The sequence below is a fragment of the Eubalaena glacialis genome, chromosome 6, assembly GCF_028564815.1.
Source record: "Eubalaena glacialis isolate mEubGla1 chromosome 6, mEubGla1.1.hap2.+ XY, whole genome shotgun sequence".
In the NCBI taxonomy this organism is placed as follows: Eukaryota; Metazoa; Chordata; class Mammalia; order Artiodactyla; family Balaenidae; genus Eubalaena; species Eubalaena glacialis.
In genome coordinates, this window is record NC_083721.1 from 122,796,208 (window position 1) to 122,940,386 (window position 144,179).

The 144,179-nt window shown below is 36.2% G+C and overlaps 1 protein-coding gene across 1 annotated transcript; it reads left to right on the plus strand.

Moving 5' to 3' along the window:
• The first annotated feature begins 860 nt into the window (after positions 1-860).
• PLOD2 (procollagen-lysine,2-oxoglutarate 5-dioxygenase 2) lies at positions 861-99,088 on the plus strand. Its single transcript, XM_061193580.1, has 20 exons — positions 861-1,144; positions 40,602-40,693; positions 43,373-43,509; positions 54,655-54,818; positions 57,945-58,057; positions 59,602-59,665; positions 60,890-60,987; positions 77,321-77,422; positions 81,159-81,284; positions 82,986-83,107; positions 86,104-86,208; positions 88,356-88,481; positions 90,712-90,853; positions 92,011-92,073; positions 93,077-93,190; positions 95,866-95,931; positions 97,043-97,147; positions 98,313-98,459; positions 98,569-98,694; positions 98,859-99,088. Exons 1-20 carry the CDS (start codon positions 1,033-1,035, stop codon positions 99,012-99,014), a joined length of 2,280 nt encoding a protein of 759 aa, XP_061049563.1. The 5' UTR covers positions 861-1,032; the 3' UTR covers positions 99,015-99,088.
• Positions 99,089-144,179: the final 45,091 nt, after the last annotated feature.

Genomic DNA, 144,179 nt, shown 5'->3' on the forward strand with positions numbered 1-144,179 from the left:
TCAAAACTGGAAGTAGGGGAGGACGCGCCAGGGAGCTGAGAGATCGCTCGCTCTGACAGCATCTCTGGGAGTAATTTTCCATGTGGACTGAAGGAAGATCTTGTAAGGCACAGCCCCGGGTTACACATGCTGGACTCCGATTCCGCAGGGTTTATAAGCCATTACTGGAGAGAGTCTAAGGCTCTCCTGGCACAGGCAGAGGAGGAAGAAATGTTCAATGGACAATAAAAACTTTCGGTTTACAGAGTAAACTAAAAACAGGGCCTTCCTTTTACAGTGTTTAGAAACTTGCCCCTGAGTTAACGGGGGTGTGGGGTGTGTCTACATTTCCATCGTTCATTGTCGGGCGAGGTCCCATTCAACCAGGATTGCTGTGGATTTGACGTCGCTTCTGCTCTGAGGGTAGCATCTAAATGTAGAGAAGAGCAGATTCGCACCCTTAGAGGCTACCGGGAAGCTCAGGGCGCTGGGGAAGCAGAGAGGAGGGAGCGGGGAGCGCCGCGCGTCGGCCAGACTCCCAGCGTCTCCTCCCCCTGTCTCGGGCCCACTCCCAAACTTAACTGCACGCTTCCCGGCTCCAGCCAGAAGCCCTGCGTGAGCCTCCACACGTAGCCGCAGACGGCTCTTTAAATAGGTCGGAATTGAGCAAACAATCCCAGACGTGGGGCTGGGGCAGGCGCGCAGGCAGGCGAGCGCAGGCAACCGCACGGTGCACGCAGCAGCGCGGCGGGTCAGCCGGCGGCCAATAGCCGGGGCGCGGCCCGCCCCGTCGCCTCCCCCTCGGGGAGCCTATAAGTCGCCCGCGGCGCCGCGGGCGCCCGCCGCTCTGCGCCTTCCAGACCACCTGATTCCCGCCCCTCTCCACGCCGCTCGAGCTGCCGGCGGCGGGTACCCTGCGCCCAGTCGCCCCGTCCGCCTCCGCCCGCATTCGTCGGTCCGGGGCGGATCAGGGGGTCTCCACTCTCGCGAGAAGTGGGCCGCTGCAGGGCGGCAGGGGCGCCGGAGCCCGCGCGGGCCCTCGACGGGCCGAAGATGGGGCGGTGCGTGGTGCAGCCGCGGCTGCTGCTGCTGCTGACGCTCGTCCTCCAGCCCTGGGACCCCTGCCTGGGTGCAGACTCGGGGAAGTCCTCCAGCATCCCCACAGGTGAGCACTCCCGCGGGCCGCCCTGTCCCGCGAGGCTCGGCCGGATGGGCAGTTCATTCATCCACCGGTCCTTCGCGTGGGGTCGGCCGGGTGAGTTGGTGGAGCGGGGCGCCCGTCCCTCCCAGGTCCGCAGCGGTGATTTAGTGGGAGCCTGTCCTTCCCCGGGACCACCGAGGTGAGTGGGGGTGGGCTGTCCATCCTCCCCAGGACCGCCCAGGTTTTCCCCAGAACTGCGCTCGGGCTGTGCTGATCCCCAGGGGAGTGTGGGAGCATCCGCCCTCGTGGGCTCTCGGAGTTCTCCGTAACCCGAGAGCGTACGAAGTTTTCTTCAGCACAAGTTGGGGTTTCCTTTTGGTCTTGCAGGTCGGTGCGCACCAGCACCTTTCCTGCAACTCTGCTTTCTCCTCCTTTGCTGGAGTTGGCATGATTTATCCGTTTTGGACGAAGCAGTACTCCCTCTGTGACCTAAACACGGGGCTAGTGTACTTTCTGATTGATGGTGACACATTCCTTCCAGCGCCCCAGGAAGCAGCTGGTAACACCTACCTCCTGCCAGAAACAACGCTCAAAACCGTGGTTGTTTTCAGTAAGGCTGCTTGGCTACCCAATACCTCCAGGAGGTAGCTTTCCTCTTTGTAGATTATGGAGGGGAAGCTGTCCACAGCTTTTCCGCTTGGCCACCCTTTTCGTAAGCCTGGTACCCTTCCTTGTTTTCAGAAGCTGGAACTGCAGCGAATAGTCAAGTTCATGTAAAATAAAACTTTTTACATTTAGCAGGATTAAAGGGAGCCTCACCACATGTTTGTCGAAACATACTTTGCTGCCATTTGCTGCACATGAGATATCCTTGGAGTGTTCCACTTTTGTGCTCTAACTCTGTGTTCTTTGAAATTAGATCTTGCATTTAAATGTCCTTCTGCTGTACCACTTTTGTTTAAAAATTAAAATCATTCTGTCATTTTTTTTGGGGGGGGAGTAAATAGGGCACTTTTCTGCTTGAACTTTACTTAAGCACAAGGACAGAAATTTCTATTTTAGGTTTACATTCAGAAGTTGACATTTGGTGTAGAACCCAGTCAATCTATGTAAGCAATACTTTTGTTTTCATCTGTAAGTGTTTCAGAAAACTTCAGTGGACTAAGTTGCCCATCTTTCTACATTCCTGCCAAACAGTACTTGCTTTGTTAGTTTGAGAAACTTCAGCATTTGGATAGATTTTTGTCAGCTACAGGATACTTTTCTTTCTCTCAGATATATGTGATGGCTTCAAAATGAGTTTCTCAACCCTTTGTGGTTTCTTTAAATTTGAACTGAATTTTTTTCATTACTTTAAAATTATCTTTCACTGTAACATCTAGAAAATAGACAAGAAAATGCCTTCAGCAAACCTGGAAAAGGAGACATTAAAAAAAAATTCCCAGAAAAATGACTTTCTTTGTTGAAACACCCAAGGAAACTTACTGGGAAATAAAATAACCTCTAAGGGCTTTGCCACTCTTAGAGGGACCTCTTCAGCCTTTGTATATTTTATTTCACTTCATTATCAACACCCCTTACTTTTTATAGAAGACATCTCTTTGTGGCTGCGTTTAGGTTTACATTCAAAATTATCTTTATTTCCTAATCTGACTTTTAAGTCTCATGGAGCTGGACAGTAAAGTTTTACTGGATTGTAACATCAGAGAAGGGAATTTCAGATATGAATGCTTTTCTCAGAAAGTGGCCACGTAAAACCCACTGCTGACAACTGAGGACTGATTTTGGTGGGTGGGCATGGGGAATTCAGATATCATCTAAATGCAGAAAAATATTGATTTGTCATAGATGGAGCCAGCAGTAGCCAGTTTGATTATGAACTGTGTATAGGTAGATGTGATAAGCTAATAAATATAGATGGTACAGTGCTTGATAACATGGGAAGAATCATGGATTATGTTCCATTTTCTCTCTAAACTATTACAACTGAAAATTGCTAAATTGGAAACTTTTCTCATCTATGTAAATATCAAGCAAACTTTAGAACTCTAACTTGTCTAGCTTACTTAATAGGAGGTCTTTAAGAAGAGTGCTTATCATCTCTAACCCGCTATTTTTGTCACCATGTCCCAGCTAGCCATGAAGAAATAGATTAGACCAGGGTTTTGTGGCTGTGTTTACATTTTGAGCTAGATAATTATTTATTGTGGGAGACTATCCAGTGCATTTTACGATGTTTAGCGGTATCCTTGGCCTCTACCCACTAGATGCCAGGAGCACCTCCTCCAGGAGTGAAAATGAAATATGTCTCAAAATGAAAAATGGCCATATGTCTCCTGAGGGACAAAATTGCCCAGGGTGGGAAATCACTGGATTAGACAAATCTATGTGTATTTGAGGCAATGTGGCGTTATAGTGTTACTGGAATGATAATGGCGACTCTTTTTTGGAAACAAATATTTATAGTGATTTTTCTATTTTTCCACTGTAGTAGGGAATGTGTTGTTTGAATCACATTACATTAATCAATTTTTGGAATATGGTTTTTCCTAGCTTTGATGGTGTACGTTAACCAGAGTTGAGAACACTGTATTATGTTCTCTTTCCTGAGAGTTCTACTGTGTACTGCATTCATTCCTTTTTGATTGCCACTTTATTCTCAGCATGGAAAGACTCTAAATAAGAATTTGGTTAAAAACAATCATTTTCTCCTAGAATCATTTATAGGAATTTTGCCTTAAACTTTTATCTGCATGGGAGCGTTTGAGGCAAAACCCTCCTAACAAGCGTCAGCAAATCAAGTTCATACCCTGATTTATGTTTCCTACACTTTTTTCCTTCTCAATGAGAGAAGGTGTATTCCTGCCAAGAATTTGTAACTAGGTCTCCAGACCTGGATCAACATTTGGTGTGTTTTCTGAGGTACCCTGCCTATTCCATGATCTAAATTGGGCAGAAACCAAGTTTTGCACAAAAATGGAGGAAATGGTTTCACATGTTTCTGTCAAGACCAGTATTTTTCAACCATGTTCATTTATAAACTCTTTAATTTACCCTGGCACATTCAAGGAGGAAAGGAAAGGTTTGTCCCTATCTGCTGATGCAAACTGACAATTTACGGGGTGGAGAGGAAAAAACCAAGGTCCTGGAAAAAACTCGAGAAGAAGAGAGGGAGGCTTGTCCTTTGTGTACTTTCTGTGTCCTGGGCTCCAGCCACACAGAACGACCAGTCTCTGCCTTTCTTTCATGTAAAAATAGACATACAAAACAATTCTAGAGAATGTGAGGACCAGAAATGAAAATTAAATTGAGATACCCTTTTCTACCCATCACATTGACTAAAGCATTTAAAAAATAAACTCTGATCATACCAACTGTTGTGAGGGTGAGAAGTCTCAGGAAGCAACACACCTTTGGAGAACAATTTAGTAATGTCTAGTGGAATTGAGAATCCACGTATCCTGCCATCCTAGATACACATGCACAGGTCTCTCAAATTTCTACCTCTGTCTGTTCTCCTTGAAATTATATTCTTTGTTTATATCTAGCTCCTAAGAAATTCTTCTCCGTCCTACCTTTTGTTTGGCTCTCTTTCTAACTTCTTAATGCAGTTGGTTTATACAGATCATATCTGCTTTGTATGATAGATGTTTATGTTTAATACATTTTTTGGAGTAAAGGATTGAGTCTTATTCATTTTTGTACTCCTCACAGTACCTTCCCTGTTCTTTTAACACAAAGAAGATTCTCAGTTTATGTTTGTTGAGTTTCTGGCCACCTTGGAGAATTATGAAAAGTGGCATGCAGTCAATGAGATTGCTAGCTGCTCCTTTTCCTAGGGTTTTAACTAAGTTCACTGAGCTTCCTTTCTCTACCCGGGGACCCATGCACTACCATGATCAAGGAACTTACCCATGAAACATCAGGCAAGGCTTTGTTTCTGAACAAGTTGTTGGCAACTCTTTTTTTTTTTTTCCTTGGCTGTGTTGGGTCTTCGTTTCTGCGTGTGGACTTTCTCTTGTTGTGGTGAGCGGGGGTTACTGTTCGCTGCGGTGCGCGGGTTTCTCATTGTGGTGGCTTCTCTTGTTGCAGAGCACGGGCTCCAGGCGCGCGGGCTTTAGTAGTTGCAGCGTGTGGGCTCAGTAGTTGTGATGGCGGGCTCTAGAGCGCAGGCTCAGTAGTTGTGGTGCATGGCCTTAGTTGCTCCGCGGCATGTGGGATCTTCCTGGACTAGGGATCGAACCTGTGTCCCCTGCATTGGCAGGCAGATTCTCAACCACTGCGCCACCAGGGAACACAAGAGGGACTTGTGCCCTTTCTTCAGGCCATGCTCTGTGTCTTTCCTGACCCCTTTATTCTTTTGGACTTTCGGTACCGATGGGAAAGAAATAGAGACTGGGCATCAGGGAATCTAAAGAAGCAAAAGGGCTGCTTTGCTAAAGAGCACTCATTTTGTAGGTTTATATAAATGGAGGGGAAAGGGATAGTCAGGGGCTGAAGGAAAGCTGGGCCCCTGGCCAGGGATGACAAACTACAGCCCATGGGCCAAATCCGGCAGACTATAAACAGCTACCTGTTTTTGTACAGCCAGTGAGCTAATGATGATTTTTACATTTTTAAATGGCTGAAAAATATAAATATATAGATATATATATATATCTCATGACATATGAAAGTTATATGAAATCCAATATTCAGGGTCCGTAAAGTTTTATTGGCTCACAACCACATTCGTTCGTTAACATATCATCTGTGGCTGCTTTGGTGCTACAAGGCAGAGTCGAGTAGTTGTCACAGAGGCTATATGTCCTGCAAAGTCTAAATTATTTGCTCTCTGGCCCCGTACAGAAACCCTTTGCCGACTTTTGCCTTAGGAGATGATATTCCCTCTTAAGCCATGTCTCCTGCAGATCTGCTGCTCTTTTGGAAAGAGCCACATTCTGGACAGTAGCAGCTGGCTCTGGGCACTTGAGAGAGCTGTTTTTCATTTTAGCCTTTGCCAGTGATTCCTGTGGCATTTTGAATTCAAACCTAGAGCTTCTCTGTTACATCTTTTTTTTTTTTTTTTTTTTGTTACATCTTTTTAAACCTGGTGCTTGATGCTAACTAGACATGTACTTTGGTGTAAATAGTGTCCTTAGGATAAAAAAATGGATGTATATATACTACCAAATGTAAAATAGATAGCTAGTGGGAAGCAGCCGCATAGCACAGGGAGATCAGCTCTGTGCTTTGTGACCACCTAGAGGGGTGGGATAGGGAGGGTGGGAGGGAGACGCAAGAGGGAGGAGATATGGGGACATATGTATATGTATAGCTGATTCACTTTGTTATACAGCAGAAACTAATACACCATTGTGAAGCAATTATACTCCAATAAAGATGTTAAAAAAAAAAAAAAAAAAAAGAATAAAACACCCTGGGGGCCGATTGGAAAGGAGATGCATATTTCTGTTTCAGAGCTTGTGGGTGTTCTAGAAATTTGGTCTAGAAACTTGACTGAATTTGTGGCTTGATTCCTGGGAGGAAATGATTAGCACATTTATCAATGACTATTTTTATTCTTCTTCAACCTTTGCTGTACAACTTAGGCTAAACTGAGAAATTGGTGCTTTTAAAATGACAGATATTTTTCTTTTACATTTTGCCCCTTTGCATTTGCTGCGATGTGTTTGCCTCACTAAACTTGAATAACAACTAATTTTCAGAACTATTGAGATTTTAATTAGCCAAGAAATAGTTATCCAGAGTAGTAGAATTATGAACAGTGCATTATGATTTGTTGTCCTTATGCTACGTACTATCTTTTTAAAATTGAAGTACACTTGATTTGCTACTTACTATCTTATGGCCTATTATGTTGCAACCTTTGTTTGGTAATGGTGCTACTGAATTTATCACTATGCTATTAACTGTGTCACAGGAATGCTCTGTCAAAAAAATACTGTTTATAATTAAAAAATACGGAAACTTTAAATACGTTTTAATGTTTCCCCTTCAGGATAACTTTATTTAAAACAAAATTTAAAGAGTGAAGATATGTTATTTTTATACCCAGAGGAAAGATTTCCATTACATATTTTCTTTTGTGTGTGAAAAGAGGCACATCAACTTCTGTTAATGATTTTGACTTAGTTTTTAAATATAAATCTCTTTATTAAAAAAATAAACTAATTCAGGTTAGTGCATTTACGTACTTAGTTACTAGATTGATTCATAAGTATTTTTCAGGCCTTGATTGTGTTAGTTATGGGAAAATAACAATCATTTTTTATTCCAATTGAAATGTGGGTATATCTCCCCCCTTAAATTTCTTTCTTTCTTTCTTTTTTTTTTTAAATACAGCTCTATTTCATTCTGAGTTGATTCTTTTTTTTTTAATTAATTAATTAATTAATTTATTTATTTATTTTTGGCTGTGTTGGGTCTTCGTTTCTGTTAAATTTATTCTTAAAAAAAGATGTGATTACATGAGAAAATGCTTAATTTGCTACTGTGGACATATACTTTGTTTACTGTTTATATTCTGCTATAAAAAATTTGGTTTAAAGTTTAGTTTGTATAGGGTTGGAATTGCATTTTGTCTAGTTAGGGAGAAAACTTTGAATAGTGAGTAGACTATCTTTGCTTTATAATGAAAATCTTCATTAGAAATGGAAAAAAACACTTTAATTTCATACAATTGAAAGAACATGCTTATTGCTATTAATATATTCTGTGAAACTTTTAATACAAAAAGAGTTTTTGAGGACATACAGCTAAAATGAGGGGGCTAAATGGTCAGGGAAAGTGCTTCTAAAAAACATGGTTGAGTTTCCAAAATGGGCTAGGGTTATAATTAAATCTCATTTGTTATATTGATTTTAACATTGCTTTTATTATTTTGGATGTGTAAGACATCCCGGTGTTATTACATTAACTGATCATCTGCTCATTTACTTTAGGGTTACGTACTAAAATTTTTAAAAGGAATTCTATTTATTTTTCTAGTTACTGCTAATCTGTTTCAACATTTCTTCCAAAGAGAAAGAGGGAGGGGATTTTCCTCTGATTAAAGTGCTGTGGTTCTGTTCTTCTAATGCTGTGGACATCATAGGGTAAAGATTCTTACGGCAGGAAGGAACTTGCAAGCACATGTAATTTTTATCGCTCTCATCGCCAGCCCTAGTCAGACCCAGACATTCAGAGGTACTGAGGAGACACTGAATATGCATCATGCCACACAGCTTCACTGTCTGCAGGCACAGCAGCAAGTGGAAGAAGGACGTGGAGTCCGGGCAGTCCTGATTGAGTCCTGATTGAGTTCCTGATTCTGGGACACTGTCCAGGAAAAGCCCCAGAAACTCTGCATCTCAGTTCCAGTGACCACAGAGCCCCAACACAGAGCCAGTGTCCCGTCAGCAAGGCTCTTTCATTGACTAGTCTGTTTTACTGGTTTGAAGCTACAACTTTTATTGGGCCTTAGGGTGCTAATTACTTTTAGGTGCTACACACCTGGCTAGGAAGGGAGCCAGTTACTTTTAGATTTTTAAAATTTATTCTCAAAACTGGTTCCTTAAATATTTGATCCTTTTCTTCCTGGGTCTAGCAGTATACTAAACACAAGTAGCTGTTTTAGCACGCCAAGAAAAAACCCAACAACAACACAAAAGCAAATATAGAATTTTTTTTTTTTTTTTTGGAGGAAACTGGCTAACAGTTTGTAGGCAGATTAAAAGGACCTCCCTAATTCAATCGCCTAGGGAAGTCTTACAGAGCCATCATGCAGAGGGCAAACTGGCTCTCTGATGGGATTTTCCAGTCATGCCCAAGCCAGCTCTGAGGCCCCTTGTCTTCCGAGGGCCCCTTGCTCTCCTGCGCTAACCTTGCAGACCTCTCTCCTGGCCTCCAGCTGGCACCACAACTGTGACCAGAGTGCCTTGGTCATCCAGAGCCTCTGAAATTCCTGTCGGCCACGTCTAGAGAGGGACAATTCTCCTTTTCTTCTTAGTTTAGTTTAAACAGGGGTGGAATTTTTTAAACAGTGACTTTACTGGGTAACCAAGGGCAAAACAAAACAAAACCCCAAACTGGAAAAGCACCAAAGCAAAGCAATGAACAGACTTACAAATTAGAGACTCAAGAGTTCTTACTCTACTGTGACTTTACTTAAAGACCTGCCTACCTGCACATCCTCGGGAATTCATAGGTTCTGTGTCCGTGCTCAGCTTTTCTTTCTCCTCTCTTCCGTCCTACTTCTCCTCACCAACTTCTTTTACACAGACAGCTCTTTCTTCTCCAGCGTTGGAGTCCATGAAGTTCATAGGTAGATAAATGTTACTAGGTTGTGAAATAATAAAAAAATATGTTTATTTTGGTCTCAACAGCCGCCCCCCTCGCCCCATTCCTGCTAATATTTGGCCTTTGAGCCTTGTTCCTGACACAGAGCTCCTAAAACTCTTGTAATTTCCTGAGTGATAGGAGTGTCTGACACAGAGCTCCTCTATCCCTTGGAATTTCCTAGGTGATAGGAGCATCTTTTGTTCTAATGAGACAACTCTTGGTGGGCTCTTGGATGGAGTCTGGTCACTAGAAAGACCAAGCCGTGATTAGAAACTTGGAGCTTTCAGCCCTACCCCCCATATTCCAGGGAGGGAGAGGGTTTTGAAACTAAGTTAATAATCGATCACGCCTATGTGATGAAGCCTCTACAGAGGTCCCTAAAGTTCAGGTTTTGGAGAGCTTCTGAATCTTGGAATGCATCTACAAGCCAGGAACTTGGTACACCCCAACTCCAGAGGGGACAGAAACTCCTGCCCTGGGGACCCTTCTAGACCTTGACCCATGTATCTCTTCATCTTGCTGTTCATTTGTATCCTTTAAAATATTTTTGTAATAAATTGGCAATAGTAAGTCAGCTGTTTTCCTTGGTTCTGTGAGCCACTCTAGAAAATTATTGAACCTGAGAAGGGGGTGTCTTGGGAACTTCTGATTTGTAGCCAAGTCACTCAGAAGTCGTGAGTAACCTGGGGACCTACTACTTGCGATGGGCATCTGAAGTGGGGGCAGCCTTATGGGACTGAGCCCTTAACCTTTCGGGTCTGTAGTGATTCTGGTTAAATTGAACTGAATTGCAGGACACCCAGCTGATGTGGGAGAAAGGGTCTGTGTGGGAAAAAACCCACACATGGGCGTCAGAAGTATTGTGTGTGTATATAGTAGAGAAGAACACCATAGTGCTTTCTCTAGACATCGGTGCACGAGATATTTTTATAGTTTCGTAGGGACCTATCAGCCTAACCCTAGTCATTTATTTTCTTCAGTGGGTAAGTTTTTAATGCATTTTTGCTCACAACTCTTTTGATAGTGCTTTTTTCTTGGTTTTGAGTAGTAATTTACATTGGCTTATATGAATCTACACTCTTCAATAAATCTACACTTATTTAAATAACTTTAAAAATTCTCCCAGAATACACTTTTTCTAGAGGTAATTAGCAGTATTGTAACTTCTTAGATACAAATGCATGCTAAGAACAATTCCTACTGTGTAATATTCTGAAGTGTCACAATTAATATTTCAAAATTTAATTCTATGAGTATTTATTGAATGGCTAGTCTGTGTTCCAAGTTGCCTTATATGGAGGAAAAAGAGAAAAAACATGACAAACCAAAAATGTGTTAGACTCAGTTCCTGTTCCACATTGAAATTCTAAGATTCTTACATAGAAAATAATGCATATGTAAAACTGAACAAATCAAAAGAGCACTTATGATGAAACCTGGCCTGTGGGGAAGACCATAGACATCTGGGCATCGGGAAACCTACATCTAAGTTCTAACCCTTCCACTCACTAACCGTGAGTCAATTACCTTGCCTCTCCCGACTTCTTTGTAATTTATGATCTCTCTAGCTCTGTTATTTGATGTTTCTTGAATTCTAAATGTCAGGATGTGTAGTGGAGACAAAGTGCTGCAGGAATCAGAAATGAGGTCTCAAGGAAATTTACTATTGATATTTTTGTTAGGCCAAAGAAAGCATAGATACAAAGTTGTTTTGTATTTTAATATTCTAGTTATTCTATCAGGAGCTGTACTTAGGCTTCGATTTTTTCTTTTCCTAATTAACTTTTGATTTAGAGGTAAGAAAATAGGGCCAAGAATAATTAATTTACATTTTAAAATATTTCAAGTGTTTTAATGTGAGAGGAGAAAGCAATCTGGTGTTTATATGAAGCTATTTTCCATCTCCTGAGAAGAATCATATACTCTTCAGTACATTTAAATATTGTAAGCTGTTTTTAAAAATAACTGTATATTCCTCTGTTTCCACCCTGACTGTTTTAAGTCCTGTTGGTTAACAAAAATGATTCTGATAACTCTTTCGAAGTTAAAGAATTTTTTTAATGAAATGTGCTGTTTAAAAATTGGAAGCCCTCCTCCAGATTGTTCTGAAACACTTATCAAATCACCTAGATCTACTTTTTAGAGTCATTAAATATTTTTAAAATATGATTGCATTTAGTAAACTAGAAACATGGTAAATAAAAAGAAAATCAGCTCATGGGAGAAAAAAGTTTTTGTGTGCATTGTGTGTGTGTATGCATAGTGTTTGCTACCCACAGAGATAACTGTTAAGCCTTGAGAGTGGAGTAGAAATTCGGAGTGCCTTTTGATCTGGACTTTTCTTGGATATATTTTTCGTTCATTGTCACAGTAACATTTATTCTGCATGTGTTTGCACCCCTGGAGTGAAACATATCTAGTAAATGGTATAGTCTTAGACCCAGGCCTTGGAAGAGGTGGTGGTGCTTTTCTCTTCGGGCTATTTTTCCTACTGCTGCAGATGGATTTTATGTAAATTGAAGGAAGCAGTTCAAAGAAAACAATTGGATGGGAAAGAGGATGGCTTAATTTTGAAAACATACAGTTGTTACTTTTTCAAGTATAAGATTACCAAGAAATCACGGAACCATTTAGTCTGGGTGTTGTTTTTGGAGATTAACTGTGATTTATTGAATAAGCAAATAAACATTAGCAGATGTTTCTCCTGTAGCATCGGTAAGGTTGAAGAAAAATCTGTTTCATTAGAATAATTACTTTTGTATTACTATAAAATAGTTGATACGTTTAGGTCCCTCAAGTGTAAGCATGGGTTTTTTTCATAAGGTATATAATCCTAAATAGTCAAGCTCTTCTTCTCCATAGCAAGTCGCTGAATGGCTCTGTTACACGAGTGACAGCAGCACCACGGGTTGCAGTTACAGCGGGTTACAGTTTGCGGCTGAGTGGGATTTTTTTAGGCTGAGGTAAGAGATAAACTAAGAAGCTTATGCTAAATCGTACATGTAAACTTAAGAAATGTCCACACTTGACAGTTCTATCTCCTTTTCTAAAACTGGATTTAAATTCTTCGTTGATGTAAGGTATGACTTTTCCTTAGTAAGTGTCAGAATAGTCCACATTTGAATGAGTTTAAAGCATATCTGAATTGTAGAAGATTCTTTTGAAAAATGAGTCTTACTCAGTGTGAAGAAGTGATGGGAGGTAGAGGTGAAGTGGAGGATAGGAGCTGAAATTGCTTGCAAGGCTGTTAGAAAATTATACAATATGTGATTCGAGTGGGTTCAGGCAATTAATTCAGAAATACCTGAAAGTGCCACTGCCTCAAATGCTGGCAGAGGGGAAGTTTGCTTATGTAAAACTGGACACTCCCTAAACAGAAATTTGGTTTGAATAGTTTCATATGAGGAATTTATTTCCCTGGTTTGTGCTAACTGATAGTGTAGCATTTTGTTTTAACCATAATAAACCGTACGTCCCAGCCATTCTTGCCATGCACTGACTCCCAGGCTGCAGGCCCGGGTGCATGGATCCTGGTGGGACATGCACACTGAAACAGTATGCAGTACTGGATTTGCTTCTCGTTTGGTTATGGGGAATTAGCCGGTTGCTGTGGTAATCAGCAGAGGTTCAGAAACTTAGACACTGTGACTCTATGATGCCAACCATGGATGCGTTCCATGGTGGAAGAGGCCACGTCACATTTCTTGGTGTTTCTGATAAATTAAGATGCAAGTCCATTGTACTTTGAGTTATCTGGAAAGCTGTATTGTTCCTACTTTCATCCTGAATATATTATTAAGAATTTGAGGAAGATGCTACTTTGCTCTTGAAACATTAGGGCAACTGCAAAGGCAGTACAGAAGGGGATGCTTGCTTTCTAGATATAGCCAGAGAGGGTTCACCATACAGGAAGGGGGCTAGACACCTCTAAGTGCGAATTAAAGGTATGTATGAGCTTGCCCGGCTTACTGTGATACATGATTTATTTTAAGGCCAGATGTTCATAAACTGCTTGTGTGCTAATTATGAAAGATGCCCCGTGGAAGACAGTATAGGATAATGCTAAGGAGATGGGATTATGGAATCAGACAGCCTGCATTTAAATCCCATCTCTGCCACTTATTTGCTGATTGTCCTGGGAACAAGTTAGTTAACCTCTTTGAATCATAGTTTCTTTTTAACAGTAATTGCCTCCTGGGTTTGACTTGAGGATTAAATATGATAATGCCAGTAAAAGGCTTAGCACAGAGTCTGCCAACAGAAATTGCTCAATAAGCGCTACTAACTAAATTTATCATTTAGTTAGAGTATAATTTTAAAGAGTATAATTCCAGTTAGCATTATTTTAAAGTGGAGCCTATAATGTATGGAATTAATTCTTGTGTTCTGATTGATAATGGAGAGGAAAGTGTGGGCTGTCAATGAATTCTAGAAAATAAGTTTTAACAAGTTAAGATACAAAGACAGCTTTTTCCAGGGGAACCCAAAGGAAATAAATAAGTTTAGTGGTGCAGTCTCTTTGGTGATGTTCTTTGATTGCTTATTCAAATTCAAAATTTTGAAGTCCCTTTTCCTCATTCCTCTTATTTATTCTTAATATTCAGATATGTTGAGTTTTACCCATTATTTTTTCTCTCTCCCTGTTTTTTGTTTCATCTATAGTGGAAAGCATATATATATAATTAAATATCACAAACAGATAAGGCCTGTCTTTTTTTAAACATAATCTTAAGACTGTTATCACACTCACTAGTAATTCCTTCATATCATCTAATACTTACTCAAGTTCACTTTTGCCCCCTGTTCTCAAAACTGACTTTTAACAGTTAGTTTATTTGATCAAGATCCATCAATTTCTCCTAAACACCCCTTCAAGCTGTCATCACCTTAGTCTAGGCTACTGATCTCTGGCAGCTTGAGGGTCAAATTCAGCCTGCTTATTGTTTTTCGGAAAACTTGAACTAAGTCCTGTGTTTTTAAAATTAAGAAAATTTACTGAAGAGTCTGGAATTTATTTCTCTTGGGATGGGGTGGGGTGGGGAGGAGGCCTGGAGACCCTGGAGTTGCCCTCCCACGTGGCAGCCACAGCTGGCTGATGCGGAGGGGTGTTCCCCCTGTAGGTGGTACTTGTGTACTCCTGTTCACCGTATTCTCCCCGCACCGCCCCACCTCTTCACTGTTTATTGTGTGTTACAACTCCTGGTCTGGGCACACATCACAGAATAAGGCAGTTATACTTGCTTCTTAAATTGTTAAATTATCTTGCCTCATCTTTCCATACTAATCTTTCTCGAGTCTAGTGGCTTTTAACTGGGAGTGGTTTTTTGTCCTCCATGGCATGTTTGGTAACGTCTGGAGACATTTTGGATTGTCGTGAGTGGTGGGTGCTCCTGGCATCCTATGGGTAGAGACCAGGGATGCTGGTAAAACATCTGACAGTGCACAGCACAAGAATTATTTGGTCCCAAACGTCAGTAGAGCTAAGGTTGAGAAACTCTGCTCTTGTCTGATGGCACATTTCCAATTTCACTGCCCTGTTTAGAAACTTTCTGTGCCTTCCCTATTTTCAAATGTATTTATCACTTTCCCATTTTTCACTTGATAATGCATACTGGACTCCTTATCCAGCCAAGATACCACAATTTTATCATTTTTTAGTGATATCTGTTTTTCCAATTTCTTCTCACTGTCAAAATCCTACTTAACATTTTTTTTTTTTAATTTTTAATTTTTTGGTCTCGCCGCATGGCGTGCAGGATCTTAGTTCCCCAACCAGGGATTGAACCCGTGCTCCCAACGGTGGAAGCGTAGAGTCTTAACCACTGGACCGCTGGGGAGGTCCCCCCTACTTAACATTTTTAAGTCCTCTGTTTTGCCCATTCATGAAGCTGTTTTTTATGACACTTTTCCACATTATTCTCCAAAAATCATCTTATTAGAACTGGAAACTTTCTTAAAGATGATCTTTAAACTTTCTTAAAGATGATCTTTCCCTCAATACTGTTTCTGCTTCTCCAGACCAAGAAACTGCATCTGGAGGTATTAAGTGGTATATGCAAGGTATCTCCTAGTTCTTTGTTCTTCCCTCCATGCTGGACTCCCGAAACATTATTTGCTAGCTTATAATCTGTTACTTAATTAGGGATTTAGTATGTTATTTTCAGACTTTTCATGTGAATTAACTTCATATTCTCCGCTGGATTTTAAACTGCAAGAGGACAGAGACAGTATCTCTTATTGTTGGTACCAAGTCTGTGGATTGCTGTGTCTCAGACCTCCAAGCCTCTGGAGGTTTCTTTGCCTGTAGGCCCTACAGAGGGGTAGTCAGATAACCCATGTCACCCCAGTCACAACTAACAAGGCGAGTGGGCACCTGTGTTTGTCCATTCCATTCAGGAAAGAGAGACCATTCTAGATATCTTGAGCAGAAGGGGATTATTTAACAAAAGTAATTATGGGTTTATGCAATTTTTGGAAAGGCTGGAAGAGGAGGCTTTAGGCTGAGCCTCCAGCATTGATTCCTAGAACAGCAGAGAGAGCTAACCAGGCTCGGAGGTTACTACCTCAGTCCCACCTGGGGGGAATCAGGAGGCCTCCATTAGGACTACTGCCACACGAGTATGCTGCTGTAAATGTAATCCCAGGATCAGGAAGCTTTCTCCATTGACTTTTTCTGCACCGGAACCTGGTGACTGGACTCTAGAAAGCAGAATTCAACCACTGCCTCTGCTGCATATCTATCTGTGTGTCTCCCTCCTGCCCTCCATCCCTCCCTCCACAAAGTGGAAGACTGGAACCCTGAGGTACCTTCCTGACCGTATTTACCAATGGAATCGGCCAGCAGTGGTGGGAAGACCACCTGTCTTCCAAATTTCATAGGAATGCATCTGAAAAGGAGGGGCATGATTTTCATCTAGAAGCTTAGCTCCAAAGGAGTTGGGGAAATGTAGTTTTTTTTTTTTTTAATAAATTTATTTATTTATTTATTTATTTATTCATTTATTCATTTATGTATGTATGTATGTATGTATGTATGGCTGCATTGGGTCTTCGTTGTTGCGCACGGGCTTTCCCTAGTTGTGGCGAGCGGGGGCTACTCTTCATTCCGGTACACAGACTTCTCATTGCAGTGGCTTCTCTTGTTGCGGAGCACAGGGTCTAGGTGTGTGGGCTTCAGTAGTTGTGGCTCGCGGGCTCTCGAGCGCAGGCTCAGTAGTTGTGGCACATGGGCTTAGTTGCTCCGCGGCATGTGGGATATTCCCGGACCAGAGCTCGAACCCGTGTCCCCTGCATTGGCAGGTGGACTCCCAACCACTGTGCCACCAGGGAAGCCCGGAAATGTAGCTTTAATATTTATTTTTCCCATGACTTTCTTCAATAATTGTTCTCCTTGCAGCTTGATAAATTATTCAATAATTTTAGAAATTTATAAGTCTTTTTGACAGTAAGAATGCAAGTATGGGCTCAGCATTACGTGAAACACGTGCTCTGCTTGTTAACATGGACTCTGTTATAAAGTTTGAAGATTATTGAATACTTTCCCAAATTTCAACAATTACTGAAGACAGTCGTGGAAAAATGAAATAAAACCATAAAATAGAGGAATTTACCTCCCCTTGCCGTCCATTTTTAGGCCAGTGGATCATAACTTATGTAGTGCAGCTTATCTCTAATTACCATTTTGTAGTGTTTGTTTGACTTTCAGCTAGTTTTTAATTTTATTTTCTAGTCCTTTCATCTTATACAACACCCTATTAATTTCAGTAAGTACTTAGCTGGCTAAAGCGACTTTTCTGAGATGAAATGACTGGGGCTTACTCAAGGCTTCTGGAATTTGAGAAGGTCAAGAGATAATGGAAAAATTCTGGCTTGTTTAAGAAGGAAGGATTTTATTTGACTCCACTTCTTAAGTATTCATGGAAGCAAAAGTACAAAAAAACCCCCAAAAAACAAAACTCAAAACCTTTGTGGATCACCGTAGCTACACTTCATAATTATACATTTATTTTTAGTGATTTTTATTTGAAAGCTTGGTTTTCAGGTAACATTTTTTTTACCTTTGTAGTTTCTCTACTCATAGCAGAAACTATAAATAAGCTTGTGGCTGAAACTTCTTCTGAGCAAATGTACAGAAGATTATCTTGCATTAGACTTTGAATGTTGGTTTTCCTTAAAATTTCTTAGAGTTGGGACATGCAAATGTGTTTCATTTTATTTGACTTTTCTAGGTTCTTCCCAACTACACATTTATTTTTAAATTACATTTGTTTTGCTTATTGTTTGTGACAATTCCAGGTGATAAATACATACACTTCAATGTTAAAATGAATAAGCAGACAGAACTAGATTGGAAATGGATGGATTTGGTTAATAATTACCTATATAGGTTTAATATGCTGCCATGGGAATTTTAGCTTTTTGGTTTTATGTGTGTGTGTGTTTAAATGAAACACCTCCAAAATTTTCACTTTCGTTTTGATGAAGAAAAAAATAAACCTTTGGTGAATCTGGAGTTATTCTGATGACATGTGCCCAATACTGTAACATGTGCCCAGTATGCAGTCAGTTTAACCTTCTCACATAATGTTTTTATCTATAAATCATTCTGAAAGCTTTAGTAAGAAGTGACAGATCTTTTGTAAGAAATGGTGAAGCACCAGTAGGAATCCCTAAGAACTAGGATATAACAAACTTCATGAAAATGATATAACTTCACTTAAAAATTTGCATTTTTGGTTACAATGAAAATAAGTGCTTATAACTGAAAATGAAGACATTTAAGGAGATTAAATTTGTTCTTGATCTCACTATCATTAGTAAACAATGTAAAATATTGTGATAGTATTTTTTTTCCTGTTCATATATCCTCATATGTTTTCTTTATAAAATCAGGATACATACACATATTGACAAGCATAAAGAGATAATTTTTTATTCTGTGTTATTCACAAAACACTATATTGTAAGTATTTTCCCATGGCTTTGAATAATCCTCAAGTCATGAATTTTAAGTAACATTTTGATAACTGTCATGAGATTATACCATAATTTTTATAGCCACTATCCTGTTATTAGGTATATAACAATATTCAATATGTAACAATATTGGATATATAGTTTGCTATTTTGTGCTAACAGAAATAATATTGTAGGGATGGTCTCAAAAATGAGTTTTGGTTTCTATTTTTACAGGATAGGTCCAAGAAACAAGACACTGAAATCAAAGGATATGAACTCATATCTCTTGTTCCACATCCTTGAGTCACTTTCCAGAAGGTTGTATGGATTGTCATCTCCCCTAACAGGGTACCAGATGGTCTGCAGTATGAAATTCTTAGCAGCATTACTTTTTAAAGAATCTCTTCTAATTTTTAGGGAAAAATAAGTTTTGCTTCTCTTTATCCTCCTTTTTTAATTTCTTAAATTTATGGTGACTTATTTCTTTACTTGCCAAACTAGAAGTTTTCATTCATTTTTTTAGTCACTGCTATTTCTTCTGTGAGCCGCATATTCATATCAACGGAGTGTACATCTTAGTGCAATGAGAAGGGACAATAAATAGATGTATCTAGTGGATTCAAGTACTAAGAAGAAAAGTAAAATGAGATTAGGGGCAAGAATGCTGAGGTCAGAAATGCCATTTTAGGTGCTGCTTTCAGGGAAAACTTTTCGTACTGGTTACATTTGAGCACAGACCTGATGGGAGGGGATTTTGCTAGGAGAAGAGCGAGACTTACAGGCAGCAGGGATCACAAGGGCAAATGCCTTGAGTGTAGAATGTGCTTGATGTGTCCGTGGAACAGCACATTTTCCCACGTGCCTGCAGTGGGACAGGAAGGGGCTGGTGCTCCAAGAGGAGATGAGAATGACAGGACCAGATTGCTTAGGGACTTGGGGACTATGGTGCGGAGTTTGGATTTTATGGAGAACAAGAAGGAAACTGTTGAACTATTTTGAGGCAAAAAGAGACAAGATCTGTGTGAATTAGAATAAGTTGCCACCTGTGAATGGAGTGGGGCTGGGTTTCAGCCCCATCTCCCCTTTGGCTTCTCTGTTGGGTGGCTGGGTGCAGTGCAACTGCACAGCTGTACACTGCGGCCCTCAAGGGGCAGGATTGTAGACGTGTTGTCTTGGTTGGTGGCCATGTAGAGAAGATTGAAGTGGGCATGGGTGAATGCGGGGAGATCCCTTAGGAGGCCATTTCATTGTCCAGGGAGGAGATGATGGTGCCCAGTCACAGAGGCTGGGCACAGAGAAGGTGGGTATGCGAGGCTGGATTCTCTCCTGCTGGTAGAACTTGCAGATTGACTGATTGGATGGGGAATGTGAGAGGAACAGAGGAGTTAACACTTTACATGTTAAAAGTTTAAATTTGGGAATTCCCTGGTGGTCCAGTGGTTAAGACTACTCACTTCCACTGCCGGGGGCACGGGTTCGATCCCTGGTCGGGGAACTAAGATCCCTGCAAGCTGCGTGGCACGGCCAAAAAGAAAAAAAAAAAAAGTTTAAATTTGCCGAAGCCTGCATCAATTAGGAATAACTCTACCAGCCATTCTTTATATTCTCCCTCTTGTTTACATGGATTAAAACTTCCTTGGGAAGGATTTTGGTGACTATTTTACAGTTATTTTAATAATCACCGTTATTAAATTTATAGTCTTTTTTGTGCCCCTGATGTTGGTACCGAGGTGTTTATTCAGTAGAGTGTGAGTGCTGAGAAACAGGCCACCACAACAGAAACTTTGCAAGGCAAGTCCGAATGTTAAACTCTAGGAAGAAGGCCAAAACAGCTGCTGTGATTCACTGAGCTGTGAGTTTGGAAACCAGCCCTCTGCAAAATGGTAAAGTGCTGAAAAGTTACAGAGCAGCTTGAAGCAGAATTTTAAGTTTACAGAAATTGTCATGTAACCAAAGCAAGTAAGATGGGAACAAATAGTGTGGGGGGAATGTAGCTTCGTGACTGTAGGCTTAGTACTGCTGCAGTGCTCCCCCGAGTCAGCTGTGGTTTGCACCAAGGCATCGGTGCATTTGATTTGGCAGGAGAGCAGAATGTGTTGACCATGCTCATCTCTTATACTTTGATGCAGTCTATTAATCAAAAAGCTTTATTGTGAATTTAGTGTTTATTGTTATTTTTTTATGCTTAAATTATGTTTAAAGACAAGCACTGGGAGATAATATGTGACCGGAAAGTCCTCCCCTCTCCCTCTGCTTTCCTTTTAGTTCGGTGGGAAAATTAATCTTGTGAGACGAGAGGTTTGGGTTTTGTAGGATTTTCACTGATGATCCTTTGCATAAAAATGCAGCTACCCTGGAGTTGGAAAAAGGTCCCTAGAGATTCTGATATGTGCCACTCTTAGTTTTCACAAGCAGATGGAGGAAGAAATACAGGAAAAAGAGACTGAAAATGAATAGGCGAAGGGAGGAAAAAAAATAGTAGAGGGAAGCATCAGGACGATGGTTTGGTACAGCTGCACAGTGAATTTGGCACTAAATCTTTTGGCTAATTGAATCAAACACGAAAACTTGTTGGATTATATAATTGTCTACTTAGTGGAAAAAGAAAGCCCTGTACACGTTGGTTTAGGTGACAAAAATCTGTTTAGAAAAAAATGGTTTCTTTTTATGTAGAACGTTAAATAACAGTAGATGGTAGCTTCAGCTGTGGTTAATTTAGAGTTACTTTCAAAGGGATAAATATTTTCTTCCTCTTTTTGAAAAGTAAGGAAGGAATGGTGTTAAATTGTAACCCGGTAATTGCTTTTCTGACAGCAACATTTGGTCAGTGACACAGTAAGGGACATTGTTACCAATCCTCTAACTCTCTAGGGGCAGAAGTGAGAAAACCCAGAATAGAGGACAAAGAGGGGGCTCTGCAAGGTCGATATTGCTGGATTATATTGAATTCCACCCTCTTATATACAAACAGCACATTTCTTCACCTGGAGTCATCTTTCCTTCAGGTCTCAGCTTTAATCTCGTTCCTCAGAGTTCTTCCCTAACCTTCCAATTTAAAACAACTTCCTCTGTTAAAATCTCTCACCTCATTCTTGTTCGAATTCTTTTTTAACATTTACCATCATTTCCACTTGTACTTATTTATGCAATTATTTACTTACTATCTGCCACCCCAGCCCTACTACCCCCCCACTATATTGTAAGATCCACAAAGACAGCGATTGATTCTTCCAAAACTATTTATTGAGTGCCTGCTACGTGTCAGCTAGGAGTTGGGGATGCATCTGCTCCTGGAGTTTAGATTATCCTCAATTCTAGTGTATGCTTTTTTTTACGATTGTATCTCTAACATTTAGTACAGTGCGTGGTTCACAGAGAATGGTTAGTAACTAGTTGTTGAAAGAATGAAGATAGAAGTCGTTGAGGATTATTTGCAGAGCTCAGAGGTAGAGTGGAGTCAAGGCTTAAATCTGTAGTTCAGGAATATAAACATCTTCTGAGGCTGGGGGCTCGTTTTTCCTATCACAGGCTGAAATTTCCTGCTCCCCCTGCCTCTGTGGTGCTCCTTGGATGCGCAAGAGTTTCTCTCTGACCACGGTGATCTCCCTCTCTGAAAGAGGAAATAAGAAGAACCCAGAGATTATGAATGATTAATTGGTCTGAGATGAGTTCTGGGCTCTTTAGGTGACTGTATTACACATGCAGGGTCCAAAATGACATCTTCTAAAGGATGAAGAGTATGGAGTTTTTGTCTAGAGGGTTCTCTTCTCGTCAAATACTACTTGTTTTAGTTTGGCAGATGAATTTGTAGGTAGGGTGTGTGCATGTTTGTGTGTGTATTTTCTTCCCCAGAAGGAGTTTTGAATTTTTTCCATGCCACTCGAATAAATATCAAAGCAACACAAATTTTCAGCAAATACCATGGACGCCTGAGATACTTTTCACTACTTCAGCCTGAGAATGTTTTAGGGCAGCCTGACTTTTCTTTCAATATAAAGTAGAACCCCCTTAGTGTTAGATCTTATTTTATAAACTGCATCTGGGGAGTATATATAGTTTAAGAAGGCTGCAAGATAAATGTCTGAAGACTTCCGTGTGGTAGTGATCATTTTATTATTGGTGAACACTTATAAAATACAGCAATTTTAATTTTAATATAGTTTGTACTTTTCTTTTTTTGGCCATGATTAATCTAAACCTCCAGCTGTTTCTTTATATTACTTATGATTAAAGATGGGAAAGCCATCTTTAATTTATTTAATACACAGTATGAACAAATGAGTTTTCTACCTCTGCGTACATAATATAGTATAAAAATTATAAGGGGGAGGTAACTGGAGAAACGTGCTGTGTTACTGGTGGAAGCAGGCATTCTGACACTCAGACATCAAAATGGAGACCAGGAAATTAAAGATCTGAAACAGCATGTGAAAAATAATGTCTGGGCCCCCTCATTATGGGGATAAATGGCTATGGAGAATGAGATGCATTTTGGGGAATTACTGTATCACTGGAAGGTGCAGTAAGAAATGAACATGAAGCATCAGGAAGAGGTTATATTTGTTTGGAATTCTTTGCTTAATTATAGTATTTTATACAATGATTTCTATGAAAAAGTGTTTAGAGAAAGATCAGACTACTGGGCATATACCCTGAGAAAACCATAACTCAAAAAAGAGTCACGTACCACAATGTTCATTGCAGCACTATTTACCATAGCCAGGACATGGAAGCTACCTAAGTGTCCATTGACAGATGAATGGATAAAGAAGATGTGGTACATATATACAATGGAATGTTACTCAGCCGTAAAAAGGAATGAAATTGAGTTATTTGTAGTGAGGTGGATGGACCTAGAGTCTGTCATACAGAGTGAAGTAAGTCAGAAAGAGAAAAACAAATACCGTATGCTAACACATATATATGGAATCAAAAAAAAAAAAGATTCTGAAGAACCTAGGGGCAGGACAGGAATAAAGACAGACGCAGACATAGAGAATGTTCTTGAGGACATGGGGAGGGGGAAGGGTAAGCTGGGACGAAGTGAGAGAGTGGCATGGACATATATACACTACCAAATGTAAAATAGTTAGCTAGTGGGAAGCAGCCGCATAGCACGGGGAGATCAGCTCGGTGCTTTGTGACCACCTAGAGGGGTGGAATAGGGACGGTGGGAGGGAGACACAATAGGGAGGGGATATGGGGACATATGTATATGTATAGCTGACTCACTTTGTTATACAGCAGAAACTAACACACCATTGTAAAGCAATTATACTCCAATAAAGATGTTAAAAAAAAAAAAAGAGACTCCACAGCTTAAATAAGTGGAATTCTCAATGACTAAAAATGCTAACAGAGAGTAATTTGTGAATTTGAGAAATCTTCTCTATTCTTGTTTTAAGCTACGTTGTTTATTTCTGAAAAAATACACAGTGTCATTTAATCCAGATTCTTTGAGGCATATGAATATTTAACAATATACCAGTTAATGACATTATTGTGAGTTTTCTTCTACTTTGAGAAATTTTGGAATTAAGAGGGAGCGAGGAATGTTGGAGAGGTACCCCTATGCTAAGAAATACTGAATGTTTATCCCTGTTCATCAGAGCAGCTCTCTGATGAGTCATGCTAGCACCCCTTCAGCAGTGGGAATGTCTTTGATTCTGGTGTGTAGAGGCTTCTTGAGAGCTTGGACTTTTGAGGAGTCTTTGCAGCAACTGGCCCCATGTGACACTGGCCAAGCTTTCCAACTAGGGGATCTTCGTCCCTGATACACAGGGTCCCTGAATGAGCTGCTGACTCATTCAGATACACCCTGACCCAGTATACAGGAGCATCTCTCCCCAACTGGATTTATACTGCTGAGATTAGATTGCATTCAAAAGGGAGCTATTTTATAAACATCTGCTTTAAATATGTATGTTGTTTATGACTACTTCATGCCTTGCTGTGTTTTTGTTCTTCTTTTTGAGGAACCAGTGGGTGAGGTATTGACTGTGATTGCTCAGGAGATGGGGAAAGAGAGGGGGAGGGATCAACGTTTTCACAGTGACCTTTCTCTAACAGTGCTCTTTGCCAGCAGCTGATATTTCTTTCCCCAGTTGCTTTTCTCCGTACATGTTCTAATCCCTACGTACATGTTCTAATCTAATCTAATGCATTTCTTACTAATGACTTAAAGTAATGGCATTTATACAGGAATGTGCAAGTATGCCTTGCTTATTCTACAAAAATAGATTTAAAAAAAAAAGAGAGAAAACCTCTGCATTTTGATTTCTGCCTAAAACTAGTGAAAATCTAAACTATTATGAAGTACAGAAAAGCTTTACATTTTAGGGTGAGCTCAGCCATGATCCTATTTTATGTATTAAAATAAACTACTTCGTTTATGTTTAGGTTGTCGATAGTTGGGGTCCATAACTGCTCCAGGGGCAAACAAGTAACAAAAGAGAAGTTATAAGGACTGTATCCCCTTCAGAACAGGGAGTGTGGCATTTAGCTTTTGTATCATCTTGAAGGTCACAGTAATCGCTTTTGATTTAAACATTTTCTTACCATTTTACCCATGCAGCAGACTAATCTTTTAAGGTTAGTCTTCTTAAATAAATCTGGAGTCCTTCACACCTTTCTTTCAAATCCCACATTTAATGTCAGTCAGTCTTGTTTAATCTATCAAAACATATCCAGACTGATCACTTTTTACCTTCTTTACTGCTACTCCTCGGTACATGTCCCCGTGGCCTAGATTATTTATTTGGTTGCGCCGGGTCCCAGTTGCAGCAAGTGGGCTCCTTATTTGCGGCATGTGGGCTTCTTAGTTGTGGCATGCGGGCTTCTTAGTTGTGGCATGTGAACTCTCAGTTGCGGCAGGCATGTGGGATCCAGCTCCACGAGCAGGTATGGAACCTGGCCCCCTTGCATTGGATGTGCCGAGTCTCAACCACTGCGCCACCAGGGAAGTGCCATGGCCTAGATTATTGTTGTAAATTTTCTCCCAGTCAGGCTTCCTAATTTTACCGTTGACCTCTTTCAGTCATAGCAACCAGAATGAACCTGTTAAACTTTAGTGAGATTTTGGAATGCAGTATTGTATTGCAGTTATGGGCACAGACTCTGGAGCTAGGCTGTCTGGGTTCTTATCTAGGTCCTGACATTTATGGTGTGTTTAATCTTGGGCAACATATTTAAATATAAAATTGGAATAGCTGTAGTGTATGGATTAAAAGAGTTAATAGTATCTACGTGGTAGACACTATTATTAGTATTAGTATCAGCAGCAGCAGCAGTGGTAGTTGTAATAGTAATAGTATTAGTATTTGAACAACTATTATGTCATCCTTTGACTCAAAATCCTCTAAGAGCTTCCCATTGCATTTGGAGTAGAAGCCACAATCTTTACAATGACCTCCTAGGCCCTGCACAATCTCGTCACTCTGATTTCTGGACGCATCTCATTTTCTCCCTTGCTTAGTCTCCTCTGTATTATGGTGCCTGTAGTGTACTCCCCGCTCTCCCCCAAGCACGTATGAGTCCTGAAACTGGCTCATTCAGATTCTTTGTATTTGTTCTTTCCACTTACGGGAAGGCATCCCCTCAGATATCTGCAGAGCTAACTCACTTCCTTCACTTCACATCACCCTCTCCATGAAACTTGATTATGCTATCCCAAATGCCAACAATCCAAGACTCCCTATGCCCCTTCCTCCTTTCTCTTTAGCCGTGTAAGTTAGATGAAGTTATTTTTTGTTTTGGTTTTTGTCCCCCTGCATTAGAATGTAAACTCCATGATGGCAAAGATTTATTTTTCGTCTCTTGTGTCCACTCTGGAATCCCCAAACTCTCGAACAGTGTCTGGCATATAGTAGGCATACAATAAATATTTTTTGAAGGAGTGAATGAAATTATGGCACCTTAATAATGTTAATTCTCTGCTCAAACCCTTCTGTGGTATTCCTGTCCCTTACAGAGCTCGGTGCCCTTGGCCTTGGCCTCCATGGTCTGCCACATCTCGGCTGCCAGCTGGTCTCTCTCACTCCTAAATTATGATTTGCAATTAACCATTTCCTGTCATTCTGGATACTGAAAACACTATAATTTCCTCCTCATTTCTGACTAGCTAAGTCTTATCCCATCTTTGAGGCCCCCCTAAATTTTTTTTCTTCTGTGGCACTACCCCCCCAACTACTTTTGATTTCTTTCTTCATTGTTTAACCTCCTCATTGGGGTGTTATCTAGAATTAGAGATACTGAAGTGTGTATAGTCACTGGCCTACCTAGGATGTAGTTCTTAGAATGTGATCCTTGTTCAGCATTATCAGCATCTCCTGGTGTGGATGCCTGGTGCACAGAAATTATTTCTGAACCTCTCCTAAGACATAACAAATCAAAAATTCTGGGGGTGTGGTCCAGAAATGCATGTTTTAATAAGGCTTTGTGTATTTCTGATGCAAGCTGATGTTTGAGAACTGCTGGACAAGGACATCAGCGTGATGGACCAGACTGGGAGTGTCTGAATTAAGGGACCAGTTGAATCTTCAAAGTTCAGCAATCCCCAGAGATGGGAGGAAACTAAAATGGGTGTAGGAGGGCCAGAGGTAGAATGTTCCAATAATGAGTAAACAAAAACTTTTCTCTGAAAAAGAAACTAGGAAACATGTCTACAGGATAAAGGACAATCAGGGGAATGGAACTCTGTTAGTAAATGCTTATGTCCATGATTCAGATTTTCTTCTTGTGGAGTAAATTTTGGACAGTAGAAGGTTAGCAGAGAACTTGGAAGTTGTGAGATTAGCACTGGGCAAATCTTGAGAATGGTAAGCCATGCAAAGTCTGAGGCAGCACATATGGCCTTTCCTGGTAAGCGTTTGGGGTGCCAACTCTGAGGCTGGAATATTTTGACAGGAGCTAAAATTGAGGAAGAAGGTACAAAACCAGATTCTAGTCGTCTGTTGAAATAATATGTCATGATAGGTATCTGATCACTGATGGGAAAAGTGAAGGACAGACAACCCAGTTATTAAGGAAAGGAACCTGTGTCTGCAGAAGAGCTTGGAATGGAAGAACCTGAGGACTGAGAAGAGGTTGGTGTGAACTCTTGGATGGAGGTTAAATGGCCTCAGGGGTGGTGTTTAGAGGCCTGGGGTGGGGGTGGGGCGGTTATCACAGAAACCATTAAAGTCAACAAATAAGTGTCAACTATGTGTTACATATCAAATTAAATATTTTACTTGAACACAGGTAATGTACCAGTATACATCTTTCTATCTCTTTATTGCCTGAATGATAATGGATTGAAATCAAACACTTAAAATAACTGGCTCTTTATAAGGACTTATTTTAATCACATAATTGTGTTTGCTATGTGATACCAATCTTTTTGAATTTTTTTCCCCTAATTTCAAACTTGAATTAAACTGTACTTCAGGCACCAAGAGAATATGAACACATGTTCAGAAGGATCTTTGGCTTCCTGTTAAAACTGACCTATCATACACATTATAGTGGGCACTGAACTTAGAAAAGTTAACATGTTCAGGGCTTTATATTGTTTTGCATGAGATAGGGTGAAAGGTCAATTGGGTAGATTTCCTCTGCTGCTGTCCTTCAAGAGTTCTGAGCCCCACGTTGAGGTTCATGCTTACCCACACCACACCATCCCCACCCTATGGAATTAACCTGGATCTGGAAGTGTGGTGCAGGGGTTCTGATGAACCATGACTGATGTGACTGAGGCCATTCTGGGAGGTTGGCTATCTCAAGATCCTGAGGTTGATCAGCCACAGACTTGTTCAACAATGACTTGTCAGTGAGAATCATCCATGTATGTCTTTTAACACATGACCTGGTTCAGAATTCAAGAAAGTCACTATTCAAAACTGAAAGAAGAAATAAGAAGGGAGGAATATCAGGCACTTAGACAACAGGGAGCTGATTGGGTCAGAGATAATTCCATCTTAAGGGAGTTTTTGTCAGTGTGGCAGACGAGAGCACGTAGAGAACCTTTTACGTGGGTCTTTATATCCAATCAAAATAGTGTTATAAAGCCAGTTTTACTTACAAAAAAACAAATTGTGGGACAGTATTATGTTCCTGTTACTTTTAGTGTTCTCAGCATTTGTATGTTTTGAGACTTTTTTTGGTTTTTTTCTGTCTTTAAAAAATCATAGGTCACCTTGCAATCATAGTTGAAATAATTACTATTTCTCTTTAAAACATTAATGTGTTAATTTGACATAGGTTTTAATAATTCAGAATGGAGGGAATTTCCTGGTTGTCCAGTGATTAGGACTCCACGCTTCCACTGCAGGGAGCACGGGTTTGATCCCTGGTCGGGGAACTAAGATCCCACATGCTGAGCGGACTGAAATGAAATGAAATGAAACAAAATAAAATAAAATGAGAGAGATAAAAAAAAAAATTCTAAAAAAAAAATCTATCTATCTACCTACCTATCTATCTATCTATCTATAAAGTTCAGAATGGAACCCAAGGACTTCCTTGTTTGGAATAATATGAGAGAGAGCCTCAACAGGTTCAGCATTTCATTTGTTCAACTTCAGCCACATAAAAAAAGTAAATATAAAAAAAATTTTTAAAAACTGGAATAAAATATGGAAGAATTATTTTATAATTATAACATGTGGAAAGACTTTTTAAAAGTATAACACAAACCTAGGAATGTAAGAGTTAATGGCGGATTAAAAACAATGTTGTAGGAAAAGAAATTTTGCCTGGCAGAAATCATATGTCAAAACAAAGTCAAATGATAATAGTGATAGTGAATGGGGGGAAATTTTTGACTCATAAATTCTATTTTGAATTTATTCTGCAGATACAATCTTACATGTAAGAAATTACTTATGTACATCATTATCAAATGCAGATTTTTTTTTTAGTACAATATTAGATTGGAAATAATATCTGCCACTAGCATGGTGGTAATTAAATTATGGTTCATCCATGTAATGGAATACTGTGCTGCCGGATTCCATTTGAAAATATCTCAAAGATATGTACATTTTTTTTAAAAGATGCAAAAATAATTTAACTACAAAAATAGCCAGAAAACAGTGAACAAAATGGCAATAAGCACATGCCTATCAATAATTACTTTAAATGGATTAAATTCTCCAATCCAAAGACATAAAGTGCCTGAATGAATAAAAAAAAAAACAGGCCAAGACTCATCTATGTGCTGCCTACAAGAGGCTCATTTAGATGTAAGGAAACACGCAGACTGAACGTGAAGGGATAGAAAAAGGTATTCCATGTAAATGGAAACCAACAGAAAGCTGGAGTAGCTATACTTATATCAGACAATGTAGACTTTAAAATAAAGATTCTAATAAGAGAAAAGTTTCCCTTGTGCAGTGTTGGTGGGAATGTCAATTTGGTTCAGCCACTATGGAAAACATTATAGAGGTTCTTCAAAAAATTAAAAATAGAACTATCATATGATCCAGCAATTCCACTTCTGGTTATTTATATGAAGGAAATGAAAACACTAATTTGAAAAGCTATGTGCACAGTCATGTTCATCACAGCAGTATTTACCATAGCCAAGATTTTGAAGCAGCCTAAGTTTCCATTGATAGATGAACGGATAAAGAAATTGTGGTACATATATACAATGAAATATTATTACTCAGCCATAGAAAAGAATGAAATCCTCCCATTTGTGACAACATGGATGGACCTTGAGGGCATTGTGCTAAATGAAATAAGTTAGACAGAGAAGGACAAATACTGTTTGCTCTCACATGTGGAATCTTAAAACATATATATATTTATACACACACAAGATATATATATACACATATATACATATATATACACACACATATATGTACACATATATATATATGTGGATACAGAGAACAGATTCGTGATTGCCAAAAGTTGGGGAGTTGAGGGGTTGAAGAAATTGGCGAACTGTTTTTTTTTTTAAGTGTAAATAAATTGAAAAAAGAAAAGCAAAATGGGGTATAGATTATAAAGTGTTTGGTATTGTATGCATTGACATCTCTTGAAGCATCCATAAGAACAATATCATTGGTATCTCCTGAGGGTAAGTCAGCTGTATGTCTGGGAGAAAGGGCTGGGAAAGAATATCATTTCCTACTTTATCACCCAGTCCAAAAATTAAATTACAAAAAGTGTCTGGAGAAGGAAAAAGCAGTCATGTGTAATACAAATATATTGTTTTAATCTCTAACTTGGCATAGTGAATACTAGAATATTTCTTTTATTTTCTGGGATATACTCCAAAAAAATAAGACACTTCTCATATAAAGATGATAGTGTATGATATTTTATAACACAAAGTGAATAATAAAGCTTTATTTTGGAGTCTTGTAGTAATTCCATAGGAGAAGGTATTTATAGTTGTAGATGTCACATCGTCTACATTTAATTTTATGTCCCTGAAATGTCTAATGTGCTGATTTGGTTTTATAGTAATCTTTTATATGGCAGCTTCAACTTGTTGGACACTGTGGGGAGCTAGCAAGTTGTGGAGGATTCTGAACTGCCAGAAAAGATGCCATAAAACTCTCAAGGCAGGTGAGGATGGGCTGCTGCTCAGATTAATTGTACTCATTTTATGCTACCTGGGTACAATGGAAAATGCCCTCTTAAAATATATATAATTATAATGTGTTCATGGCAATGTGGAGTGGGAGAAGCAAATGTTTCTGTGTACTTGAAGATGATGAATTACAGTTACGACTTTTCATTTGTTTCCTTTCAGCCCCTCCACATTTTGTCAGGTCTGCTTTTAATTTTGCGTCCCACATTGATTTATTTTCATTCCTTTAGATTAAGCAGACGTCTTTAAAAAGATTTTTTTGTTTTCCATTATCGAGAAATAAAGGTCATCTTGGCTCAGGCACCTCACCCTTGCAGCTTTGTCTCACATGGACCACAAGTGCATCTCAGGATGTTCTCTGCCCTAGGACAACTGTTTTTTTGTTTTTGTTTTTGTTTTTCCATTTGTAGGTGAATTAGCAGGAGTATACAATCTCAGCCCCTGCTGTTTTGTTCTGGTAATGAACTTTATTATTGATGCCCTTTGCTGATGAGTCTGGGAAATACTTTTAGTGCCTATGCATAATATGGAATAAAGAGCAGTAGATCAGATTGTAAACCAAACACAATAATTTGTTTGAACAAACCGTACAACCTTGGGACCAAATTTCTGGCAGGCGGTTCATACTGTCTGCTAAAGCATTTGGCCAGCAGATGGGTTATATCATCCCACTCAAAGGAGGTTCTCATTACTGGTATATCTTTCTATTTTGGAGGTTGCTGCAACCTTTTTTTTTGTTTGTTTAATTAATTTATTTTTGGCTGCATTGAGTCTTTGCTGCACAGGGGCTTTCTTTAGTTGCCGCGAGTGGGGGCTACTCTTCGTTGCGGTGCACAGGCTTCTCATTGCGGTGGCTTCTCTTGTTGCGGAGCACGGGCTCTAGGTGCGCGGGCTTCAGTAGTTGCGGCACGCAGGCGCAGTAGCTGCGGCTCGCGGGTTCTAGAGCGCAGGCTCAGTAGTTGTGGCGCACGGGTTTAGTTGCTCCGCGGCATGTGGGATCTTCCCGGACCAGGGCTCGAACCTGTGTCCCCTCCATTGACAGGTGGATTCTTAACCACTGCACCACCAGGGAAGTCCTGCTGCAACCTTTGAACCCTTGGAATTCAACAGATTGGAGTCAGCTCTGGCTTGAAGAGGGCAGATCCTTTTTCCTTTGACATTAAAATTACATTCAAGGTATGCATCTCATAACTTTTGAAGGGATCAGTTGTGCTCTCCAAGTCATAAATTCTGGAAAATGGTCCTGTGCTATTTATATTAATACTTGTAAAGATAGGAAATGCTGCTTTTCCAAGACAGTCCATTCATTCTGGGTGCTTTTAACTGTACTTTGTATTTGCTACGACCTGAATGTTTGTGACCACCCAAAATTCGTATATTGAAATCCTCACCCGCAAAGGTGATGATATTAGAAAGTGGGGTCTTTGGCAGATCCTTAAGTCATGAGGGTAGAGTCATCATGAATTGGGTTAGTGCTCTTATAAAAGAGGTCCCAAAGATACCCCATCCCCTTTCACCATGATAAAATTATGAAGACGCTTATACTATGAAATATTCGATCCCATTTGTGAGAAAGATATTCATTAGAAGGTCTGCTTAAGCTAATATCCAGAGACCAAAACTTATTCTTATTTGCCCACTATAACAGTTCCCATGGATGAAAGTGTTTCATAAAATAGCCATATTTTTTAGTCAACATGTTGGTAACTATAATGGTCTGAATGTTTGTGTCTCCCTAAAATTCATATGTTGAAATCCTAACATCTGAAGACGATGAGGTGGAGCCTATAGGAGACACTTAGGTCATGAGGGCGGAGCCTTCATGAATGAGATCAGTGTTCTTATAAAAGAGACCCCACAGAGTCCCTGGCCCCTTCCACCGTGTGAGGACACAGGGAGAAGGTGCTGGCTATGAGCCAAGAAGAGAGCCTTCACCAGAACGTGTTCATTCTGGTGCTGTGATCTTGGACATCCGGCCTCCAGAACTGGGAGGAATAAACTCCTGCTGTTTATAAGCTACCACGTCTGTGGTATTTTGTTATAGCAGCCTGAACAGAGTAAGACAGTATTGATAGAAAATTTGCCTCCTCTCCATTAATTCTTCCTCTAGCCAATTATCTCTTTGAAAATAAAATAGAGGAAATCCATTTTTTTTTTCTCTTCAAATATGGTGAGGTAGAGAGGTGGTGAATCTTTTTTTTCAGGCAGAAAAATTCTCACTTCCTCAATTATTCGCTATGTGAAATGATTGCCAAACCTCTAACCATGCTGGCCAAACTCCATGCTTCTCAAAGTTCTCCTTAATGTAGCATGCCAAACGTCTGATAATGTCTTGTACATGAACTGCACAGGTTACAGTGGGATCGTCACCTCTTCCGTTAAGATTGAGTTTTTGTTTATGTGTTTGTTTTGGTCAGCAGTCTCACACATTGGCTCATTTTTGAGTTTGTATTTGAGTAATGTTATGTTAAAATGAAATGCTTCTCAATCAGTGGAGGAGCAGGGTATGATTGTCTTATCTACCAAATATTTCCTTTATGGAGTCTATTTGGAGTCTTTGCTGTATGTCTCTAGCCTGGCCTCTGAGCCCAGAATGTAAAACTCAGCCATGTATCAGACATAATCAATTAGGCCCATAGTGTCTCTTTCAGATGGAGAAATGCTGCCTGTAGCTAGAAGCATAATGGGTCAGCTATCCCCAAGACAATTTCCAGGTTCAGCAATTCAGTAGGAGGACTCAGATGATTCAGCATATCGTCATATTGATAGCTATGACTTTTTACATTGAAAGAATACCAAGCAAAGTCAGCAAAGGGAAAAGGCACATAGGCAAAGTCCAGGGGAACCAGACACAGCTTCCAAGAGTCTTTTTCCAGTGGAGTCACAGAGGATTAGCTTAATTCCTCCAGCAACTAGTTGTGACAACACATGTGAAATGTTATTTGTTGGGAAAGCTCATTAGAGACTCAGTGCCTAAGGTTTTTATTCGGGGCTGGTCATAGAGGCAACCTCTGTACCAGAATTCCGAACTCCTAGAAGGAAAGCTGGTGTTCATCATAAATACCTTGTTTGTACAATTCAGATACAATGAGCTGTTCTTATCTGGGAATGGTGGGAATCCTCTCCAAATCCAGCTTTCCAGACGCCAGCTGAGGATCAATCCTGCAAACTAAGATTGAAGTCTTAGGCTTGCTATGTTATCTCTTTTCTGTACATTTAAACAGATTTTAATTTTAATTTTAAACAGATTCTAGCCTCTTGACCTCTTACCACCAAGTGAGGCCACATGAAACATTGGAAAGAAATGGACTTTGAGGAATACCCAAAGTTCCACTTCCAGCTTTGCTAGTAACTTGTTGGGTGACTTTGGCTAAGTTAACGTATTTAACCTTATTTTCTTCATCTATGAGTTGGATGTAATAATGCAAACTACATAAGGATTTTGTTGGGAACAAATTATTTTATACACCCACACAGATAAAATATAACATCCCTTGTTCCTGAATCCACTCATTCAACAAATATTTATTAAGAATCTACTGTATGCTAAACACTTTGATAGGTCCTGGAGGTGTGTAGTGCTGAGCAAAAAACATCCTGCCTTTCTGGAATTTACAGTCTAGTCGGAGAAAGAGACTTTAATCTTGAATAATAATCATGCAAATTAATATGTAAATACAATTTGTCATAAGTGCTCCAAAAGAGAGGTAGAGAATGCAGTGAAAATGTCTAATGGGCACTGACATACTTGAATAGGTCAGGGAAGTTTCCCCCAAGGAAATGGCATATGTGTAAGAATCTCAATGAATTGAACAGGCAGTGGCTGCATCAAGAGATCAGAGGTGACATTAGATAAAGGTTTTGCATAAGCTCTTCTCCTCAGGGTGGGATGGAGCAGGCATTGTTGGAGAACTGAAAGAAAAACTGTGTAGTTGGAGCAGAGAGAGCAAAGGGCAGAGAGATAGTGGGTGAGATTAGAGAGGATAGAGGTAGTCAAGGACCACATTGAGGTAAAGTAGCTTGGCCACAGTGCTAAGAGCAATGGGAAGTCATTTAAGGATGTTTAGCAATGGGGTGACATGATTAGATATCTAATTTTTTTGAAAAGATTAAGTCTGCTTTGTAGAGATATGATTGGAGTGGGTATAGTGGGATTTAGGAGGCTATTGTGGAAACCTGGGCTAGTGATGATCGTGATTTGAGTTCGCTTGCTTGGAGATGGAGAGAAATGGAAAGATTTGAGAAGGTGTATCTGCAGTTACTTGCTAAATTATTTTAGTGCACAGTTTAAATTGAACTGTTTTTACATAGATTTTTTCCCCCACTACAGTTGCCTCCACCCCTTATCTGTGGCAGATAAATTCCAAGACCCCCAGTGGATGCCTGAAACTGTGGATAGTACCGAATCCTATATATACTCTGTTTTTTCCTGTACATACATATCTATGATAAAGTTTAATTTACAGATCAGACACAGTAAGAGATTAACAGCAATAACTAATAATAAAATAGACAGTTATAACAATATACCGTAATGAAAGTTATGTGAATGTGGTTTCTCTCAAAATATCTTATTGTATAAAGTTAATGCCTTTTTATCTTAATTAAGCACTTACCATGCACTGTGGCCATGACTTTTACAGTTTGAGGCAAGACAGCAAATCTAGCATGAATTTCTTTTTCTTTCTTCACAGTTTCACAGATAGATTTGTTCCTAGCGTAGATCTTAGCAACCTCAGCTTGTGCTTTCCTTTTCCTTATTAAATCAAGAACATTCACCTTTTCATTTAAAGGAAGCACTTTACAGCTTTCTTTGGCTTATTTGAATTACCAGCATCACTACTCTTGTGCTTTGGGGCCATTATTAAGTAAAATAAGGGTGACTTGGACACAAGCAGTGTGGTACTGTGACAGTGGATCTGATAACTGAGATGGCTACTAAGTGACTAATGGACAAGATACACTGGACAGAGCGATGATTCACATCCCAGGCAGGACAGAACGGGATGGCAAGTGATTTTACCATGCTACTCAGAATGGTGTGCAATTTAAACAACTTATAAGTTATTTATTTTTGGAATTTTCCATTTAATATTTTCAGACCATGATTGACTCTGTGGGTAACAGAAACCTTGGGTAAGGGGACAGTATTGTACTAGCATCATAAAATCTTGAGAGTTGGAAGAGATATTTGGTTCTTGAATGAATAACTCTGGTAGAGAAAAAGATTGAGTTGCATAACTTGCTGAGATTTGCACATCAACTCCCTTACACATTTATCTGTTGAGTGGAAATAATAAGATACTGTCATTAGACATATGTATGGACTTAAGTGTATCATCCACTTTACATATATGAACTCATTAATTCTCACCGCAAGCCTATCAGGTGCTATTATTACACACATAGATGAGAAACAGATGAGACACAGAGTTTAAGTAACTGACCAATTTCAAACAAGTAATAAATGGTAGGTCTGAGACTGGCACCCAACTAGTTTGTTGTCAGATCCCTATGGCCAACCACAATGGCAAACTATGACCCTTAGGCCAAATCTGGCCCATGGCTGTTTTTGTACAGCCAGCCAGAACACTAAGGATTATTTTTTTTTAATTTTAAAAAAGTTTTAAGGAAGAAAAAAGGAGAATCGTGACAGAGATTGTATGTAGACCACAAAGCCTAAAATATTTACTATGTGGCCTTTTACAGTGAAAGTTTGCTGGCCCCTATGCTAACCATTCCTAAGAAAATGTGTTTCTTGAATAGAAGTTGAGCACCACTAATCCTTACAGATGAAGGACATGTCTTTCATAAAATGAGTTATTACAGAGTAAGAACAGTATATACTCAGAGCTCCTTCTGTGGTCGAATTATTTTTCTTGATTTTTGCAAATTTAAAATTAAGACTGGGAAAGTTTCTTGGGAAGTAGGAGAATTATCCCTCTGAGTGAGATCAAAGGCAGCTGGGCTGGCGCTGAGTTACTGAATGTGATGCCTGTTATTAAGACAATGAATTTCAGCTGGATTTATGGGCCGATTTTTTTTTTTTTTTAGCATTTTGTAGATAGGATATATTAGCCAAAAAGCTTCCTGTTTTAAAGCCATGATTTGTTTTTGGAAAGAAAAATTAGATCAGCTCTAAAAATTGATGAATTCTGGTATTATATCAACAACTATTTGGAGAAAAAAAAAAAAAAAAAGACTAACTAACAATGCCATTTTTCCTCCCCAGAGCTGTAAGTTCATTAGTAAGAAAGAACATAGCAGGGTGTTTTTTGGTTTTTTGCCTTTCTAAATAAAAAAGATTTAGATTTTTGGAGAAATTCTGTTATTCATCTAAATTTTCGTAGGGGGCTAAATATTAAGCCACTTAACAAATATTTATTAAACCTTACTATGGTGCTAGGTATTTTGAGGGACTTTGTAAATATGATTACAGAAGGTTTTTTTTTTTTTTTTTTTGCTATGATGTGATTTTCATTTGATAAATGGTTGTTGTAATAGACCACACTCTATAGATGCCTTACATGTTTCTTGCTCATGCAAACTGTATTAACTGTTTTCTAACAGAGTCAGGCAGTGGCTCTAGAGTTTACGTTTGGTCACAGTTGGGCTTCCATTTATCTTTTCTTTGACACCATCTTAGACTGGTTTTGGTAGTGGTTGATGGGTACCCATTATTCAAGCCCATTTCTTCAATCATCTCACTTGATCCTTTTGGTTGTTGTGGGTGGATTGGGTACTAATTATAGTTGTTTAAATTATGATATTGTCTGGTTAGAAAATTTCTTCTGTCTATTCTGTTTTTCCTTTTACTTAGATGATTCAGATTGTTGAAAAGAGTTTTATATTGAATATTTTTCTGATTGGAAGATTAGGGATTGTGCATAAAGTTGAACTCTCTCTTTTTTTAATTGTAGGGATTTCCAAACATTTATAAATGGAACCCACTTTTAATAGTCATCATACGTGGGCAGTCTTATTTACTCTTTATCTTCTTTCTCCATTGTCTCCCATCTACCCCTAATAATTTTAAAACAAATCACAAACACTACTTCCTTTCATTGAGTAAATACTTTATTATTTGTCTCTAAATTATAAGAACTCTTTAAAAAATATCAATGCCATTAGCATGCTACAACATTAGCAATAATTCTGTAATATTGACAAATACAAGTTAGTGTTCAGATTTTCCTAATTTTCTCATAAATACCTTTTTACAGTTGACTTTTCAGATCAGGACCCAAATAAAGGCCATGATGTATGTTTGGTTGAATTGTCTCAATTCTGGTGATATACTATAATAGTTTCCCTTTCCTTTTTTCTCTTTTGCCATTGATTCTGTAGATCAGTTGTCTTCTGTCCTTATATTTCTGATAAATTTGTGGTATAAATTTTAGTGGAATCTAAAGTATGTGTCAAATGTAGGTTAAATTTTTTGACACGCATACTTCATAGATGGTGAACAAGTTGGACTGTTGAACTGGTTGGCAAGAACTTGTGAGTGGTGCACGTCAGCACTTTCTTCTTTTACTTCCCCCAGTTGAGTAAGATTTATTTCTCATCACAGTCACGATAGTGAATAGCAGGTAAGAAGAAACAAAAGTTTCTACGTAATGTTATTGAACAAGCCTGCCTTTGACAGAATTACTTATTTATTACTTGGTTTTGCTTTTTTGTAATTAGCAACAGTACTGAAGCAACAGGAGTCCTTATTTGGCATAGGCTTGCCAGACACCGTCAGACTACATATTTTTAGGTTTGCCTTCTGAGTCATTAGATTCCATAACATTTCTGTCTACCCAAGGGTCTGGCCAACGTTACTTTTCTTTTTTTTTTTTTTGAACGTCTTTATTGGAGTATAATTGCTTTACAATGGTGTGTTAGTTTGTGCTGTATAACAAAGTGAATCAGCTGTATGTATATATATGTTCCCATTACTTTTCCTATTAAGGATGATGAAATCCTTGCTGTTAATTTTGTACTGGAAATTATAAGTATAAAAATCCATCCAGGCAAAATCTATAAATTTTTTTGTGTAGAAAAAGTTAAGAAAGAAAGCTATCTTTAGTCATTTTATTACGCAGAAAAGAGACTTAAAAAGTATTCCTTTTACTCTTATGAAATAAAATCTTGTATTGCCTATTTCAAAATTTATTGTAAATGATAAATAGGTCAAGTTTTCTTAATTGATTAAGCCCTGTTTGAAACTTTACAAATGAAATTTTGTTTTTTAAAGAATAGTTAATTGAAAAAGTACTCTTAAAATATATTTGCTTCAGCCCTGACAGCTTTAATGAAAATGACTTTTATTTTTCCTTAAATATCTATTTCTCATAATGGTGAAAGTTATTGAGAAATACATATTTCTAGAAAAATATCTAAGAATGTTAATATTTATTTTCATGAAAATGTTTTCCTTTTTTTTGGTTGACTTTGAATTTCTTTCTTTATGTGTCTTACACTTATGTGTATTTTGTTTAAAGTATTTTCAAAATTTGATGATTACCTTGGGTCATATGAAATTGCTTTTAATTGATTCCTATAATACATTAATGCTATATATTTCATTTTCAATGATTGTCTACTGTTTAAGGAATACTTAACACTGTCTGACTTTTTTCTTATTGGTAACAATCAAGTGAGAGTCAGATGATATAACTCAGTGCCTAGAATGTTAAAAAGATGTTAATTTTGTTTTCTTAGTCCTTTGGTCCTCCTATATCCTAAGGTTAAAAAAAAATGCCCTGGCTGCTAACCTTTGGCATTTTCTGATGCACTTGTTTCTTTTATGAATTTTTCCAACATGTCTTTTCCCGATAAGCATTTTCCTTAATAGCTTCTACAGGTATTTTGAAATGACTCCTTAAATCTATCTACTTCTACTAAGAAGAGGTGTTTTGTTAGGTTGAAAATAATAATTCATTGTAAAATGGTGACTCAAAGCTGTATTTACTAGGGCAGTGCTGATTTTAGTCCGTTTTATTCTTTAAAGAAAAAACAAAGCACTGAAGGTGGTGTAAATGTGGATTTTATAGACTTCCTATATACAAAAATTCATTGATAGGAGGAAAAAATTAAGATTCTCTTTCTAAATATTTGTTCCCAATTCATCATAATTTATTTTAAAAAATTAGGATCAGTCTCATGATTGGATCTCTTCTTTTTGTACATGTGCTTTGAGGAATATAATGTGCTTCTGGACTCACTGATGTGTGTAATAAATCAGTGATGACTTATAGGTGACAGTGAACCTTGTTGATTAGATAACATTTAGGAGAGTTTGTCTTTGCAGATAAAAACTTTGTGCATTTTATGGAAGTGTTTCTCTTAGTGTTGAAATCCTCTGTTGAGGGCATGCTTTACCTTAAAAATAAATGCACTTTTTTACCATTAAAATAATTCATTATTTGGCAGTCTGTCGTTTGGCAGTAATATAACCAATTTTAATCGCCTAGTTTTTCAACAGCTCTTTGTTTAGCCTCATGTAGATGAACAAACCAGAACATTCCCATAGGTTTAATGAGGTCTCTAATCACTGCGGTGATCTGTAAAGTGTGAGGAGTTAGCCTCTTGGTAAACTGTCTTATGTTATTCCCCCTGTCTTTGCAGATAAATTATTAGTCATAACTGTAGCAACAAAAGAAAGTGATGGATTCCATCGATTTATGCAGTCAGCCAAATACTTCAATTATACTGTGAAGGTATGGTATCTCTTTTAATTCATGGAGATGTTAGAATATGTGCCGGAAGTACATTTTTCATAACAACAACAATAACAACCACAACATGATCTGCAATCCCCAGAAGGATGATGAAGTTGGGTTAAATAATGGTGTCAGTTTACCTATAATTGGTTGTTTTAAAGATACGTTTTGGCCTTATTAATACTCTGCCACTCAGACAATAATTTCTTAATATTTGCTAATGCTTTGTGTAAACATGTTCTGTAAAACAACAGAAAAATATATTTATACTTATATTTCTTTTGGGGGGGTCATGTACAGGTACAACATAACTAAGATTTGACAGTAATTTTTTTCACTTACTTTGAAGAATTTTTTTCTGTAATGGGTTTGTCTACCCTGAGAATTGGAAACATTACTGTGAAGGAGATACCTTTTCTGTTCCAGTATTGAGAGGTGCTTTTCCTGTTTTTTTGTTTGTTTGTTTGTTTCAGAGGAATTTAATAACATTATAAAAGTATAAAAGGGTTTTAGAAGACTTATCTCCAGGGAAATAGCTCACTGATAAATGATCAGAGGAAACCTGGGGTATTTGGTAGGACTAGTAAACTGAGCTGTGAAAGGCCTGCCTTTAAAAAAAAACAAACAAAAAAACTTATTTATTTTCTAATAGAAATTAGGCTATGTCATCCAGGTCTTTTTCACATGCAGAGGAGAATAGGGAAATATCCCAGGTAGGAAAACAAATAAACTTAGTACATTTACAAAAAAAAACAGCAAAACAAAAAAAAAAGGGAGAGAAAAATTGCTTTTTTGCCTAGGGAAGAACTGAACTGTTTCAGAATGTAATGCACAAAAAAGGTAATATTTGCTACCTAGCCACTGGAAGACTAGGTACAGATGTTAATATAGAATAACTATTAAAGAGGCTAACTTTGCTAGAAAAGAGATGTAGATGTTTAATGTAGGATAAATGAGGAATATGTTAGAGAAGTTTGTTAGAAGGGAAATATTGTAGTATGCATTGATAGGGGGCAATATGAAAGAAAAATCAGGGTAAAATAATGCTGAAATCCAATGAGGGGCATCTCAAGGGGAGAGTGTGGAATATTTTTTACATGTGAGGCACTGTGTTAGGACCTTCACATATGGTATGCTGTTGTTTCGTTGTATAAACCATGTAAGGTAGGTATTACTTTACTTATTAGTGAGGAAAACTTGCTCCAGGGTATGCACCTGTAAGGCGTCAAATGTTGGACCCCAGCCCCGTTTGACTCTCTGGAGTTTTTGATCCTCCTGCTGTCTTTCCATTGTGAAATGCAGGGGTTCTCAAAGTGTGGACCCAGACCACCAGCATCAGCATCATCTGGGAAATAGGAATGAGGATTCTTAGGCGCACCCTCACTTACTGAATCGCAGACCCTGGGAGAAGGGACCAGCGTCGGTGTTTTAACGAACCCTCCACGTGATTCTGATGCATACCAAAGTTTGACACACGGATGCTGTGGAAAGAAAACAGAGACTAGAGCTTAATCAACACAGTGCTGCACAGAGTAGGCGCTCAGAAGCACTTAGGTCTGGTATGACTGCAATATTGGAGAAGTCCAGAAGGGTTGTAGAACAGAAGTGTAACAAATCGTAGGGCCAGAGGAGGTCACTTAGGGCAAAAACAAATAATTCTATTAGACTAGCCCCCGTATGAATCCAGATGCCCGCCACAGTTTGAGTTAACATTTATCCCTTCCGTATAAGTAGTGATGAAGTGCTCACTAGAGATTTGAGGCTGGGAACCCCACGAGCTCTTGTATTTGGCTCAATGTTAAGTAAATTTGGAACTAATAATATTTATTTTCTAAATTAATTTGATCTTTTTCTTTTGTATTTATTCTTAATTTCATTCCCCCTGAATTTCACAAATCTTTTAGTAGATCCTTATTTTGGGAACTTCAGACTTTGTTTTGGTGAAACTAAGATACAAGGCGTGTGTGTATGGTGGAAGGGGGCATAGACCTGCCTCCTGCTCCCTCACAGCCAGGTGAGTCAGCAGGCATATGATTCAGGAGGCAGCGGCTGAGGCTAAGCAAACAGAGCCGAGAATGGCTGCAGACTTAGCCCTGAGTAATCGTGCTTAGGCGATTTCTTGTATTGATAAATTATTAAACTTTTGAGGGTAACCTAAGCTTAAGATTTTTAAGGTGAAGAAGGTGACGTTTGACTTGATGCCCTCTGTGTTTCCCTGGACAACCCATTTGGTTTCAGCAGGAAAATCGCTTAAGGGCCCCGGCCAGGAATCACTGAGTTTCCAGGGCTCCCAACGTTCATCAGACAGATTTCCTGCCAGATTGAAAAGTGTTATGGAAAGTTTCTTCATTTTCTTTTTCATTTCAGTCTGAATAAAGAGAAATAGGATGTGAGAAATAATTTCTGGGGCTTCCCCCACCAACCCCCAGCTTCCTTGGATTAGACTCCACTTTTGAAATGGTAAAGTTAGGAATGGCATTTTACAGGGTAAATACTATTGAAGAATTGTGACCTAACCTAGGCATCAAATTTTTTTCTGTTTAGCATCATGACTTAGTGTAACATTTAAAGAGTGATACTGTGTTATACTGTACAAGTTGCTGGTGACTTCCAGTTTTTATAATACTATCATAATCTGAGTTTTGCCCAGGGATGAAATGTTGATTTCATTTATAGGTCCTTGGTCAAGGAAAGGAGTGGAGAGGTGGTGATGGAATTAATACTATTGGAGGGGGCCAAAAAGTGAGATTGATGAAAGAAGTCATGGAACATTATGCCAGTCAAGAGGATCTGGTTGTCTTGTTTACTGAATGGTAAGAGAAAGAACCTGTGGCTTTCTAAGTCTGTATTAAATTATTTTAAAAGAGTTGAAATTCGTATTTGTAGATTATATATTAAATTATTTTATTCACATGGGATCATTGTTTTAAAAAGTAGATTTTACTCACAATTATAAAACCATGGTCTGACGTAGTTATGTAATATGATCAAATTTGATGAGTTACCATAAATACCAATGGGAAAACAGGGCATGAGCTAAAATTTTTGTGAAATTCATGTTTTAATCCTCACTTGAGATGGAATAAAGATCATATTGAATTTTTCTATTGAGAGAGCAACTCAATGGATTCTGGTTGTCTGGGAGAAAATACATCATGTAAGTTATAAGTGAGAAATAAAAAAGCCTATGTTTAATAATAAAGAAAAACCTTTCTCATCTGTAAATATCTTTTCTTCTACTAAATTTGGAGTGTTCACTTGTTTCCATCTTCTTCTCACATGTTTTTAATAATGTCAAGTTGTCATGAGCCATTATTGGTTGCTACCTTTCTTCCATTTTCTCTACATTCGTTTTTTTTTTAAACTTTTTTTTTTTTGACCATGCGGAGTGTGGGATCTTACTTCCCTGACCAGGGGTTGAACCCACGTCCCCTGCATTGGAAGCGTGGAGTCTTAACCACTGGACCGCCAGGGAAGTCCCTCTACCTTCCTTTTTATTTTTATTTTTTGGTCATTAGTCATCATTTTAAATCCCTTTGCATTTTCCTCTTTAACTTAGGAAAATTATTTTATATCTCCTCCTCAATTTGAAAATCCAAAACCACAGATTATTACAGATGAAAGTAAGAACAATGCTTTTATGCAAATGTTAAATAAAGGCAGAAATTTTGAAATGAAATGGACATACTGAAGTCCTGGTGCCATCAACACTTACAGGTTTTGAAAGGGTCCATATACTTGCATCTTCAGAATTTCTCTACTGTCTCCTGGGAAAAAATAAAGTTCTGCTTATAGTTATTTATTCTTGCAACATGAGATGTGGTATAGATGGTGTTAGCTTGTGTACTGAGAATTTTTCTACAGAATCTATTATTACATATTTTTTTACCCTTAGAAAAAAGAGCAGGAAGTTGTTAATAAATGGTTTAGATTAAATATTGAGTATGTTTGGGTTAAAATTACCATGGATTTTAAACAACCATTTTGGTCAGCTTGAAGTTGCCACACCTATGTTTTGACTTTGACTTTGGGGCAAGTTCTCCTTGTAGAAGTTACCACATATGAGCCAGTAATAGTTTTGGATTCCCAAACCTCTTTCTGCATTTTAGGAAGAACTCCTCTTTCTCTCCCTTTACTCTCCTATCAGACTGTCCCTCCCCGCTATCCCCCATCTAAGATTTAGGCTTGGAAGAAACTGGTTTAATAAGGGGCAATTTGTTTCTAATAAGAAAAGGGACACTGTGAGATATCTGAAGACTGCTTGAGGTTGCATTTGTTTATTTAGATGATACTTTAAGATCCAGTGTGACAGAAAAGACAACAATAAAATTTTAATGGAAGGTCCAGTGTGTGCCAGGCACTGTTAGTATTTGGGATTTATCAGTGAACCAAAGATAAAATTTCTTGACAACTCCCTCTGTGAGAACAGCCAGCTAACCAAAAACATGCAGGCCCAACTCAGCCAAGCCCTTGTCTAGGAAGAAGCATTAACATTTTCTCTGTCATCTCCACCTGCCGTATCTGTCCTACTGGAGAAACCTAGGGATAATGAATAAGTAAACAAGATAAAGAAGGATGGACAACTGGTGTCACTTTAGAGCTCTTTTCTCTTCTTTTTTTTTTTTTTTTTAAACAACACCTTTTTAAAAAAAGTACTGTGTACAAGTGATCAATACAGTAGAAATTGTGGGTAATCCAAGGTCTGGGAGAAATGAATTAGACTGTAAATTATTTGAAATAGGAAAACCATTTTGCAACAATATTGCTCATCTCCTAATTAAGCTTACCTCTGGTTAAGGCTACAGTTCAGAATTTATTGTAATTTTAATATATCAAACAAATTCCTACTTCTTATATGATTTTTTTAAAGGACAGTTTAACTGTACTCATTAGTTTTATGGAAGCATAGGTTACTACTATATGAAAAACATACCAATATTTATGTACTTAATAGTTTAAATAGTATTTTTTTAAAAAAAACAGCTTTGTTGAGGTAGAATTTATATACTGTGACACACTTATTTTAAGTGAAAAATTCAGTAATTTTTATTAAATTTACAGAGTCATGCAGTTATCTTCACTATTCAATTTTAGAACATTTCCAATAACCCACAGTGATGCCTTGCGCTCATTTAGATAGGCTTTTGTGAATTAATTTGGAAGCAATTTTATAATATCGTTTCCATGGGATTATGTATTCTAAACTGACTTTTGGATGAGCGTTTAAAATTAGAGACTGGGTGTTTATAAATATACTCTGTAAGTTAAGATTTATCATGTTTATTTCAGATAAAAATAAATATTTTGCAAGGGTTTGGGTTCTACTTAAAACAAAATGAAAACTGAAGCTCTCCATATGAGAAAGTACCACAGACTTTTTTTCAAGTTATTTCATACTGCAGTGTGTGTGCACGCACGCGCGCGTGCATGTGTTTTATTGCAATTAAAAAAGTTTGTAAATCTCCCTTTGATTAGAACAACCACTAGTAAATATAATGGATTTAATGACTTTAATGGACAAAGCGTGATGAGTTCTTTTGAAATAGGCTCATAAAGATTTTGGGGACAAATATTGTAACATAGCTGAAGATTCCCTATGGATTAAAATTATAATGATTTTATAATTCACCTTGGTCAAGGTAGCTGAACATTTTGAATTTATAATAAGGCACTTTGCATTACTTTTAGAATTACCTAGTAAAACATGTATTTCTTTTAGTCTAGTCACATTGAAGACATATGGTCAGACCTAATTATTATTACATAGTGGGCAGTTTTTTTTTTTTTTTTTTTTAAGGATAATATGTAGGCCAATATGTAACGAAAGGTGTTTTAAGTTATTGTGAGTAAATTCGATACATACTGAATATTCCCACAAACTTGTTCTGTGCTGGGTACAGTAAAACATAAACCAGCAGAGTCCAGACCTTGAAGTAAGTATGTTGTAGAATACTTCTGAGTATCAGATAAATAATAAAAACGTTGGTCATATGTTTTATTCATTTTCTTTTAGGCTAAAGAAAATTCTTTAGAATAAAAGTAGTTAGAAATACAATTGGTGTAATTATTTGAATTTGAATTTGGACGGAGCAGAAATTTATATTTTTTTGGCGGCACTGAATGTAACACCATTAAACAGAATACAGATGTGCTTTGTTTTGAAAGACTCCCTATATGAAATAATTGAAAGACGTATTTGGTGGTGGTTCTTGGCCTCACCAAAAGGAGTATTTCCTCTCTGAAAATACCTACCCAAGGATTTTGATATATAGCAACTCCCCACTTCATTAAAGTATAGCAACTCCCCAGTTCATTGAAGTATTTGTTTAAAGATGACTAGCTCTATGACTTTGAGGTAAGATAAGGGAATTGACTTTGCAATTTATAGGCTCTTGCTAACTAATGATAGCAGTAAGGTAGACTGAATTAAAAAAAAAACTAGAATGGTAGTCAATGTCACAATATAAAAATAAAGTTGATATTGAATTAAAATGAATATAAAGTAAAGCTGATATTATAGTAGTTTTCTAGGTGGCTCTGTTCTGGGAGATTGATCCAGCAAACACTGGTTGAAAATTGAGGGGTAGTCTTAGTTACAGAAATCTTTGCTGTTAGCGTATATGCCTCATCTCACTTTGATTGTATATTGCTAGCTTTTGTTCACTTTTCATGTTGAATTGTAATTGTTTTTATGCTTCAGACAGTGAAGCTTAGAGCTGTACCTGATTTACATATTGTCAGGGTAAATAGCAAGGAATCAATAAACACTGGGTAACAGTATATTGCATTAAAAGACGGAGAAACATCTTGCAAGAGGCAGAAATATGGTGGATGTTTTGAAACTATTTTCAAAGATTTTTTTCTTCATTCATTTGGAGAAATAAAGTGACTTAAAGGCAGGAAAGCATCCACATTTTCTAAATCTCAAAGATAGAAATTATGTTAAAAATTGATTTTTGATTAGAAACAATGAAAATGCTGCTGCTGCTGCTTTTGATCTTTCCCATGTCAACCAATGTTTGTTTCTTTTAACTTCTAATTAAATATTAGAAGTGACATCAGTGAGCATATTTTTCACTTTGCATTCAGAATACATGTCTTGAGCAGAAGCTTTGACCCAGGTATTGAACTTAACACTATAGAAAAAGAGATGAACACAGATCCCACCCTCAAGGAATTCTCATATTATACTAAGTCTGCAAACAAAACTGAACCAACCTAATTTAGAAGAAAAATGTGTGTCTTCAAAAAAAACTTGAATGTTGGCATAATCTCTTTAGAATCATTTACCTTTAGAAAATTGTGAAAGATTATGTTTTATTTGATCATTTTGCTAATTGTTTGTGAAAGTATTTTTATGATTTTGTTGTTACTAAGAAGTATAATTTATATGTATTAATTCTACAGGGGACCAGATCCTATCTTATTTTATTCTATGAAATAAACATTTTATACCTCTCATAATTTAGGTTACATTCCCAATATGCCTACATTTTGTATTGTCTTACATAGTTTATACAGAAGGCAGAGTGAAAATTTTCTAAAAGCAAAGCTTTTTAAGAATGATGGCTAAAATTTTAACTAACTATGTGGCAGATTTATTTGATGGACTTCTTTTTGGCAGTGAGGACAGTTTAAGTGTGCAGATACAAAGAACCTAGTCATTAGTGATGGACAACATTTCATTAGTGTGAAGGAAAGCCAAAACACATCAGTTTTCAGTTTCTATACTGCTTTTTAATTTTTTCCCTTTTTTTTGAAGGAAAGGTTGAAATCTTTAGCTGACACTTAGACATATGCAGTGCCTTCAGGCTCCTCCATGATAGTGTGAAGTATGATTAGGAATTATGTAGGAAATGAGTGACATTTTTTCAAATTGTTCAAATGTTCTTATCAGTGTTTACTGAGTATATTAGTGGGTATGTTGAAATAAGGAAGAAGCAGATTGTATACAAAAGAAGCATTGGTTGTTTATATATATCTAGATAAATGGTACTAATTTGTCTACTTTTTGTGTGTGTATGTATATATATATATTTTTTTTTTTCCCCCAAACCAGATTATCTACTCCTTGAATCTTGGTTTTTTTGAGTAAACATATATTAAGCATCTGTTATTGTGTAAAATATGGTGCTAGCTGCTGTGGCTGGATCAGGGAGGTGACTGGGACAGAAATTTTGCCTTCTGGATACATTTTTCTATCCATAGGTTTGTATACATTGTATCTGGCATGTGGTAGCTACATCCTAATAAGTGCTGGGGATTAAAAAAAAGCTTCTTGATTTCTTCATTGATTCAATGAACGTTTATTGTGCACCAAATAGTTACCAGATTTGAAAGTTCTAGTGTTGCAGAGATAAGTTTAACTATCATTTAAAATTAGAGGGAGATTTTCATCTCACCATTTATTTTACGATAAAGAGACGGATCCAGAAACACCAAGTGATAATGGCAGGTAGCTAGCAGCTCGAGCAGTCTGAGGTCTTTGCCACATTCTCTCCTTGGCTGCCCTCTCCGCTAGTGTTACTCCAGCACAAGGCTACTCTCAGGAAACTGTCTGGAGAGAATGACCCTCCACCTAGCCAGTGTCCTCATTTGATTCCTACCTCTGCCCAGCCTCAGTAAAAATTCTATATTCAGAAAATGAAATTATATACCATTTGGAGGAAAACTCCCCCAAGTAATAGTTTTTAAAATAGAACCCACTTTATCCGAACTAATTAATTCCTTCCCCTTCCTTCAAAATTTCTACAATAAATTTAATCATTTCCATTGTGATTTCATTGTAATCTATTCTGCAAGTTCAGTTGGGTGGACATTTTCAACTGCTTTTTCCTTTAGATTGAGAGGGGGAGAGTGGTTCTATAATATTGGTTTGTGGCATTAATTAGCTATGAAAATATAGATATGTGTTTAAGGTGAAGACATGAAGGACCTAGAGTAGAGTCTGTCATACAGAGGGAAGTAAGTCAGAAAGAGAAAAACAAATACCGTAGGCTAACACATATATATGGAATCTAAAAAAAAAAAAAAGGTTCTGAAGAACCTAGGGGCAGGACAGGAGTAAAGATGCAGATGTAGAGAATGGACTTGAGGACACGGGGAGGGGAAGGGTAAGCTGGTAAGCTGGGACGAAGTGAGAGAATGGCATGGGCATATATACACTACCAAATGTAAAATAGATAGCTAGTGGGAAGCAGCTGCATAGCACAGGGAGATCAGCTTGGTGCTTTGTGACCACCTAGAGGGGTGGGTTAGGGAGGGTGGGAGGGAGACGCAAGAAGGAGGAGGTATGGGGATATATGTATATGTATAACTGATTCACTTTGTTAGAAAGCAGAAACTAACACACCATTGTAAAGCAATTATACTCCAATAACGATGTATAAAAAAAAAATAAAGACAGAATTATCAGGTGTGTTGCTACTTGCTTGCTTCAGTTTCATTAGCTTTTAAGCTTTTAAACACTAGCTGCTAATAGTTTGGGTGATTATAACTTTTGGCTTAAGTTTATATCAGTGGGGAGGAACAAATAAATAAGATTAGGGAACACTTCTGTTGCTTTCTTCTCTGGCTCCCCAGTAGGGGGAATATACAGACGAATAAAGTCATGGATCTGAAGGAAGACCATGCAGTCTAGTATAAACAGGCAATCCCAGCATGAAGAGTAGAAGATAAAACATTCTGTGAAAAAGGAGAGGAAAAGAGCTGTGGAGGTTAAGAGGAAGGAAACGATCTTTTACATTTATGCTGCTCAAGTAGAGGTTTGTAGAGGAGGTGACCTTTGAAATGGGCCTTGAGGGTGAGTGGTTTGGACATGATTGGGAAAAGACATGCTAAGCAGACGAAACATCATGATTGAAGATATGGAGGACAGATCAAATAATTCAGTGTGACTTCAGAACAGGTTATTTAATGGAACGTTATTAGTGTGAGCCTGATTCATTTAGATTTTATTTTACAGGCCAAGGTTTGGTAAACTATGGACTGGCCCAGGCTCTTTTTTGTAAATAGTTTTATTGGAGCACAGCTATGCTCAATTATTTGCATATTGCCTATGGCTGCTTTGTACCACAATGGCAGAGTTGAGTCATTCAGCAGAGACCATATTGCCCTCAAAGCCTAAGGTATTTTCTGTGAAAGGCTAGATAGTAAATATTTGCTGAGTCCTGCTTTAGACCACAGTGGAGAACCACCGATTCAGTCAGGGGACTGGCACAGAATAGTTTTCAGGAGAGTTTCTCAGACAGTCCTTGTTAGAAGTGGGGAGGAAGGTGGGTGATGTGGAGGCTTGTTTGTAGGGTGTTTGAATTAGTGACTTCTAGTGGGAGTGGAGAGGCTTTAAATTCTAAATAGATTAAGTAGATGGAATCAATGGGATCTGGAAAAAGATTTGATGAGAGAAGCCTTGGAAAGGGAGGAGGCAAGGCTGAATGAAAGATTTTCAGCTTGGGTGACTCTATGGTTGCTGGTGCCACAGAAACAGGGAACACAGAAGGACAAACACTTGTAAAAGTTTCAGTGACTTGTTAGAGAAAGAACAGTGACGTGTCTGCTAGAGGACTCAATATGACCACATGAGGTTTCCACCTTATGGTTTTTGCAGGACCCAGGAATATTTACCACAGTTAGCTGTGGAAAGTTTTATTTTATTCTTCAGTTTTAAATGGACCGATTTACTATGAGAATTATTTTTATGACTGTTGTGCATTTTTTAGAAAGTTTGAGCTTTTAGGTTGTTGTGGCTAAAATAATTCTAAGTAGAAAACCTTTCTTGCTCTTTGAAAAGTTAAATCGGTTCAAAGAACTTTCCTGAAGTACTTAAACACAGAAACAACAGTGCTACTAGAAGAAAAGGGGAACATTTCAGCAACCTTCAATTTTTATTCAAAGTCAAATCCTCATTTGAATTACATGAAGATAATTTTTGCCTTTTACGTTTTGCTTTACAGGAATTGCTTTTTGTTTATAAAGGTAATGCCTGCTTATAAAATACTAAATTATAAGAGCACAAGTTGCTAACACTCCTCCTTCTCAAGCTACTGACGTCTGCTAATAGTTTGAGCTATACTGTGGAGATACTATATCCTTCGCTGGGATTACAAAGACAAAACAATCACTTTGCCAACTGTGCATTTATAGCTTTGAATACATGATGCTACCTACAAAATATCTGAATCAATTTGGTCCAAGTCTCCAATCATATGATTCTCTGACATAATGAACTCTCTTCATCCATCTCTCCAGACAATGTGTTGGTGTTCCTCTGCAACTTGCCAGGCAGTCTCTGCCTCAGAGAGTTTGCTTTACTTGCCTCACCGCTCATGGCTCACTTACACGTAAAACTGGTCTTATTTCCTAATCTTCAATATTAAAAAAAAATTATATCGGTGACTAGTAGTCTTGAGGAAAATATCCCTGTTAGAAGAGATAGGGTTATCCTAGGAGACAAAAATCTAAAGTGATCATACTGATGAAATCAGTTGTACTTATAAAAAAAAAGAAAGTTGATGTATTTATGTAAATATCATTTTGTGAAGTCAGATTAATTCAGTTTTGTAAATAAACAGGGAGGGAAGAGTTGGCTTGAGGTTTTAGTCAGAACAAATTTATTCTGATTTAAAATTTATCTTGAGACGTATGTGTATTTGGCTAAAAATAAAGTTGTTTAAAACTACAGACTGGTGTAAACTTAAAAGTGAGTTTGTCTCCTACCTCTTGTTTCCTCAGTCCCTTTCCTATAGTAACAATAATGTTAATTTTGTTAACTTTTTTGAGAGATTATAATGTGTCAAGTATTGTTCTTAATTTTTTATTTTTAACAATAACTTGATGAGATAGGTACTACTTTCCCCCTCATTTTATACTTAAAGAAACTGAAACATAAAGAGTTTAAATTACTAACTTGTCTGTGGTTACTCAGATAACAAGTGACAGAGCTGGAATTAGAAACCCAACTGGCAGACTTCAAATTGTACGCACTGAGTCACTTTATGATTATGTTATTAATAGTATTAAAAATTTCCTGCCCATTGATCCTAGAGGAAAGAAAAAACTATATGCCAAAAAGTGTATCTATGTACACATATATCAATATGTGTTTTAATTTTGAAGTTTTTTTTTGTAACTGAAATAAAAAGCAATGATAAAATTTAAATTCTCTAGAACAATTTAAAATGAAAAAAACAGTCTATCTCTCTGACTCCAACTTAACGTTTACTATTTTTTAAAAAATTGGCTAGGCATAATTACTAAATTTAGTTGCACATTAGCAACATTTTAATCCTCTTTTTTTTAAAAAAAAAGATTGAGAAATGGACTATCTGGTGAGGGCGTGTATACTTGTGAAGTCTGGTTCTTTAAGGGAAAGAAAGAGAGACAGGAAACAGAGGGTAGGCAGCTTCCTTGTTAAAGCACAAGACCTGGAGACTGCAGGAACACACCAGTTCCACTCACACGCCGTTGGACAGACTTGGTCATGTGGCCACATGGCTTCAGAGTAATCTTTAGCCATGTGCCCAGTTAACGTGCGGGATTCCATTATTAAAATAAAGGCATAGGAATGCCTTTGGGGGCATATGGGGGTCAGTTAGCATCTCTGCCATAAGTGTAAACTTATGCTACTCTTGCTAAACTAATTTTTTAAAGTTTCATTGGATTTTTACTTTTATAGAGATGAGAAATAGTCTTTTATTTTGATAAAAATAATTCATATATAGAAAGCTATTAAATGTTGCCTGATGCATTACTACTGTCCTAGCATATTAACAAACTCCTTGAGAGCAAGTCTGGCAAAGGCATGTGGAACAGCCTCCTTACTCCCCAATTCAGATATCACAGCAGTGCATTTGGACTATTGGCTATTAGGAAGACCTGATGCTGAATTAAAGAGCGTTAGTGGGACTTCCCTGGTGGCGCAGTGGATAAGACTCCGCACTCCCAATGCAGGGGACCCGGGTTCGATCCCTGTTTAGGGAACTAGATCCCACATGCATGCCGCAACTAAGGAGCCAGCATGCTGCAACTAAGGAGCTGGTGAGCTGCAACTACGGAGCCCGCCTGCCGCAACTAAGACCCGGCACAACCAACAAAATAGTAAAAATTAAAAAAAATTAAAAAATAAAATTAAAAAAAGATAAAGAGCATTAGTTTACTCTTCTTGTTTGCCACCTGGGATGTCAAGTCATTAAATTATTATCTTCGGAAACCTTTGGTTTTGAGGTACTCTGATGTTAAAAAAAGATGCAAAAGAATTTGTAGTTGTAGCAAGAATTATAAGAATTATTCTAAGTATTATAATAATTTCATATTATAAGTCATTGTGATTCTGTGGATGAACTATGAGGAATAAAGTCTCCAGAAAAATCAGTGAAACTATAAATTTCATTTTTTACATATTTTTTTCAAGTGTATTGATCTTTAAAAAGATGCACTTGTCTATATACTTTTATTTTCGGATTTCAGGCTAAATAGTGATTCAAATATAAATTTATATTGATGACATTTAGTAGGTAAACACATTTTGTCAAAGATAAAGAAATCTTCAGAAATTATAATGGATGGGTACAAATTAGATAGAAACATTAGGCAGTTACAATGGCAGCTTCTGTCAATGATTGTGTTTATATTATGTTATACAGCAAGTTACTGATTTTTAACATTTCAACACTGTTTTAGAATTTTGATTTTGGAGAGTAAGTGATTATTGAAAAAACTTAATGCTAAAAAAGCTGTCTTTTATTTGGATTTCATTTGCCAGTGTAATGTAAGCACTAATAATTTAATACAATCCATGTAATTTAAGTTGAGGGAAGCTTGTTTGGTTTACTCTGTAAATAGTTGGTATTAATCCTGTGTTGGATTCTAAGTTCTGACTTTTGTTAGAGACTGTTTCTTGGTTTATATGTCTAAATTCTGACAACTGTATTTTAAAACTTCTTTTTTCTCTCATCAAACAGCTTTAATGTTATATTTGCTGGTGGTCCAGAAGAAGTTCTAAAAAAGTTCCAAAAGTCAAACCACAAAGTGGTCTTTGCAGCAGATGGAATTCTGTGGCCGGATAAAAGACTAGCAGACAAGTATCCCATTGTGCACATTGGGAAACGCTACCTGAATTCGGGAGGTGGGTAAGGTGATGGAAGAAAAGCGTAATGCAAGTCATAGTAAATTATAAATATTGATGAAACAACCTTTTTTAAAATATGTAACTGTAGACATGAGGTTTGAAATAACCATTATCTTCTTTTCCTATGGGAAAATTATATCAGTTTAAAATCCATAGTGCATTTTATAGTTGACAAAGCATTTTTTCATCTATTATATCATATGATGCTCCTAACAACACTAGGCAGTGTAAATGTTGTTATTCCTGCATTATAAGTGAGAAAACCCATGTTTCCCCGATTTAAGTGACTTTTCTTAGAGACATTTAGTTATTAAAGGAAAAACAACAGGGATCCAGGTCTTCTGACTATAATTTCATTAAGAATTTTCTGGCTCTAGGATAATGGGTTTAGTAAATTCCCTTACTTAGGAAAAAGTGCAAGCTACACTCATGTAGCTTTAAAAAATAGGCATTACTTAATTTTATCTATATTTTAAATATATTGGAGTAAATTATTTATCTTGAAATCCCTAGTCAAAAAAAGATTCAACATTGAGTGTCTAGGTGTATTTTAAGTACTGCATCAGCTATGCCACCATAGATTAAAGGAACAAATTATCACATTTCCCTCTTCCCTCTTCAAAAAATAAAATAAAATTTGACTTTGGACCTTATTATAACTCCAAAATGTTTTCCTTAGATTGTGAATAATATAAACATATGGCCAGAAGACATGGCTGTAGGATGGGGGACATGTCAAAGAAACAAGTTGGGTGGAAATTGCAAGCCACACTGGGAAAACAGATTTTGGGGTAATTTATATATAATAACTGATTGTATTCAGGTCAGTTCAAATAAGTGCTGCTTGAGATAGCAGCATGTCTGGATTCTAGACTTTGATCAGTTACTTTTGTCAATGAAACTTTCAGCGAGTAACTCCCTTTCTCTGAGATGCCACAATTACAGCTGTACTCACCTGCATTTTACTTTAGCAACCCATTTCCATAGGGTACCTTGGAACTTTGTCAACCCATATAAATATTACATTTTTGAAACCTCAAATCCCTGGGTGTACTGCCTAGTTTCAGCTCACTTTTTCTCTTCATCTCCATATGTTTTTAAAAAGTTCATGGTTTTGGGGATCTCCTGACCATTTTATTTTTCTCCTAATTTATCTACCACCTTTGGATTTTACTTCAATATTCAAGACAGGACCCAGGGTTTCTCATATTGGTCACTTTGTCCTCAGTATTTTAGCAGTCCTTCCTCTTAGATTTACAGTAGAGATGGCTGCCCACTCTTGACTTCTCTGTCTGAGCAATTGAATTGGGAATGAGTGCAGCTTCCATCTCCAACTGTCAGACCCTCAGTGACACATGGCTAACCTTTTAACTTATCCTAAGCCCTAGGTAGTTTAAGAGCCGCTTAGCTATGGAACTCTGAGATAAGTTTTACTTTGTATTTATTAGTTTTTATAAACATGTAGAGTGAAATATATCATATGTAAATGTATCTAGATAACGATATATCTACTCCAGAATCTGAATTTCAAACAGATGCACAATGCTGTGGAAACAGCAAAACACTAGCGAGTGCCTTTGTGAGCAAGTTTAATTAAGGAGAAGGTGTTTATAAGTGGGAAAGTGATCATACAAGGACATCAAAACGTCATCCTTATGCCTTCTGTAGTCAAAATAATTAAAGAAATGCTAGAAAATCTAAGTATGTTGAGTAAAAGTTTGTGTAAGTTTATGAATGATATATTGAGAGTCATTTAAGAGACATGAGTTTTGTTTGTGGGTACCTCATTTAGTTAAAAACAAAATCTTTATCATGGAGAGTAAACATGTTTCCTTATGAGGAAAATTGCGCAATATTAGAAACTTAATTCTTTTGAAATAATATGACAGTTTAATAGAAAAATGTAAATCATAAAATATATATCACATACTATGAAAATAGATGTAATTCCTTTTCACTTTTTAGGACACTTGGGATTTATGAAAAGGATAAGGAAACATAATTTTTGAAAAACAGTAGTATAAACCATTGGAAAATATCATGTGTTGCTTCTTGAATATGTTTTTTATCACAGAAGATTGGTTATAAGAATTAAAAAATACATCTTTTTCAGTGTTTTGGGATTTTTTTATTTGGCAAAAATGACACAAAAAAATGAGCCACCAGTGATTGATTTAGTCATGTTTTCATTTTGTCTTGTTTCCTCTAGTTAACAATAATATTCCTGGACCTATTTCTTTTAATTATTTTATTCCTATGAGGACATTTTAATTTTGAGGGTAACAAACTAGGTTTCCTTTCAATTCACAGGAGTAAAATTGGTCCTTTTTAAAAAGTACTGCATATCAATGAAGCATAGCAGTTTGGCTGCATTTCTGAAATTCAGGGGAAGACTCAAACACAGGAAAAATGGTCCTGTTTTCTGTGTCTTTTACAGACAGCTGTTGTTGGCATATTTAATGCTTATGTTCTAAGGCCAAGGTGAACAATCCAATTTTAGACTTCCTTTCTCTAGACCATGACACACAAAACCCAGCCAGAAAATGGTTTAGCAAACACACTACTGACAAGCTCAGTGAAGGAAAAATTCCCCAAATGTCCTAGATATAAAATTTCTTTGGGATGTTTGCAGTCAGTGACAGATCCAACATTCCTTTGATTGCGTACTAACATTAAAACCACTGTAGTAGAGATTTTTTTTTTTTTTTTTTTCAGAAACAGTGAATCCTTTATAAAGGATCTAGGAACAGAATTTTAGAAAGTCAGAAAGAAAATTCTTCTGTCTAATTCTAATTTTTTCCTAGTAACTCTTTTTTCCCTTACAAGCCTTCTAAAACATTAGTTCTCCCTCTTGTGTCAATTAATTTGGGGAATACGTTTATTCAAAGAGAGTCTTTGATTTTGCAATTGGTAGTAAAAACTTCCTGTCTTGCAGTTTATATATGGAAACAAAGGATACCCAGTAACTCATATTTCTGTCATTGTGAGCTGTGAAATTCAAAATTAAGGATTAGCTTTACAAGTAGCTTTACAAGTCTGTGCGACTGGTCTATAAAATTAACATAGACACGAGTTTTGGTCTTTGAATTCTGAATCCTCTATTCTTTCTCTTTTGTATTGCAGGATTTATTGGTTATGCTCCAAATATCAACCGTATAGTTCAACAGTGGAATCTCCAGGATAATGATGATGATCAGTTATTTTATACTAAAACTTACATTGATCCATTGAAGAGGGTAGGTAATAGCTCTCACTTTCAGTGTAACTTCCTTGTTGAAATGGCTACTGGTGCTCTAGCCATTGCATCCATATTCTGGGCAGTTAACGGGCAGAATAATAAATAAAGGGCTATTTCAGTTGTGTCAACGCTCTCTAAGTAGCTTATCTAGAAGTCTTACAAAATACTTTCTCATACTTTTCTTTGACCAGAACATATTTATTTGGCTACACATAATATGCAAAGGAGTTTTGTTCTTTATTTCAAGTTCATGTGTCCTACTAAAAATCTGAATTCTCTTATTAACGGGAGGAATGTTGCGGACAATAGCAGCCTGCCATAAACCCTAAGGACAATATTCCTGAGACTGGTTTAAATGAAACTTTGGAGAAAAGTAAAAACAAAGTTCTCTAATTTGATAATATTTTTAGTATATTCACCTAGTGTAAGTTAATGTTTCATAAGTTTACTATGTATAACCAGTACAGTTTTAAAGTTTACTGAATTGTGTATTTCTAGGTGCTGTCATTAGGAAACATAAGTTTTTTTAACGTATATTTTACAGCGAGTTTGCAACTGTAGCTGCTGCTTTTTCTTAGATAAATACTCCAGTTATCTATATATTTTCATTAGATACTTCTTAAGAAACTGTATTCTTTAAATGTTTGTTTTTCTTCTCTCCATTTTTTTACTGTCTTTACGTGCCTGGCACGGCCAGCCTGAGGACTTGGTCTCTCATCCGAGAGCAGAAACCTACTCTTGGCATGAGTGCTAGCCCATGCAGCTTGATGCTTGTCTTTCTGAGTGTAATTCAACAGTGAAAGTGCTCTGAGTCTTATTTAATTGTTTTTGCTTTAGGATGCTTCCTCTGAAATATCACTGCTGGGTCTGTAATATTTTTTGTTGTGTAAATCCTATGTAAATTTTTCTCTAAGCATAAGATTTTATCTGGTTAGCATGTATCTTAGTCTGCTTGGTTTACCGTAACAAAATATCATAGACTGGGTGGCTAAAATAACAGAACTTTATTTTCGCGCCGTTCTGGAGGCTAGAAGTCTGAGATCAGGGTGCCTGAATGGTTGGTTTCTGGTGAGAGCTCCCTTCCTGGCTTATAGACGGCAGCCACCTTCTTGCTGTGTCCCCACGTGGTGGAGAGAGAGACAGAGACAGAGACAGAGGGAGGGTTAGGACTTGAACATATGAATTTTGAGGGAACACAAAAATTCAATCCATAACAGCATGCAGAGACAATTTTAGGAGTATTATTATGGCAGAGCAATGTAGCTGAAAAACTACATTGAGAATAATATTTGTAAAGCAGATTAATCTTTATGATTAGGTTGATTAATTATAAACCTATTGTAGCAGTCAGGGAGGTTATGCTGCATAATAATAATCCCCAACCTCAACAGCTTAACATAACGGGTCTTTCTGAAGAAGGTTGCTATAATAATTTATGTATAGGATCTTTAAATTCCCTAAAAAAACAAACTATATTAACATGACAGTGTTGTTTGCTGTTTTTATTGTCATTTTCAATATTTTTTCTATTCTCATTTTTAGGAAGCTCTTAACATCACACTGGATCACAAATGCAAAATTTTCCAGACCTTAAATGGAGCTGTAGGTATGCTTCCTAAATACTGGGTTGCTCATGTGTGCAAATGAACACCTGTGTTTTCAACTGTCTGTCTTTTGTTATATTCATTTGGGGCTATGACTAAGATTGATGTGTAGGTATTGCAGCTTTTAAAAAATATTGTACTCAAGCTGAGCTTGATATAAATACATTCAGTTAAAATCATTTCCTAAGAATAGTACAAAGAGATAAGCTTCTGCCCTTAGGCAACTTAGACTTTAGTATCTCATCATCTGGGGACTGTAGATATAGTTTTGAATTAATTACACTTTGTTATTACACGGTTTTCAGTATCAGCTCTTTACATTGTGAGTTACTCAGGAGGATTAGAGTATTTTAACCTAGGTTAAAGGTAACTGGTAACGAGACATGTACACTGTGGAGTGAGTTTGTGTGCGTGTGTGCATGCCTATATGTGTTTTCCTGATAGACATGTATCTTGATAAAAATACATTAACACATTAAATCTAATTAATTGATACATTAAAAATAAACGTACATTAATGCATTAATACTTCACAAATTAAAAATATATTGCAGTTCAATACAGTTCTTCAAGACAGTTCATAAGTAAAAAGATTCTTAGAATGGAAGGCATTTAGTTTGGAGTGCTCTGGAAATGTGAGGAAAGGAACTTGAAAACAAACAAAAAAATGTTTCTGCTCCCATCTGACTTGTATATTCCCGGAATTTACATTAGGCCTGATTTTCAAGAACTGGAAATACTATCAGTGATGGCCAGTTGTAGAAACCTAGCTTATGCCTGGCAGTTTTCTATTTGCCATACATATATTGTTATTATCTTTATAATAGCCTAGAAAAGCAGGCAAGAATCCCATTTTATAGATGAATAAGTTGAGACAATAATTTAATTCATCTGGGATTATGTCACTCCCAAAAGGCAGAGGCAGTATTGCAAAGATGCTTTCCTTCCACCAAGACCCCTTGGTGTCTTAGCACCTCAGTTTGCCAGCACCAGGTTGGAGAAAGTCAGGTGCTCAGAATCCGTATCTGTGTCAGTGTTGTCCTTCATTTTGGATATCTGCTGACTTGGAGCAGGCAAAGTTTCCAAAAGTATAGCACATGGAATAGCATGCATGAGAAATTTTATAACAAAAACAAGATGTATAGATAGATATATATACATGTATATGTATATATGAATACATACACACACATTTTAAATGACTAAAATCTGTCTTTTTAACCCAGATGAAGTTGTTCTGAAATTTGAAAATGGCAAAGCCAGAGCTAAGAATGTGTTTTATGAAACATTACCAGTGGCAATTAATGGAAATGGACCCACCAAGGTGAGTCACGGTGACCTTTCTCTGTTTCCTTATTTCTTGGAGATAGATTATGGAGCAATATATAGAATGACTTCTCCTCCTCCTCCCCCTCCTCCCTGTCTTCCCCCTCCCCCCTTCCCCTCCTTCCCCTCCTTCTTCCCCTCTCCCTGTTTCCTTCTCTCCCACCTCTTCCTCCCCCTCCTCCTCCTCCTTCTTTAATATCTTTAAGAGGCTTGGTAAACAACAAGATCCTACTGTATAGTACAGGAACCTATATTCAATATCCTGTGATAAACCATAATGGAAAAGAATATTAAAAAAAAGAATGTCTATATGTGTATAACTGAGTCACTTTGCTGTACAGCAGAGATTGGTACAACATTGTAAATCAACTACACTTCGATAAAAAAAATTTAAAAATATCTTTAAGAGGTTTTATTTTGGTGCCGACAATTTACTAGTTTCATCTTTTACACAGTGTATTATCTGGTTTCATTTAGATTAATCAAACTGATGATTTTGCCTCAGCAGATGGATAACTTTCCATTCTATTTGTGACACATTTCAGTTTAGTGTTTCACGTAATAGCTTACTTGAGAGTGAGCCACATTTCCCTCATACAGAGTATCCTCTCTGAATAAGAAATGTTGAGGTTTATAAGGGATCATTTCTTTCACCTGAGTCACCGTTGTCAAAGTTAATAGCTCTGTTAACGTTGGGGTGTAACTGTAGGCCCAGAGTGCTTCCTCTTACACTTATTCTATAACAAGGTTGATGGATTATAGTTGATAAAGATATAATTTGTCCAATGAAATTTTATGTGCTTTTGGAACATGTATAATTGAGCTTGCTGACAATGTTACTGACTGCAAAATTTGTAATAAGATTGTATCGCCGGAATCCAATTAAAATGGAACATGAATTGTTATATATATATATATATATATATAAGTATATATACACATATATACGCACACATATATACACACAAACATACACATATATGTTTAGTAATACAGTGCTTAAAACAATGTTCTGAGATACTAAGATGATGCCTGGCTTACTCATAAATACCTAGAAAAGAGATTACCAGATAAATTTGCATTGTGGGAAGAGAGGATGGGGAGATGGGGTCTGCTGTTTCAGTGGAGTGAGTAGCCTGAATTCCAATAAAAGCTATCTGCGTGGGAAGACACACTGGCAGCTTTTCCACCATAAAAATGGAGGAAGTAGATTCCCCTTCTCTAGTTAATCTTTCCACCTTGCTTTTCATCCCATTCCAGCCCTCCTACAGAGCCTTCCCAGTGGGCTCCTTTTTCTGTCTGGTAGCAATTTTCCCAGCTCGAAGTCTCTCCTTCTCATCAGCATTTTAAAGACCCTCAAGCCTTTCTTATCCTAGAAACCCAGCCAACACAAACTGCAACATCCTTTTCAATCTACCTTGCCTCCAGGCCTGCCTGTCTTTTTCCCTCCCCTTCACAGCCACACTCTTTAAAGTAGAGACAACTCACTGCTACCACTATTCCTCTTCCCATCACCCCGAGGAATGGCTCCTGTCAAGGTCTGTTGTGACATCCTTGTTGAGTAGTAGACACTCATCAGCCCTCATTTCTCTTTCATCCAAAGATAACATGTGATGATGTTCATCCCGTTTGGTCCAATTTGAAATACTTCCCTTTGCTTCCATGATGCTCTGCTGGTTTGTCTAATAATTTTCTGGCCTTTTCAGTTTCTCTCTCTTTCTTTTTTTAATATACATGTTTAAAATTTAACACTCTGTGTGTGTAGGGGGTTTCAGGGGTCGGGTGATCCTCTTCCTGCGTTGTTTTTTGTTTTTGATAGTTGTTTTTTTTTTTTAACATCTTTATTGGAGTATAATTGCTTTACAATGGTGTGTTAGTTTCTGCTTTATAACGAAGTGAATCAGTTATACGTATACATATATCCCCATATCTCTTCCCTCTTGCATCTCCCTCCCTCCCAGCCTCCCTATCCCACCCCTCTAGGTGGTCACAAAGCACTGAGCTGATCTCCCTGTGCTATGCGGTTGCTTCCCACTAGCTATCTATTTTACATTTGGTAGTGTATATATGTCCATGCCACTCTCTCACTTTGTCACGTCTTACCCTTCCCCCTCCCCATATCCTCAAGTCCATTCTCTAGTAGGTCTGTGTCTTTATTCCTGTCTTGCCACTGTATTGTTTTAGTTAAGTGTTCTGCAGGTGTCTGTCTGAGACATCTTTCCTTTCCCCAGCTACACGCATTCTTAGGTAATCTGCTTCATTCCCAAGTCAGCAGCGCTGATTATTTTCAAATCCTTGCTGTAGCGCCTATCTTTCCTGAGCTCTGGGTGTGAATACCCAGTTGTTGGATTTATCTGTGTGTCATACAAGACCTGGAGGTCAGGACCTTCAGCTCTGCCTCCTCTTCCACCCACCTGATTAACCAGAACCTGGGTTTTGTTTTGACTGTATTTACCTCCCACTCCCAATCCAAGAGACATCCTTCCTAGCTCCCATGCATGGTGGTTTGTCTAATTTGCTTAGAGTCAAGAGCAACCTCCTTAGTTCAGGCCACCTGCAACCTCCCGCCAGTAGCAATCACCCACTAGCAGTCTGGAACTAGACTATTCTGCTGAAGCAGAAACCCAGTTACATTACTCACCTGTGTTATGCCCTCTATAGACTTAGGTATGAAGTTCCACATTCTCAACTTGGTTTTTTTTAAAAATTTTGCTTCTGGTTTAGGGGTCCCAAGTCTACCATCCTATCTACTCCCCCACTCCTGGCACTGTAATATAGAGAATATCTCATTATATTCTGTATAGAATATCTCACTATACAGAATATCTCATTCTCAATAATTCTCTCCCTCAGCTCCTGCCATACTGAGTTAATTTGAACTTTGCAAATGTTTCATGTTTCCTCTGTCTGCAAGTCTTCTGTACATGCATTTCACTCATTCTGGAGTCCTCTGACCTAATTCCCACTTGCTGTACCCATCTACTAAGTGCTGTTCATCTTTTAGGTGTCAAGTTTGCTTTACTCCTTAAGTCTCCTGAATGCCTTTATAATATCTGGAACTTTGTCCATCACAGAACATAATACCACACGCTGGACAGGGATGGAACTGAACTTTTCTTTTTTTTTTTTCGTCTCTTACTGGGTCTTTAGCCTAGGAATTACAGAAATCATATCTATCCTGTTCACTTTTTGTTTTGCCAGGGTCCAGCACATGTGTAGCATATATTAGCCTTTCAGTAAATTGTGATTGAATGTCCGAGTCTATAAATAATCTAATGACCTAGCATTATTCTTGGGAATGGTGAGGTAGATTTTTTCTGGCAGGGCAAAATAGTCATAAAATTTCTGTGGGGGGCTTCCCTGGTGGCGCAGTGGTTGAGAATCTGCCTGCCAATGCAGGGGACACGGGTTGGAGCCCTGGTCTGGGAAGACCCCACGTGCCGCGGAGCAACTAAGCCCGTGAGCCACAACTACTGAGCCTGCGCGTCTGGAGCCTGTGCTCTGCAACAAGAGAGGCCGCGATAGTGAGAGGCCTGCACACCGCGATGAAGAATGGCCCCCGCTCGCCACAACTAGAGAAATCCCTCGCACAGAAACGAAGACCCAACACAGCCATAAAAATAAATAAATAAATAAATAAATAAATAAATAAATAAGCAAATCATTAAAAAAAAAAAAAAAATTTCTGTGGGTTCCTGTAACTGTCCCTAGGCAGATAAATGGACTTTTACAACTGGACATCTATAACTAGTGTGCTATTTCTCCTTGGTAATGTAATATTTTAATCAAATTTAAATGTCTTTAAAGAGGGCGCTTGGTCCCAGAATTTAGTTATTGTGAGTGAGGCCTGATATTCAGTGATTCCAGTGTTTTCACCGATTTTTTCCAAATTTCCAGGATAATGCTGATAGGAGTTTTACAAAGCGATTGAAAGACTTCTCTTAAGAAAAGAAGCTCTAGTCCTCAGTCATTTAGAAAGACCTGTGTGTACTAAGAAATTTTAAGTCTTCCAAGAAGCATTTTCAGTTTGGGTTATCACTGTTTCCGGCATTTCAAGCAGTATGATGATCCTATTATATTTTCTGTGACATGATCTTATGATTCTATTTGGCAATAAAAATGAAGTAATTTTTTTATTGTAAAAATTATGTTTGGTATAATATAAAATTTGAGAAAGGATTATATAAATAAGCATTCAACTAATGCTAATACTTTATTTAGGAATATGTTAAAGTTAAATAATATCACATTTTCCTCTGTGTTCAGGATAATGAGGAAAGAAAGCAGATTACTCTTCTTAGATATACCCTTTTTATTTAACCATCATAAAAGATGAAAGGATTTTTACATGATATTTTATATTTTAACTTATTATTTTATTTACTAAGAGATGATTATAATGTCAGTAAGCCATAACCTTAATCCAAATGTTAATATTTAAGCCATTTTTTTTCATTTAAAAGTGTACATAGTCTGAAAAAACTATACATAATCTGTAAATGATAAATTGTTTATGATGTGTTTATAGACCAAAATATGTAAAGGTGAGTTTATTTCTTAGTTACTTTCTCTAAATCTCATGCTATTAGGAAGAACAACTTTTAAATTATAAACAGTTTTAAAAATCACTTATAATCCCACTACCCTCTCATATTGTTTTCATTCATAGTTGCTTTCAGTATTTATATCCTTGCAGTATATAGATATGAGCATTCATATTTTTCATTTGTTTTCATTATGGTGTATAAACAATTTTGTGCTTTTTAATTATTTTATTTGAAATATGTTTTTAATTTATTCTACACATGCTTGTCTAGATACAATCTAATATAAATCAGTTTTTAGATAGAAACTGTGACTTCTGGTTTGAAGTTTTACTTTTTATTCTTGAAACTTATTTACTGTTAGTAACACATCATAAGATGCTTACTTGAATACCTAACTTTTTCTTTTAAATATCAGTCATTATGAGATTGGCAGTATTTTTATACAAACAAGTTAAATGTAAGAAGAGCACATCACCTAATTTGCACATGAAAATAAGTCATTTCTGAAACGAATTTGATTTACAATCTAAATAGAGATCTTAATTTTGTGCATATAAACCTCAATGCTTGGGTCACTATGACCTTGAATAATTGGATGATTTGAAAAAAAAAAAAAGAAAAAAGGAAAAAAAGAAAAGATTCAGTTGGAAAAGTTTCTCTGCCAATGACATGACATCACCCTTGGAAACATTTTGATACTGTGAAAGAAGGATCAGGAAAGAACTACCACCTAGTAGCCGGGGACTGCCCGGAACAGCCTAACTACATAAACAGTTTTCTGTACTTTCCAAAGCTGCCAGCATAAATGTCTGAGATTTTTAATGAAGAAAACAGACGTAAATGGAGGGTGGGGGTAATGGTAACCTCTGCCTGTGTGATGAGAGATCTAAAAGAGGGAGGCTTCCAGTCTTAATGATCTATGAAAATCAAATTTAGGTGAAAAGTAGAAAGTAGAAAAGTTATAATATAGTTTTAATTCTGAGAAAACTATATGTAATGTCTTCTATGCTCTAACCTTTTAAAAAAGATAATGATCATTTTCATATTCACATAGGGATCCTAATAGACTGATCAATAATTCATGAAATAAATATTTAATTTCTTATGAGATTTCTGAGATGAGGAAAGTGCCAGTGTTTATATATAGATGGGAATTTTAGATATGTCCAAATCTGTGGGGGATTTTTTTTCTTTCTTTTAAAAAAATTCTTTCCCAGGATATATAAAACACTAGCCTTTAAAAAATTGCACACTAGCCTTTTAAAAAATTCCTGTTAGAAATAATGCTTAATAGAGAATCCATTTTTGCATGAATCTTTTTATTTTCTTCAAAACCGTAATATTATATAGAACATGAATGATTAAATTAATGTTTGCACTGTAGTTTGACAACAGTCAAATTTTTGTTTTTGTTATAGAGGCAAATTCAGTTGACCACATTGACTCTTGAAATGTCATTAATGAATGTCATAACTACATATTTCCTGCCTTGTATTGAATAATTTGTTTCCTGAATTATCACGTAGTTCAAAAAGGATGTGAATGAGTTATCTTTTCCACGTCTTATGATTGTGCTGTACAGAATAATGTAACTGTCTACAATATCTGTAAAACACAGAGGTTTTCTCATTGTAATTAATACGATACTTGTTTCAATAGCATCTGCTTCAGTTTTAGTACAATAGAAATATTTGGATGGAATACCAGATATTTGAGAGGAATCGGATAAAATGGTAGTGGACTAATTTCCTCATCTATTCTATACCACAACATCTCTTTTAGGGTCTTAGGAAGCTAGAAAAAGTCAGTTGGCACTTCTGTACATTTTTGACCATAATATTTAATGTATAAACATTTTTTTCTTTTGAGTTCGTTTCACATTTGCAGTGAAAAATTAATGATTATATAAACATAGTGAGGATTTTAGGTGCTTCCTTTTAACAGTAATATAAAATGACAGCCAAAGCTAGTTTGCTTCAGCTTCACTGTGTTGAGGTGAGATAATTATAGTTTATGACAAGAAATAATAAAAAAATTAAAAACTATAACTGTTCCTACCACTACAGGTATTAAAATTGCAGTAGAATGTGTAGTAATTTTTAAAAGAAGATTGGCAGAATTTTCGCTAAAATATTTACATTCTAGGTATATTCAAGATTTTTTTTTTTGAGGGCTCAGAGCATCTCTCAGTGTGTTTACCTCTCTCTGTCATCCATCTTCCCTCACCTTCTCCTAAACCCAAAACATACACAAGGACTCAGATTTTACATATAAAATGAATGCCAACAGATGCTTAAGGAGAAGGGGAGATAAGTCACAAAGGAGATGCTCTGAGAGATCTGAAAAGAGTAGGTGGGGAAGCAATATTGTACTTTATTTTTTTTTCCTTCCAGTCTTACAATTGATATACAGCACTGTGTAAGTTTAAGGTATATAGCATAATGATTTACATATATCATGAAATGATCACCACAATAAATTTAGTAAACATCCATCATCTCATATAGATACAAAATAAAAGAAAAAACAATTTTTCCTTGTGACGAGAACTCTTAGAATTTATTCTCTTAACAACTTTCATGTATAACCTACAGCAGTGTTAATTATATTTATCATGTACATTACATTCCTAGTACTTATTTATCTTATAGCTGAAGTTTGTACCTTTTGATCACCTTCATCCAGTTTCTTCTCCCCCGCCTCCTGCCTCTGGGAACTGCAAATCTGATCCCTTTTTCTGTGAGATTGTTTGTTCGCTTGTTTGTTTTTTAAGTATTGCCTAAAACACCATGTTAGTTCCTGGTGCACAACATAGTGATTCGATATTTCTATACATGACAAAATGATCACCACAATAAATCTAATTATCATTTGTCACCATAAAAGATATTACATCATTATGGACTATATTCTCCACACATTTCATGCCCATGGCTCATTTATTTTGTAACTGCAAGTTTGTACCTCTTAAGCTCCCTCATCTAATTCTCTCACCTCACCACTCCCATCCCCTCTGGCAACCACCTGTTCATTCTCTATCTATGACTGTTATTAGTTATGTTTGATCATTTGTTTTGTTTTTTAGATTACACATGTAAGTGAAATTATATGGCATTTTTCTTTCACTGTCTGACTTATTTCACTTTGAATAAAACCTTCTAGGTTCATCCATGTTGTTGCAAATGGCAAGATTTCATTCTTTTTTATAGCTGAGTAATATTCCATTTTATATATGTATCACCATTTCTGTATATTAAGACATTCATATATTGGTGGACATTTAGGTTGCTTCCATATCCTGGCTATTGTAAATAATGCTGTGAACATAGGGGTGCATGTATCTTTATGAGTTAGTGTTTTTGTTTACCTGGAAAAAATACCCAGAAGTGGAATTGCTGGATTATATGGTAGTTCTGTTTTTAGTTTTCTTGAGGGACCTCCATATTATTTTCCATAGTGGATGCACCAATTTACATTCCCATCAACATTGCATGAGGGTTCCCCTTTTTCCACATCTTCGCCAACACTTGTTATTTGTTGTTTTTTTTTTGGTAATAGCCGTTTTAACAGATGTGAGATGATATCTCATGTGTGGTTTTGATTTGCATTTCCCTGAGTGATTAATTATGTGGAACATCTTTTCATGTGTTGGTTGGCCATTTGTATGTCTTCTTTGGTGAAATATCTATTCAGGTCCTCCGCCCATATTTCATTGGGTTGTTTGTTTTTCTGATGTTGAGTTGTATGAGTTCTTTGTATGTTTTGGATATTAACCCCTTATTGGACATATCATTTGCAAATATCTTCTCCCATTCAGTGGGTGGCCTTTTTGTTTTGTTGATAGTAGTTTCCTTCATTGTGCAAAAGCTTTTTAGTTTGATTTAGTCCCATTTTTTAATTTTGCTTTTGTTTCCCTTGCTTGAGGAGACATATCCAAAAAATATTGCTAAGATAAGTGTTAAAGAGTGTACTAACTATGTTTTCTTCTAGAAGTTTTATGGTTTCAAGTCTTACATTTAGGTCTTTAATCTTTTGTGAGTTTATTGTTGTATATGATATGAGAAAGCAGTTTGATTCTTTTGCATGTAGCTGTCCAATTTTCCCAATACCATTTATTAAAGAGGCTATCTTTTCTCATTGTATATTCTTGCCTTCTTTGTCATAGATTATTAACCATATAGGCGTAGTTTTACTTCTGGGCTCTCTGTTTTGTTCCATTCATCTATGTATCTGTTTTTGTGCCAATACTATACTGTTTTGATTACTGTACCTTTGTAGTATTGTTTGAAATCAGGGAGCATGATACTTCCAGTTTTGTTCTTCTTTTTTCAAGATTGCTCTGGCTATTTGGCATCTTCTGTGGTTCCATATAAATTTTAGGATTATTTGTTCTAGTTCTGTGAAAAATGTCATGGGTATTTTGATAGGAATTGCGTTGAATGGAGATTGCTTTGGGTAGTATGGACATTTTCACAATATTAATTCTTCCAATCTGTGAGCATAGTTTATCTTTTCATTTATTTGTGTCTTCTTCAGTTTCTTTCACCAATGTCTTATAATTTCCAGAGTACAAATCTTTTACCTCCTTGGTTAAATCTATTCCTAGGTATTTTATTCTTCTCGATGCAATTGTAAATGAAATTGTTCTTTAAATTTCTCTTTCTGATAGATCATTATTACTTTATAGGAATGCAACAGGTTTCTGTATATTGTTTATATCTTGCAACTTTTCTGAATTCATTTAGTAGATCTAATAGTTTTTTTGTGGAGTATTTAGGGTTTTCTATATGTTGTATCATGCCATCTGCAAACAGTGGCACTTTTACTTCTTCCTTTCCAACTTGGATGACTTTTATTTCTTTTTCTTGCCTAATTTCTCTGGCAATGACTTCCAAACTGTGTTGAATAAAAGTGGGGAGAGTGGGCATCCTTGTCTTCTTCCTGATCTTAGAGGAAATGCTTTCAGCTTTTCACCATTGAGTATGACAGTAGCTGTGGGTTTGTCATATGTGGCCTTTATGTTGAGGTATGTTTCCTCTATAACACTTTGTTGAGAGTTTTTGTTGTAAATGGATGTTGAATTTTGTCAGAAGTTTTTTCTGCATCTATTGAGATGATTATATGATTTTTATCCTTCTCTTTGTTAATGAGGTGTATCACATTGAGTGATTTGCATATCTTGAACCATTCTTGCATGCCTAGAGTAAATCTTACTTGATCATGATGTATGATCCTTTTAATGTATTATTGAATTTGGTTTGCTGATATTTTGTTGAAGATTTTTGCATCTATGTTCATCAGTAATAATCACCTATAATTTTCTTTTTGGTAGTGTCTTTGTTTGGTTTTGGTATTAGGGTAATGCTGGCCACATAGAATGACTTTGAAAGCGTTCCTTCCTCTTCAGTTTTTTGAAATAGTTTGAGAAGAATAGGTATTAAGTCTTCTCTAAATGTTTGACAGAATTCACCTGTGAAGATGTCTGGTCATGGACTTTTATGTGTTGGGATTTTTTAGATGTTTGATTCAATTTCTAGTAATGAGTCTGTTTAGATTTTTTATAACTTTCTGATCATTCTTGGAAGATTGTATAGGCATACTTCATTTTATTGCACTTTGTTTTATTGCACTTCACAGATACTACGTTTTTTATAAATTGAAGGTTTGTAGCAACCATGTGTTGAGTAGTCTATCAGCACCATTTTTCCAACAGCATTTGCTCACTTCGTGTGTCTGTGTCACATTTTGGTAATTCTCATAATATTTCTAACTTTTTCATTATTGTTTTATTTGTTATGGTGATCTGTGACCAGTTAGCGGTTATGGTGATAAGTGATCTTTGATATTACTATGTAATTGTTTTGGGGTGTCGTGGACCTCACCCATATAAAATGGCAAACTTAATCAAATGTTGAAATGATGACAAATCATTTAGAATATTACATAAATGTAGTTTTAAAGCAGCGGCATGGTTTGAGAGGTTTACTCCAAATTTGAAAAGAGTTCTGCTGTGGGTAAAGTGCTATTAAACAGCACTGCATGCTACAGAGAAATAATTTGTGAAAGGAAAAGTAAGTTGATGTGGCAGACTTCATTGTTGTCTTATTTTAAGACATTGCCACAGTCACCCCACCCTCCAGCAGCCACCACTCTGATCAGTCAGCAGCATCAGCACTGAGGCAAGACCCGCAACCAGCAAAAAGATTATGACTTACTGAAGGCTCAGATGATGGTTAGCATTTTTTAGCAATAAAGTATTTTTTCAGTAAGGTATGTACATTGTTTTTTTTAGACACAATGCTGTTGCACGCTTAATAGACTACATTATTGTGTAAACAAACCTGATATACGCGCTGGGAAGCCAAAAAATTTCTGTGACTTGCTTTATTGCGATATGCGTTTTATTGTGGTAGTTTGGAACTAAACCCGTAATATCTCTGAGGTATGCCTGTATGTTTCTAGGAATTTATCCATTTCTTCTAGGTTGGCCAGTTTGTTGGCATATAATTGTTTGTAGTAATTTCTTATGGTCCTTTGTATTTCTATGGTGTCCTTTTTAACTTCTCCTCCTTCATTTCTGGTTTTATTGATTTGGGCTGTCTTTTTTTTCCTGAGTGAATCTGGCTAAAGGTTTGTTGATTTTGTTTATCATTTCAAAGAACCAGCTCTTAGTTTCATTGATTTTTTTCCTTTTTTTTAGTATCTATTTCATTTATTTCCACTTCCATTATTATTATTTCCTTCCTTCTACTAACTTTGGGTTTTGTTTGTTCTTTTTCTAGTTCCTGTAAGTGTAAGGTTAGATTGTTTATTGTTTTCTGGTTTCCTGAGATAGGCCAGCCTGTATCACTGTATATTTTCCTCTTAGAACTACTTTTGCTGCATCCCACAGATTTTGGATCCTTGTTTCTCCATTTTCATTTGGAGATATTTTTTTATTTCCTCATTGATTTTTTCAGTCACCTATTGGTTGGTTACTAGTATATTGTTTAGCCTTCACATGTTTGTATTTTTTGCAGTTTTTTTTCTTGTAGTTGGTTTCTAATCTCATGCCCTTGTGGTTGGAAAATATGCTTGGTATGATTTCAGTCTTAAGTTTATTGAGACTTGTTCTGTGGCCTAGTGCATCATCTGTCCTGGGAAGTGTTTCATGTGCACTTGAAAAGAAAGTATATTTTGCTGCTTTGGGATGGAATATTCTATACAGATCTATTAAGTCCATGTTCATTGCAGCACTATTTACAATAGCCAGGACATGGAAGTAACCTAAGTGTCCATTGACAGAAGAACGGATAAAGAAGATGTGGCACATATATACAATGGAATGTTACTCAACCATAAAAGGAAACGAAATTGAGTTGTTTGTAGTGAGGTGGATGGACCTAGAGTCTGTCATACAGAATGAAGTAAGTCAGAAAGAGAAAAACAAATACCATATGCTAACACATATATATGGAATCTAAAAAAAAGAAAATGGTTCTGAAGAACCTAGGGGCAGGACAGGAATAAAGACGCAGACGTAGAGAATGGACTTGAGGGCATGGGTGGGGGAAGGGTAAGCTGGGACGAAGTGAGAGAGTAGCACTGATATATATACACTACCAAATGTAAAATAGATAGCTAGTGGGAAGCAGCTGCATCACACAGGGAGATCACCTCGGTGCTTTGTGACCACTTAGAGGGGTGGGATAGGGAGGGTGGGAGATGCAAGAGGGAGGGGATATGGGGATATATGTATACATATAGCTGATTCACTTTGTTATACAGCAGAAACTAACACAACATTGTAAAGCAATTATACTCCAATAAAGATGTTAAAAAAAAAATTGAAAACATTAAAAAAAAAAAGAAAGGTCCATATGGTCTAATGCGTCATTTAAGGCCGGTGTTTCCTTATTGATTTTCTATCTGGATGATCTGTCCGGTGTTAAGGTCTTCTACTATTATTGTGTTACTGTCAGTTCCTCCCTTTATGTTTGTTAGTATTTGATTTATGTGTTTAGATACTCCTATGGGTGTGTGTATGTATGTGTGTGTGTTGTTCTATCTTCTTGGTGGATTGATCCCTTTATCATTATGTAATATCTTTGTCTCTTTTTACAGTCTTTGTTTTTTTTTTTTTTAATTTTTTTTTTTATTTATTTATTATCTTTTTTATTTATGGCTGTGTTGGGTCTTCGTTTCTGTGCGAGGGCTTTCTCTAGTTGTGGCAAGCGGGGGCCACTCTTCATCACTGTGCACGGGCCTCTCACTATCGCGGCCTCTCTTATTGCGGAGCACAGGCTCCAGACGTGCAGGCTCAGTAGTTGTGGCTCACGGGCCCAGCTGCTCCGCGGCATGTGGGATCTTCCCAGACCAGGGCTCGAACCCGTGTCCCCTGCATTAGCAGGCAGATTCTCAACCACTGCGCCACCAGGGAAGCCCTGGTTTTAAAGTCTATTTTGTCTGATATAAGGATTGCTATCACCAATCTCTTTTCATGTCTGTTTGTATGGTATGGAATACCCTTTTCCATCCCCTCACTTTTAGTCTATGTGTGACATTAGATGTGAAGTGAGACTCTTGTAGGCAGCATGTATATGGATCTTGTTGTTTTTATCCATTCAGCCACCCTATTTTCTGGATTGGAACATTTAGTCCATTCACATTTAAAGTAATTATTGATAGGTATGTACTTACTGCAATTTTGTTAGTTGTATTCTGGTTTTTTTTGTTGTTCTGTGTTCCTTTCTTCTCTTGTGATTTGGTTACTTTCTTTACAGTTAATGTTTGTATTGCTTCCTTTTTATTTTTGTGTATCTAATATCAATTGGTTTATGGTTACCATGAGGTTCTTATGTAACAACCTATGTATATAGCAGTCTATTTTAAGTTGATCATTGCTTAAGTTTGAGTGTATTCTAAAAACACTACATTTTTACTCCCCTCTGCCATGTTTTATGTTTTTGGTGTCATATTTTACATCTAAAAAATTTTGTGTATCCTTAAATACTTATTGTAGATATATTTGATTTTACTAGTTTTTTATTTTAATCTTCATACTAGCTATATAGTTGGTTGATCCGTTACCTTTACTTTGTATTTGCCTTTACTGGTGGCATTTTTCTCTTGCATAATTTTCATATTTCTGGTTATGTTCTCATCTCTTCTGCTTAAAGAAGTTCTTTTAACATTTCTTAAAAGGTTGTTTTAGTGGTGATGAACTCGTTTACTTTTTGCTTGTCTGGTACACTCTTTATCTCTCCTTCAATTCTGAACATTAACTTTGCCAGCTAGAGGTTCTTGGTTGTGTTTTTCCTTTCAGTTCTTTGAATATGTCATGCCACTACCTTTTGGCCTGCAAGTTTTCTGCTGAAAAATCAGCTGATAACCTCACTGGTTTTACCTTGTATGTGTCAAGTTGTTTTTCTCTTGCTGCCCTTAATACTCTCTTTATCTTTAACTTCTGACATTTTAATGATAGTGTATATGTAAAGATCCCCTTGGGTTCACCTTTTAGGAATTCTCTGGGATTCATGGACTCAAATGTATTTCCTTCACCAGTTTAGAGGAATTTTCATCCATTGTTTCTTCAAATAGGTTTTCTGTCCCTTTCTTTCTCCTCCTTCTGGGACCCCTATAATGCAAATGTTAGAATGCTTATTGTTATCCCAGAGGTTCCTTAAACTATCCTCATTTTTTAAAATTCTTTTTTCTTTTTTGCTATTTTGATTGGGTGATTTCCATTAGCCTGTCCTCCAGATTGCTGATCCTTTCCTCTGCATCATCTAATCTGCTGGTGGTTCCCTCTAGTTTCTAGTTTTTCTCTATTTTGTTTAGTTTTTTCTGAGGTTTTTGTCTTGTTCTTTCATTTGGAACATATTCCTTTGTCTCCTCACTTTACCTAATTCTCTGTGTTTGTTTCTATGTATTAGGTAGATCAGCTATATCTCCTGGTCTTCAAAGAATGGCTTTGTATAGAAGGTGTTCTGTGGGGCCCAGTGGTGTGGTCCTTCCTGGTCACCAGAGCCAGGTGCTCCAGGAATGTCCTCTGTGTGGGCTGTGTGCATCCTCCTGTTGTGGCTGGGCTGCAGTTGCTGTGGGTGCACTAGTGTATGGGGCTGGTTCCCAGTACAACTGGCTATAAGGCCTGGCCACAACTGTTGTGGGCACTCTGGTGTACTGGGTTGGCCAATGGGATGGGACCCTCTTTGGGGAGACATTGGTGCTGACCAAGGGCACCTGCTGGGACTGGCAGGGTGAAGGGCTGCTTTAGTGGGGCTCTGGTGCTGGATGAGGGTGCTTGTTGGGACTGGCAAGGTAGGGGGCCACTTTGGAGGAATGCTGGCTGTGTCAGGTCCATCGGCAAACGGGGGTGGGGCAAATGGTACTATTAAGTTTGATGGAGAGAGCCAGAAATGTCACCTGCTAGTGCCAGGTTGCTAGATAGAAGGTGAGCCAAATAAAAACAAAACAAATAAAAACACTGGCACCAGCCAGCCCCTTTATACCCAGAGAAAGTTGCAACAGATCCCTGTGCCTCAGGCACATGCCCTAAAACTAGTAAGTGAATTTCTTTCTTATATCACCCAGGCACTTTTCTAACTGCTGCCTCTGCACTGGGACTTGGAAAGAGTGAATCTGTGCATGTGCCCTTTAAGAGCAGAGTCTCAGTTTCCTACGGCTCTTCTGCTCTCCTGCGCATAAACCCCAATGGTTTTAAAGCCAGATGTTATGGGGGCTCATCTTTCTGGTGCAGGTCTCCCAGGAAGGGGGGCCCAAGGTGGGGCTTGGACCCTTCGCTCCTTGGGGAAGGCCTCTGGGGCTGTGATACCCCGCCCACTTGTGGGTTCGTTCACTGGCTACATGGGTTCTGATTAGACTGCATCTCTGCCCTTCCTACCTGTCTCATTGTAGGTTTTTCTTTTTATCCTCAGTTGTGGAAAGTATTTTCTTCTAGTCTTCAGGTCATTCTCGGAGACGGTTCTCTATCTGTAGTTGTAATTGTGGTGTATCTCTGGGAGGAGGTGAGCCCAGGGTCTTCCTTCTCTGCTATCTTGTTCTACACCCACTTTAGTTTATTATTGATATGATTTGTGAGGTGGCTCTAATTAGGACTTGTTCTAGATCTGTATTAATCTGGAGGCTTTCTTTTCTTCACGTTGGTGCCCTTGAATCACTGCCCAGAAGTCTGGGTTATAGTGGGTAACATAGTTTCCCAGAAGAGTTTAGTGCCTTTTGGTGATAAAGTATATATACAGTATTTGTTTTGTGTGGTGATGGCTGGTAGGAGGTCACACTGGCACTGCCCCATTCACTGTGCACTGTATTAGTAGAATTATTAAGGGGATATCCTAATGCAGAAAACATGCTTTGAAGTTAGAGGTTTATAGAATGAAAGCACATTGATGGGAGAGGCTTTCTTTTTTTTTTGAGAGGGGTCTTTTAATTAATTAATTAATTAATTATTTAATGGCTGCGTTGGGTCTTCGTTGCTGCATGCAGGCTTCCTCTAGTTGCGGCGAGCAGGGCCTACTCTTCGTTGTGCTGCATGGGCTTCTCATTGCGGTGACTTCTCTTGCTGTGGTTGTGGAACACGGGCTCTAGGTGTGCGGGCTCAGTAGTTGTGGCACGTGGGCTCAGTAGTTGTGGCTCGCAGGCTTAGTTGCTGTGCAGCATGTGGGATCTTCCCGGACCAGGGATCGAACCCCTGTCCCCTGCATTGGCGGGCAGATTCTTAACCACTGCACCACCAGGAAAGTCCAAGGTTTACTTTTGTTAATACGGTTTTCCTTCTTTTGCTAGATTCTCCTGAATTATTTTGGAAACTATGTACCTAATGCATGGACACAAGACAGTGGCTGCACTCTTTGTGAAGTGGATACAATTGACTTGTCTGCAGTAGATGTAAGTGGAATTGACTCTGTGTGAAACGTAGTAATAAAAAGTAGTGAGGTGGGTGGACCTACAGTCTGTCATACAGAGTGAAGTAAGTGAAAAAGAGAAAAACAAATACCGTATGCTAACACATATGTATGGAATCTCAAAAAAAAAAATGGTACTGATGAATCTAGTAGCAGGGCAGGAATAAAGACGTAGACATAGAGAATGGACTTGAGGACACAGTGGGGGTAGGGGGAAGCTGGGGTGAAGTGAGAGTAGCATCGACATATATACACTACTGAATGTAAAATAGTTAGTTGGTGGGAAGCAATAGCATAGCACAGGGAGATCAGCTCGGTGCTTTGCGATGACCTGGAGGGGTGGGATAGGGAGGGTGGGAGGGAGGCTCAAGAGGGAGGGGATATGGGGATATATGTATGCATATGGCTGATTCACTTTGTTGTGCAACAGAAACTAACACAGTATTGTGAAGCAATTATACTCTAGTAAAGATCTGTTAAAAAGAAAGTACATTGTCATGAAATACAATAATTTGTAAAAGAAAAAAAGCACATTATTTTATAGTATTGATAATATGGTAGATAATGGATTTAAAAAGCTAAAACATGATGGCTCCGAAAATTGCTGGATTTGTGTATTTCCAGCAAAACCAGTTAATAATTGACCCCAGTGAAAAGGGCTTGGTTGTTAATATTTACTAGCTTGCTATGATTGGGTGCTCTTGTTTTATTTTAGTCTGGTAACTTGGTCAAAGTGTTGAGGTACAATGCTTCATTATTTATATGGACTAATTTCATCTGTGCTTGATTTTCAAATTTGATGATTTTAAAATAATATTATATAACTAAGGACTGTTTTAATATTTTATAGATAGTAACTTATATTAATTTCACAAATCCCTTAAGTAGGTAGTACTGTTGACTGAGTTTTACAGATGAGAAAACTGAGGTATATATACGTTCAGTGACTTGCTTAAGGCATGTGATTTTTTTTAAGTGTTGGGGGTGGGATTTAAATTTAGTCAGTCTGGCTCCAGAGCCCATAATCTTGATCACTGTGCAATTCCGCCTGGATGTGATGTACATATTATATGCCAGACACAGTGCTACTTATACATGTGTTTCATAGAGAATTATAGCTATAGTTTAACGTTTATATGTAGAGAGTAAATGAGCAACTGGAAGTAATTATTATGTGTCTATTAAACATTTTATGCATCCTTCTCTCATCAACCAGAGCAGTTTTAGGATATTCTGTAGTAACATTTTTCTTCCAAAAAATTTCTCTTGTAACTTGGAAGACGATTATGTGTATGAACAGTTGAATTCTAGGGATGATTTTGTCATTAAGGCTGATTCTTTCCTTCATTCACCATAGGTTTATTGAGTATCTACAGCATGCCAGATAAGTATAGACAGAAATAAAATTCACCTTAATATAGTTCTGGTGACTCCTGTACCCATGCAAATACAAAAATGCTCTCACCGTAAAGCACTCAGGCTCCTGAATTAAATAGTTTCTGTTCTATTCTGAAAAGGAGGATAAAGATTCACTTTGTTGTAAAGCAGAAGCTAGCACACCATTGTAAAGCAATTATACTTCAATAAAGATGTTTAAAAAAAAAAAAAAAAAAAGAGTAACTTGTCCACATTTAGGACCTTATGAATATAACCCTATTTTACTTGAAAATAAGACTTTTTGGCCAGTCTCTCAAATAACAGACTGCATGTTTCCTATCTGGAAAGAAAACCAGGAACTTTCTGACTGAAGCTTCATCATGAAGATGTTTAAAAATTCATCCTGATCTTTTTTGCAAAGTCTTCTGGAGGGAGAGTTAAAGCTTTTTATCTGTTTAGTATCCTTTTACATAAACTTTCTGGTGCAAAGATTGAAAAATGTTTATATTATAGTTTTTTTCTTTATTTTTTGCATATAGGTGAAAATCACCTAATAAGCTAAGCTTTTTTGTCTTATAGACTGTTAGAAAGGAAAACCATTTTATTATGCAAAATGAATTTCTTATGTGTTTTATATGTGTAGTAATTATGCAACAGGGATATAAAAATTAAAATTATGTGTGTAGTTAAGATCTAGGGCTACCATATACTTAGGTGTGGGCCGTAGGCAAGTTTCTCTATATGTAAAAATGATAATGGCTATCTCAGAGGATTGGTAGGAGGGTTAAATGAAATTATATAGATGTATATATAATGATATTTTGTATGTATAAATTATATATATGAGGTGCTAAGCCTTGATAACAGCTAACTGTTGTACTCTTATTATCATTAGTATATAAAGATGAGCTTAGATTGACAATGGAGATGTAGCATGTTGAAGCCCAGTTCTTTACCTACTAATTTATGTGTTCTGAGTTGCTTAACTCTTCTAAGTCCCATTTTCCTCATGTGTAAATTTGGGATAATAAATAACTTCTAAGGTTATTACAAAATTTAAATGAAATGCATCACATCATTTGATAAGGGAGAGTTGTCATCTAGTTTTTACTCATTTTCCCTGTTAAATTGAGAACTCCTAGAAGGTAGATATTTTGTCTTTAGTTGTTTGTATTTGTTTATTGACTTAGCAATAAATATTTGGGTGACTGAATGAATTGATAAGAAGGACAACAGTGTATGACTTGTACTTCAATGCAAACAAATAATGTTATTATCCAGATAACAGAGGAATATGTGAGGTATCATGTGTGAAAAGATGGGGGAGAGGTACCTAATTCATCACTTAACATATATGGTACTTTAAAATATCTGTAATCTTTATTAAAAAATTTTTTCTTGCTCAGTAATGCACTGTATTTATTTATTTTTTTTACCTTTTGACCTCCTCCACCCATCTGTATGTAGTTTGTAATTTAAAAACCTATAATCTTTAAAGTCAGGCTTTAAGACACTGATTAAAAAAGGCATTATAAAGAAATGTTTCATATGGTTCTGGTAATAACACTATTACATGGCATTTACTTATGTTTCTGTCTTCCTCAATCATTTGTAAGTTTTCCAAGCAAGGAATTTTCACTCCTTTTTAAAAATGTTTCTTATCACAAGGACGGACTAATAGTGGATATTTCAGAATTGTTCATACAATGAATGAAAGAAACTATTCTCTAAAACATACCCAAACAGAAATTAAGAAAATGTTAAAAATCGATACAAGATAAAATATATTAGTGAAAGAAAGTAGCTTTCCTTATATATAATATAATGATGAAGCAAAATAAAGTACTATCAATAAAATGAGATTAAAGGTTCAAGGATAGAAATAAAGTCTCAAGTCCTCTGTGATTGTTTTCTTTGAGCTACGAATTAACCACTAAACTTCCAAACCATGAAAACAAACATGGAAGCACAATTAGCATTCTGGCTTCATAGATGAAGCTGTCAAATAGATTCAGATCTGAAGGAAGTTTCTTTTAGGACTATCTTAAAGGAAGCATTAAATAGTAGAGCAGGCAATAACCTTAATTACAGTATCCCTATGTTATACGATAGTGAGTTTCCTCTTCAACCTAAATCATAATGTCAAGGTGTGATTCAGTAAAATCACTTTGGTGGGGTCTACAAAAATGTATTAGAGAATTGTCATGGGGCAATCAAATTTAGAAGGCTAAGTTGTACTGATATTCTAGTATGTTTTATGTTGTATTGATTAAAACTTGAATAGAATTTGAAGTAAAACCATGCTAATTCTAATTTGCTTTTATGTTTGCCACAAAACAAAGGTTCACCCAAATGTAACAATAGGTGTTTTTATTGAGCAACCAACCCCTTTCCTACCTCGATTTCTGGACATATTGTTGACACTGGATTACCCAAAAGAAGCAGTTAAACTCTTTATTCATAACAAAGTAAGTATTTGAGAAATGAATATTTTATGGGAAAACTATTTTGATCTTATTTGGAACTATTTGTTATTATTTAGTCATGTCTAAAAAAAATTTAAAAATTTGAGTTAAATTCAGTGAGGGATTTTTGAAGTCATTACTACTCTGTGTATTTAGGACCTAAGGATTTTAGAGTTTAGAAACTAGTATCATACTATTGGGATGAGACACATGAAACTGTCTATTTTTTGTAGATCAAAAATGGTTGAATATCAGCCATTTTTATATGTTCAACTTAATATATAATGAAGAGATGTCAAAGGGCCTATAGTCCTTTGCCTTTGGGTTAGTTCTGGTACTTTCTTTTATAGAACCGATCATTAAATTGTTTGCAGCTAATGATAATACCCAACATCAGAACTTGAAATATCTTCCATATACAGTATTGTTTTGATTAATTACACAATGGCATGCTCTTCCTCTAAAGATTTTGATACTGTCATTTCCTTCAAAAATATTCAGAACCTCCCAAATACCTCCTACGTATAGTCTAAATTTAAAGACATTTTTCCTCAATATTTTTCAATTTTGCTTGTCTCTTCCCTGTTAAAACAGTTGGCATTTATTATCACCTAGAAAAACTCAATAGCTGTGAAGTATGCTCTTTTCTCTCTTTTGTCCTAATACTTTTTGTTTAAGATTGTTCTTTCTTCCTGATGTACATACCAGCTAATCATTTGCCTTTTCCAGAGACTATTTTATATTTGCAGAAAACCACTTCAGATAAGTTTAAAGGGGTGAATGTATTGAGCATTGGCTTTGTAAAATGCATTGTAATACATGTACTTACATTAAAGTATTTTGTTTTTATGTATTGTGTCATTTATTTATATTTTTCCTCCTTTCATAGGACCTAAAACCTCTTGATAGGAGGAGTTTTTATCTTCTTTTATTTAAAATTAACTCTATGCAGCTTTTGTATGATAAGTAGTTTTAACAAGCTGTGAAAAGCTTTCAAAAATACTTAGTGAGACTTGATACATAAAGAGCTCTGAAATGCTCTAATGATGGAGATAGATAACCTTATCTAAATTTTAGCACAGTTAGATAACCTTATCTAAATTTTAGCACAGTTGAATCACACTAATTTGATGACTTTTCATGTTGATTATTTTCTCATCATATTTTCTTATCAATAAAATTTTAACTTTCCCTTCTTTTTGTAAAAGACACAACTTTTTATGTGACCATTAATTTTCTCTCTGCTTAAAATAATATTGTAATATTTATTTTATAAAAAAGATTATAACAGATTAATCTGTTAGGTTTAATAGATATTTTTTATGGATATTTTATAAAACATGTCTAAGATTCTCAGGGCACAAGCCATTTTCCCTCTCAAGTCAGAAATATTTTATAGCACTCAGGATTTAAATATTAATGCAAGGACTAGGAGTAGATGTTAAAAGAATTTTGAAGTATCTTTTTTAAAAAAAAATTGATATGTATGTATTTTAGATTCTACATGTGATATTTAGATGATATTTCAATATAATATGCTTAATATAGTTATCACTTTGCCTGTAGTGAGTGAATGGTGGAATTCACAAATTTTGAATGTGAAGTCATCCCTACATATGAATACTTCAGTCATCTTTTTGTGTTTTTTCTCACTACTTTTCTCCTTTTTTTAAACTAATTTTCAATTTTTAAAATATGTTACAGGAAGTTTATCATGAAAAGGACATCAAGGTGTTTTTTGATAAAGCTAAACATGAAATCACTACTATGAAAATAGTAGGACCGGAAGAAAATCTAAGTCAAGCAGAAGCCAGAAACATGGGAATGTATGTTTTAGCAAATTTAAATTCAACCAGTATCTACTAAAGAAACTTAAAAAAGAAAGACAACTTTTCTTCAAAATTAGTGTCCTAAACTTGGATGTCTCAACTGTGTGTGTGCGTGTGTGTCTGTGTGTGTTTGTGCCCACACGTGAGCATACCTCTGCTGTTCGAACTATATCTATGTTTGTGTGTTTTTATGTCTAAAGGGCCATGAAAGTTATTTACGTTTTTCTTTTGATGGCTAAGAGTCAATATATTTAATCAGACTATTAACTGAACTTCAGATCAAGATTTAAATCCCCAGACAGATGAGTAGTGTGACTGATGTAGCAGTGATTTAAATATACATTATCTGAAGCTTTTGTGTGGCAGAAATGTGTGTTTCAGATACTCTAGTTACCTATTGATCTAAATAGTACTATAACCACAGAAGAAATATTTTAGGTCCTTTGTTTAGCCCCTTTAATACTTCAGACAGATTACTAATAAAATTCTGGTAATAGCAAAAACGATCACTTATTCAGTGAATGTTAATTGAATATGCCCATCAGTGGGTTAAAAGCTGGTAATGAAAAGGTAAGACTCAGTGATTTCTCAGCAGGAGATGTTCTTGTCTTGTGCTGTGGAAGCTTCAGGCCCAAAGTGATGGACAGTGCCTATTATGGGGGTAAAAGGACAGGCAGGAAAACGGGCCTTAGAAAAACCAAACATGTTATTACTAATGGTTCCATAACTTCATCATTGGAGAGTACCTTGGGTCCACATTTAGAACTTACTTTCTCTATTTAAAAAATTTTTGTATGTGCTCTGTTGTATCTGGCTTTGCCTTAGCACAGTGTTTTTTAATTCACTCATGTCATTACAATTATCAGCAGCTCATTCCTTTTCATTGCTGACTAGTATTTTATCACATGAATATACTGCAAGTGGTTTACACACGCCCCTGGTGATAGACATTGGGCTATGTCCAGTTTGGGGCCATTATGAATAAGGCTGCTAATGAAGATTCTTTATTAGAAGTGTGAATATGTGTGGTGTGTGTGTGTGTGTGTGTGTGTACATATGCTTTAGTATATTTTGGGAAAATACCAAGGAGTGGACTAACTAGGTCATAGGGTTAGGATAGACGTATGTTTATAAGAAACAGCTAAATAGTGCAAAATGGTTGTACATTTTCCACTTGTAACAGCAAGGTAATAGAGCTCTAGCTGCTCCACATGTTTGTCAACATTTGATATTGCCCATCTTTTTTATTTTAGCCACCCTACTGGGTATGAAAAGGTATCTTACTGTGGTTAGGTATCTAAAGGTATCTAAATCTTTTGTGCATCTTTGTTTACATTGGGTTATCTTGTTAGTTGTGTATTTGTAGGAATTCTTTATATATTTTGTATACAAAATCTATCTATCTATCTACCTATCGATCTAAACTCTATCTCTATCGCTATCTATAATGTTTTGTGAATATTTGTTCCATTCTATGGCTTGATTTTTTACTTTTTAAATATTGCCTTTTAATGAGAAGAAATTTTAATTTTAATAAAATTCTATTTCATCTTTTTCTTTTATGCTTTGTGCTTTGGGGTTTATTTTCTGTTTAAGAAATCTTTCTTATTCCAGTGTCATGAAGACATTCTTTGGAATTTTTCTTTCATCAGCTTTATCATTCTAGCATTTATGTTTAAGATGTTTCAATCTGCAATTCATCTTGAATACATTTTTGTGTTTGGAGTGAAGTAGGGGTCAACTTTTATTCTTTGCAAATGAAATTCCAGTTGTTTCAACACTCCTTTTTAATTTAAGGCTTTTCTTTTCCTACTTAATTGACTTGGCCTTGGTCAAAAATCAGATAACTGAGTATTTATGAGTGATTGTGAGCTCTCAATTCTGTTTTGTTGCTCTAAGATCAGTGCTACACTTTATTACTAGGGATTTATATTAATCTTGAAATCATGCGGTATAAATTTTTAAATTTTTTTCCAAGATAATTTGAGCTGCTTTTAAAAAAGTTATTTGATTTTCATTTTTATTGAGGTATAATTGACATATAATGTTAGTTTGAGGTATACAACACAGCTTCAATATTTGTATACATTGTGAAATAATCACCACAATAAGTCTAGTTACCATCTGTCATCGTGCATAGTTACAGTATTTTAAAAAAATTTCCTCTAATTGTTTTGCACAATTTTAACAAACTTTCCTGTCTGGTGTCCTGCTTGACAGTTGCTTAGAAACAAATGTGTCATGGAGGTAAACACTGACAGTAGCAGAAAGCGATAGCTCGGATCAGCAGTGAGGGAGGAGAGCTCAGAAAGAGAGAGCTCCAAATGCAGAAACCATAATACTTGGAAGCCTATCATGTATCACAAGTAGTTCATTCCTTCGCGTTCCTGATAACGCTCCAGACTCTACCAAGAAAGCATACATCACAATCCGTGTCCCCGGATAAGGAGCAGGGCAGTGACCATCTTAGAAAGAATTCCACGCCAATCAAGTTTAAAAAGTATTAACACCTAAAGAGTTATACACCTGTATTTCCAAGATTCAATTAAAACTGAGTTGTTGGATATATAGGATTTTACACTGTGAATGTGTGTTTGTGTGTCTGTGTGCAGAAAACATTTTGATTTGTGAAAAAAATTTGTTGATAAATACATTGATATAAATTATGTTCCCTTTTTAGAGAGAATTAAATGCTGAATTATAAATTGCCCTTCTGACTGGATGTTTTATGCTTTGAAGTATTTAGTGGCTTGAAAATATATTTCACTTGCCCTAAAATTTTTAGTTTCACTCTACCCGTGAACATCTGTGTTGATCAACTGACCATTTTGAAATTTAAGATAATATTTATCCTTTTGGATATAGTCTTACTATTTTGATTAGAAAAGTATTTTAGAGAAACCTTATCTTGCTTATGAGCTTTATGTTAACATTTTTCAACCAGCAAATATTTATTTTATTTAGTGCATATTTTATTTCTTTTTCAATGACAGGGATTTTTGCCGTCAGGATGAAAACTGTGATTATTACTTTAGTGTGGATGCAGATGTTGTTTTGACAAATCCAAGGACTTTAAAAATTTTGATTGAACAAAACAGGTACTATATATGATTCAATGTCAGTTTATTTTTAAAATTATAATTATTTTCTGTATCTACGTGGACATGCTATAATTACTTGTCTGTGTTTAGCAAATTGAGGGAACTCACAAGAAATTATTTTCTACACCTTATAAACTTTCAATTCTAAGTAATTAGTTTTCTTTTAAAGAAGCCAAATAGAAAACAACCTGATGAAAATTTCAAAATATTCAATATTAGTTACAATCGCAAATGTGATGTTTATCAATTATATTTGGCCTATTTTTCTATTTAAAGCTAGATGAAATTGTGATCTATCTAAAAATAGAATTGTCTTATTTTCCACAGATATTTTTAAAGTAGAATTTCATAAAACTTCAGACCTAAAAAGTTATTACAGAGTTGGAAGTTCTTAGAATATGAAAGAAATTTCAGAGGTACATATTATTCCACAGCCTGATCTGTGGCTTTGTTTAGTACTGAACTAATTATCTCTAGGCAGTACCTGTTTTCATTTAACTGAATTGAAATGGGTAAAAGGCACCATCTATACCAGCTTATAATGATATTAATCTTCGTTTACTACTACTACTGCTACTACTATTAATACCCTCACTAATACCCCACCTTTAGTGAGTGCTTATTAAGTGCCAGATATTACTCTGTGTATGTTCACATATATTATTAACACAATTATTTCTCTTAACAAACGGAATGGTTAGCAATGAAATGTTTGAATTACTGTTTTCATTTTGCTGAATAAAATATGTAAGAAGTCTATTATACTCTACTAATCCATCGTTTGTATAATTTGTCAATTTGAGAATTCAGTTATTATTTCAAAAGCTAAAACCTCTCAGTATTAATCTTCTAATTCCATACTGAAAACATTGAGGTACACAGAAGATGGATTTTGATTTTCAATGTCTCTTTCCCCAGCTCTGTCAGGCAGCTAAGATTATAAATTACAAGATTTTTTTCTATTAAATATTTGATCTTGTTAGTTATCAACATTGAATTATCATTCATTCCTTAGATTAACATAATATGTAGATTCTAATTTATGTTTTTATTTCCAATATTATAGGTATTCTAAACAAAACAAAATGTAAATGTATCTGGTTAACATTTTATTCTAATAGGAACCAGGAAAAATAAACTACAATCATTATTTTGCATGAAGTGTATTTACAAACTGTGTGTCACTTTTCCATAGGTAAGAGAAAGGGCACACCTGGTCTTCACAAGATTGGAGGGTTGTGAAATAGGTTTTTTTGTGGAAATAGTTGGTCTATAACCTTCCTCTTGGAGGAGTTGTGTGAGATTTCTTCAAAATTGTATGACACCACTACAATTTACTTCATTTTAAAAATAATTCTAACAGAACTTCAGATTTTGTTACCTCATTTGGAAAATGTTGACACATTATAAATTAGATTTCCTTAAAAGAAATCTGACATGTTTTGAATTTGTAACATATACTTGTCTTAAAGGGGCTGCTTTCCTGGTAGGTAGTGAGACAGCACGGTATAGCAGTTACCTTCTATTTTGTTTTCTAAAATAGTCAAAAGACCAGAAAAATGTTTAGTGTCACCAGGGCTAGCACAACCCATTTTAAAAGTTAAAAAAAAAAACCGGAAACATACTTTAAAGTAATTCAAGGCTTAACTTTAGGAAAACTGGCCTACTTACAAATATCTCAGCCGATCTTCATACATTTTTTTTTCCAGCAAATATTTATTGGATACCTTAATGCACCAGGGACTGTTACGTCTGCCTAATAACAATGAAAATATTTGATTTCATTTAGTATAATTTTCAAAATACTAAAATAACTAAATAATTAAGATAGTTATACTCTTTGGATATAAGTATGATACTTTTAAAAGTTGTTTTTATACTTTCATTCACATTTTCAATTACTTTTCCTTTCTCATTAGGCTTTTTTTAAAAAACATCATTGAAAGTCAGCAATGTACTTATTTTAAAAAAAGTGAGGGGAGGAAATTCCTCTCTCTTTTATTTTACATTTAGTTTTTTGGACTAACTACATGTGTGCTAAATGAACTTTATCGTTTTCTGTGTCATGTTAAGCCCAAAACACGTAATTCTGTGGCAGTTAAAAAATAAATAATTATCTGGATTTGTTTTTCTCTCATCTTTAGAAAGATCATTGCTCCTCTTGTAACTCGTCATGGAAAGCTGTGGTCCAACTTCTGGGGGGCCTTGAGTCCTGATGGATACTACTCTCGATCTGAAGATTATGTGGATATTGTTCAAGGGAATAGAGTGTAAGTTACTTGATTTGATCTTTTAATGTAAAATACTTTTATCTAAAGATATGGTCTTGTTAATATTATATTGAATTTTAAAACATTTTTTATCTCTTTATGTTAAGTGGAAATTTGAAGACCTGGAGACCACTTGGGATCCTGCAATACTAGTGTAAAACTAATATTTAAAAAATTGTTCTTAAAGTTGTAAATCTTCAAAGGCACAAACTCTCAGTTGTGGGAAATACTGAAAGACAGTGTATGATTACCATGGGTAGTCATCTTATGGTTGTTAGAAGAGGAATATTCTTTAAAGTTTGGAAAGGGAATTTAGTTTAGCTAATTTCTTTAGTGGCCAGGGTGAAGGTTGTTTGATAGCTTATAAAATTTATAAATGAGCAAACAGAAACACCAACAATCAAACCTTCCAACGTTTCCTTTTGCAAGAATTTTCCTTTCTGCAAGAATTTTTGCAAGCAGCTAATATTCTGCTTTAAAGAGAAATTGCTTTGCCAGTATGATTTCCATTTCTAGAGTTTGAAAAGAATATACTTACTACAAAGTATGTGCATGATTGATATTTATTTCAAAGATAACAATTGATATTTTTTAAACTAAAAATTAATCACACTTGAAGTAGTTTTTTTGCTGAGGTAATATTAAGGAAGAATGTATGTATCCTGTTTTTCATACAGATGATGGACCAGAGTGACTGAGACATTAAGTGCTTTGCCTAATTTCTCAGATACATCAACTCAATTAAAAAGGGTTAAAATTTAGAAAAAAAAAAACCCACACACTTCTTGTTGAACAGTTGAGTGGTAAAGAGATGTTTTGCTTGTGAAAATAATAATAGGTGTAAAAACAGTAATAGTAAATTTGAATGATGTAAACGATAAAGGCTTTTGTTAGCTGCAGTTAAGAAGCATGATAACTGAGAAAATGCTATTAAGATCATATTCTGTTGTTTCAAAGTACGTTAATTGATTCTGGAATGATCAGGATAGACCATATGCCTGATATTGTCTGTGGGTATAGCAGGACTAAGGCTTCACAGAAGTAGAAATAGAGAACTCATATTTCATTTAAGTTGTTTTAGGCACCGGTGTTTTTCTGTCCAACCTCCTGTAATTGTTGTCTAAAGTGTAAGGAAAAGAATAAAGTAGAGGTTTTTGATTTAGTTAATAGAAGAATGTACCTTATGAATAAAAGCTACATGAAAGAATGACGTCTTGTGACGTGTGTGTGTGTGTGTGTGTGTGTGTGTGTGTGTTTTCCTTTAAAATTGAAACTGCACACTCTACCATACCAGTGATTAATTGCTGAATTCAGCGGACACATTGTATATTTTTGATTGGCCATTTCCTTTGAGGCTCATTTAGTAAGACAAAATGATGTTACCTATATTGCTTTCAATATCTAACTACATTTCCTTGGTCAGGATCTTCCCTTTCTGTGCTCTAAAAGCAAAGGCATATCCCTTCAGGTGAACCTCTATTATATTGTTTTTATGAAATGAGTCATGTTCAGAGTAAGGAGACAAGTGTGGGAAAGAATGAAGGACAAAATAAACAGTGTCTCCCAACACTCATGTACTTCCAGCTGTGTTTCTTTATATCTTCCTTTTTCTACAGACAATTGAGATAGCTTAATGAATTTCAAAAGACCATATTTTAGGAGAATTTTAGGCTGTATTCAGTGATGTGCTGGTAAATGTCTAACAACTAGTTCTTTGGGTTGGAGGATGCCCTGATTTGTAGTGTTTGCCCAGTTCTGTGTTCTGAATAGTTCCGCCACGGCTGATTTCAAGCTTCCAATGTGAAGTCAGAAGGGAAGCTAAATGCTCTGGGGAGCCAGTGTGAGCTGGCTGCAGTACGCCACTGGCTGGATGTGCTATTTTTTGCTATCAGACTGCTTAATCTTAAATGTACAACAGAATATTGTAACTCTAGCTGTATCAACAGAGTGAGGGATGACAGCCAAAATGCCAAACATATCAACCTTAAAATGAAGTTTATGTAGGGAGATAGTGATTTATCTCATAGTATGTAGTATTTACCAAGTAATCTCATGTATATGTGTGTGTACATATGTGTCAGATATCATTAAATGTGTTTGCATTTGTGTGTAACTTGATTCAATAATTTATATCTGCAAAATTTAAAAACATAGAAGGCATTTATTTTAAAAACATAAAAATAAAACTTCGTATTTGTGGTATTTTGGAACGTCTTATCTTTACTTTCAGAGGGATATGGAATGTCCCATACATGGCTAACGTGTACTTAATTAAAGGAAAGACACTCCGATCAGAGATGAATGAAAGGAACTATTTTGTTCGTGATAAATTGGATCCTGATATGGCTCTTTGCCGAAATGCTAGAGAAATGGTAGGGTATACAATGATGGCTTGCTTGAATGTCTCTGTAAGATGGCTTGCTTTCCCAGTTTTGATGTGTCATTTGTTTTGGTGCCCTTTTTCTTTCTAATTTGTAGTACTAGCCAATTTTTTTGGTTCTGTATTGAAATACTGGAAGCAATTATGGAGAATAATTTACCTGTGGAACATTTACCTATAGAAACAACTTGAAAAAAGTTAGGCTTGGTGCTTAGGTTAACTCATAAGCAACAGTAAGATTTTCAATAATAAACATAGATTTATTACAAATCAGCTTTGCATTTTTAAGAATTTGCCTTTACTTTCATTTGAAATTCTATAGTTAAAACCTGACCTAATTAAAGTTAACTATATGAAGCCTGGGTGAAATGATCAGTTACACATTTAAGAAAAACACACTTTTGTCCTGAAATCAATGTCCATATTTTCTCTATCATTATTAACCCCATATTCTCAAAAAGTACGTTCCTTACCAGTAATCTGGGAGAAGGATTGAAACATGTAGTCTGTTTAATCTATGTGAAAAATTAATGATACATTGCTATTCTACAAATGTACTTTCTTGATAAAACTTGTGATTGTAGAAAATAGTTTGTTTTTCAAAATGTGTTAATACGTCTTAAAACATTTATATGGATTTCTGTTTTAAAATGATTGGGTTATTTTATTCAAATTTATATAAGCAAATGTGATTTTGGAAAAAATCAAGAAAGTTGGCAAGTACTTTTTTTCTGGTTTAATAAGGCATGTATTGTTTGAATATATTTGTTTTTCCTATAAACTTATGTCCATTGTTATATTGAATATACTCAGTACTTGTGACTGTAATTTGTGCTCATGTCTGGCTAATTTGACTCAACAGCGCATCCTGGAATGGCCATTCTTACACATTTTTTCCTTTGTCTTAATTTTGTGTCTAATGAAAATTCTACTAAGGAATGAGCTTGGATTTATGTTTGACCAACAGAAAAAAAAGGGCTGGAGTTGTTTCTTTGTGTGCGCTGTAAGCTTTGCTTGTTCTGCATGTTGTCTGTGAAGGACATTTCAGAATGTCAGCTTTTGATCAAAGGCTGCTATTTTTATTTACCTAAGAATACCTGAGAGAGTGGGTGTGCAGGTCAACTTACCCAATCCTTCTCTTCATTTTAGACTTTACAAAGGGAAAAAGACTCCCCTACTCCGGAAACATTCCAAATGCTCAGGCCCCCAAAGGTGTTATTTTTATTTATTTTTACTTGTTTTGGTTTATTTAATTTTGTTTATTTAATTAAAATACTAGATATTGTCTAGAAGTAAAGTTTAAGAGTCTTCTTTCCTTTTAGCTTGGTGTAAACGGTCGGTATTCGTTGGTTCTGAATCTGTATATGTATGTGTGTGCTTTGCATGTTGGGGTAGGCATTGTGTGATATTCACCTCTTAGTTCTTTGGGCTGATTTAGATTTTATGGTTGACAAATGAGAAAGTTAAATCCAAATCACTTTAACTAGTTTTTCCAGTTTTTGTTTTTTTAAGGGAGAGAAGAAGTAGGAGTAAGTATAAAGTACATCCTGATTAAAATGAGATTTGGGTACTCATCACCATTTTTTTTTTTTTATTACTAACTAACTCTTTTACTATTAAAACAGGTACAAAAAGAAACAACCTTACCTTAATGGTGTTTGCCACATTTATTTGGTTTGGGGCAAGGACAGGAGACTGATTTTCTTTAGCTGCCTCATAATGCAGGAGTAATTTCTGTGTTCAGTCTTTAAATATCAGTACAATAAAAGTATGAAGTAGACTGACAAAATAAAATTGACATTTGAATTCTTGTTTAAAAATGTGATATCTTCTTTGAAAGGGAAAGAAGCCGAAAGAGGTACAATTAATTGCACTTTGGTGTCTCAAAAATATTTCTACTTTCAAACAGGAATTCTTTTTCCGTGATGTCTACATTTAGGACCAATGAGAAAGGGACAAAAACAGTTATTCTTCTTTTTTTCAATTGAGTGTCAGTGCTATCAATTAGTTTTGTGTGGTGTCTGAATTCATAATTAATGAAAATTTTATTTTTTATTTTAAATCATGCATGTTTTATATGAAAAATAAAAATGCATGTTCCTGAATGAGAAATAAAAGTTGAAATTAATATCTTCTGTATATTTTTCCTGTGGTTAAATTTATGTTCTTGTACTTTCCTCCAAGATTATTAATACTATTATTTTTTGGCATATAGGGTGTGTTTATGTACATTTCTAATAGACATGAATTTGGAAGACTATTATCAACTGCTAATTATAATATTTCCCATTATAACAATGACCTCTGGCAGATTTTTGAAAATCCTGTGGTATGTATTTCAAGCTCAGCTTCATTTATTACTTATTTTCCTATAACTCTAAATGGATGTAAATCAATTAGGTTAATAATATGAAAATATGGTAAGAGGCTTTAAAAAGGTATTTTTAATTATATTTTTTTAAGGCATAATTATATTTCTCGACTAAGAACTTTCTTTTAAAGACATATGAGGTTTGGGGAAGGGAATTATCAGTTTCTTTGATTTCTCCCAATATCTCTGTTTTATATATTCAAAAACTCCAACAAATTTTTAATCACAATTTCAGAGGAATATGTTTACAAGTAGCTCACGTATGACAATATTACATTTTGACTTTCAGGTAAAAAATTCAAAAAGTTAGTTTGTGAAAATGGATTTTATTTTATCATTTTGTTTGTTTTTTATAACAATGTTGTGAATGTACACCAAAGATAGCTAGAGAAAATTGCAGAGTAAGTGGATTCAGCATATAAAGTCTTAAGTTGAGGAAACGATTTCCTTTTGAAGTCCAAAATTATTTCTTTTCTGAAAGATTTGAATCATGTAGACATTAATTCCTTTTTTGTCTTACTGGGTTGGTTTTCTTTAGTCAAGTTGGCACAATTATTCAAGGGAAAATACTCTCTCTAATCTCTGTAATACTACTATTTATGGTTTTCTCCTTCCCAATAGTAAAAGTTTTAAATTACAAAGACTCAATCCACCTGATGAGAATTCTCTTTTATTTTGTAGTAGTTGATTTTTGGGAATAGTAAATTTAATGGTCTCTGGAACTCTGTTGAAGGAAAAAGAATATCTTTTGACTTTTTGGGGGTATTTTAAAAATACTTCTGTTTCATTTTAGCTGCATATCTCCATATTTCACAGGAGTAGAATTGAAAAGAGGCTTTTTTTAAATGGTGAGGGTGGAATTACATATTTTACCTTGGCACTGAATCTCTTGGTATTTTGAGAGACAGAATTATTTGATTTCTTGGGTAATAATTAGCTTCCTGAAAAAAATGTCCCAAGTTATATCCTGTAGATATTTGTGTGAGAATTCAAATCATTAGAGAGTATGCAATGAATATATCAGAAATAATAGGAACTGCTTTTCTTTCCATGCTTTGTTTTGTTTTTGGTAAATTAGCCTGACTGACATGCCTCATGAGGGGTATCCCATAGCAAAATATTTAATGATTATCCCATTATCAGAACTTCTAAGAAATTAGTAAAGTCAGTTTGTTCCATGATATTTGAAAAGCAGTCTAAAATGAAAAGTTAATATTAATGCTTTAATGTAAAATCTTAGGAGCTTGTTTCTTTAACTTCAAAAAATCTATAATGATGCCAAGAAAGAATACTTAAAAATATTTAAAGATTCTGAAATGTTATGTATGATTATTTACTGCTAATTTTCCCCCATGTTTTGGAATCAGAGAACCAATTAATATTAAAGGGAATAATGAGATAATACAGTAATTTGATCCTTATAATGATATACTATGTATAAATTAAATTTGTTAAAGAATTTGAAGATAACTTTTGTTCTTCCATATCAAAAATTTCTGAGTTACATATAAGCAGAGATATGCAAAACTAAGAATGGCAAATAAATTATCAGGGCCCTTCTGAATTGTGGCCTCAAAAGATATATTTCAGACAAATATTTTTGAAACGTATTTTGATTGGAATTATTTTGAGCCCATATCTCAATTCTTTCCTGTTTGCTCACTTAATTTGTACTTTGCAAAGAGAAAATTAAGAATTTTGTTAAATGGTCTAAATATATTTAAGAAAAGATCATTTTGGATATTGACTCATATTTTAATATATACCCTTTAAATGTTGGGTTTTTAAATAAAACGCTTGACCCAGGAAAAGGATTCCTTAGCTGATATTGACAAAAATTGATGTATCTTAGTGTGTGGCTTACGTGTCAGTGATTGGACTAAGAGAAGGTTCAGGTTCATGAATTAGTATGAAGAGGAGCTATTTTTCAATATATGGTCTTATACCTTAATTTCAGTAACTAAAAGATATGAAATTGTAACCCCATGATCATTCTTTGATACACATCTAAAACTGAAGGCAGAAATTTTAAATACATTTAAAAAAATCAAAATTATTTTAGAGTAATTCACTATAAAATTATAAGTAAGGCCAAGTTGATTAATATTTTTACAAATTTTACTAATTTTTACTAATTAAGTTTTACTAATATTTGTTGGTAGGATTATGTTCCTTTCACTTTTAAAACACACATATTTACCTACTAATTTTTACTAATACTAATATTTTTACTAATATTTGTTGGTAGGATTAATTTTTACTAATATTTGTTGGTAGGATTATGTTCCTTATCTTTCACTTGTAAAACACACATATTTACCTACACCTATGTATATGCATAGAATATAGCATACAAATATAGTGACTATAAGATTACTCAAATTTTAAAATCCTGAGTTATAAAACTCCGTAAATAAAAATTTTGCATTTCATAAAATGATGTGAACATACATAGAATCAGGCAAAGTTTAAAAAACATAAACTGCGGTTTCTGAAAATTCCTACTTTGTCTACTACATGTAGTCATTTATAAATTGCTTGAGCAATTTCTAAAGTGCATGTACTTTATATTTTCTATTAAAGTATTTATGAAAAGATTTTTGCTTTAACCTGTGCAATTGATTTTTTTGTAGGACTGGAAGGAAAAGTATATAAACCGAGATTATTCAAAGATTTTCACTGAAAATATAGTTGAACAGGTTTGTATTAATAATTACTATGATATGTAGAGCATTTTTGCTATATTTTCCAGCAGGGAATATTATTAATGCAGTACTGCTTTAGCAGCAGATGTTGTGAAAGTGAAGAAACTTTATCCTTTAGGTAAAATTCATATGACTTAATTACCAGTTTTACAGCCTTAAGGGTCCTACAGTTGTAAACATGTAGAAAAATGAGAATTAACAATAATTTTAAGATCATGCCATTTTTTTTAGCATACTCCCAAATGTTATAGCTATCTCAAAAATAAGGAATTTTTGGCAGATCTCTGGTGTAGGCCTCTTTCAATGAAAGTTTATCTTTGAAAGAAATTGAGCTCCACACGTCTCTTCTCAGAGAGGTCTTTTAAAAAATGAACTCTGTTTGAGGTTAGTGTTCCAAACTATTGCTAATACCTTATTTCAGACAATGTAAAGTGTCTAAAATGTGTTTAATTCTGAGATGCTCTGTTATTTTGTGTACCGTGAGAAAGGAAAAAAATACTGCCAATTAAACTATGATGCAATGTTTCCTAGTCACTTAGAGTTTTTTATTTTATGCATATTGAAAGAGCTATTTTAGACTTATTAAGGCATATATGTTATATGTTATAGAGCACTGTATACATAATAGCATTTCATTTCAGTGAGTGGTAGTGTAAATCATTTAAAAAGATGTTTCAAAGGGCAAGTCAACAAGTGCAGTGCCAACTAAATGTGTGCATGTGCACACACACAGATACATACAGACACACAAAGTGAGGACAGAGTGAATGCCTGACCAAGTGTACATGCCCTGTGGCATTAACAACTACATCACTATGGCTGCCTGGCCAACTGTGTCTCTGAGACACATCTTGATTGCACAGATGTTAAAATGCAAACAAAATAAGTAAATAAATGAAAATAAAAGTCTTAGAAATTGTTTTAAAAAAAAAAAACCCAAACTAGTATTGTTTGTAACAGTAATGTCAGTAATGTTGGGCAAACTTCTTAAAAAGACATCTAAGTGAGATAAATATTGAATATTCTATACTTTTGAAATGCCATTTCTTAGTAAAAAGACACAAAATGTTATTCTCTTAATGGTGATGTCATGTTTTATCTATAGCCTTGTCCAGATGTTTTTTGGTTTCCTATATTTTCTGAAAAAGCCTGCGATGAATTGGTGGAAGAAATGGAGCATTATGGCCAGTGGTCTGGGGGGAAACATCATGTAAGTTGTCATTTCACACAAAGAACTAAAATGTGTATGTGGGGCAAGGAGGAGCGTAGATATTTAGAGAAGGTAGAGGAGGTTTGTCCTTTTTGTCTTACATCTCTGAGTCTTAGACCTAAATGAAGGGGCTACCCAAGGCTGTCAAGAGAACTCTTGTTTTTAGCCTAATTCTGGTACTAATTGTTTAACATTTAATCTATCCGGGCCTCAGTTTCATCTCCAATTACACTGGATAGGCCTTAAGGGTCAGTGTCTCCTGGCTGGGGATGGTAAGGTAATATATGCCTATTGTGTGATATTGCTCTTCTCCAAGGCCACTTTTTATTCTCTGCATTTTTGCAGTGAGCTATAGTGAAAATACCAAGACAAAGTTTCTCTGGTTGACTGCCAAAGCTATTTTTTTTGTGTAAACATAGACAGGAGGAATCTATTTGAATGCCTTTGGTGTAATTCAGTTTTGCATTTACATTCAGAGTCAAAGACTTGGCTGAAAGCATTACTATAGGTGGTTCAAGGTATTTCTTTTCCTCCGAGAACCCACAGATGCCAGCTCCTTCAGAGTACTGAGGAATTTTAGTGGAATATTCTGGAATATCACTGCCTCTGCTCAATTATATATTCCCCAGCTAGTTAGCTGATCAGGAAGACAGAAGTTCAAAGTATGAGGAAGAACTTGAAGTCAGCAGGTGGTAGGATAATGAAAAGCAATCATGGAAGCACTTTGGGTGCCACAAAATAAAAGTGAGGAACGTGGCAGGGAAAGTTTATTTTCAGTGACAGGTAATCCAAATGGCAGACAAACAGAATCTATGCCCATCACCAGCTAAGACTGCCTGAAGGTTCACCGTAAAAAAACTCATTTTCTAGGGGACATGGGAAGGCTTTGGCAATCAATTTTATTTCTCATCAGACCTCACATATCTATTAAATAAGTAGGAAAGCTGTCTTACTCTGTAATACTTTGCTTCATCATTGATACATTTGCAAAGCCATGTTACCTAAGTTATTTTGATAGTTTCACAATTAAAGCAGATGGTACCCCATAATTGAACTGTTATTTTTATTGTCTATTATGATCTTGTGGTTGAAAAAAATTCCAAGATAATGTAAGTGTGAATTGCACACAGACCACAGTTTATGATGTCATGAATACTCTTTCTAGGATAGCCGTATATCTGGTGGTTATGAAAATGTCCCAACTGATGATATCCACATGAAGCAAATTGGTCTGGAGAATGTATGGCTTCATTTTATCCGGGAATTTATTGCGCCTGTTACGCTGAAGGTCTTTGCAGGCTATTATACTAAGGTAATTATCCTCCCATTCCTGCTGCCTACCTCCTACCAGTTTTTACACAAATGTCCTATTTTATATTGTTATTGATAAGCAAATCCATTAATTTACTTTGCTCCTTTAGGGGTTTGCACTATTGAATTTTGTAGTAAAATACTCCCCTGAAAGACAACGCTCTCTTCGCCCTCATCATGATGCTTCTACATTTACCATCAACATTGCACTCAATAATGTGGGAGAAGATTTTCAGGTAATTATGGCTTTTTTTTTTTACATTTTTCAAAAGAAATACGTCATTATGAAAGGGCTTTGCCTTATTTTCTTTTAGATTCTGCTTAGATATCATTTGAATTTTATCACTCATTAAAAATGAAACATAACAAGTTGATACATTTATTGGTCTATCTTTTTTAGGGTGGTGGATGCAAATTTCTAAGGTACAATTGCTCTATTGAGTCACCAAGAAAAGGCTGGAGTTTCATGCATCCAGGGAGACTCACGCATTTGCATGAAGGACTTCCTGTTAAAAATGGAACTAGATACATCGCCGTGTCATTTATAGATCCCTAAGTTATTTACTTTTCATTGAATTCAGTTTTCTTTTGGAATGGATGCCTGGCATGAACATGTCTTTGAAGTTGTGCTTGAGACGATGAGAAGAAAATTTTAATAACTTCCACAGAACAACTTCACTTTGGGCCAAACATTTGAAAAACTTTTTATAAAAAATTGATATTTCTTAATGTCTGCTCTGAGCCTTAAAACACAGATTGAAGAAGAAGAAAAAGGAAAAAAAATCTAAAAACAAATATTTATTTCTATGCCTTATTGTCTCTGAGAATAATGACAATTTTCTGAATTTGTGTTTCAGTTGATAAAGTATTCAGGTACAGATGTACAAGTGACAAATGAGACTAATAATATTTTCTTATTAAAAGGCTGGGAAGAGTTTTATTTATCAACATGTAGACAAAATGGATATAAATGAAAATTTCAAAAATTTCAATTTTTGAAATGCTGAAAAACTGGAGTTCTAACTGAATTTGTATGCAACTAATTGTGTAAGTGCTTTTTTGACCGCCTATATAGGTACCTTTTACAGTAGTTACTGAAGGAATACAAAGAACAATATTACACAATGTTTTTCCTCAAGAAACTTAGTACAAAATACAACTGAGGTACATATCCAGTGGAAACTATTTCTGTTTAGATTGTTAGACAGATTTTTTTACATTTGCAGTAGAAATCAAGCCTTATGTTCCTTCAGATGAATTTTCCAAGGTAGATTATATTAAGTAGATGTTAGATTTAGGAAAGCTTTTGAGCCTTTTGATTTCTTAAAGTACATCAAGTATCAACTTAAGATCAGCAAGTGTCCTTAACTCAAAACAGGGTTTTTCTTTTTAATTCTAGAAAATAATGAGGAAAAAGAAAATTTCATTGAGATTAGTAGTAACACTTTATGATTTTTTTTTTAAAAACTTTTTACGTTTTTAAGTACTTGAATTTTATATCAGGAAAATAAAGTTGGTGAGCCTTTGTTCTTCCCTTTTGCCCTTTGTCTTCCTCCTAAGTCTTTTCTTCCGGGGGGTGATTCACTTTTTTGTCTTCCCAGCATAGTCTCCGTTTTATCCTTCTTACTCTTTTTATTACCTTCCTTTTATCCCACTTTAAAAAATTCCCCAACACAAAAAAATTTGTGACTTGATTTTTTTACCATTACTCTGAGTGAGGTTTAAATATTCTTATTGTAGCTACTGTTTTTAATTTAAAGGTTAAACTTGAAAAAAGTTTTAAGTCATGGTGCCAAATTTCATTTTTCTAACACCATGTGTTAGAAAATTATGAAAAATAAAATAATTTAAAATAAGTTTCTGTTGTTCTCTCTATTATTGGTGATTTATCTTTAGAAGAGAATGTATGGTGGAGTATACTGAAAGAATATCTGGATGCAACAGGCTGTGATTTTTAAATTTTGCTTGGTACATTTACTGATATCAGAACTTAATAAACATTCTAGTTATTGAATTCCAAATTGAATTGTAATATCTTCAATTTCAGACTGACTAGGGATTTGATCTAACTTATTTTACAGGTGAGAAAACAGAGACAAAAATATTTATTTGATATATATTTATTTATTCAATGGTGTTTTTCAAGTCCTTACTGTGGGCCAGGCACTGGTCCAAGCACTGAAGGTATGGTGATGAATAAGATGTTATATTACTGGGAGATGGATTTAGGAAATAAGGAGTTGGGTTCTATCACCTTTTTGTTCTTTATTGGCACTTAGTATCCAAAGTAAACTCCTACTATCCATCAACTTGACTGAAGAGATATTTTAGTAATTATTTGTGAATTATATTACTATACTTCAGGGATGCTATTCTAAATATGTACTGGTATGTCATGGATACCAACCATTCAGAACAGACTTTGGTTATAAAAAACAGTTCTACCAGTGCAAGCCAGCTTAATGTCCCTTGTGGTACACTTCAGAGGAAAGACATAACCAGATACTAGTTCTTTCCAGTAGTAGGTGGTGACTTATAGTAGCTATTTTAATCTCATGCTGTGTTGCCAGAAATTGGATCAAGGCAATCAGCTGAGCACATTTTCTACCTTTCCTCTTTTTCCAGACTTCATGAAATGATATGAAATGTACTTTTAAATAGAACAATTTATCCTGAAGATTAAATCTAGTCCTACTGTTATCCTATCAACTATCATCGTTATCTTATTACTCATCAAGTATTACTAAGTGCTGATCATAACATGGGCTGGGCACCGTATTATAATAATTGGGGCCATTTATTGAGTCCCTACTGTAGGCCAGCTACTTTATGTAGTTTATCTATAATTGTCACAACAATCTCACAGTGCAAGTTTTATTATCCTCATTTTATGGAAGAAAACGAAATCTCAAGAAGATAAAGTGACTTTCCTAAGGCCACACAATGGGCAAATTGCAGAAGCAGAGGTCGTCTGTAAACACAGATCTGTCTGGCTCCCAAAGGTCTGTCTTTTTCCACTAACTCCCAGTCTTTTGAAAACAAAACTGAATTGTAAGAATGATCCCTGCCTCTAATAGGATTATATCTGTGTAGGAGAAAGAGTTAAATTAATAAACAAAGACTATGGAACAATGGAAATGTGTGCATTTTGCAAGCAATGATTGCTATAAATGAACAGGAAGGAGGAGGGAGGACATCGGTGTTGATTGAAGCTCCCGGGGAGGTTTCATCAAACAAACAAAAAAAAGAACAATTCATAATTAATGAGCGAAAGTGCGACAAATTCCCTAAGTAGGTCAAAAATTTGAAAGCTGGAAATCAGGCAGGATTAGATGGATAGGGAAAGCTATAGCTTGAAACATGTTCAGCTCTGGCAATCACTAATCTGTTTTCTGTTTCTGTGAGTTCAGTTTTTTAAAATTCCAGATATATGTGAGATCATACAGTATTTGTCTTTCTCTGTCCTATTTCACTTAGCACAATGCCCTTAAGCCTCATCCATGTTATCACAAATGGCAGTATTTCCTTCTACTTCATGGTTGAATAATATTCCAGTGTGTGTGCATGTGCGTGTGTGTGTGTGTGTGTGTGTGTATTTATATATATCATTTTTTCTTTACCCATTCATCCGTTGATAGACACTTAGGTTGTTTCCACGTCTTGGCTGTTGTAAATAATGGTCCAGTAAACATGGGAATGTGAACAGCTTTTGGGGATAATGATTTAGTTTCCTTCAGATATATTCTCAGAAGTGGAATTGCTAGATCATATCATCGCAATTTTTAAGTTTTTGAGGAACCAAAATCTTTTACTATGGAAATACATCTGGGTATTAATTGTTTAAAGAAAAAAACAGTAGAAAGAAAAGAGAATGTAATTTAATTACAATAAATTGAAGTGTATTGATGTCAATAGTAACTATTGGTGTCTGCGGGTACATGTATGTGAGTGTGTGTGTGTGAATGTGTGTATACATATATTACCACAGGGCTTTAGATGCTAATGGTGGCATTTTTTTCTCATTCTTAATGTGCATAGGAATCAATGTGAATATCTTCCCTTAATATGGATACTTTAGTAGTAGTCCAGTATATTAATTTTTTTCACTCTGCTTTATTTTTGAAAAACACTAGTAATTTACCTGTATTGGTAACTTACCTAAGAAATCAAGTACCCTTCTACAGAATAAACATATGGAAAACAGTTAACATATAATTTGAGTGGTCCATCCTAATGACAGAATCTCTTTATATTTTCCTTCACTCCTATTTTCCTGTCTGTCACAGGCACTTCTTAATTTTCCTGCTTGCTAAGCCCTAAAGCCCATCTTATATGACATTTTTGGGGCATGTCATTCATTTGGAATATGGAGTGGTCTATACAACAGATCTCTTCAAGTTGCAGGAAAGCCAAACAAAATTTTCTGTCACAGTTGAGAGTCAGTCTCAGTAAATACCTCACTTCGACTAGATGTTGACCATTTCAGAAAATTAAAGTCTTTAAACTTGATGAAAGCAGCTTTTGTCAAACTGCACTGTTTATCTGTGTCTTTCAGAATAAAAAGCTACAGACTTCTTTTAGTGTAACTCTTTAGTAAGAAAAAGCCATTGGGGAGGAACAGGGGGGAAATGTATAAAGCTCTTCAATGAAAGCAATGAAGTTTGGATTAAATTTGAAGAGAAATACACTAAGAAATAAGTAATGAAAAGAGAAGAAAACTACACACAGACATGCTTTAAAAATGCAGAGTACTATATTGCTAAATTATTCTAATAAAAAGAATTAGAAAATTGGAAAGATGGATATATATGCAAGGGATGTGTGGACTTTATAAATTTCAGACAGTTTATTTTTAAATTTAAAGATAAACTTTAAATTATATTTTTGTTTTATTCTTAATATATTGAAATAAATTAGAAAATATTAATTTGGAAAAGTAGGTTCTTTGCTGATTCTTGAGGTACTGTAATTTTTTTTGTGATAAATCAAGTAACAATGATTATTTTAGCATGCTATTCTATCTTCACTGATAAATGGCTGACTTAAAAAAATCTGATTACTTAAACTCTTTTAAAAATTAGAAAAGAATTTCTGCCTATTTAACAATATAAAATAAACAAGTAATCGACTTAAAGAATGGTTTTAACAAAACAAATGGAAAACATCATGCATGCTATCAACAATTTAAGGAAAATATTGTTCCTTTCAAATTATCCTCATCCCAAAGTAACTATTAGATTGCAAAAAGAGAATTCTGGGATGTAGAAGGAGAAAAAAAAATTTCATGTAGATTTGTAATAAGTAATGAACTTCTCTGTGCTTAATTATAAAATAATTTAAAAAATAATTTTAAAGGACATTTTTCTTAACAGTGATTTAAGTTCAGTTACTTTTCCTTTAGGAATGTAATCTGAAATGGCAGAAAAAATCCTTAAGGAAAGCACATAATGATATAAAATCCTGTACCTACTCAGGAGACTTAAAATTTGACAGAGCTTAACTTCCAGGTGAGAAATGGACAAATTAAAGCATAACTTTCTTCTGCTGATCATAAATGATTAGATAATTGATTAATTGAAAATGTGCATATTTTAAAAATGAGATTATTCTATTAAATTTTGTTTTATTATTTTCATTTGTGATTACATAAATATACATTTTACAAATCTTGCCAAATTGTGACATCAGAGCCCCACCTTGTGGCCAGTGTAGATAACTAATAGAGTCTAAATTTTAAGCAAAAAGCAAGAGCCTTAAATTTTTTTTAAGGTTCATGCTTTCAAAATTTTTCTTAAAGGCTAACATAAATAAAAATGATATAAATTTGGGTGATTTTTTTCAGGAATTCCTTTTTTTATTTTTGTAGATACAACACAGTGTTTTAAAAGGAGCAATTGGGATACCTTATTCTGAAATCAGGGGTAGCTAGCATATTCCTAGTTAGTACTGATGAAGTTATTTGTTTTCTATACTTTATGTACTTTGGAAACTGCTAATCTGTTTTCACTAGGTAATACAGGCCAATGATAAAATCAGTTTAGAAATGGTCAGACTCAATTACAGCTGATACAGTAATTGGTTTTGAGTAAACAGAATAACTTACATGACTTTAGAAAACTTCCAAAGGGTTTGATTATAAAGAACAAACGTATTTTTAAAAATTCCTTTGTGGCAGGGAAAGGTAAATCATTTTTTTTTCTTCTCATAATCAGCACAAGGCTGGTAAAGTGCAGCAGTGAAGACAGGTTCTCTGTTTTGGTTTTTTGATGATTAAGGAAATTTGTTCCTGTTGAAGTTATTGAAGGGAGGTGTACTAGAGTAGTTCTAAATTACTCTAGCTCTCACATATTCAGATGTTGCCCCGCATACTTCTTGATCATCTTCCCCTCCTTTGAGTTGCCTTGCACCCTGGCTGCTTGACTGAATTCAGGTGCTGCTCATCTAAGTCTAGAGCAATTTCGTTGATTTTCATATTGTCCTAAGGTGGCTTTCCTTTTGATCTTCTGTGAGCCAAGAGGAGAGGAAATTTAAAAATATACATATGATCAAAACCTAAATGGTTTGGTGTCCGTGATAGCAAGTCTCCAAAGATGGTCCTCAATGACCCATGCCTCCCAGGATTCGTACCTCTGCACACTTCGCTCTCACCTTGAACCTGGGTGGGCCTTCTGTAACCAGTAGAATGCAGTAGAAATTACTCTGTGTAACTTCCAAGTTGAGTCAGGAGAGACCCAGTGGCTTTGATCTCTTAGAACATTCACTCCTAGGCACTCCTGAAATCCAGGTGCCATTCTGTGAAAAGCCCATGCCACATAAAAGCACTCCAGCCAACAGTGGAAGCTCAGTTCCTACATCATCTGGCAGCATGTGAGTGAATTATTTGGACATCAAGCTCTGTCGAACCTTCAGATGACTGTTGTCCCCATGGTTGACTTCTGCCTGCAACCACATGTGAGTCCCCAAGCGAGAACCACCCAGCTGAGCCCAATCAACCCACAGAGCCGTGAGAGAGGAAGATTACATTGTTTTGAGTCACTAAGCTCTGCATAGTTTATTATGCAACAATAGATACCAAAACAGGGATAATTGCCCATACTTCCTCTCTAATTGGGCCTGCTTTCCTGAGCACTTAACGTACTGGATTGTTTATTTACCTTTCATTTTCCTCAATAAAGCCATGTTTCTTGAAGGAAGGGACTGGTCCTTATTCAGTCTTTTCAGTTTTAGAGATAGCCTGGCATACAGTAGGCACTCATATGTGTGAATGAGTTATTGGGAGTTGATTTTATGTCTGAGATTTTGTTGTATTTGAATCAAAATGATCCCCGAAAGAAATAGGAGTTTTGAATTTAACAGACCAAAAAATAAATAAATAAATCTATGTGTTCTTTGGCTGTGCTGGGTGAGGTAAAGCCTTGAGAAAGACTGTACAATCTGTTCCTGAATAAAAGGATATGTAGGCGGCCCCAAGTTGGATAGAGTGATGTACTAAGATGTTATAAAGAGAAACCCATATCACTGTTATCCTCAATATCCTGTGAGAAAGGACCGAGACAGGGAATGGTCAGTTTATGAGTAAACTGCTTGGTGGCCATATGTGTACTAGACTTTAAATAAATATTTTGAATTGAATGAATTTGGTTTTACACATCTTGAAACAGTTTTTAGTAAAATGCAAAAGCATTATATCCATATACTGACTAAAAACTCTATATTTTATCATCCCACTTTAAACTAAGAAATAGTTCTAAAGTAGAAACATGTGAAAACGGTGGATTTCTAAATGCCAAGGAGAGTGTGTCCTTGAGGTGTATTTTCACTGGAACTACTGTTGTTACCATAGTTACAGATTACACTGCTCATTGGGTGTGGCTTGTTGATTTTAACCAAACAGCATTTTAACATCTATTCAGTATGGTGCTAGAAATGTGATCAATAATGGAATTAAAACTTTATAATTTCAAAAGTACGGACCTGTATGAATTTGTTCAAAAAATGAATTGTTTAGGAGAGCTGTAATGTGGATGATGTCAGAAAGAAAAAACAGAATTTAGAAACTTCTTGACTGCATGTCAGTAATAGTTTGAATAAAACAGACTACGGAAAAAGTATTTTTATACAAATACAGAGGAGATATCTTTAACTGTTTAAAATTGGTAAAGGATTTGGCAGATCCGAGACGTTAAAAGGGTAACAAACAGTGAATTCAAGTGTGTAAAGTGACAAAGACATGGGAGAGAACAATGAGATCGAGGAGTTATAATCAATCTAATTATAGTCCAAAGTGAGGATGTGAAAAATGGACATAAACCCCACCTAACTTGCCAATGATTAGAAAGGTTTCATCTCCTAATTTGGGACGTTTGTTTTGGCCTTAAGATTTCAGATTCTGTTTTTGGGGGGAAGCATGTTGTGTGCGCTGTTTTTCAAACAGTTTCATCCTTCAACAGACTTTCTTGCAAATATTTATTCCAATGTTTCCTTATTTTTTAAAGTCTAAAATGAGGACAGAACGAGATGTGCAGAATGCGTACTTTTCCATGTCACATGATTAATTGGAGAGCTCAGATGCTTGTAGCCCAGAATGTAAATCCTCCATGATGGTTTACATTTGTAACAGTTACATGTAATTTTCCCTGAACATCCCTGTGCTTCCCAGATTTTCCACCCACTCATAGTTAAGTGGGGCCGTGTGACTGTTTTTTGGCCACTGGCCTATGACCAGAAATGATGTGGATCACTCCCAAGGCCAAACATTTAAGAGCCCATTATAGCGACCCTTGAAGCATATATACTGAGATGTCTGGATCCTGAGTCACTATTTGGAAGGGAGTTTCCGTTAAGGGGTATCAGACCCACAACAGATATGTGTGAGAAAGAAATAAGTTTTACATGTTAAGCCACTGAGGTTTCCAGGCTTGCAAGATGGCTTATTTTTACCTCATATACCAATCACATGTTTAAGAAAAAGATACCTATTTTAATTGAAGAAGATAGATTTAGGTATGTATTCGTTTTAAAATAATGAAAACCTAGAGTTATTTTAGGGTTTAGTGATTTAATTTGTATCATCTAACAATAGAATCTCAAGATTGGAGTGGTCTTAAAAGCTAGGTAGTCCAATCTCTGTCCTGCTTTCACCCTAAACAAATCCCTTTCAAGTTTCCCTGGTTGATGATCATCCAGACTGTACTTGAAAACTTTATTTAGTGAATGTTTATTAGGCGCCTCTTACATGCCTATCATTGTACCTGACATTATAGATTTGATTTAGATTAATAGATAGGACTTATCATCCTTGCATTACAATCCAGTGATGATCAAGTCATTGAATCCTGACACAGACACAGCCGAGCATTTTCTTAACTGTGCCAGAATCTGTCTTTTGTAACTTCTACTTAAAGTTTATACACGTACATTTGAAAATGATATGAAAAAAATTAATGCCTTTTAACATGGGTGTCTCTTTCAAATATTTAACTGCAGTAATCACAACTGTTTCCTCTCTCCCCCCAACCCCCTATGCCTCATCCTTTTATCTTTTCCACACTTAAAATATCAGACTCTTCCCTAGTCCTTTATATGGAAAGACAAAAATAACCAATTTCTCCCGAGGGTATACTATGTCCAGAGACTTGACCAGTGGTAAGATGGTCAAGTAAGATTTGGTGCAATCGTGCAAAGAAGAGAGAGCTCATGACTATTAGACAGCCTTGGTTCCAGCCAATAGCCTGAGTTCCCTCAGTCTTTTGTTTCTTCAGCTCCAAAAGCACAGACACAGTTTGAGGAATTTCATGAAACTGCAAGATGTTCTCTCAGGTTATTTGTACAATGGGAAAGAAAGGTCACATAGTCCAGCTTCCTTCCCATGTCCGTGACAGATCACTAGACCTCTGCTTGAGGGTTTGCAGATTGCTCATCTGTGGTTGAAAAGCTCTTGTTAGCAGAATGCTTTTCCTTATATTGAGCTGATATCAGCTGCCCTTGCAACTTCTTCCTGTTGCCTCTTGTTCTGCTTTCTAAAGGAACACAGACTAAGTTGAATGCCCTTTCTATGTGTTAGCAATGCAAATGGATTGTGGTTTTCCTAAATCTGCTCTCCAAGATAAACAGTTCAGGATTCACAGCCATCTCATCATCCTGTCCTCTGTGGCTCTCTGCTTCTCTCTCCATTGTCAACATCACACTTGACAGTGTGTCACCTAGAAACCTGGCTACTGCAGTGATTCTGATTGCCTCCTTTGGTCTGGTCACTATATTTCTAGATGTAAAGCCTAAGATTTTATCATCTTGTATAGGGGGTTATACCGCAATGATTTAAAAGAAAACACCAGATTAGTGGTTTTCAAACCAGGCTGCACATTAAAATCACCTGGGGGAGTAGTTAAACAATGCTGATGCTCACGTCCTAGCCCTGACCAAAGAAACCAGAATCTCTAGGAGTAAGGCCCAAGTACAGCTATTTTTTAAAGTGCTTCAGTGATTTTAATGTGCAGTAATGAGTTTTGCTCTTAAATGAGGCTTCTCTCAACCTGTATGTAAATGCAATTTTTTATTTGAATGTAAAATATCAGACTTTTGCTCTGTTCCAGTTTAATTATCTCTGATAATAGGAGTCCCATCATTTCCAAATGCAATTTTGTGAGGTCAATCTTCAACAATCTTCAACAAAGCTACAACACTGAAACTACTAAAATGTCCATTAGATATTTAGAAAAGTTTGGAAAGGAATTTTAAGAAGTAGAAGGATGAATTCATTTCAATTTAATATTTCTTATATTGTTGGGTTTATGCATAATTTATACTGTATGGAAGAGCATCCTACATCATGCTATGAATAAACTTGGATGATCATTGTTAGCAGATGACAGAGACCAGTATTTACGGGATACAAGAATGTTTTTCCAAATTCCAGGTCCTTCCAAACAAAACAAGCATTAATCCTCTGTTAGTTAGCTCTTTTTCTATTAAAACACTAGGTTTCAAGGCATATCCAAACTAAACTACTTTTTATTCCTTTAACTTTTGATACACCTTTCAGCTGTTGAAAGGAATGTTGTTTTAGAAAGTTTGGCAGGAGAAAGCTTTGAGTCTGGCACATCTGAAATTAATCAGTGTTGAGTAAGAGTTAAGAGGAACAACTGCAGTTATTTAAATTTGCATCTCTGGGTCAAGATTGCCCAAGCATTGCAGTAGAGTGAATTAGAATTTCTTAAAAATCCATGTTATTGGCCCTTTATTTAAAAGGCCAGGAGCAGCCCTCATGTTGCATGCCCCATTGTTCTTGGTATATTGAGTACATTGTTGATAATGATCATGATGTACAGTTTTGAAAGCACTAGTTCTTAGGCTAAGGCGTCATGCATTGATGTTCATAGTATTTTTCACATCCACTTAAAATGAGTTAGGGGTAGTCCAGAGGAATAATGTTAATACCATCAAAATGCAGATACAAGAGGTCAGAAAACATTTAGAGGAAGTGGTGAGATGTTTTTTGTAATTGCACACAAAACTTATTATTTCTCTCTCTATAGCCAAGACAAAAGAAGAAACACAATAGGTTACTATACAGAGGTCTCTTGATGTTGCCCAAAGACATTTTTCACTGCCCAGTTACTCACCATTTTGTTTTCCCCCTATATCTATATATATTAGACCTTCACCTAGAGATTCAGTCTTGCTTGCCCTCACCTCAGTTCTAATCCTGTCTGTGCTCAAGGGCCCCAAGTAGGTCTAGTAACGAGTTAACACTGATGCCTGTTTTGCTTTGACTTTTTCCTGTCAGATTTGTTAACCAAGTTTTATTTTGAGCCTGTGGAGAAATCATACTCTTCATTTATTAGAACTGGATTTGTCTTGTTCTTTTTGTCTGAACACCTTCCTGGATATCTTGATTCTCATTGCTGTTACCCTGAGACTGGGATCCTGTCAAGGACTAGAGGTCAGTTTGTGCTTTACAAACATGCCAGTTAGCTTTTGCCACACAAAAGATTACATAACAAACCACTCCCATAGCACAGTGCCTTAAAATTACAATAATTTAATTTCATGGATCTATGAGTTGCCTGGGCTCAGCTTAATGCGGTTTTCTCTGCTGTAAATCTCTGATTTCCCTCCCAGGCCCAATGGTCTCACCCCAGCATATTTCCCCCATGGCAATGATAGAGGGAAAGGCAAGTGGAAACATAGAAGGACTCTTGGAAGTGGCACATCACCACTTCCATATTATTCTTTTGCTAAAGCAAGTCATATTGCTGAACCTAATCTGAAGGATAAAGAAATATACTTGGAACCCTTAGGAAGAGAAACATGGCAGAGAATGTGGAAGCAGGAAGGACTGTTGAAAGGTAAGAAGTGTTATTTAAAACATTAAAGATTATTATCCCAATTTAAAAAATTAATTAATGTACAGTTGACCCCTTGAACAACACAGGAATTAGGGGCACCAACCCTCATGCAGTTGAAAATCCGAGTAAGACTTTATAGTCAGCCCTCCTTTATGGTCAGAGTACATGAGTGTGTGATTACCATTCTTTCAAACTTGTTAAGGTTTGTACTATGACTCATGATGTAGTCTATCAAGGTGAATGTTCTACGTGCACATGAAAAGAATGAGTATTCTGCTATTGTTGAATGACGTGTTCCATAAATGTCAATCAGTCCAGTTGTCTGATGGTGTTGTTCAGTTCTTCTGTATCTTTATGATTCCTGAGAAAGGAGTGTTGAAATCCCCAAGTACAGTGATAGATTGATATGTTTCTCTTGTCATGTCTATTCACTTTTGCTTTAAGTATTTTGAAGCTCTGTTGTTAGGTACATATATTTAGCATTGTTGTTATATCTTATTAATGTATTGATTCTTTTATCATTATGCAATGTCCCTCTTTATTTCTGGTAATTTTCTTGGCTCTGAGGTTTATTCTAATAATATATTCCAGTTTTTCTCTGACTAGTGTTTATATATTACTGTTGTTTTCCTTTTTAATCTACCTAAATTATTATATTTAAAGTGGAATTCTTATAGACCATATATATTTGTTACCTTCTTCTTAATCTGAAAACTGTGTCTTTTAATTGCCGTGTTTAAATTACTTATCTTTAATTATTTATATGTTTAGAGTTAGGTCTACCATTTTATTTTTTGTTTTCTGTTTGTCCCCTCTATTTTTCATTCCACTCTTCTGCCTTCTTTTGGGTTATTTGAATATTTTAAGTGTTACTTTTAAATTTATCAATTATATTTTTAATATGTCTTTTTGTATCTTTTCCAGTGGTATTACAATATGCATACTTAAGTTTTCACAGTCTACTTAGAGTTAATATTTTACCATTTCTAGTCAAATGTAGAAACCTTACCACCATATCTTCCTTTATATTTTAGTTGTAATATTTATTAACTCTATGTTCATTGAACAATCCACCAATGTTATAATTTTTACTTTCAACCATTTAAAAAATTTAAAGAACCATTTAAAATAACTTCAATGAAAAATAGTCTATTTATTTATGCAATGTTTACCATTTCTGTTGCTCTTCCTTTATTCCCAAAGTTCCATGTTTCTCTCTGGTATCTTTTCCCTTTCACCTGAAACACTTCCTTTTGCACTTCTTGTATATTAGGTTTTCTGGTGATAAGTTATCTTAGTTTTTATTCATTTGAGAATGTCTTTATTTCATCTTAATTTGTGAATGAAAGTTATTTTTACTGGATAGAGAATTATAGGTTGACAGTTCTTTTCTTACAGTGCAATATCGTTTTTGCTTCACTGCCTTCTTTTTGATGACAAACTTACAATCACTTGAATAGTTATTCCCCTACATGTAATGCTTTATTTTTCTCTAATGGCTTTCAAGATTTTTTCTCTTTGATTTTCATCAATTTGATCATGATATGTATGGGCACAGAATTCTTTGACTTTATCCTGTTAGGGGTTTGCTGAACTTCTTGAATCTGCAAGCTTATGTCTTTACCCAAAGTTGGAAAGTTTTCAGCCCTTATTTCTTCAAGTACATTTTTTTCTGTACAATAATCTTTCTCTTTTCTTTCTGAAACTTAAAAAACACAAATGTTAGACCTTCTGGTATTTTCTTCAGGTTCTTAAGACTGTTCATTTTTTCTTTCAATTTTTTGTCTTTCTTATGTTCAAATTGGATAATTTCTACTAATCTACCTCCAAGTTCATTAACTCTTCTCTTGTCTTCATTCTGCTATTGAACCCATCTAGTAAATTTTTTTTTATTTTGGTGATTGTATTTCCCAGTTCTAAAATTTCCATTTGGTTCTCCTTTATAGCCTCTATTTATCTGATGAAATTTTTATCTTTCCATTTGTTTTAAGAATGTTTTTTGTTACTTCTTTAAACATTTCATAATAGCTTCTTTAAAGTCTTTGTCTGATAATTCAACATCTGATTCATATTAGGTTGATGTCTGTTGATTTCCTTTCCTTTGGCAATTTGTGAGACCTTTCGGATTCTTTCATATATTGAATAATTTGGGACTGGGATATTTTGAATATTAAGTTATAGTGTTCTTGGTCTAGATTAGATCCTACGGAGAATGCGTTCTTGTTGTTATTGTTTTGTTTTAGTAAGCAATTGACTCAGGTGCTGGCTGCAATCTCTGACATGACTTATGTGGACTGTGGTTCAAATGTCAGTATACCTTTCAAAGTCTTCCCAATGTTATTCAGCTCTCTCCTGCATGTGTGCTTCATGGGGGCCAGTCTGAAGCCTGAGTGCAGTCTACCTCATACGTCAGTTCTCAAAGCTGATTGGTATACTGTTTAGGGTCATATCTACCGCTCAGCTCAGGGGTGAGCCAAAGGGTTCATATAAAATGTTTTGAAATCCTTTTCTTGAGCTCCTTCTTCTCTATAGTGTCTCCCCAAACTATCTTGCTCCCCGGGTTCCTCCTGCCTGGTCCTCTGCTAGTCTTTTTAACCTGCACGCATGTCCTGAGCTTGCGTCTGCTTCTAGATGCAAGTGGCAGGAGGATAGGGAGAAAAAAATGGAGATATTCCTTTATGCCCTTTGGATCACTGGTTTCCCTGGTTGGAGAGCAGGATTATCCTTTTCAGGTACTCATCTAACTGCCACTGCCACCACCACCACAGGGTTGCAGCTTCAGGAGTGGGGCTTGCTGGCAGCAAAGCTGAGAAAGAAAGAAGAAAAGGTTAGGAATTTACCCCTACTCTGTCCGTCTTCTAGAAGCTGCACTTCCCAATCCTAAGAACAAAAGAAGATGAATTTCTCTTGGAACTCTTTTTGTCCATGCCTGGTACACTATTCTGGGATTTGTGCTGACTCAAAGACAAGGAGATATGTATGAAAAAAGAATAAAACAAGGAAACGTCCCACTGATTGCTTGTACTTGGAGTTCTGCTTTTCTTCCCAAGCCACCTTCTACCATTTACTTAGAGTTCCTGTGTGGCCCACTCCGTGCATTCTGGCCAAGGGCTTTGGTTGTATGTGGTTGGAGAGACAGAGTGGAGCTGCTTACTTCATCTTCACAGGAACTTGAACCCTCACTTAAGTTTTGTAAACTTCAGTTACTTCATCTTCAAAGGGAGTGTTATTAATACTTGCCCTTTCTAATTCCTAAGATATTTATAGGAATAAAATGAAATGGCATATATGAAAGTGTTTTGTAAACTGTAAAGTACCTTATGATTGTGATCATGGTAAGATATTGACCTTTGAAAATAATTTTTCCCATTTCAACTTTATTATTCTTGGCAATTTCCTCAATATACAGTGCCACATTAATAAATATTACAGTGTTTGGAAAGGTGAGACCCCCCCCCATGTTAAACAAAGCCAAACAGATTTCCCCACTGTGGGACTTCTTGAAGCCTCAGATAGGTTAATGTACATTTTGAACTCTCAAGAGATAAAGGAATAGATTTACGTACTTGTCTGTGAGCTGTTTTCTTTGCTATGGGTCTTTTAAATATAGTTAAATGCAGAACTATATATTGTAAGCACATTCTAGAAAACTCTTCTCTATGGCATCTTTAAAATGAATGAGTGTTTTAAGCTTTGGCAAAACCTCTATTCCCCCTTTTAATCACCTGTCAAGCTGAGAGCCTTGCTCACAGATAGACATGTGGCTGTAGGAAGAAAGGTATTTTGAGGGAATATGAGGCTTTAAAGAAACACACAGATGCAAAACAAAACAATGTATATTTGGTATCTTTCTGAAGTTCCATTCAAGTAAAAGTGTTCTGTGGCTTCAGTTTTCAAACCATAGTTTATTAGTGTGAGAGCAGTTAGAAGATGCTCTTAGAATCTGGTATTACCATGAAAATCCAGGCTGTGTTCTTGTACTATTTCTTATACTAGAGACAAAACCCAGTTCTTTAGAAAAGTGTTATTGATTGTGATGTATTTACACCTCCTGCTTCTTTCAGTTAAAAATAATAATTATTAAAATTATTATTTTTAATTTTTATTAAATCATTATTATTATTATTATTTAAATTATTTTTAAAAATTAAAAATAATTTTTAGAACTTAGGAACACAACACAATAAGAAGTTTTATGTATGTGACCTCATTGTCCTTGTTGGACTCCTAATTGTTTCCTATCTGTAATGGTCAAAATTGGACATAATTCAAAATTATTTTTCTCTTCCACTTTACATTTTTGTGTGAATAAGTTTATATAAACAAAAAGTACAAACAGAATCTATATTCATTAAAAGAGAAAATGAAGACAATATAACTTTAGACATTGAGGAATTTGACATCTTGAAGGTAATGTATGGATGTTAACTTATAAATCAGTTTAGAATCTCAAATTCACTACTAAGAAAAATAATTCTAGAATAGGTCATTGATTTGTTAATCTATTTAGCTGTACATGAACCTTAAAAGATCGTAAGTAGAGGGATTTGTATTCACAAATGTCCTGAACTTTGATCAAGAATTTACTTTTTGAAAGATAATCATTACGCATTTTATCACATTATAATCCAATTCTAATTATGGCCCTAGTTCATCACTACTTCTCACTGGAGAAATTTATCAGCCCCATATGCTTGTAGTCTGTGCCACGCAGACAGCCCTGGGGTCTCCCATTCATGCAATTTGAGAGCACAGACTACCATTACTTGCAAGCTTAAAGCCTAAGTTAAATAAAGCATAGAGAGCAGTAATTCGAGCTTACCCACAGAAAGAGCAAAGTTACATTTGGGGTCAAGTCTGCATATATCTAGCATCTGACCAACATCTGGCTAACTTAAAGCACTCTGTAAATACTCTAGCTTATTTTTATTTAAACAATTTACATAGTTCATCTTTTTTTTTTTTTTAAGCAGGGGTTAAAACTTTTATGAAAATCTGCAGTACAAAAGGCTAAGACACACCATAATTGTGCAGAAGAATTTGATCTGTAGAGAGTAAGTTTGGGTGCCTTATTTGTTTCATCATCAAGTCATCCAGAATGTCAGTTTATGGGCAGATGTGAACTTAGGCTGCCTAAAAGCCATTCAAATTTCTCATCTCCTTCCACTATCAAAGCTAGAAAGTGGAAATATTCAATTTCTCAACCTTCCCTGTCTGGAACACCACATCATCCCTAGACTACTGGCCCCTGGATTAAAAAAAAAAAAATCTATGTTTTAGAAAAAAGGAATTTTAAAAGATTGTGGAGATGCCTTGGATTCCAATAAAATTGTACCTCCATGCATTATAGAACAAAATACATGGGGTTTTAGACTCTCAGGATTAAAGTAATCAAGAAGAGATTGTATTTTCTTTGGATAGTCAATATAGCCATTTTTTTTTTTTTACAAAACCTCTTTACATCTGTTTTTAGAAGGCTCATTTAGTTTTAATTTGAAACTGTTTTTCAAAAGCTAATCATCTGTGATAAGAGATACAAGCTGTTTTAGAAAGTGCCTGCATCAGAAAGCAAGCCAAATCTGCTGGCACCCTGATCTTGGACTTCCCAGCCTTCACAACTGTGAGAAATAAATTTTTGTTGCTTATAAGCCACTCTGTCAATAGTATTTTGTTATAGCAGCCAAATGGACTAAGACACAGGGGAATTCACTTTGTGTGTGTGTGTGTTTTTTTACATAGAGGGTCAATGAGTGATCCTAATTATCTTCTGTCAACTTCTGAAGGAAGGACAGGTAGTGTGAGGTGGGGTGAAGATTAGAAATACTAATGGAAGCAGAACTTCTGATGTTTAGCAATAGCATGTGCTATCACTTGCTCCTTGGGGCCTCTGTTGCTGAAGGAAGAACTGTACTGGGGCCTCTGTGAAGCCATGTAGAGTTGCAGTAACCCCTGGATCTGTCAGAGTACAGCTAAGATGTACACAGTATAAGCTCATTAAAACAAGGTAATAGTTTAATCAAAATTCACCAAGGTTTATTTGTTGAAATAAATTGGTAACTGAGGCAGTGATAATAAGTGAAAAAAGCTACTGCACTGTTTTCTTTAAACATTTGTCCATGGCCTTGTATCCAAGAGGTATATGGTAGGCACAGTCACATCGGCCATGTAAGCCATGTAGGTTTTGGACTTTACCTTAAGAGCATGGGGAACTATTGAAGTGTTTTAGCAAATGAGCATGGTCAGCATTACATTTTTTAAAGGTCAATCTGCTTACAGAAATGAATTATTGGTTTAAAAAATTAGAGTAGCAGATCCCAGGTAAGAAGATACAGCAGTGATCCAGGAAACACATCATGGTGTCCTTCAATGTGAGTATGAAGAAAATTTGGCAAATTATAGGCACATGGAATGTTGAATAAAAGATAATGCAAAATTGATCAGATACAAGGAGAAAAAGGAGAGATGAGAGCCAACCCTTGCAACCAGATTTGTGTCTTGAGCAATTTGGTGGATTGTTGAGTTCTAGCTACTACTATCAAAAAACAAAAGCATGTTTATGTTCAGGGAAAGATGACGAGCTCATTTGGATGTTGAATTTGAGGTGCCTTTAAGGCAGTTAGATGTATAAGCCTAAGTTCAGGAGAGGGGCTTTCCTTAAAAGAGGTGGATGTGGAAATCTTCAGTATAAAGGTGCTATTTACCACCATGGGGGTTAGATGAGATCTGCCCCCCATAACACCCCACCACCAGGAAGATTGTTAGAGCATAAGATAAAACAGTCTCCATGGGTTTAGAGCTGATGACAGAAGCCAAGGAATTGTGGGATGGGGGGGGACAAGCTTCTCAACGATGGACCAGCTGAGGGGAGGGCCCCATGTTTGTAGTTATTTTAGGAAGTGCCATCCTTCCCACACAGGTGGACCTTGGACCACCTCAATAGGAAAGCAAGCAAGAAGGAAAAGACTCTGCTAGAGAGATGTGATGAAAGGTATCCTGAATTTTGAAATATATTCACGTATTCGTTCTTCTATAGTAATGACATTTTTGAAAATGAATTTGATTATTGGAAACTTGTATCTGTACTTATACTGAAAGTGAAAAATAATTCAAAGCCAAACTACTTCGACATTTATTTTCCTCTCTTCCTCAACTTTAATAGTAAATGCTACACATATGCCTTCCCCCGCTCAAAATGTTGATCTTGTTGACTAAAGCTGTCAATTACAGCAGACAATGCTGCAGATTTGGTTAAAAAAATACAAAACATATGAACCATGTTTAATTAAATTCTGATGGTTGAAAGCACATGAAAGAATTTTTCATTTATGCATAGCTCTGAATTACTCTTATCAAAATCTCCAGTTTATGAAGGAGACTGCTGATGACAATAACCACATCAGCTCCTAAGAGAAAAATAGTGACCTGGGCTCCCAGGGATCACCAAGTTTTTTCTAGTATTATAAAACAAAGCCCTCCCCAACTCTCTGATGTATTTAGATAGTAAACATCTTTTTTTAAAAAATAAAATTAGGCATAATATAAATATTTATGATTCAGAGTAGTCGTGATTCTTAAAAATAATTGTGATTGTGTGAGAATCTCTAGAAATCCACCAAGCAAAATACTGTGAAAGAGCCAATTTTAGAGTAAAATGCAGACATGTGGCACTGGGTGATTATGACATTGAAAAAAACCACAAATTGTAGGCGTTTTTCCACTTATTTTTATGTAATTACTTTTCAAATACTGCCTTAAAACTTCTTTTTCCTGTGTATGACTGAAGGTGTATTAAGGGATCTCTTTCCTAAAAAATACCTTTTGAGCCATATTTATAATTCAGTACAATAGTATCACTCCTTAAGAGCATTACATTCTTATTTATTCTGGGCATATGATTTTTCCCTCATTTTTTTCACCTTTCTGTCCCTTTGACCTTTTAAATTTTTCATTTTATGCAGCATCTTTATGCTTCTGACTACTTAAAACTTTGCTTCTTTCAGGGAATCTTTGACTCCAAGTTTCCTGCACAAGTCAGAGTACTTTGAAAAACCTAAGACCTTTGTTAAATCTTATTCCTGGAGAAGCTTTTATAGTCAGCTCAGCACTAACACTTTGAAAATGTTTAACAGAAAGAAAAGACATAGATTCCAGAACATTAGGTCCAGCACAGAGTGAAGATTTCAGTTGCATTGACTCCAACTCTTATAACCTCTGTAAAACATCAGTGTTTAACCTTCTTTTCCAACTTGCCTCCCAGATTGAGAGAAGATTTACTTGATGGACCACAGCAATGCTGGCTGTGGAGCTGGAGTTTATCTGGAGACTTTTCAACCAAGCTGCTAAGGAGAGTGAAGCACACAAGCAAGCCTGCTGCCAAAGTAAGAATTTCAGTGTGATTTGGTGAAAATATCTGACTGCACAAGCCAGGAAAGACTGAGGTGGGGAAAAGGAAACCTGCATCCTAGCATGATCACTGCTCTATCAGAAACTAAGTACATGATCTTCACCAAGCTCTTCCCTTTTCCTGGCCAAGCTCCTTATCTCTGACAGGTTGAATGGAATTAGAACTCTGGTAGCCCATAGATGTGGTTTATTTGATTCACATAGCCCTCACCCTCCTTTTTTGCTTCTTTCCTTTTCCCCTTCCTTCCTTCTCTCCCTCCTTCCATCTCCTTCCCTCCCTCCCTCCCTTCCTTCCTTCCTTGTCTTAATTAAATTAAGCCAGAGGTTTAAGCAATATAAACATTTTTGGTCTTTTAGCCAAAGAGTCTTGAACATTTAAAAACTCCTTATAACAACAGATATCATTACACACCTATTAGAATGGCCAAAATCTGGAATACTGACAACACTAAATGCTGGCGAGGAGATAGAACAATAGGGACCCTCATTCATTGCTGGTGGGAATGCAAAATGGTACAGCCACTTTGGAACGCAGCTTGGTGGTTTCTTACAAAACTAAACACACTCTTAGCAGGTGATCCAGCAATTGTGTTCTTTGGTATTTAACCAAATGAGTTGAAGACTTATAGCCACATAAAAACCTGCACATGGATGCTTATAGCTGCTTTACTCACAACTGCCAAAACTTAGAAGTAACCAAGATGTCCTTCAGTGGGTGAATTGACAAATAAACTGTGGTCCATCCAGAGAAAGGGATGTTATTCAGTGCTAAAGAAGAAATGAGCTGTCAAGCCATGAAAAGACACTGAGGAAACTTAAATGCATATTACTAGTGAAAGAAGCCAATCTGAAAAGGCTACATACTGTATGCTTCTAACTATATTACATTCTGGGAAAAGGAAAACTATGTATGGAGGTGGTAAAAATATTGGTGGTTGCCAGGGGTTGAGGGGAGGGAGGGATGAATAAGCTGAGCATAGAGGATTTTTAGGGCAGTGAAAATAACGCTGTGTCTATATGTCATACATTTGTCTAAACAGATAGAATATACAACACCAAGAGTGAACCTTAATGTAAACTATGGACTCTGGGGTATAATGATGGGCTAATGTAGGTTTATCAATGATAACAGATGTACCACTCTTCTGGGCGATGTTGACGTGGAGGAGGTTATGCATGCGTGGGGATGGGGAGTAGACAGAGACTCTGTACTTTCCACTCAGTTTCTGCTCAGTTTTGCTGTGAATCTAAAATTACTCTAAAAAAAAATAAAGTTTATTAATTAAAAAAATTGTTGATGGGCATTTGGAATTGAGAAGCCATTTGACACATTGGAAATAACATGATCTTAGGAATCAGACCTTTGACTCTATACGTGTGTAGGGGCAGGAGGTTTATGGGAAATCTCAGTGCTTTCTGTTCAATTTTGCCATGAACCTGCAACCACTCTAAAATTGTCTATTAAAAATAAATAAAATAAAATAAAATAAAATAAAACCAAAACACACTAGGTTATTTTACATATAACTCTGTGTTTCCCGTTTCTTATGAGAAATTAGAAGACCTGGCAATGCAGAGCCTGGGTCCTCACACGGGAGAACCAGCTAGAACTAAGTGGTGGTCCTGCCATTTTATAAGGCGCGCATGCGTTCCTGATCGCCACAATCCTCACTGGGCCACCCTTACCCACACATGTCCTTGACCTCAGCAAGGATTTCGGTTTGTGACCTAAGGGATTTAGGCTTGTGATCTCTGTGATGCTTTTCTTTCATCTCAAAAAGTCTGTAATTCTCACTGGGCAAACCAATAATTACATCTTCTTCGTATTGCTATTTTAGCAGCCTGGCAAAGAAGCTGGAAAACCTTAGTATAAGACCAGACTTAATTAACATAACCAGACATTTTTTTTCTTCTCCAGGTTTTCCTTGTGGGTGACAGGCTCTCTGTACCATGTATCTTTCCACAGCTTCCTTTGAAGACACTAACTTTCCCTTTAACCATCATATCCTCATAACCAGATGATGTACTTTAAAAAAATGGCCTCCTGTCCTCCTTTAGAATGGATTCTTAGTTTTGAACAGCACAATAGGCAACTTTAAAGCTCACAAAGCCATAACTTGAGAATTTAACCAACTCCAGCTCAGATAGCTCTTAAAATGATCTCCACATCCTTTAGGGAAATAATAAAGATCAATAGTTTTTTTCCTTATTCTTATCCCCATGTCCCATCTATTTTTGAAGGTGGGAAGTTTTTGTTAACATTTTCAAATACACCTATGGAAGGAATCTGCATGACCATGATGTAAAGTTTGTCTCTGGAGGCAAAGCGTTTAGCACTACGAATATAGTGGGAATTTCTAGTTCAGTAAATGTGTCTGAGGCTCAAACCTTCTAATTGGCTTTTTTTCTTTTTGCTTGTTTCTGAATGGTAATACTTAGAAGCACTGTAAAATTGTCCATTTCCTCTTCTGAGATAAGTGACTTATTTCAGTGTTCCTCTTTATAATATGCAGTACTTACCTTGTGATATCCGGCTACCATCAATGCTCCTTCATCTTTAACATTCAGTCCTTTGCTGATCTTTGAAATAGACGTGTCTTCTTCAAAGCTAAAGCCACCTGAATTTTGCTCTTATTTGTACTTTACTGCCTTGTTTCCATCCCTGCCAATGTGCACTCTTCCTGAGGAAAATTCTTGATTATTGTTGATAAATCCTCATTAACATTCTGACATCAATAATTGTCTTAAGGAACAAATTTACATTAAAATTAATTTTCTGATAGGGTTTGGAGTTCCTTCATAGAAGTCATATCTTCCAAGACTTTGCAGTTTTCTAATGCTTACTCATTTCCTGGGGGACCAACTTGATTCTCATTTTACTCTCATTTCTGTATGGTATAACTGACTTGAATTTTTTCTTGTGGAATGTCAGTCCTAAAATTAACTAGTCGGACCCCTGACATGCCCCACTCTGCTCAAATTCTCTAGTATTTCTTTAAGGAAATCCTCTTTAAGGGGCTGTTCCAGAATACCTTCCAGACCAGTTTTCCAGCAGCTTATGTAAATTGATCCAAACCAATGTATCAACTAAATAAATTGCTTTTATATCAAGGACTTTCTAAAGGAAAAGAGGTCTACTTAAGTGGATGTTATAAACAAAGGAGAAAGTACCATTAACTATGATCTTCTCATTGTCATAAATTTATTATAGCATAGGTTAGTTTTAGGGTGCAGGCATTCTTTCCCTTGGGACAAGTGTTGATTTCTATAGCTGCTGATAGGAGCTCCCCTTTCCTTACCATGGATCAGGGACACAGTGTTACCTTTTCATGTCTCAAAGAGATAGCAGGGTAGACTTGGGTTTCTGAGCAACATCTAATCAGGGACAATGTAATGCCATCCATAGCAAAGCAACTCCAGTCTGTAACTCAGGATCAGGCCTTCCATGTTGCTCTCACAATAACTCTACCCATCAAAAGAAAATCAACTTTTCACCAGCCCCTCTCCCCTAGCAGAAGAATACATGATTTTTCATTGCCTCATTTCTTGATAAAGTACAAATCTAATTATATTAGCTCATAGCTTTACCTTGTAGAGGGAGACATGTTTAATAAATCTTACTGGGTCTCCCAACCAGTACAAAGATATCTTTGATTTGTGGTGTATTTTAAGAGAAAAAATATGCATGAATAATTTTAATGATTTAGAAAGGCAATATCATGGAGTAGTAAGAGCTTAGACTCTGGAACTAGACACATTTGATTTGAATATTGGCTTCATCTTCGGTTTTAATATGAGTACACTCACTCACTACATGTGTAATCTTGAGTAAGAAACCTATCCTTTGTGGGCCTCAGTTTCCAAACTTGTAAAATGTGGATAAATAATACATTCATAGTTTATGGGTTTGCTGCAATGATTAAGTGTGTCGATTCGTGTGAAAGGACTTAGAACCGTGTCTTAGAATTAAATAAAAGTGAACTCTTATTATTTCAAATCACTTCATGATTTGGCTTACATCCCCTTCTGTTTTATTGGATAGTGTCCTTTTCAATGGTTAATATGACCCACTAATATTTTGAATTTATCTATGGTGTAGGGTTGTTATGAATGAGGTGCACAGAGCATTGAAGGTGCCCATGGTCTAGTTGACGGGTTCTGCCTTCAAGGCAATCCCAGTGGCTCATGGATGGGCTTTATGAAGGAGTCTGCAAAGCAGTAGTAGGATCTGCTTTGATGTTCTCAGAGAACCCTGACTGCTGTTCTCCCAGCCGGACCCCCAGTTGTTCAGCACTCCACAGTATTCTGGATGGGAGGAGAAAGAAGTGGTTCTCTTAGGTAGCCTCCTACACAACTGGGAAAGCTGGACACTCACTCACACTCTGTCACTTTCCTCCATGGGTTGCGTCATGTTCTGAGAAGGTCCCTCTTGGCACTAAGCTGTGCTACCTTAGGGGAGGGTTCATGGGTAAAATGAAACTCTTCCTCTTACCCTCTTCAATGCATCTAATCTCTTTTTTTGCCCCAGTAGTGTGCTGGAACTTCTCTGCTGGACTCCTGGGCTTCTACAAAGGTGGTCTCATCTGTGACTGTCAAAATTGGTGTTCTTTGAGGGGGAAGACAGTAGATAACATCAAAATGGCAAGATAAGAGTTATTTTATAAAGCTCCATTTCTTGAGTGCTGTAGGTAACATTCTCTGTTGCCTCAGAAGACTTGCTTGGCTCCTTTCTGTGATTGAAATATAATTAAATAATTGGTATCTTTACCTTCCCCATCTTTGCTTGCAGCTAGTGTTTGACTTACCCAAACATGCTGGATGTTGAAGAGGACACAGGTGGCATACATGGTATCTTTGGGGCCAAGGTGATTGGACCCCAAGGAAGGCTATGTAGAGTGAGTGGCTAGAGCTACATTTCCTGGCACACCAAGAACCCACAGGAAAAACATACAATTTCCAGAAAAGGCTCTCGAGGACAAACACTTGGGCCTAGAGATGAAGGTCTTAGACTCATTTCTCCAGCTTTTCTTACAAATGGCTCCTACCACGTTTTTGGAATGTAGATTTTTTTATGGTGTTTAGAAGGGAGGGACTCAAGTGTGAGGCAATTGAAATTATGTTCAATTTTGGCTGCGGTTTTTTACAATAAAGCCTCAGTGAAATTTTATGCACTTATGAGTTGGTCTTGAGATGATATATTTGTTGCTTGCTCTCATTGAGTTTCTTAAAATTTCCTAAGCTAGATTGGTCTTTTTGTTCTCTAGTCTGAAGACTCTAGGGGAGTCATACCACTGAGCAGTGACTCTAATAATTGTACTATATTTAATAAAATGAAATTTAAAAATACACAGAAAGGACATGACAAATTCTAAAATCTAAGGTGATAATTATGGTTACTGTTTATCTATTTATTTTTTTGGCTGCATTGGGTCTTCGTTGCTGAGTGTGGGCTTTCTCTAATTGCAGTGAGTGGGGACTATTCATTGTTCTCATTGCGGTAGCTTCTCTTGCTGAGGAGCACAGGCTGTAGGCACGTGGGCTTCAGTAGTTGTGGCTTACAGGCTCTAGAGCGCAGGCTTAGTAGTTGTGGCACACCGGCTTAATTGTTCTGCGGCATGTGGGATCTTCCCGGATCAGGGCTCGAACCCATGTCCCCTGCATTGGCAGGTGGATTCTTAACCACTGCGCCATTCGGAAAGCCCTGGTTACTGTTTATTAATCAGTTACCTTTCACAAAGCTTCCACTCTGTAGCAAAAAATTTGCTAAGTAAGGTACCTTGCCCAGGTTATTTCTCATCTACATTCTCAAACTCGCAAAATAGGAGTAATAATACTATTTTACAAATGAGGAAATTGAGGCTCATAGAGGTTGTTAAAACAACTTACCCCCAACTTACTAGTAATTATTTTACAATGATTAAAGAATATTATTTGCATATACATTGTATGAAAGTGACTGCCGTTGGGCCACTTACTCTTTTTGACCATCATCTGTGTCCACACAAAACATTTTCTTAATATTGTCATTTCAAAAAAGACAGTGAAATTTTCCAGTGGCTTTTATTAAAAAAAAAAAAAAATCATTTTCCCAACTTCCTCACATTTTCTTTTTGCCTGGTCCAGCTTGATCCCATCCTATGACTCAACAGTTATTTCTATCCTGCCCAACTGTTTGACTTTCACTTACACAAGCTCAGTCCAGAGGTCCAGTTGAATTCCTAGCAGAATCAGGCTTATTTCTATCTGGCAGCTTCGACTATCAAACTCACAAGCACTTTTTATTCTCTTAATTAATGCAAAGTTTCCCTTATTTTTAAGCTCACCATACCTCCCAGAAATCTACCAGGTTTTGTAAATTTTTACAAAAGTCTTTTGTAAGTATTGATCAGGCTCAGTGAAATGACTGACTCGTCATGACATTGCTCATTTTTCGGTAATTTTTGCCCACCCACAAGACTGCAGGGTTGTCTAAATCTGGGAAATGTCTTCAAGGCAGCACTGATCCATGGGAGGAGAAGTTCCAGTATGATAAGGTCATGTTAGGGAGGCTTGTGTGTGCTGCTATTCAGAATTCTGAGAGCTCACTGCTTATTTAAAAACCTGTGCCATAGGAGTATAATTTTCCTATTTCTTTTGTAAATATCCAGAATACTATATTATGGCTTTTAGTCCATAGGAGGGCAATGTTGAGCTGCAGGAAAATCATTGCAGTTTTTTTTGCAAAAGAACATATAGAACGGATTAATTTAAAAATTAATGAATCGAAACAAATTAATTTAACATACTACAAGATGACAGTTATTTAATAATATCCCCACGTCGAATACTGACTGGTTTCATGTTTGTCATACTGCTATTTAATTTGTAAATTGATGTAAATTATCCTTGTCACTCAAAGCCAAATCATTGCTGTCCCTTTGAAGAAGGTCATGTTCTCCTTTGTGCAGCTTTTCTTTATTTTAGATGTTGAATATTCTTAAATTCTTTAGAAATCGAATGATATTTTTAATATTTTTATGCATGGTCTGCCGATGATGGCTCTGCTTAAAGAGATAAGAATTCTTATAGTTCAAATCTCTAATCTGCTTCGACACCTTTCCTTGGGTCAGAATTTGAGGTTCCGTTTAAATGCCACCATAAGGCTCTCAGAGCAAAGAGTTAACCAAATGTAATGTTTAAAGTGAGTTATAAAGAACAAGACAAAATTAAATTTCAGCCAAATTTTAAGCTATGAAATTTGGTCATATATCAGAGTTATCTTCATAAAAAGATACAGCACACTGCCATTTCAACCTGAATGAAAGCAAGTCTATTTTGAATTTTTGAAGCAAGCTTTGTAAGTAGAATTTAAATATAATTATGTATTTATGTGAGAAATTGACAAATTTTGTGTTGCTGTGAAGCCTTATCAGACTCTCCTAGATTGGAAAAGCAATTTCTGTCTCCTCCGAATGTCTATATGTCCCATTTACCAGGGCATAGTGATACGGGTCTGGTTGTTGCTGACCTAAGTCCCCATTTGGGTTCAGGAGCATGGTGCATCTTGCCTGTGGTTTAGTTCCTGAGTCCAAGAAAGCAGTAAACTACTGGATCAATAATAATAAAAGCCAACATTTAGTAAATGCTTACTGTATGCCAAACACTGTTATCCAAATACTGTTATAAATTTATTTAACCCTCACAACAATGCTATAAGTTCTATTATTAACATTGTTTACTGGATAAGGAAACTGAGCTATAGAGTTTGTACATTAGGTGTTCAAGGTCACAGAGCTTCCCGAGAGACAGAGCGAGGCACACCTTAGGGGGTTTTCTCCTTATCTCTACTTCCAGGTTAAAAGTAGAGTGGATCAAAGATTAGAAGTGGTGATGCATGTGGTGTTTCAGAGTAAAGGGGAAAAATATATGGACATTAGGAAATACTTAAAATATTTCCTCAATATCTTTTGTTTAATACGACGCCTCTGGGTAGGTGTGAGTGGATGGGAGTAGACAAATGTGCCAATGAGGAGCATCATCGTAAGATTTACTTTTTCAATCTACCTACATGTCTTAACATTTATGATTGGCAGATTTTTGTTCTTTTTATATTATAATAATATGACAAATAGATTATAATCTCCTGGAGGGTGGAAATTGCATCGTATAATTTTCTGTGTCTTTCATTACATCTCACCCAATAGCATGAATATGTGGAAATGATACTTTTGGAAAAATAAATAATTGATGACCCCCAAAATACTCAGGTCTAAAAAGCAGATATGTGTAAAGTCAAATGCAGAAGCCACTGGCACACATCTTTGGTCTGTATTTTAGATCTGAGTAATATCTTTGGGGGATTTACCCTGTTTATTTACAACCAGGAAGAATAGTTTGGCTCTGAACTACCATCTGGAGGATTCACTTCAACCTTATCAGAGAAAGTGGATTTTAGATAATGGTCAGTAGGTGTATTTTTCTTTCTAGTTATTTACTTTAAGAAAGATCTCTGACTTCCCATTTTGAACTTTAAGACTGTATGATAATTTGAGCCCATGCAAGTTTCTAAACGGACCTTGTTGGCATATACATAGAGAGCTCTATTTGACTAATTTTTAATTAGTTTTAAATTTAACTGTTCTTATCTAGAAGTAAGAAGCACTGTATAATTCCTGTGAAATTCTAGTCAAACGCTGAATGCTCACCTTAAATAGGGCATGTATTTATTCATTCTAGGAGATTTAGAACTCTATATAAACCAGTATTTTTCAAGAAATTACACATAGAGAATAGTTTTGCATAGCAAAGAAACCCTTAAGGGAGGGAAACATTGGTGCACGCCTGGGACGTGTGTGCGTGTGTGTGTGTGTGCATGCGTGCGCACATGCATGCATGGTAATGGAAAGAAAAATAAATGTAGATTAAAACACAAAGTAAAGCATATAGATTTTACAGGAAGAGGCTGAGAAAAGAGAGAAAAAATTCTGAGACTAATCAATGAAGGCAAAGGGAAGGAGAACAGGATGGATTTAAGCAATTTGCACAGTAATTTCCCCATTTCCTTGTTCATCCTCGGCCCATTAATAAAGAGTTCTAATTGAATATGTGCAGCAATAGAACCTATAGGTCATTTCAGTGACTCCACAGCTGTGTGAATATACAGCGGAGGTAATGCTGTCACTGAGCTAGTCCTGTATCACATTGGGCTGAAGGGTTATATTTTCACATCCCATCCCATCCCATTGAACAGCGGGCACCCAGACTTCCCTAGAAACCTCCCCTTCTCAGGTTTCTTTCTAGGACATGGAGGAATATGGGGAACTGGACCAAAATTCAAGAGAGGGAGAGAGAGAGAGAGGAAGAAGACAGAGGGAAAAATAAAGAAAAGATGGTGGGAACATCATTTCAAGGTTATTAGATTGAAATTTGAATTTGGTTACATGAGAACAACTAGGGATTAAGAGGTATGGATATAATCTTAACCACATAACATAATTTCCATTTTTGGCCTCCATGCTGCATATATGTTTACACAAATCAGTTAATAATGACTTTGAGTAGAGTCAGTTCCCTCATCTAATTTATTCCCAGAGGCATGGACTGAAGCTCATTCCTCTAGGTGGAAATCAGTAAACTTCTCGTTCAGATTTAATTGAACCCAGGACCATTCAAAGCTCAAGGGATCAGCTCTGCAGAAGGAGTGAGAATAACAAACATAATTTTATCTGTTGTAATTTTACTAATTTTAGTCTAATTTCTAATAACTCAGGATTTCAGTGACTTTTCAAGGCTAATTGAAACAGCTACCAGTGTCATTGTGAACACTAGAATATTTCACCAGAGTGAAGGCTCACATCCTGTCAACCAAGGCAAGCCTTCCTTGGTTGACACAGTTGCCCTCTGAGGTAGCTCGTCATGGAAAATTCCTAGGAGGTAATTCAGAAAGTGAAAGACTGAATCTTGGCTCAGCTATCTCACAATTAAAAGATAGGGGTATTTTAAAAGTGGCTATAAACTTTTTTTATATCTAAATAGAATGTTTATTTTACAATAGTTTCTAATTCACTGAAAAGTTTCAAAGACAGTGTAAAGAGTTCCCATATACACCACACCCAGTTTCCCCTATTGTTAATATATTACTATTGCAGATGAACCAATATAGATATATTATTATAAACTAAACTCTATACTTTATGTGGATTTTATTAGTTTTTTTTGTGTGTTTTTTTTTAAAATTTTTTATACAGCAGGTTCTTATTAGTCATTCATTTTCTACACATCAGTGTATACATGTCAATCCCAATCCCCCAATTCATCACACCACCACCACCACCCCCGCGGCTTTCCCCCCTTGGTGTCCATACATTTGTTCTCTACATCTGTGTCTCAATTTCTGTCATGCAAACTGGTTCATCTGTACCATTTTTCTAGGTTCCACATATATGTGTTAATATCCGATATTTGTTTTTCTCTTTCTGACTTACTTCACTCTGTATGACAGTCTCTAGATCCATCCACGTCTCAACAAATGACCCAATTTCATTCCTTTTTGTGGCTGAGCAATATTCCATTGTATATATGTACCACATCTTCTTTATCCATTCGTCTGTTGATGGGCATTTAGGTTGCTTCCATGACCTGGCTATTGTAAATAGTGCTGCAATGAACATTGGGGTGCATGTGTCTTTTTCAATTATGGTTTTCTCTGGGCATATGCACAGTAGTGGGATTGCTGGGTCATGTGGTAACTCTATTTTAGTTTTTTAAGGAACCTCCATACTGTTCTCCATAGTGGCTGTATCAATTTACATTCCCACCAACAGTGCAAGAGGGTTCCCTTTTCTCCACACCCTCTCCAGCATTTGTTGCTTGTAGATTTTCTGATGATGCCCATTCTAACTGGTGTGAGGTGATACCTCATTGCAGTTTTGATTTGCATTTCTCTAATAATTAGTGCTGTTGAGCAGCTTTTCATGTGCTTCTTGGCCATCTGTATGTCTTCTTTGGAGAAATGTCTATTTAGGTCTTCTGCCCATTTTTGGATTGGGTTGTTTCTTTAATATGGAGCTGCATGAGCTGTTTATATATTTTGGAGATTAGTCCTTTGTCCGTTGATTCGTTTGCAAGCATTTTCTCCCATTTTGAGGGTTGTCTTTTCGTCTTGTTCATGGTTTCCTTTGCTGTGCAAAAGCTTTTAAGTTTCATTAGGTCCCATTTGTTTATTTTTGTTTTTATTTCCATTACTCTAGGAGGTGGATCAAAAAAGATCTTGCTGTGATTTATGTCAAAGAGTGTTCTTCCTATGTTTTCCTTTAAGAGTTTTATAGTGTCTGGTCTTACATTTAGGTCCTAATGCATTTTGAGTTTATTTTTGTGTATGGTGTTAGGGAGTGTTCTCATTTCATTCTTTTCCATGTAGCTGTCCAGTTTTCCCAGCACCACTTATTGAAGAGACTGTCTTTTTGCCATTGTATATCCTTGCCTCCTTTGTCATAGATTAGTTGACCATAGGTGCATGGGTTTATCTCTGGGCTTTCTATCTTGTTCCATTGATCTATGTTTCTGTCTTTGTGCCAGTACCATATTGTCTTGATTACTGTAGCTTTGTAGTATAGTCTGAAGTCAGGGAGTCTGATTCCTCCAGCTCTGTTTTTTTCCCTCAAGACTGTTTTGGCTATTCGGGGTCTTTTGTGTCTCCATACAAATTTTAAGATTTTTTGTTCTAGTTCTGTAAAAAATGCCATTGGTAATTTGATAGGGATTACATTGAATCTGTAGATTGCTTTGGGTAGTAGAGTCATTTTCACAATATTGATTCTTCCAATCCAAGAACATGGTATATCTCTCCATCTGTTTGTATCATCTTTAATTTCTTTTACCAGTGTCTTATAGTTTTCTGCATACAGGTCTTTTGTCTCCCTAGGTAGGTTTATTCCTAGGTATTTTATTCTTTTTGTTGCAGTGGTAAATGGGAGTGTTTCCTTAGTTTCTCTTTCAGATTTTTCATTATTAGTGTACAAGAATGCAAGAGATTTCTGTGCATTAATTTTGTATCCTGAAACTTTACCAAATTCATTGATTAGCTCTAGTAGTTTTCTGGTGGCATCTTTAGGATTCTCTATGTATAGTATCATGTCATCTGTAAACAGTGGCAGTTTTACTTCTTCTTTTCCAATTTGTATTCCTTTTATTTCTTTTTCTTCTCTGATTTCTGTGGCTAGGACTTCCAAAACTATGTTGAATAATAGTGCTGAGAGTGGACATCCTTGTCTCATTCCTGATCTTAGATGAAATGCTTTCTGTTTTTCACCATTGAGAATGATGTTTGCTGTGGGTTTGTCATATATGGCCTTTATTATGTTGAGGTAGGTTCCCTCTATGCCCACTTTCTGGAGAGTTTTTATCATAAATGGGTGTTGAATTTTGTCAAAAGCTTTTTCTGCATCTATTGAGATGATCATATGGTTTGTATTCTTCAATTTGTTAATATGGTGTATCACGTTGATTGATTTGCGTATATTGAAGAATCCTTGCATCCCTGGGGTAAATCCCACTTGATCATGGTGTATGATCCTTTTAAAGTATTGTTGGATTCTGTTTGCTAGTATTTTGTTGAGGATTTTTCCATCTATGTTCATCAGTGATATTGGTCTGTAATTTTCTTTTTTTGTAGTATCTTTGTTTGGTTTTGGTATCAGGGTGATGGTGGCCTCATAGAATGAGTTGGGGAGTGTTCCTTTCTCTGCAATTTTTTGGAAGAGTTTGAGAAGGATAGGTGTTAGCTCTTCTCTAAATGTTTGATAGAATTGCCCTGTGAAGCCATCTGGTCCTGGACTTTTGTTTGTTGGAAGAATTTTAATCACAGTTTCAATTTCATTACTGGTGATTGGTCTGTTCATATTTTCTATTTCTTCCTGGTTCAGTCTTGGAAGGTTATACCTTTCTAAGAATTTGTCCATTTCTTCCAGGTTGTCCATTTTATTGGCACAGAGTTGCTTGTAGTAGTCTCTTAGGATGCTTTGTATTTCTGCGGTGTCTGTTGTAACTTCTCCTCTTTCATTTCTAATTGTATTGATTTGAGTCCTCTCCCTCTTTTTCTTGATGAGTCTGGCTAATGGTTTATCAATTTTGTTTATCTTCTCAAAGAACCAGCTTTTAGTTTTATTGATCTTTGCTATTGTTTTCTTTGTTTCTATTTCATTTATTTCTACTCTGATCTTTATGATTTCTTTCCTTCTGCTAACTTTGGGTTTTGTTTGTTCTTTTTTCTCTAGTTACTTTAGGTGTAAGGTTAGATTGTTTATTTGAGATTTTTCTTGTTTTGTGGTAGGCTTGTATAGCTATAGACTTCCCGCTTAGAACTGCTTTTGCTGCAACCCATAGGTTTTGGATCATTGTGTTTTCATTGTCATTTGTCTCTAGGTATTTTTTGATTTCCTCTTTGATTTTTCAGTGATTGCTTGGTTATTTAGTAACGTATTGTTTAGCATCCATGTGTTTGTGTTTTTTACATTTTTTTCCCTGTAATTGATTTCTAATCTCATAGTGTTGTGGTCAGAAAAGATGATTGATATGATTTCAATTTTCTTAAATTTACTGAGGTTTGATTTGTGACCCAAGATGTGATCTATCCTGGAGAATGTTCCATGCGCACTTGAGAAGAAAGTGTAATCTGCTGTTTTTGGATGGAATGTCCTATAAATATCAATTAATTCTATCTGGTCTATTGTGTCATTTAAAGCTTGTGTTTCCTTATTAATTTTCTGTTTGGATGATCTGTCCATTAGTGTAAGTGAGGTGTTAAAGTCCCCCACTATTACTGTGTCACTGTCGATTTCCTCTTTTATAGCTGTTAGCAGTTGCCTTATGTATTGAGGTGCTCCTATGTTGGGTGCATATATATTTATAATTGTTATATTTTCTTCTTGGATTGATCCCTTTATTATTATGTAGTGTCCTTCCTTGTCTCTTGTAACATTCTTTATTTTAAAGTCTATTTTATCTGATATGAGTATAGCTCCTCCAGCTTTCTTTTGATTTCCATTTACATGGAATAGCTTTTTCCATCCCCTCACTTTCAGTCTGTATGTGTCCCTAGGTCTGAAGTGGGTCTCTTGTAGATGAGTCTTGTTTTTGTTTCCATTCAGCAAGCCTGTGTCTTTTGGTTGGACCATTTAATCCATTCACGTTTAAGGTAATTATCGATATGTATGTTCCTATGACCATTTTCTTAATTGTTTTGGGTTTGTTTTTGTAGGTCCTTTTCTTCTCTTGTGTTTCCCACTTAGAGAAGTTCCTTTAGCATTTGTGGTAGAGTTGGTTTGGTGGTGCTGAATTCTCTTAGCTTTTGCTTGTCTGTAAAGCTTTTGATTCCTCCATCGAATCTGAATGAGATCCTTGCTGGGTAGAGTAATCTTGGTTGTAGGTTTTTCCCTTTCATCACTTTAAGGATATCATGCCACTCCCTTCTGGCTTGTAGAGTGTCTGCTGATAAATCAGCTATTAACCTTATGGGAGTTCCCTTGTATGTTATTTGTCATTTTTCCCTTGCTGCTTTCAATAATTTTTCTTTGTGTTTAATTTTTGCCAATTTGATTACTATGTGTCTTGGTGTGTTTCTCCTTGGGTTTATCCTGTATGGGACTCTCTGTGCTTCCTGGACTTGGGTGGCTATTTTCTTTCCCATGTTAGGGAAGTTTTTGGCTATAATCTCTTCAAATATTTTCTCGGGTCCTTTCTCTCTTCTCCTTCTGGGTCCCCTATAATGCAAATGTTGTTGCGTTTAATGTTGTCCCAGAGGTCTCTTAGACTGTCTTCATTGCTTTTCATTCTTTTTTCTTTATTCTGTTCTGCAGCAGTGAATTTCACCATTCTGTCTTCCAGGTCACTTATCCGTTCTTCTGCCTCAGTTATTCTGCTACTGATTCCTTCTAGTGTATTTTTCATTTCAATCATTGTATTGTTCATCTCTGTTTGTTTGTTCTTTAATTCTTCTAGGTTTTTTAAAAACATTTCTTGCATCTTCTCGATCTTTGCCTCCATTCTTTTTCCGAGGTCCTGGATCATCTTCACTATCGTTATTCTGAATTCTTTTTCTGGAAGGTTGCCTATCTCCACTTCATTTAGTTGTTTTTCTGGGGTTTTATCTTGTTCTTTCATCTGGTACATAGCCCTCTGCCTTTTCATCTTGTTTATCTTTCTATGAATGTGGTTTTTGTTCCACAGGCTGCAGGATTTTAGTTCTTCTTGCTTCTGCTGTCTGCCCTCTGGATTTTATTAGTTTTTCTCTAATTTGATTTTCATTGTTTTTGTTCCCAGAATAGCAAATTATATTTAGTCCTCATGTCTCTTTAAGTTCCTCTGGGCTGTGGCAGTTTCTCAGAATTTCCTTGCATTTTTATGACCTTGACACTTTTGAGGGGTACAGGTCAGGTATTTTGTAGAGTGTCTGATATTTAGGTTTGTCTGATGTTTTTCTCAGGTTAGGTAGGTTATGGTTTTTGGGGAGGAAGACCACAGAGGTGAAGTGCCACTCTCAACATTATATATTAATATATTAATGTATTAAGGGTACCTTTTAGCCACATGATCTATTATCGATGATGTTGACTTTGATCACCTGGAAAAAGTGATGTCTGCCAGGCTTCTCCACTGTGAAGTGACTTGTTCCTCCCACTCTGCTTCCCATACTTTACTATTTGGAAATAAATCACTAAACATAGCCTATAATTCAAGGGTGAGGAGTTCAGCTTTACCTCTTTGAGGGGAGAATATCTACATAATTAGGAATTTTTCTGCAAGGGAGATTTTACATATTCAATCAGTTATCTCACTATGGACTCATGGATATTTATTTTATACTTTGAGGTATGATGAAATATTATGTTATTTTTTGTTGTTCCAATTGTTCCAACTTTGACCATTTAGAGCTCTTTCAATTGGCTCCTGTGTCCTTTGGACATATCACCAGCATTGTTTTGTCTTTTGTGTACTTTCTAACTTTGGGGCACTTCAAGATGCTGCAGGCTCATTTTGCCCTGTCTCCAAGGAGAAATTGGAAAATTGTATTAGAAATAAAATATGAGCACAGGGTGTACCATCAGTTTTTTAAAAGTTATGTTTTATTTGTATGTAGTGGATGATTTTCTGTGGAACACTGTTGGAGAAATGGCTCTTTATTATGCTCCCAAGTGAAGAAGCATGAGCCACCTGCATATTGAATTTTTGTGTTGGTGCTTCCTTTGTGTTTTTTCGCATTAGTCAATTATAATCAGTGGATATTCTTGAGGATCTTTGTTTCCATTTTCCATCTTGAAAATAGGTAGAAACTATGTCATTATCCCTTGTGGACAGTAAGAGTACCTTCTATGGATTCCAGGTTAATTTTTTAAAAAAATTGTTTCAGCACAAGTTAAATAATTTTACTTTTTTTTTTCGTTAGTAAATAAATTCTAGAATTTGTCAGAAACCATCTAACAGGATTTTTTTTTGAATTTTATTTTATTTTATTTTTTTATGCAGCAGGTTCTTATTAGTTATCTATGTTATACATGTTAGTGTATATATGTCAATCCCAATCTCCCAGTTCATCCCACCACCCCCCACCCCCCTCTTTCCCCCCTTGGTGTCCATACGTTTGTCCTCTACATCTGTGTCTCTATTTCTGTCTTGCAAACTAGTTCATGTGTACCATTTTTCTAGATTCCAGATATATGCATTAATATATGATATTTGCTTTTCTCTTTCTGACTTACTTCACTCTGTATGACAGTCTCTAGGTCCACCCACGTCTCTACAAATGACCCAATTTCATTCCTTTTTATGGTTGAGTAATATTCCATTGTATATATGTACCACATCTTCTTTATCCATTTGTCGATGTGCATTTAGGTTGCTTCCATGACCTGGCTATTGTAAACAGTGCTGCAATGAACATTGTGTTACATGTCTCTTTTTGAATTATAGTTTTCTCTGGTATATGCCCAGTAGTGGGATTGCTGGGTCATATTGTAATTCTATTTTTAGGTTTTTAAGGAACCTCCATACTGTTCTTCATAGTGGCTATATCAATTTACATTCCCACCAACAGTGCAGGAGGGTTCCCTTTTCTCGACACCCTCTCCAGCGTTTGTTGTTTGTAAATTTTCTGATGATGCCCATTCTAACCGGTGTGAGGTGATACCTGATTGTCATTTTGATTTGCATTTCTCTAATAATTAGTGACGTTGAGCAGCTTTTCATGTGTCTCTTGGCCATCTGTATGTCTTCTTTGGAAAAATGTCTATTTAGATCTTCCACCCATTTTTTGATTGGCTTGTTTGTTTTTTTAATATTGAGCTGCATGAGCTGTTTATAAATATTGGAGATTAATACTTTGTCCGATGATTCATTTACAAATATTTTCTCCCATTCTGAGGATTGTCTTTTCGTCTTGTTTATAGTTTCCTTTGCTGTGCAAAAGCTTTGAAGTTTCATTAGGTACCATTAGTTTATTTTTGTTTTTATTTCCATTACTCTAGGAGGTGGGTCAAAAAAATCTTGCTGTGATTTATGTCAAAGAATGTTCTTCCTATGTTTTCCTCTGAGAGTTTTATAATGTCTGGTCTTACATTTAGGTATTTAATCCAGTTTGAGTTTATTTTTGTGTATGGGGTTATGGAGTGTTCTCATTTCATTCTTTTCCATGTAGCTGTCCAGTTTTCCCAACACCACTTATTGAAGACACTGTCTTTTCTCCATTGTATATCCTTGCCTCCTTTGTCATAGACTAGTTGACCATAAGAGCGTGGGTTTTTCTCTGGGCTTTCTATCCTGTTCCATTGATCTATATTTCTGTTTTTGTGCCAGTACCAAATTGTCTTAATTACTGTAGGTTTGTAGTATAGTCTGAAATCAGGGAGTCTGATTCCTCCAGCTCTGTTTTTTTCCCTCAAGACTGCTTTGTCTATTCGGGGTCTTTTGTGTCTCCATACAAATTTTAAGATTTTTTTGTTCAAGTTCTAACAAGACTTCTTTTTAGAAGCCAAGTTATAAATTGTGTGACTGGAATACAACTCATCCCCTGTATTTTCTAATGAGTAGGTAAAGGAAAGTGATAAGTAGAAAATGTCATTTGTATTGATGTAGACAATACCTGAGATAGAATAGAGTAAGTAAAACACATTGTAATTTTTTTTAAAAACCTGTTTAATCCATAATTTTAATTTCTCATAACATAGATGTACTGGCATTCATCTCATTAGTATATTTTGATAAGCAATAATATTGGAATCATTATCAACAATTCTATAGGGGTTGTTTAAACTGTTAGTCAACCCCAAGTTTCATAGCACTCTTTTCTTCTTTTTTTAAATTTTCTATTCATAACACCTACCAGTCAGGATTGCCTAGGCCAGTGGTTTTCAAAAATGTTGTCTCCAGACCAGCAGCATCAGACATCCTCTGGGAACTTGTCAGACATGTGGTCTGTGTTTTAACAAAACCTCCAGGTGTTTCTCATGTATGCTGAAGATTGGGAAATACTAGACTCCAAGTTATGCTACAACTCCAAACTTAATGGCTTAAAAAAGCATTAACAGTTTCTATGTCACACTACATGCCTGAAGTGGGGCAGCCAGGAAGACGGAAGGCTCTTTACAACATCTGTTTCTGTAGTAACAGCAGCTGGGAAGTGAAATACATCCTGACTCTTAACACCTCTTCTGGGAAGTGACACTTTCTTCCCCTCATAATTTTTCAGTCAAAGGAAACCTCTCTTGGCCATTCTTAACTTCAAAGGGTGTGAGGTAGTACCATCCTACCAGGCACCACAAAGGATGGAAAGATAGATTTATTTAGTGAACATCGTGAATATCTACTACAGTACTAGGTATCACATTTTTTTCCAATAGAAATATAATGGTATTTACATATGTAATTAAAATGATCTAGTATCCACATTAGAAAAGTATGAAGAAGTGGGTTAAATTAATGTTAATAAAATATTTTATTTAATTAAATATATCCAAATAATATCATTTTGACAAAGAATCAGTATAAAATTACTAATGAGATATTTTGCTTTTATTTTTTTCATCCTAAGCCTCAGAGATCTGGTGTGTATTTTGCACTTAAAACATGTCCTCAGTTTGAACTAGCCCAATTTTAAGTGCTCAGTAAATATATGTGACTGGAGAATTCCAATTTGAACAACATTTTGAGCATGTAAAGACAATATCTACCACATAGTAGGCATTCCATAAATCTGTGTAAAACGTTGAATGATTGTAAATGATAAATATTTTTAAAAAATAGTTTTCTTCTTTGTCATACTAATGTGCTTAGGACTTGGGTTTTCTTCTCAAATTCTTTCCTCCTGTGAATTTCTCCTACTTTCTAAGGCACATTCTAAATTTCACGGATGTTTGTGAAAATTAGATTTTAAAACTTTCATCGGAAAAATCATTACAAGTGTCTAATATTTTATATCTCTATCTATTTGCTCTAGGTGCCTAGTTTTATATCTTTATCTACAATTTCTTGCTATCTTTCCTGTATAACAGTTTTATGTATTTGGGGACAACAGGGCTTTTCCGAATTATGCCAAATTTAAGCTGAGCTTATGAAGTTTGAACATATGGCCTCCACCCAAATTGTTGTTAAAATGTGAGGATTAAATGCAAAAGTAATTTTCAGCAGAGCAGGAAATGCTAAGTTGTAGTTCTGAGGCTCAGTTATGTCTATAACTGTTCAATAAAGCTGTGTAATATAAAACTGTTCTTTATTGCTATGACACCCTCCTTTTTAGCTTACATTTTCCAAAATGTAAACACTCTGCCTACTCTTTGTATTTGTTTATTTGAGAAAGTTTGACACAACATTAAGAAAAATACAACATACTCAATAAAAAAATCAAAGTTCTGAAATGCTATTTTTTTCCTACCCCAGAGCATCCCCCCACCCAGCCCCCACTTCCCCCCACCCACCCCTCCAACCACCAGACTTCCCACACTCCCCATCATCTTTGCCAGCCTCCTGGCGCCATCGTTAAGGAATATGCTTGCCAAAAAAGTGTTCATTCAGTATGTTCAGCATTGCCTCATAATACCAGCCACGAGGTCCAGTGATTTGATAACTAAAAACTACTTATGCAATAGCAACTCTTCTTCAGAAAGTTCCTAAGGGACACATTTGCAAACATCTTCTTTATATTAAAAGGCTTTGACTATGTGGTGCTGTCTTTGTTTCTGAGTTGTGAAGAAAAAATAAAGGCCCAATGGTTTGGTAAAGAATGTCTTCTTATTGATAAACTCAATAGATAAGAAAGAGTTTGTTTTGTTGCGGCTCTGAAGGGAAAAATGTTTTAAAGGGAAAAATGATCTAAATGTTCTACAAGAGAATGTAGATCATGCTTCTCTAATCACAGGGCGTATGGTTGCTGAGGGCTCCCAGCTATCAGGCTCTGAAATCCATCCCTTATTTTGTGCTCATCCCACACTCCCGACAGGCTCTTTGCGCTCAATGATGGAGCATGGCAGAGATGGATACTGAAGCAGAAAGATATCTGGGAGACACAGGACTCCTCTGATAATCTGCTTTGGGTGGAGGACCCCTTGAGGAGTTTGTCAAAATTCCCTTAGACACTGCCATCCAACCTTTCTCAACTTTTTCTTTACACTTGGAGTCAGACTTGTTTGCACCCTGAGGGCTCTCCCACAGTTGTCTGGCTATCTCCCTATTGTCTTTCACACAGATGTGTCCTTGACTAAAATCCTTCTACATTAATCCAATCAGGATGCTGGTGGTGCCGGTGGCCTCGGCCTGTGCAGGATATCGGAGTCGAGCAGCGGGGCAAGAAGGGCATCGGCAGAGGAGGGCAGTGGTGGTTGCAGGGACTCAGCGTGAGGTGTCAGAATCTGAGGGAGGGAGGAGAGGCGTTGGGGACGAAGGGCAGTGGTAACACTAGGACATTTGTTGTGCATAGGGGAATTGAACCAAAAATAAATTAAGGTTAATGAGAGCCATGTCAGAGACAGGAGATGCAAATATAGAAAATGAGAACATTATATAAAACTGTGGCTTGGGCTTCAAATGGTAGATATGATGGTTTTCAATGTGGCAATGAATATGGTTATAAATGCATGTGTATAAACAGTGCATGTTCCCCAGCTCTGAGAATAATAACACCCCAATAATAATGGGCATAGCTATCACCCAGATGTTGATTTCTATCAAATATTATTCATTAAAGAAACTGGAACTCCTTGAGGAAATAAATGGCTGTTTCTGGGACTGGAGAAGGGAAAGCACACAATGAACCTGGAACAACATTATTTTGTACCAGAAAGTAAGGAATTCTCGAAGAATGATGGGGTTATGTCAAAATGACATAGGAGTCAGCTTCACAAGGTTACTGCTGACCAAGTTTAGGACAATTTTGGGACAAGACTTATAATAATGGATTATAATCAATGGAACAAAATAAGAATCCGTGGCTCCATACTAAATATAAATAAATAAAGAAGAAGGGAAAGGTTTTCCTTCATATGATGTCAACTAATAAACGTAGAAAAAAAAACACAACAGAAGTAGAAAAAAGCAACAAACAGCAATCCTAGTAATAATTAATTCAGCCAAGAAATATCAATGGATATGAAAACTATGGGTGAAAGTTTGATGAGGAATAGAATATTTACACCTCAAAGTATTTCCTCACAAAATACTTATTAGTGATAAAGGATAAAAGAGCCACCATATAGTGAGAAAAAAAAAAAAAAACAAACCTGGCAGGATCCCTTTTAATTAAGTAATCAAAGTTAACAACTCCAATAATAAGAAAATTCAACATCATGTATAAGATTAATAGAATCATAAAAAGATAGCATTTTGGACTTCCCTGGTGGTCCAGTGGTTAAGACTCCACACTCCCAACGGAGGGGGCACGGGTTTGATCCCTGGTCGGGGAACTAAGATCCCACATGCCACACAGCGTGGCCAACAACAACAACAAAAAAAGATAGCATCTCTTCTGCCAAATTCCTCCCCCAAATCTAATGTGGCTTCCACCAGGAGGCAACATCAAAAAAAAAAACAAAAACAAAAACCCTCTAACTAAGGTATGTACAGAAACATATAGAATTGATTAGGTCTCACTTATAATTTTCTTCAGACCGAACAGCTTGAAAGAACACTGAAAAAAGAAGAAAGTTGTCATGGGAATGTACTCAAGGACTCAATTTTACTCTGGAGAAATGAGAACATGTATCTGCCAGATTAGATTTTTTTTTTTTTTAGAATGAACATGTGTCAAAATTTTTCCTTAACTTATTAATGAGGGAAACAAAATGATGGCAAGAGTGGTTCAAAGGAGGAGGCAAGGAATGCAGATTTATACTGTAAGTTGTTCAAAAGGAGCTGAAATGAATTTGCTAAGAGATTCAAAACTGGGCAATGTCCTACAGTCACTAAACCATAACTGTTTGGGGTTCTTTTGCTTTTTTTTTTTTTACATCTTTATTGTAGTATAATTGCTTTACAATGATGTATTAGTTCCTGCTGTATAACAAAGTGAATCAGCTATACGTATACATATATCTCCATATCTCCTCCCTCTTGCGTCTCCCTCCCACCCTCCCTACCCCACCCCTCTAGGTGGTCACAAAGCACTGAGCTGATCTCCCTGTGCTATGCGGCTGCTTCCCACTAGCTATCTATTTTACATTTGGTAGTGTATATATGTCAGTGCCAGTCTCTCACTTCGTCCCAGCTTACCCTTCCCCCTCCCCGTGTCTTCAAGTCCATTCTCTACATCTATGCCTTTATTCCTGTCCTGCCACTAGATTCTTCAGAACCATTTTTTTTAGATTCCATATATATGTGTTAGCATACGGTATTTGTTTTTCTCTTTCTGACTTACTTCACTCTGTATGACAGACTCAAAGTCCATCCACCTCAATACAAATGACTCAGTTTCATTTCTTTTTATGGCTGAGTGATATTCCATTGTACATATGTGTCACATCTTCTTTATCCATTCATCTGTTGATGGACACTTAGGTTGCTTCCATGTCCTGGCTATTGTAAATAGTGCTGCCATGAAAATTGTGGTACATGTCTCTTTTTGAATTATGGTTTTCTCAGGGTATACGCCCAGTAGTGGGATTGCTGGATCATATGGTAGTTCTATTTTTGGTTTTTAAGGAACCTCCATACTATTCTCCATAGAGGCTGTATCATTCCCACCAACAGTGCAAGAGGGTTCCCTTTTCTCCACACCCTCTCCAGCATTTATTGTTTGTAGATTTTTTGATGATGGCCATTCTGACCGGTGTGAGGTGATACCTCATTGTAGTTTTGAGTTGCATTTCTCTAATGATTAGTGATGTTGAGCATCCTTTAATGTGTTTGTTGGCAATGTGTATATCTTCTTTGGAGAAATGTCTGTTTAGGTCTTCTGCCCATTTTTGGATTGGGTTGTTTGTTCTTTTGATTGCAGTGCATGAGCTGCCTGTATATTTTGGAGATTAGTCTTTTGTCAGTTGCTTCGTTTGCAAATATTTTCTCCATTCTGAGGGTTGTCTTTTCGTCTTGTTTATGGTTTCCTTGCTGTGCAAAAGCTTTTAAGTTTCATTAGGTCCCATTTGTTTATTTTTGTTTTTATTTCCATTTTTCTTGCAGGTAAGTCAAAAAGGATTTTGCTGTGATTTCTGTCATAGAGTGTTCTGCCTATATTTTCCTCTAAGAGTTTTATAGTGTCTGCCCTTACATTTAGGTCATTAATACATTCTGAGTTTATTTTTATGTATGGTGTTAGGGAGTGTTCTAATTTCATTCTTTTACATGTAGCTGTCCAGTTTTCCCAGCACGACTTATTGAAGAGGCTGTCTTTTCTCCACTGTATACTCTTGCCTCCTTTATCAAAGATAAGGTGACCATATGTGCATGGATTTATCTCTGGGCTTTTTATCCTGTTCCATTGATCTATATTTCTGTTTTTGTGCCAGTACCATATGGTCTTGATTACTGTAGCTTTGTAGTATAGTCTGAAGTCAGGGAGCCTGATTCTTCCAGCTCTGTTTTTCTTTCTCAAGATTGCTTTGGCTATTTGGGGTCTTTTGTGTTTCCATATAAATTGTGAAATTTTTTGTTCTAGTTCTGTGAAAAATACCATTGGTCGTTTGATAGGGATTGCAATGAATCTGTAGATTGCTTTGGGTAGTATAGTCATTTTCACAATGTTGATTCTTCCAATCCAAGAACATGGTATATCTCTCCATCTGTTGGTATCATCTTTAATTTCTTTCACTAATGTCTTATAGTTTCTGCATACAGGTCTTTTGTCTCCTTAGGTAGGTTTATTCCTAGGTACTTTATTCTTTTTGTTGCAATGGTAAATAGGAGTGTTTCCTTAATTTCTCTTTCAGATTTTTCATCATTAGTGTATAGGAATGAAAGCGATTTCTGTGCATTAATTTTGTATCCTGCTACTTTACCAAATTCATTGATTAGCTCTACTAGTTTTCTGGTAGCATCTTTAGGATTCTCTATGTATAGTATCATGTCATCTGCAAAGAGTGACAGTTTTAATTCTTCATTTCTGATTTGGATTCCTTTTATTTCTTCTTCGTCTCTGATTGCTATGGCTAAAACCTCCAAAACTATGTTGAATGATAGTAGTAAGAGTGGACAACCTTGTCTTTTTTCTGATCTTAGTGGAAATGGTTTCAGTTTTTCACCATCGAGAATGATGTTGTCTATGGGTTTGTCATATATGGCCTTTATTATGTTGAGGTAACTTCCCTCTCTGCCTACTTTCTGGAGGGTTTTTATCAAAAATGGGTGTTGAATTTTGTCAAAAGCTTTTTCTGCATCTACTGAGATGATCGTATGGTTTTTGTCCTTCAGTTTGTTAATATGGTGTATCACATTGTTTGTTTTGCATATATTGAAGAATCCTTGCATTCTTGGGATAAACCCCACTTGATCATGGTGTATGATCCTTTTAATGTGCTGTT

Bases quoted from the DNA above. Each gene is read 5' to 3' on its own strand.
- PLOD2 (XM_061193580.1), top strand. From the start codon at position 1,033: ATGGGGCGGTGCGTGGTGCAGCCGCGGCTGCTGCTGCTGCTGACGCTC. The intron at 58,058-59,601 runs GTAGGTAATAGC...TCTCATTTTTAG, and splicing joins ACATTGATCCATTGAAGAGG to GAAGCTCTTAACATCACACT. The intron at 81,285-82,985 runs GTAAGTATTTGA...AATATGTTACAG, and splicing joins AACTCTTTATTCATAACAAA to GAAGTTTATCATGAAAAGGA.